Below are 121,896 nucleotides of genomic sequence, written 5' to 3'. Positions count from 1 at the left end.
TGGCAGACTGAGGAGAACTAGTGAAGAGTCAATTAAAGGCTTGAGTTTAGAGGGTCCCTGGGGACTGTGTGAGGTTTTTAAAGGGGCCAGGATGAAGGGGAAATAGAGACAGGGTAGCCACATAGGCAATCCTAGCCATGAGGGGGCACTTAGGATGCAGTGAACAGCCACGTACTACAGCAAGATCTAATAATCATGTATTACATTTATAGAGTAGTTTTCATCTATTGTATCAATTTAGAGGGAGCATATGGGCCCAAAGAGTCACAGATGTTAACTTGCTCCTATCCCTGGCCAATATTATACGGTGTTGTATAATGTTTGGCATTTGTTATACAGAGGCCTCAGCCTGTTTAGTACCATGGCAAACACACTCTTTTAAACCTTTTATTAAAGGTAAGGAAACACCATGAATACATTACAATTCAAATGCTTTGAGTAAGGTTTATTTTAACAATATCCTTTGATCCTGTTCCTTTAGCTGTAAGGAGTATTTAAGAAGAACTCCCCTCCTGCACACACACATACCCCTCTTCTCTGATAGTCTCTTAAATAATATTGCAGATGGCAATAACTACTTTTGGGGGGGAAGAGTAGAAATCAGTTGAGATGGGCTGGAGCTGTTGTTGCTGTTAAAGTCCAACTCCATTTCTGAGAAGACAAACAAGACATACACATGAAAAGGGGGAAGAAAAGAACAGCAAGGAGAGAAAATGCAGCTTCTGTCTCTGGTGTTGACTCTCACTTGCAACCTCGCTGCTGGAGAAACACAAACTCAGCAAATGGTCTTATAAGCCAGGGACATACCTGGCAAACCTGTATCAGTATTGGGGTGTTTAGGGCATTGCTTTTAGCTGTCTCCTTCTGGTCATAGGCTTACAGCAGTGTTGTAAAATATACAGTCTTGGCTGACTAAAACAGATGGTTATTAGACAGAAGGAAAAGGGGGTGGGGGAGAGGAAAAAAATAAAATAGGGAAAGCGTAGGATACAGTAACCCCAGGGAAACAAAGTCTCATATCTCAGGTGACATTTGGAATTTAGCCAGAGGTATCATCTGGATCCTGCTTTCTGGCTTGGTCTGGTCAGGACATCTCTCCGGATTAGGATGAAGAAAGCACAAGGGTGTCAGGCTAGATGCTGGAGTCCCAGGAGAGGGTTGGGGTGACAGCTATGATGGTGAAGCTCATGCCTTCTCTTTCTCTTGTCTTTCAGTCAAGCAGCGTACTCCTCTGTCTGTATTTTCCCCCCACTGTCTTTACTATTTTAAAGAACGCCAAAAGGGAGTGGTGTGTGAGATAGCCCATCCCCTCATTATTTTGTCTACCAATTAGGCCTAATTGCCAACACATCACTTTTGGTTCATTGATTTCTGGTCCCATGCTTGTTTATCAGGCATGATCTTAACACCGTCCTTGAGTTATATCACTAGGCCTGTTCATTTGGACTAATTCGGTCTTTCTGTCTCCCTATTGCACCTTTTCCCATCAACATTTATTGTTGTGATGGGTGTTCACCCTACACTTTTCCTGAAGGGGTTAATGCAGGCTAAGAAGAGGGCCAATTAACCAAACAAGCCATCCCCTGACTGAATGAGGGAGCCTAACTGAGGTGGTGGTACCCACTTTATAACTTTTAGCCCAGTAATTTGAGAACTCACCTGGGATGTGGGAGACCCAGTTTCAGTCCCCCCCCCCCCCGAGGCAGAGAAGAGATTTGAACTGGGGTCTGCTGAAGAGAGTGCGCTCATCATCCAGCTATGGGATAGTCTCCTTCAACCTCTCCTGTTGAAGCTGTTCCACTTTGAATAAATAATTAGTCACTGTAGCAGGGGGAGCAGCTCCTGGATCTCCCAGGTGAGTGGTCTGACCAACAGGATAAGAGATTTTCATTCTCTCCTCTGTGGCACAAAGACTCTTCTCCAAAGTGGAACAGCTTCAGCAGGAGAGACTGAGAGAGCCCTACTTCAGAATGGCCCATCATTCAGTGGGTCTCACATTCGCCTGAGAGGTGGGAGATGCCTTCCCAGTCTTTTGTTCCCCCTCTGCCTGAGGGGGGAGTTGAACCTGTGTCTCCAACATCCAGGTGAGTGCTCTAACCACTGGGCTAAAAGTTATAAGGCGGGCAATGGCATGAGCACCTCCTCCTCCTACTGTTTTGCATGGAGTGAGGTAGGCACCTAACAATGAGTTAAGCACCTAAGCTCCCTGACTCCAGGAGAGGGGTTTCTGCTTGTGAATTGCTAGCAGAGCTAGGTGCCTCCCTGCAGCCCATACTTAGGAACCTATCTACCATTGGCTAATTTAGGCAGCTCCCTGCCTAGCATGCTGGCTTTTGTGAATCGATTGCAAGGTGCCTAGCTCCCCCCATTCATTGTATAGGGAACCTGTGTGCCTAACTCAGACTCTGTGGATCGCAGTGCTGTTCCTGTGATTTTCTAAGTGACTAAAAGTTAGGCGTTACTGCATTCTGCTTTGCAACACCTAAGATGGTGGCAAGCGAGGATGGCAGCCTCAAGCAGGTCGTTTCTTGAGCCAGATTGGAAGAAGCTGGGAGTGAGGAGGGTACTCAGCCACCAAGGAAGATATTGGGTGAAGCTTAGCGGTGGTGTGATCAGTGCAGGGTTATCAGGGAAGCCTGTAGCAGGGAGTGGCCTGCTAAGAAGAGTAAGCAGGATCTGCACAGCCGGGGCCGGAGGCTGCAGCCAGAGCTCGGGATCGGTGCCCTGGGCCAGCATCTGCCTGAGCCCAGGGACAGCGTCTGGTGCCGCACAGCCAGGGGCCACTGCTGCATGGCCGAGGCTGGGTATTGGCACCTGGGGTCAACGGCCAGGGCGTTGGAGTGTGTGTCCAGCTATCAGTATCTGGGCCAGGGGCTGCTGCCAGGTTTGGTGGTTAGAGCTTGGGGCCGGCGTTATGCTGCCAGAGCCAGGGATTGGAGCCTGAACTGAAGCCGGGGCCACATGGCCAGGGTTGGGGGTCAGTACCTGACAGGGTCAGGAGCTGCATGGCCAGGGTTGGGGGTCAGTGCCTGACAGGGTCAGGAGCTGCATGGCCAGGGCTGGGGTCAGTGCCAGTGGCCAGAGCCCGGAGCTGGGGGCAGAAGCCCGGTGTTGGCACCTGAAGCCCCATGGCTGGAGCCCTGGTCTGCACAGCCAGGCTCCCTAAATCCTGAAGCCCACCTCCCAAGCACCCCAGGGCTGAAGCCAATGCTTCTTTGTCTCTCCCCCTCTCGCCCCATCACTTCCCAGGAGGCTGTTGTGGCTGCAGGAAAACCCCCTCATGGCCGCATGAGAGACCCTGCATTAGTCTTTCTCCCCAGGGCATGGAGCTGCTCTTCAGAAACCACTTCAGCTCAGGGGCTGAAAGTGCCCACGTGGCCATAGGGCACTTACACAGCACCTCTGTGTGAGGCAGGATGCCAGAGGGGCTTATCCCCAGCCATGCCCACCTGCTCCTGCTGCAGGCAGGGGGCTGACAGGGGGCAGGGCTCCATGGCAGGCAGGATAAATGCATATGTCATAGGTCACCTCACTTCCTGCTGGCTGCCACTTGACCATCAATCATAGCCACAGTAATTGCCCACACATCACCCTTGATGAAAGATAGTGTCTATAGGGACTGGCGAGATATATGGGATGACGTTGTGACCATACTGTCAGTTTGGATGAGAAATGATCCTTGCTCTAGAGTTGCCACCAACTAAGGAAAAGAGTTAAGGAACTTGTGCTCCATTTATGTTTTAAGCAAATTGGCTAATTTGCATATTGGAAAAGAATTTGCATACAGTCAAACTTCAGCTTTAAAAACATGTGGTTTCGGATTTAATATTGGTGGAGGCATCAGCCTGTTTCATCCTTGTGGGGGTGAATGGCGCTCTTCCCCCTGCCCCCCTGCCCACAGTCTGCCCCTTCCTCTTCATCCTGTCCACCCTTTTGTGCATCCCTGCCCTGCAAGGTGGCTGGAGAAATCCCACAGTCACTGAGCTAGTAGGCTGGGAGCAGCAGGGAAAAGAGAACAGAATGTTTTTTAAAAGGATGTTGCAAAATTGGAGAGGGTGCAGAAGGGAGCCACAAAAATTAGTCAAGGGCTGGAGAAATGTTAATCTACCCAAGAAAGGCATAACAAGTACCCCTGGCTGGAAGCCAGATCCAGACAAATTCAAATGAGAACTAGTGGTGGTTCAAATAAACTAGAAGCTAAACCAAACCATGTAACTGTAGCTCTTTGATGAGGATCCTATGCGTGACAAATTGGAAACTAACAATGATTAAATTGTGAGATCCCTGAATGAGGCTAGTGGGCTTGTTTAGTCGAGAATCTGTGGTCCTGTTTTAACTCAAATGTTTTGATTGTCAATTAACTCAAATTAACCAACTCGCTTGTAAATGCTAGTCTAGATACTGCACAGATGTTTATTCCACCATACATGTGTTTAAGATTTGGTCAAAGGCCCCATAAAAAGTGGGAAGCATAGAAAAAGGCAATAAGGTGGGAAGTGGAGAAAGAACCAAATGGGAGGGAGACGCTGGCATTCTTGGCAGATCAGAGACAGGGGATGCAACAACAAACAAGATGCAAACCAGGGTGGAGCCGTGCAAGATACTGATGAATAATATCTGGGGTCAAAACCTCTGTTGGTGTATATGGGCACAGCTCTACTGAAATACATAGTTTGCACCAAAAGTGGATGACCAAAAGAATGTGTGTGCTGGAATAAACCTATGTGGATCTGCTGAACACACAACCTTGCACTGGTTTCACTATAGGTGTGATGTTGCACCGATTTAGCTAAACCAGTGCAACTTTATGAATGGGAATTTTTCATCAATGTAAACCAGGTTTACAAATAAATAAATAAATACTGATGGAGAGGGAGAATGGGTCAGTGGCTAGGGTGATAACCGGAGACTTTGGAGACCAGGGTTCAGTTTACTGCTCTACAACAAACTTCCTGTATTACCTTGAGCATGTCATATAGCCTTTCTGTGCTTCAATTCTGCATCTATAATGTGGGGATAACAGCACTGTCCTACCTCACAGAGGGGTTGTGAAGATAAATACACTAAAATGATTGCAAGGTTCTCAGATACCACAGTAATAGCCACATAAGTACCTAAGACAAAGAGAGCGTGCACTTGTTATATTAGATCAGACCTTTTTAATTTTAGAAGATCATCTATAGGAAACCACATAGCAACCTATAAACACTCTATATTCATGATGATCAGCTCTTTCAGAATACATCACATTATTCATATTGACCCAGACTTTAAGTGCAGACAGAATCTTTATTTATAGGACAAGATACTCTACTTTTGAGATGTTATGTGATCAGAATTGATTATTTAAACAATATACATTGATCGCTATATTTGAGTTGATAGAAGACAAAGACATGGAAATGTTAGCTTCATATTGACTATTTTCATAATTAGTATAGGAAACAGAGTTTTAATACATTAAATACACTGGCATCTTTTTAAAAGCCTTTAGTGTACTGGAATGGTTTAGTTATTGCTTAGTCCTGCTTTAAGTGTACATAGTAATAAATAAACCATTCCTGCCAGGTGTTTGTCTGACCCCTTTGACACCCTGAATGGCTTAGTGTCCATACAGAAAGAAGAATGATGGTTGAGGAGTGGGAATGGTGGAAAATGGAGTGGGGGCGAGGGGTGCACACAGCCCCTGGCATGATGGGGGGAATAGAGAACTCTGGTATAGGGGTATGTCCCCAAAACCCCTCAATGCCGACTGGTAAAGGGGTTATAAACAGGTTTGGGCAAGTTTGAAAAACTCAGCCTTACCCTCTGCCTCAGTTTCTCTCTTTCAGGGCTTGTCTGCAGTAGGAAAAAAAGTGTACTTTTAACATACCAATAAATGTTGCAATCCTAGTGCAGAGATAGCTAAGTGTAGTTATAACACTTGTTAGTTGGTCGCGGTACAAACGCTAGTGGGACAGCTACACTTGCCTTTTTCCTGCTTGGCCGAGCTTGTGACGGCAGGGCTGGATTAATGCATAGGCAAGTAGGCACACGTGTAGGGCCCCAATTCATAAGGTGGGGCAATCCTAAACAGTGCGGTGAGCCCATGGGCCAGGTTACGATGCCACTCACTCAAATTTGGCCTTACTGCATCTCCATCACGACAGAAGGGTGGCCAGGTCAAACCTGAGTAGTGCTGTGACCCTGTGGTCACGTAGGGCCCAGTGATGGGGTCACCCAGAGCTGTGTGAAGGCCTTACACTCGACTTGACATTTCTCTGTGTGTATCACAATAATCAATTCTAAAATTTCAGGGACTATTCTAGGCATCAATGGTCAGAATCCTATTGGTTCTGGGGGAAAATATAAAACCAAAAGGGGAAAATGTGAGACACATGAAGCCCTGACAGCTCTTTAGCACAGCCACAGTCAAACACCTCTGCAATTATCTAGAGCTCAAACAGCTGGCGGATGGCTGAGTTAATGCTTTCTAGTATAACGATACCCATTTCTCTTAACTCTACCCATCCTCCCCATAGATTTTAACATGGTGACATCTGGAATGAATAAGCCCCCAGACAGAAAGAAGAAGAATGGTTGGGGTGAAGTGGGAATGGCTGGAAATGGGGGTGTGCTCACAGCCTTTGGCATGAGGGGGAGAATAGAGAACTCTGGTATGGGCGTGTAACCCTAAAACCCCTCAATGCCAACTGGCAACGGGGTTACAAGCAGATCCTGATCCTGGTATGTACACTCTGGTGCACCAAAGAGTGTCATGGAAGATCTTAAATGAAAGCAGGGTCAGGCTGGCTGTTAATATCGCTGTGAAATGCATGCCCAGAGACTATGTATCTGAAGTCAGATGAAGGATTGTAAGAACTTCAGAAAGGAACGAACAGCTAGAGAAACTCAGCAGAGGACGAGAACCATTGTCCTAAAATACACTCCCCCTTGCCTTTCTGTGTATTTGGGGAGCAAAGAACACACCTTGGCATCCTGCACCTAGGATGTAAACAGACAGCATGTTTACATTCTTGAAAACGGGATCACAGCCAGCTTGGTTGAAATGCTGCAAAGGACATTTGGGGCAAGATAAACTTACTAAGATTGGAGGTTAGCCTGGCAAGTTGAGTTTAGTCTTTAGAAAGCAGGTTATACTTGCTGGCAGAGGTGATGTTTGTGCAAGGGGCATGTGGTGTCACGCCCTGCCCAGATTGCTCAGTCACATGGTGTGGCCAGGCCCCCTCTCGACACAGCAGCTGAGCCAGGGAGCTGTGCTGTTGAGCAGCTGCTGCTTTCCCATGGGGGAGGACTGCCTTGGGAGGGTGGGGGGGTAGTCTTGACTTGAGCTGTTCCTGAGTTGTGCACCCCCTCCCCCCGCCACTGCCAGCAGGCACAGGTCGTCTATGCTTCCGACGGTATTAAGTGCTGACCATGAGCTGAATCAAACGAGCTGGTGTCATCGCTGGCCCCTTGGGGACAGCAGACCTGGTGTTACTGTGCGTGGTCAGTGGCTAAGGGGCTGGGCACCACAGGGGAACACGGCAAAGGACTGGGGTGCACCTACTGGTAACCTGCAAGGCAAAGTGGCGGCTGCATAGCCCTGTGGAGAGTGCTTGGGTAGCTAAGAGAAAGCAGAGGTCAGGGAGCTGGCAAATCTCTCTCTCACTGGAGGTGGGAGGGGGAGGGTAATAAGGTGACTCACATTACTAGGAACCCCACAAATCATCACAGGGGGCATGGGGTGAATGGGGAACACAGAACCCCTGGCGGGAGGCAGATTAGAAAACTCTGGTATGGAGGGAGGGGGAATGGGGAATATGGGTGGGAAAGGGGGGAATCAGGGCACACACAGAGCCCTTGCCATGGGGGTGGAAAATGGGGGACCCTGGAATTGGGGAAGGGGGGCACACAAAGCCCCTGGCATGAGGGGAAGGTGGGGATGGGGGGGTTGGGAATGGGGCACACAGTATCCATGGTATAGAGAAGAATGGGGGACATAGAGGAGAGTGGGGGTGCACACAGAACTTTTGCCATGGGGAAAGAATGGAGGACCCTGGGGAGCACACAGCCTCTAATGGGGAGAGATTGGGGGAAGCTGGTAAGGGTGAAGGGGCCACACAGAGCCCTGGTCATGGAGGAGAATGAGGTGAATTAGGACATGGGGTGCACACAGAGCCACTGTGGCAGGAGGAGAAAATAAGGGCCCCTGGTATAAGAGGAGGGGGAACTGAGATTCACAGAACCTCTAACATGGGGGAGGTTGTGGGGGTTGCAGGGCGTCCCTGACAAAGAACGGGATGGGAGGCTGAACAGAAGGAGCTTTTGTGGGGAATGGAGAGATGCCAGGAGCAGCTAGTGTGTGCAATGAGCTTCTCCTACACAAGGTACAACATGTGTGATCCCCTAGCGTAGACATAGTCTCAGAGGTCGGGGCAGTCCTGGGAGTGCAGAGGTTCCTTCTTTGTTACTGAATGTCACCACCACACCTCCCTCTGGAACAGACTCCTCACTTCTCCCATGTCCCTCCCACCGAGTTGGAAATCACCAACGTAGGGAGTAATAACAACTGAAGATGCAGAGTCAGCATCTGTGGAGATAGCAACATCCAGGGGATTTCGGTGCAGACGACATTTGACCTTGTGTTTTGCATCAGTCTATGCTGTTTCAGCTTCTTCTCTGGTGGACGTTGCCTCTTGGTTGCACAGCAGTGTTGATATTGCAAATGGCCAAGTTCTAGGCTAGGCATGGAGGCTCCTCTGAGATTGTACAACGTAACAGACAATACAAGACTCTAGTCCCAGTTACACCCGTGCAACCTTGCTAATGTCATTGGAGTCAATGGGGTTGCCCATTGGTATAACTGAGGCTAGGATGTGGTCCTAACAAATCATGGGCCAAACCACAACCAAAGGCCAGTGCACGGCCGTGTACCAGGCAGAGTCTGCAGAGGGAGGGCTGAAGATACACATGAGTAAGGGTTAGTCTACACCACAACAGCTTTTCTGATATAGCTACACTAGTGTAACTATACCAGCAAAACCCTGTAGTGGAGACACAGCATGTGCTGGCAAAATGAGTTATTGTGCCAGGACACTTAAACCACTCCCTGAACAACATCAAGTAGATCATCAAAAGGACTCTTCTCTTGATATAAGCTGCATCTACATGGGTGGGGAAGCTATTGCTGGCTTAGCTATGTCAGGCATGTGATTTTCTGACCATCATACTTATATCTGCCAAACTTTGTAGTTAGACCTGGCCTAAGGGAAGGAGCTCTAAGAACGTGACTCAGCACAGACCTTATGGGGCATTGGGGGCGTGGTAAACCCAACCGCTGGGGTGAGGTCCAGGTCTGAGCTGGTAACTCCAGGAGGAGGATGGAAAGTGAACCTCTGCAGGAGGCTTGTAAAGAAGAGGAAGAGCTCCATTTTGGCAAGAGTCTCGCCTGCACAGATCCTCCGACCTGTAATGAAATTCACAACAAAAAACAGGTGCTTGTTTAACTCTGAGAAGGAATAAAAACCACAGCACAACTTCTTAGTAAACTTCTTAGTTCAGAGTAGAACTATGGATTTACTTCAAGAATAAACAAGTGTGACTTAAAACAGGACTTCTTCCTATAAATACACCAACTAGTAAACAAAATGGAAAGTGATTATAGTCTAAACCTTTCGAGAGGAACAAATTTGCTCTTTAAAAAATACTATATTAGTGGCTGCACCAGTCATATTTTTGAAAATAATTCTCCTGGCAGCTATTCCAGGAGAAATTAAAAACCTCAACCAAGCAAACAAAGACCCCCAACCTCCCATTTTTTTAAAAAAAATGTTCAGGGTTTTCTTTTGCTTTTGTTTTTCATTTACCATTTTCAAGGTTTTTTTTTTTTCCTCCTTCACTTTCAGTCTTGAGTTTGGATTATTTTTTGTTCGCCATTGCCATTTTTTTAGAATTGAATTTTTTAAATCAAATAATTTTGACTTTGTGAAAAATTTCATTTAAGAAAACTCCAACTTTTGAAAATAAAAAAGAATCAGGGCCAAATGTTGTGAAAAACAGTCTGCTTCAAGACCCCACAGCATTTAGTTACTTTCAAAATTTTTGTGACTATTTGTGTAGCCTATAGGGCTAGTCTGCTCGCTTACCTATATATCTTTTCTTATAGGTTTCTTATTTTCTTAGGGTTTTGATTGTTTTATTATAATAGGTTTATAGGTTTATGTTAAAGTAGTTTGGCTGTAAAGCAAGGGACCTACCTACAGGCCACATCCTGTATGTTGAACTAAGATGCATCCGATGAAGTGAGCTGTAGCTCACGAAAGCTCATGCTCAAATAAATTTGTTAGTCTCTAAGGTGCCACAAGTCCTCCTTTTCTTTTTGCAAATACAGACTAACACGGTTGCTACTCTGAAACCATACATATGCCTGGGACTTTCACCTAGATCAGGAGTTCCCAAACTTGGTTTGTAGCTTGTTCAGGGTAATCCCCTGGTGGGCCACGAGACGCTTTGTTTACCTGAGGGTCCACAGGTACGGCCGCTCCCAGCTCCCAGTGGCCACGGTTCACCGTTCCCGGCCAATGGGAGCTGCGGGAAGAGGTAAACAAAGCGTCTCACTGTGGCTTGTTACCCTGAACAAGCCACAAACCAAGTTTGGGAACCCCTGACCTAGATAGATAGTGATGAGTTAAGGTACAATGTCCATATATGGCTGTGGCCTTTAACGTAGCTAAATAAAAGATGCTTGAAGCAGGTTGGCACAAGGGGCTTTCCTAGTTCATACTCTCTGTAAACTTTACAAGTACACCACAAGGAAAGAACTGAAATAATCGAGAGGACAAAAATAATAAATATGAGAATGAGCTAATGTTATTAATATGTATGTATATGTCATCAATACATACAACATACCAGCCCATGTAGTAAGTGCACTTTTTTCAGCTTCTGAGTTGATTTATGGTGTAACCTCAAAGGGGTATGTCTACGCTGCAATTAGACACCCATGGCTGGCCCAACCAGTTAACTCAGGCTCGCAGGGCTTGGGCTAAAGAGCAGTTTAATTGCAGTGTAGACTTTTAGCCTCAGGCTCCAGCCCAAGCTGTGGGACCCTCCCACCTTGCAGGTTCTAGAGCTGGGGTCCAGCCCGATCTAAATGTCTACACCACAATTAAACAGCACATTAGCCAAAGCCCAAGTTAGCTGGCACAGGCCAGCCACAGGTTTTTAATTGCAGTGTAGACATACCTAGATAAGCACTGTCCTTAACTGAAGCCTAACTTTAAGCAAGTGCTTAAGTCCCATTGAAGTCAACTGAAGATCACCTTAATCGGAGCCATAGAATGTATTGGAGTAGCCTAATAGTGAAGTGACAAAGGCATGGATGATTGTAGCAAGATCCTCATTAGAAAGGAATGATCGCAACCTCCCAGCCAGATATAGGCGGATAATAACCCATCTGGGTCACAGCTGCTATGCAGAATTACAGAAATGTAGGGCTCGAGATGTCATTGTGAAACTCTATACTTCAAAGCACCACCCTGGAACCCCCATATTCACCACTGTCTTATAATTAGGATATATTTTGTACACAGTATGCCTTGTAAGGTATAATTTTAAAAGTCTTGAGCTGTTGAACATTAATATCCTGTTGGACTGTATGTGCTGTCACTGTATGTGAAGTTATGAAGTTTTGCTATGTGTGTGTCACTGAAATATGTTGTGAGGTTGGGAACACTCACAACCAGCTTTTCAGGTACAACAATGGAGTAGTCAGACAGCAGTGAATGTCAACCCCCACCAAGGAAAGAATCCACTATCCCATGTATACAGTGGAGACTTCTGAGAGAGCACATATGCAATGGACACTGTTGACCAATGGGGGCTGACTGACCTCCCAAGTCACAGCATAGATCTTTCCAGCAAGCTGGAAGAAACTATAAAAGAGGGGAAGTGACATCATCACTTGGCTGCACTCCCCCCACAATGCAACACCTGGAAACACGTCTGGAGGACAAAGACCGAACTGCGGGAGGGTGATCTCAGGCTGGAAGGCAGTTCCAGCCTGTATACTGAGGATCTGTACCCTTCTTGTACCATCTGTCAGGGTGAGACACTGCTTGATTCAAATCCTGTTTAGTTTGTAGAACTCAGACAACAAATTTATTTTTGTTTCTTGTAACCAACTTTGATTTCTATGCCTGCTACTTATAATCACTTAAAATTTATCTTTCTGTACTTAATAAATCTGTTTTACATTTTATCTAAAGTTTTGGTTGAAGTGCTTGAGAAATCTCAGCTCAGTTTACAAAGGCTAGTGTGTGTCCTCTCCACATCAAGGGAGGGACAGACTGAATAATTAACTTACAGGGGTCAGGCTTCTGACCAGGGCAAGATGGCACAGTTCTGGGGAGCAAGACTGGGGAGAATTGGCTGGAGCCTCCCTATTATTGGTTCATGAGTGGCTGGGAGAAGCATTCATTTAACTCAGTTGGGTGTGTCCCTGCCAGTGGATGTCTGTGTAGTGCTGTGCCTGCCAGAGATTTGAGGCTTGACAATAGCATCACAAAGTGGGAGGGTTACCCCAGGTTGGTGGGACAGAGGGCTCAGTGGTTCAAGAGTCCAGGTGGCACCCAGGGACCCCATCACAGTAATCTAGTCTATCCCCTCCACACTCAGGCAGGACCAAGACAAACCATCCCTGACAGGTGTTTGTCTGGCCTGTTCTTAAAAACCTCTAAGGGGCAAATAGAGGATGAGATTTAAAGATTCACAAATGTATCTTATAGTCTGTTGAATCTTGGATATCTATCCCCACAGCAGTAAACGAAAATAGAAAGTACCTGCTGAAAAAGGCATGAAAGCCTCTTTCTTTACAAACTTTCCTTGGGAGTCAAGAAAATGCTCAGGATTGAATTTATCTGGTTTCTTCCACTGAGATTCATCCTGCAGTACAGAGGCCAGTAAGGGGATGATGTAAGTTCCCTGTAAATCAAGTCAATGGAGTTATTCTATAGGTCAATATGGTCTCTTGACTAAAGCTTGGTATAAGCATTTCATAGAATATCAGGGTTGGAAGGGACCTCAGGAGGTCATCTAGTCCAACCCCCTGCTCAAAGCAGGACCAATCCCCAATTTTTGCCCCAGATCCCTAAATGGCCCCCTCAAAGACTGAGCTCACAACCTTGGTTTTAGCAGGCCAATGCTCAAACCACTGAGCTATCCCTCCCCCCTCTTACTGTTTAAGCTATAGTAAGTGAATGATGCTATTGCAAATACTGCCATGGGACTTCCAATGAGATTCAACATTAAACAAAGAACCAGGACTTAAAAGGGTCAATCATTTGAACCAGGACTTTAACGATGTCGCAGATCACAAGAAAAGCAATACCACAAACTGTTCACCTTTGGAATAAAGTAGCCTTTAAGAGTAACATCCTCAGTAGTTTCATGAGGCAAGTCCATGGGCAGGATATTAGCGAACCTCTGAATTTCATGGACAACTGCATCCGTATACGGCATTTTAGTTCGATGTTCAATTCGTGGCTGGGCTGATCCTATAACTCTTGCAATCTCTTCTTGGACTTTGCCTGAGAAAATACAATAGAGATCAGAATTCATTTATTATAATAAATGCTGTGCATTGTGGCTTTGAGAGGTGCACAAGCTCATGTTAAAGTGATATTGTAAGCTCTCCAAAATCTGTGTCTCTTTCCAGAAATAATGGGGTGCTGACAATATTAGAGCTTATAAACATTTGCTCGTCAATATCAAAACTAAATAGAGAACTTCCAAAAACACACAGGTAACCTATCCTATTACTTGGCCTGCCAAATAATAATATACAGTCATTTCAACTACAGCTGGTCGTAGAAACTTTGATGGAACATATTTGCTTGAACATGCCCTTCTGTTAAAACTGAAATGCTTCATGAAATCGTGTCAAGTCTGCTGAAATTTTGTTCTGGAAGAAAACTGGGGAAAAGTAAGTTCTGGCAATGTCAAAAATGTCCCATTTTAAACATTTTTGCAATGAAATATTTTGATTCTTTCTCTCTGAAACAACTTTTTGTCTAGACATTTTAATTTTTATTGTATTACATTACGTATTTTATTTGATAATATAATACAAAATTAAAATGTCAACTTTTGACATGAAACATTTTGATTTTGTTGAAAAAAAATATTTCAATTGCCCCCAAACTTTTTTTTTTTTTTTTTTTTGAATTTTCCCCTGTGGGGAAATCTCAAAAGCCTTCATGAAATGGAACTTCCATCTTTGCACAGTTCTATTTTTAACCATCAGAGCACTTACAAACATTAACTAGTTAACTTCCCAACAATCCCGAGATGCATGAGTACTATTATCCTCATTTTTACAGAGACTGGCAAGGCCACAATCAGTTCAGCATTCAGGAGTTCCTGGCACCCAGGCTTGCATCAGACCACTAGATCATGCTCTTCTGTACTTAATCAAATAGGCTGTGGGCCACTGTGACCAGTGATTAATACAGGATTTTATTTCAAACAGTTTTCAATGTCTTTGCAACTGAGGCTTCCCTGTTGACTCTGTCAATTTCATGCACAAAGGATTTTTCCTGTGGTGCCCTGAAGCAGCCTTCAGGCAAGAAGCCACCAAATAGAAATGAGTTAGGGGAAGCAACTGCAAAAGCATAAAAGTAAAACCAGCAACAACAAAAAACCTTGCTTTATTATAGAACCAGACTCTGGGTCCTTCAGTACATAGGTGGCCAGAGTTTGACCTCGCCTCATTGTAATCAGGAATAACTCCACTGAGACCAGCTGAGCTGTAGTGATGTAAATGAGAGCTGGTGGTGTGTGGCCTATATATGCAAGGCATGCCCGACTTACTGTGTGCTGCCCAGCTGGCAGGATGAATCTGGCTTGTGGGACAATTCTGTCCAGCCTGCATGGAGGATTCTACTTTGTAGAACAAACCTCTGCACAGTGTGACCTCACGTGTGCCTTGTATCAGGTAACGCTGCATGGAGTACACCATTTTGACCAGAAAAGAGGCCTGTGGAAGCTCAAAAGCTTGTCACTCTCACCTACAGAAGTTGGTTCAATGAAAGATATTACCTCACCCACCTTGTCTCTCGAAGGCATACAAGCAAGCTGTTGCATGGCTTACTAAAACTAGCTCAACACATGACAGGTGAGATCAGTTCCTTTGTATCTTGTATTATTTTGTCTGTCTATTGAGACTGGAAGTTCCTTGGGGGCATGGACTCTGTCTTCTGTTTTGTACAGTGATGAACATACCGCTGGGATTTAACAAGTAATTAGAGCTGGATGGAATATGGGGAACCACCAAAGATATGTTCAAAAAAGCTGTGTCTATTTTTTGTGGGGGCAGAGAAGGCAAAATTTTATATTCCTTAAAATTTTCTCACCATCCCTAATTATAATAATTATCTATGGAAAGATCTTGGAGGGTCTTCAAGTTTGGAGGAAGACAGAAACTTAGGGTCATATTCTGCTGTTGTATTAAGTTAGATGGAATATGTGAGCCCAAAGAGCTAAGGATGTTAAGGTGACCCTGTCACGGTCCAATATTAAAGAGTGTTAAGCAAGGTTTGGAGTTTGGAATATAGAGACCTTGGCCTGCCTAGTACCATGGCAAGCACATTAGGAAATTCATGTCAATGGTTAAAAGTGTATTGATGGAAATGTACAAAAGGGAAAGAATCAAAACAAGGCAAAAACCACTGCAACTGAAATGGAGTGATTATGCAAAACAAACAATGAAAATCTGTCAACGTCTTTTTTTTTTTTTTTTAAATTTTTGAGAGGGTGAATACTGGTTAAAATTTCTTATTCTATCAAACAGTCCTTCTTGGTGGGGACAAATGGATTATTTCTGTTTAATTTTAAGTCAGGAATACATTCGCTTTCCTGCTTTTGACAAAACACATAGAAACAGAAGGGAGAGAAGAGATAAGATAGGTCAGATCGGGGAAATACAGCTTTTGTTGATGTTTTCAGAATACAGGGCAGCGGGTCAGTCACAGACAGATTGGGCCATGACAGTTGCTGCTCTGGACCCCAGCTTTCTTCCCTGGCCAAGAATATCATCCGGTTGGTCGGCTCAGGTCCCTCTGCTTCACTGGTCCTTAGGCCAACCAGAGCTGGATGGGTTGTCTCACCAGGTCATGTTGGTGCAGTACAATGCAATTGATTTCAGGATCAGGTGGAAAGCTGAGACACACACACACACACACATGACAGGAGGAAGATTGTGAGGGATGGAAAGAGACGCACGAGGGAAGGGAAGATCGAACAAGATCTCACATGTATCAGGTTGGGTCCTTACTGGGGCAGTGATGATGGCCAAGCATCCCTACTGGAGAAATAAAGTCTGAGTGTTATGGTAAAAATCCTTCTGCTGCAACCGCGGTGGTTGTAGAAGTTCCTTGTTTAATTTCCCAAGCATCTTTTTAAGGTCCACCCCAAAAGAGTGGTGGGTAGAACGGTCCATCCTCTCATTATTTTGTGCACCAGTTAGGCCTAATTTCCAAAGTAACAATTTTGATCCATTGATTTCTGGTTCCCTTTTCCTCTTGTTTACTAGTCATGCTCATAACAATATCCACTAGAGACCTCCTCCCCCTCCTCCTGTTTAAATTAATTCCATTTGTCTCCTTCTTAAATCTTTTCTTAAAAAATTTCATATAACTTGTCATTGTGACAATTCATGGCCCTTCACCCACTTTCCATGGGTTAGGCTCACAATTCAAGTAGGTCTGCATGGTCTCAATTATTACAACTGTGTTCACAGTTATGACCATTTAAATTCTGCTCTGAATTGTTCTGCTTATCAAGAGCAAAATTCTAGTGTAAGTCTGGAGCAATTCTAATGAGTAGAATGGAATTGCTCCAGGTTTACATAGGTGTAACTGAGATCAGAATCTGGCTCTAAGGAAATAAAAGCATAACCCACTGGTAAGTGGGTGTTCCATGTTCCACTCTGTGCCTGATCTACTGAGGATATGAGTCTGTTACAGCTCTCTGCTGTCAAGCAAGACTCTTTCACTCAAAAGCTGTAGCCATTTATGCTGTTAGCTCCCCAGGTTTCCTGTTCAACCCTCCCGTGCCAGCCAAGCTAGCAGCTGTCACAAAATCACTTACTCTGAATTTGGGGGTATTTCATCATTAGCAGAAGTCCCCAGCGCAGCGTGGTGGAAGTGGTCTCTATGCCAGCAGCAAACAAGTTGTTCACAAGGCTTATTAAGTTGTCATTATGGAAATATCCATTGGTATTACTTTTCTCCTGAAAAAACCCCCAAAAGATTAACACACAAAGAACTCCAGTGGGCAGTTATAACATGGAGAGCTAAAACATATTTATTGAATAATAAAGTATATAGTAAAAAATAAATGTAAAAAAACCAAGAGGGCTTTGATCAGATGCCCTCAAAAACATATAGGTATCTTCTCTACTAAGGATCAGTCCTGAAAAGTGCTGAGCACTCTGGATCCAATTCACCACAGCACCTAAGCATGTGCTTAACTTTAAGCACAAGGGTACAGCCACTGATGCCAGGAATCAGGAATATGCTTAAAGTTAAGCATGTTTTAAGTGTTTCACTGGATCACAGTTAGAGTGCTCAGCACCTTCCACAATCAAGCTCATAGAGAAGTGTATTTTTCCTATGCAGCCACAACCAGCCTGAGTGTCACAGGCTTAGGAAGCTAACATGCTGAATACAGTTCAATCCATGGTCTTCCAGACCTAACTGAGTCAGCTCAGGACAATTACTCCATATGTGATTGAGTCCAAACTCAGAGACACACATGTGCAGCTTGCCATCTTGCACAATCAACCATCTGTACTCATGCATCTAAACAAACAATGGAGATCAGGACAGGTGATTATTGTAACACTATGATGGTGAAATATTCTGCACTGAATTAGTCCTGGCCAGTAAAGGTTACATATGCAAAGCCTACTGGGCACTGATTCTGCTCTTCTTGATGTCAGTTGTATCTGTTCTAGAGGCTTCAGTGGCAATGCGAATGGACTCTTAATAACATTAATACCTATTTCATAAACAATCATTAGTAGATCTCAAAGTGCTTATAATGGAGGCAAATGTCATTATGCCCATTTTATAGATAGGGAGATGGAGGCACAGAGAAGCTAAATGACTTATCCAAAGCCACCCAGGAGATGAGCGGCAAAGCCAGCAATCATCCAAGTCCCACTCCATTGCTTGACCCATTAAGCCATAATCACGCCCTATTCTTTTTGCTCTTTTTATACTTGATCATTATTTGTAGTTCATTCTCTCATTCTTTTGTGATGCATGTGAATTGTATACACGTCTGGGCAGCTGGGAAATAATAAAAAAAAAAAAAAAGGAGTTCCTTTTGATCAAGCATACCAACCTTTCTGCAAATATTTGAGATACTGACATTTCCTGGCAAGACTATTCATAGAAAATGCATTTCAATGTGGCCTGCTTGCCCCTCTACCCAAGGAAACACCCCTCTCTGCATCCCTCCACTGGCTTCCCCTTCTGATTGCTTCCAATAGACAATCATAGAAATGTAGAGTTAGAAGGGACCTCAAGAGTCATCTAGTGCATTGCCTCATGGTGAGGCAAGATTAAGTATACCTAGACCATCCATGACAGGTGTTTGTCTAACTGTGTTCTTAAAAACCACCAATGACAGGGATTCCATACATAGGCGCCAACTCTGTGGGTGCTCCGGGGCTGGAGCACCCATGCGGAAAAGAAGGTGGATGCTGAGCAGCTCTCCCCCGGGCCAGCGGGCCCTGCTGATCAGTGCCTCCCCATCCTCTTGCTCTCCTCTAGACTGTCTCCATTCTGTTCACATCTGGTGCCCAAAACTGGACACAGTGCTCCTACTGATGCCTCACCAGTGCTGAGCAGAGCTGGACAATTATCACTTGCTTCTTACATTAACTCCTGTTAATACATCCCAGAATGACATCTGCCTTTTTTTCAACTGCATCACAGTGTTGACTTACAGTCAATGTGTGATCCACTATAACCCCCAAATCCTTTTCTGCAGAACTGTTGCCTACTCAGTGATTCTTCATTTTGTGTTTTTGCTTTTGATTTTTTCTTCCTAAATGCAGATTTTGTCCTTATTGAATTTCATCTTATTGATTTTGGACCAGTTTTCAAATTTATCAGGTCTTCACTTTCAAGGCCCTTCACCACCATTTCCCACCCTGCCTATCATCTCTCATTCACTATTAAGATGTCGAGTCCTGGCTTCAACTGACTAATGACACCAGCCTCCCTTGCCCAGCTGTTATAGTTTCAAACACACGCTCTAGTGTTTTCATAGAATCATAGAACTGGAAGGGACCTCGAGAGGTCATCTAGTCCAGTCCCCTGCACTCAAGGCAGGACTAAGTATTATTTTGACTATCCCTGACAGGTGTTTGTCTAACTGGCTCTTAAAAATCTCCAATGATGGAGATTCCACAACTTCCCTAGGCAATTTATTCCAGTGCTTAACCACCCTGACAGTTAGGAAATTTTTCCTAATGTTCAACCTGTAGCAGAGTGATGACTCACCGGCGTGGCGTCTCCTGCTGGTCGTCTTGGGAATTAGCTCAATGCCAGCTCTGGAGCGGCCTCTGCTGGCCGGTATCTCACCTGCTTGAGGCCCCATGTCCCTCCCGGACCCCAGTGCCCCTTTACCTGGGGGTTCTACCCCAGCAGTACCCCCACTCTGGGTCTCTCAGAAACCCCCAACCCTCTAAACCCACCTTGCCTCAGTGGCTACTGCCAGTCATCATCTAACCCCTACACTCACTGCAGTGTAATGGCCACTCATCATTGGCAAGGGGTTAGGACCAGCTGCCTCTGCCTATCCCCTGGCTACACCTCTGCAGCCCCAGTACCTCTGTAGGTCTTCACCAAGGCCTCAGTCTGGGGGTTTACCAGGCTCGATTGGCACTATATCTGCCCTTTTCCAGTCTTCTGGAATCTCTCCCATCTTCCATGACTTTTCAAAGATAATCACTAATGGCTCAAATATCCCCTCAGTCAGCTCTTTTTTCCAATGCTGCCCCAAACAATTGGAAGGAGCTCCCCACAAGCATCTCTGAAACTAACACATTGTCCTTCTTTAAATCCCTCCTTAAAACTCTCTTTTGCTGTGATGCCTACAGAAAGCTTGACAGCAGTTAAGCCACTGATCTACTGAGACCATGGCCTATCACGCTGACCAATATTGTCTCACTGTTTCCCTGTGCTTCCCCATGTCCACATTGCCTCACATTTCCGTATCCATCTGTTATCTCTTGTCTTATTCTTAGACTGTAAATTCTCTGGTACAGGGACTGTCTATTTACTAAAAAAGAAAAGGAGTACTTGTGGCACCTTAGAGACTAACCAATTTATTTGAGCATGAGCTTTCGTGAGCTACAGCTCACTTCATCAGATGTTTACCGTGGAAACTGCAGCAGACTTTATATACACACAGAAATCATGAAACAATACCTCCTCCCACCCCACTGTCCTGCTATTACCAGCAGGACAGTGGGGTGGGAGGAGGTATTGTTTCATGATTTCTGTGTGTATATAAAGTCTGCTGCAGTTTCCACGGTATGCATCCGATGAAGTGAGCTGTAGCTCACGAAAGCTCATGCTCAAATAAATTGGTTAGTCTCTAAGGTGCCACAAGTACTCCTTTTCTTTTTGCGAATACAGACTAACACGGCTGTTCCTCTGAAACCTGTCTATTTACTCTGTCTTTCGTACTCTGCCTAGCGCAATGGAGTCCTGGCCCATAACTAGGGCTCCTAAGTGCTATTGTAATAATAAAATAGTAATAGAAGAAATACTATGTGACTAATCTGGCCAATCACAAGTAACCAAAACAATTAGAAGTTTGAATCTTTCTGGATTCTCCAAGTAAACATTTGGAAAGACATTTGTCAAGCAAATTCAAACAATGAATACATTTGAGGAAATTGCAATTAATTGAGGGATATTCAACTAGCAATGAAAGAGATTTTGATCCCTGGTTGCTGCAAGAATTGCATAGGTAGACTTCCTGAACTACTGAAACCAGTGGGACTCCATGCTGGCCAAGTGTTCCACTCATGCAATTCTTATTGCAAAGTTGGGGCCAAAATTTGTTGTATACATTAGTCATAGCAAGCTCTTTGCTCAACTCTGCTAGTTTGTTAGGTGCATACTTTACCAATGCTAAATTTCCATGCAAATTTGTTTTTAAATATAAAATATGACAAGGAAACATACAAGTCTGCAGCAATCATAATTACCTCTTGCTGTCTTACAAGGAATGCATCAATAAAACTTCTCTGATCATTTTTGTCCAGTTCTTTGAGGCGTTCTATGAAAGTAAGCCGTATAAAAGAATGCAATTCACTTGTGTTGTGCAAAAGAATCTTGTAATTCCTGAGTAGAAATCCAAGGGCTGGGCACATGTTATATAGCTGAAAGAATTTAAGACGGCAGAGTGAGCAAAAATAAGTAATGAGAATACTTAACACTTACTATAGCACTTATCTGCCAAAGATCTAAAAGCAATTCATAAAAGCAAGTGACTGTCGTTATGCCCATTTTGCAGATAAGTAAATTGAGGCACAGGAAGATTATATGCTGTGCTTGGGGGTACAAGCAGCTAACAAGCCCCATATCCTCAGGGGCCCCGCCTGTCTTGAGGCACAGGATGGGGCAAGAATTCCGAGGCTGCTGTATATCCTGGGTCTTTCACCTTTGGCATTGTGCCACCCAGCAATCATGAATTTTCTATCACTTGAACATGTATCCCAGAAGGTAGATTAAGTAGTGGCATTTTGTATATATTGTAACAATCTGGACAGTGTGTATGTGTAACTACTGCCCTCCACTGGATGGAATCAGAACTGCTCAACTGTATCTCAGAGGCTCTATATTGCTAACCAGAGCTTGTCAAAAAAAACCTTGAAATGTCAAATTTGTACAGAAAAAAACACAAGTAAATGATTTTTTTTCAAAAGTCTCATTTCATTTTTCAACCAGCTCTACTGCTAATACAGATTCTCTTTTAAATTCAGTAGTGACAGAAGGGAGAGCTGAAACGGAATAAATGTTGTGAATCCTGTAGGAGAATCCATGAATACTGACTTGTATCCTAGTTATTTAGATGGACTGTATAACACACATTAGTGTAGGGGAATGTTTGTTATAAACTATAATGCGTGAATTCAATAGGGGCTATAGGAAGGACAAACAAGGAAGCCACACAATGGCATCTGAGATAAGAACAGTCTAGTACAGACTTAACGGACAATGGCCCAAACTGCTTGCTTCAAGAATATTGCCTCCTCCCTCAGGCCTTGTTCTGCTGGGATGGGAGCTGGGAGACACTAAACACTTAAAAGGCCTCTAAGAAGCGTGGGATTTCACCTTCCTTGGCAGCCGAGAGTCACCTTTTAGGATCAATTGGGTATGTCCTACCTCATCATTTCCACGCCACAGCAGGTGCCTCAGGCATTGGTGGCACCTTGGTCTCTCCTGTTCTCTGCCTGTGGTACACAACAGTTTAGTCTCCTCGGGACTGAAATGCTTTAGTCCAGTGGTTCTCAACCTATTTACCATTGTGGGTCACAAATGCAGCTCTCTATGTGTTATGTGGGCTGCATCCACACAATAGATATCCTACCTGTATGGTCCTGAGGGTGTCACATAGGCTGCAGCTGCATGCTGATTGGGCCACAAGTGGCCCGTGGGCTGAGAACCACTGCTTTAGTCTAACCCAAGTTATTGGGCTCAACACAGTGGTAACTGGGTGAAATTTAATGTTCTGTGATATGCTGGAGGTCAGACTAGATAGTTTTATGGTCCTTCTGGCCTTAAGCTCTCTGAATCTCTGATGAGGTAGGGGGTAGTCAGTCACCAGGGGCTGTCCAGGGGGTCACTACTCTAAGGCGGCAGGCTGATACTGACAGGTTCTGTGGAAGAGTCTGAAGGAATTGGGCCCAGGGCATGGACAGCCTTAGGGAAGAATTAGACATGCATACAGGAGACTTTTCAACATTACTTTATAGTGCAGAATGTTGGGGAATGACAAAGTATGACACATGTCCCAGTTGTCTTCATTCCATCTAACCTGCCTCAGAAAAATCCTCCGTATCTTTCGGCCCCGAACAATCTCAAACCAGGATCTATTCACACAGTGCAGCCAAGAAGATATGAGCAAGAGGCGTTGGAGATGGATTGGCCATGTGCTTTGGATGGAAACTGACTCCATCACCAGAGTAGCAATAAGATGGACACCTGAAGGCAAGCGAAAACGAGGCAGCCCGAAAACAACATGACGAAGAGCTGTGGAAGCCGAGCTGAAAAAAAAGCCGAGCTGGGGCACAGCTGGGGAACCACTGAAAGACTTGCCAGAAAGAGACAGGAATGGAGGAGCTTCGTCACTGTCCTAAACATTTGTTTTTAAGATTGTTTTTTCTCTGAATTGCTTTTTGTTCTAAATAAATAATACTTTCTCCTAAGGAGGCTTTTTGGTTTCTAATTACTACTGTCATTGCCCCGGAGGGAACAGAACAGCAGGGTACAGACATAGGCCAGGAGGGACACCAGATCATCTAGTCTGATCTTCTACACATGGGAGGCCCCAGCCAGTTACCCCTTATTGAGCCCAATAACCTGGATGAGACTAAATTATTGTGTGCCACAAGCAGAGATGTTTTGACAATTTTTAGAAAGGGTGAATGGGGTGACTTGGATAATTGACATTGATCTCAGGTAAGATAGTGGACCAGCTGATGTGGGACTTGATTAATAAAGAATTAAAGGAGGGTAATGTAATTAATGGAAATCAGCATGCACTTATGGAAAACAGATTCTGTGAAATGAACTTGATTTTTTTTAATGAGATTACAAATTTGGTTGATAAAGATAATAGTAATAAACTTAGACTTCTATAAGGCCTTTGATTTGGTACAGCACAACATTGTAATAAAAAATCTAGAAAGATATAGAATTATCATGGCACACATTAGACAGATTAAAACTGCCTAATGGAGTGGTCCCCAAATGTATTTGTAAATTGGGAATTGTCATCAAGCAGGTGTGCTTCCAGTGGCGTTCTGCAGGGATCGGTTCTTGGTCCTACACTATTTAACATTGTTATCAGTGGCCTGAAAGAAAACATAAAATCACCACAGATAAAATTTGCAGATGACACAAAAACTGGGGGAATGGTAAATAATGAAGAGGTCAGAGTGATTTGTATTGCTTGGTAAACTGGGCGCAAGCAAGTGCTTTGCGTTTTAGCAGAGTTGTCCCTAGGGGATTTGGGGAGCCCTGCGGGTTGGCGCAATTGGCCAGTGCCACATGGGCAGTGTGTGGACCACTGGCTGGGGGAGCCTACCCCCAGCCCCGCCCCTTTCACCTGAAGAAGAGCTTTTGCTTCTGTTCCAGGCCCCAAGCCGCCCTAGGTACAGCCCTGCATTTTAGTATGGCTAAATGTAAATGTATACCTCTAGGAACAAAGAATGTAGGTCATACTTACATGATAAGGGACTCTCTCCTGGGAAGCAGTGACTCTAACAAAGATTTGGGGGTGGGGGTGGAGAATCAGCTGAACATTAGCTCCCATTGTGATGCTGTGGCCAAAAGAGCTAATATAATCCTGGGAATCCTGGGCATAAACAGGGGAATATCAAGTAGGAGTAGAGAGATTATTTACCTTTATAATTGGCATTGGTATGACCACTACTGGAATACTGGGTCCAGTTCTGGTTTCACAATTCAAGAAGGATGTTGAAAAATTGGAGAGATTTCAGGGAAGATCCACAAGAACAATTAAAGGATTAGAAAACCCTGCCTTATGGTGATAGACTCAAGGAGCTCAATTTATTTAGCTTAATAAAGAGAAAGTTAAGGGGTGACTTGATCACACAGTCTATAAGTAGCTACATGGGGAATAAATATTTGATAATTGGGACTTCAGTCTAGCAGAGAAGGTATAATATGATGCAAAGGCGGGAAACTGAAACTAGACAAATCCAGACTGGAAATAATGTGTACATTTTTAACAGTGAGAGTAATTAACCACAAACAATTTACTGAGGGTTGTGGTGGATTCTCCATCACTGACAATTTTTAAATCAAGCTTGGATGATTTTTCTAAAAGATCAGCTCTAGAAATTATTTGGGGGGAGTTCGACAGCCTGGGCGATACAGGAGGTCGGATTAGATGATTGCAATGGACCCTTTCACTTTGGAATCTGTGATCAATGAATCAAGATGCACCAATACCCAAGGCCTCTGTATAGGTCAGACCTGCTGCTGGAGTGATCGTGGTTGTTAAGCAGGGGAGTGCAACCTAGGACCTAGTCTGAGAGTGGGTGAATTCCAGGATTCCATCTTGAGAGGCAGGTGATGGTCTAGGGCATGAGACCTAGAGGGGCTGTGCTCAGAGACACTAGAGGGGATTAGAGGTGCTGGTACTCTGGGAACTGAAACACTCAGTTTTTCTGGAGCAGAAGGATATTACCTGTATTTCCACTACCACCATGCTGGGAAATATATGAACTACTAAGGAATTCATTTCAGAGCTAGTTTGGTTCATGTCCTCCAGACTTGATACACAACTGCCACAGTACTTCAGATGAATTATTCTCAGACAGGTTTAATGGGTTTGTTATTAAGGAACTACGTGTGGATCCAGGAGAGGTAGGTTCAATTCCCAGCTCTGTCACTGACTTCCTACATAACCTAGGGCAAGTCACTTAATCTCTCTGTGCCTCATTTCACCATCAGTCAAATGAGGAAAATAATATTTCACATGGATGTTGTGAGGATAAATCCATAAATATCAGGCAGACACCCACTTAATATGATGGTAAGCGTAGGGGCGTAGAGCTAGATAGACATATGTATCGTCCTCTAATTTGTTGGACTATTCTGATTGGTAGAAATGATTTGATGTCATATACTGTATACAGCACACAGTTACGGTGTGAGTACTGCATGAACTTGAATAGTGACTTTAAAATCACCAGAATTACCGTAACTGACGGACTTCCAGCCAGCCTGATGTTTTCACTCATCAAACTTAGCAGTCTTAAGAAGGTGGGGTTTTTGTAGTCAAACCGTTCTCCAAGTAATATTGACACAATGATATTGGCCACTGCAGCATTTATAATTGTAGTGATCTCAAAGGGCTTTCCTAAAAACAGTGTTCAAATGCAAGAAGAGATTGTGCAAAGAGCATGGTTAATAGTGAGTTATTACAATGTACTTCTATTACAGTAGTACCTAGAGGCCGGCAAATCAAGATCATGGCACCATTGTGATAGACATTGTAAATACACATAGCGAGAAACAGTCCCTGCTTCAAAGTGCTCACAACCTAAATAGACAGGAAAAAGGGTGGAGACAAGAATTATTATTAATTCCCATTTTACAGATAGAGAACTGAGGCAAGCAAAGATTAAGTGGTTTTCTTGAAGACTGGCAGACTCAGGCATTGACCCCAGCTCTACCTGAGTTCCAGCCTAGGGCCTTAACCACTATCATAGGCCAAAAGTCCTTTTTCGCGACACTCACCAAGCTGCTGGGTTTGGGCCCATCTGCTGGCTCTGTGATCTTTTAAGCTCTGAGAGTCTTCTGGCACTGTCTCTTTCTTCAGCCTCTAGGCTCGCTCCCTGGGCATAGATTGTCCAGTACCCATTCTCTGGAAGTGTGATTCTGTTAAGGTTACCATTCATCCAGGTTTTCCCAGACATTTCCTCTTTTTCGATCCTCTGCCCTTCGTAGGGCTGCCAACTTTTGAATGGCACTGAAAACCGAACATCTACACCTTGCCCCCTGTCACGCCCCTTCTTCCAGACCCTGCCCCCACTTGCTGCATCCCCCCCCTCCCTCCATCGCTCGCTCTCCCCCACCCTCACTCACTTTCACCGGGATGGGGCAGGGAGTTGGGGTTGGGGTGTGGGAGGGTGGTGAGGGCTCCGGTTGAGGGTAGAGGCTCCAGGTGGAATCAGAAATGAGGGGTTCAGGGTGTGGGAGAGCGCTCCAGGCTGGGCCAGAGGGTTGGAGTGCGGAAGGGGGGAGGGTGAGGACTCCATCTGGTGCTGCAGGCTCTGGGGTGGGGCCGGGGATGAGGGGGTTGGGGTGCAGGAGGGGGTTTGGGGTCCTGGCGGCACTTACTGCAGCTCACAGAAAGCTGCAGCCCCTAGGCGCATAGGCAGCTAGAGAGGCTCCACCCACTCCCCTCATGCCTGCAGGCGCCGTCCCTGCAGCTCCCATTGGTTGCAGTTCCCAGCCAATGGGAGCTGTGGGGCAGGCACTCAGGGTGGGAGCAGCACGCGGAGCCTCCCTGGCCACCCATGCACCTACAGGTTGCAAGGACCTGGTGGCCGCTTCCGGGAGCCGCGCAGAGCTAGGGCAGGCGGTGAGCCTGCCGTAGCCCTGGGTCCCTCCCTGTGCTGCTGACTGGAGCCACCAGGGTCTCTTTTCAACCAGGCGTTCCGGTCGAAAACTGGATGCCTGGCAACCCTCTGAGTGGGTGGATTTTTCAAATCAGAGGAAATGTCTGGGATTTTTGCGGAGCAGACATTGCAGCTCAGAAACAGCAGGTCTCTAGGCCCCAACTGGTCCCTCCCCTGCAGGCACAGCTGATTGGTCCATTCCCCGCAGCTGCAGGTTCCCGCCAACCCCAGCTCTGGCTCCCAACTCTGGGGTAAGGGAGAATCCCGTAGGGAGGTGCTGACTGATGGCTGGCACTGTGTCCTGGGTCTGAGCCAGCCGCCTTGCCACCATGACAGGGAGCGACTTTCCCTCCTACCTCAGGCATGAGACTGCAGGTCTCCCTTCAGCAACCCCCAGATAGCCCCTCCAGTATTCCCCAATACCTCCTCCCAGTGCACACATACCCCTCCAGCACCCCCAAACTGTACCCTCCCTCAACCTCCCCTCCCTGTATGCCTCAGTTTCCTCACCACTCTTGAGCATTCTTTGGGATCTGTTCAATGTCTTTTAGGGTCCCAGAAAGGGTTGCCAGATGCCTGGTTTTCAACCAGAAAGTCTGGTGGAAAAGGGGACCTGGCAGTGTCTGGTCAGATGCACTGACCAGACACCAAAAGTCTGGTTACCGCCGGGGCTTGGGGGTGGGATGCAGGTGCTGGGTCATCAACCTGTGCCAGCCCCTGGTCAGCCAGTTCCACCTCCTATCTGCAGACAGGCAGGCTCTGAGCCAGGCTACAACTCCTGTCCCAGCCCCAGAGCAGAGTGAGCCCAGCTGGGGGTTGGGGGTGGGAGGTAGAGACAACCCAGTGATGAGGAAGGGGGAGGGAGGAGAGGAAAGGAGTGAGCGGGGGCTTGGCCTTGGAGAAGAGGTGGAGCAGAAGCAGGGGGAAGAGGGGAAGGGGAGTGAGGATGGGACCTTGGGGGTCTGGTTTTCAGCAGTTAGAAAGCTGGCAACCCTAACAGGTCCCCTCTCATAGACCTCACTCCTCCAGGTCAGTTTTCTCTTCCAGTTCTGGTTGGTGTGACAAAGCTGCTCAGAAGAGACCTGCTCCTTTTGTAACTTCTAATCCCTTCTGTCATGTGAATCTCCTGGTCAGCCTCAAAACCTCCCTCAGGTAACCAAGGACTTCTCTCCGGTGGTTACCATTCAACAGAGTCCACACTTGAAAAACTGGTTTTACTTAGGTTGCAACCATCCCATTGTTCTGCTAGGGCAAGGCTCATTCAACTGATGATCGTCAAAGACTTCCATTTAGAGGCAGACATCCAGACACCAGCCTCCCTCTCCTTAGCACAAGAAGTATGATTCAAGAATACAGCAGAGGACAGCCATAAGGGCATAAATATGCAGAGAGCTGATAAAATCAAACACCATTCACAAACTGTATATAGATAAGTGCCACATGTCATTACAAACATCCAACTCTAATAATCTAACAGCTGTCTTCTGCAATTCACAGTAAAAAGCCAAGTAAGAATAATACTGGGTCATAATACTGGATGATACTGAATAAAAAGAAAACTAACTGTATATTAGTGCTCAGATCCTCAAAGGTATAATGATTTCAGATGGAATTAGACACCTAAATATCTTTGAGGATCTAGGACTATGTCCCCTATTCTAGGGCATGTTACAACAAAGGGCATTTAGGGCTCTATGTTAAACTAGGGAAACAAATGTGTTTGTTTTATAGATATTCTGTTCTTGCAGGTCCCTTTCATTTCAATTCCTGGTGCCTCTGAACTAATCAAAGATTGTCACTAATGGAGGAACCGCACACGGAGAGACACATTTTGTCCATGGAACATCTGCCCCAGTAGTTTAATAGAGCTGCTCACATGGCTCACAGTGCATGAGGCCTTCCATTTCCAGGTCCCACCGACTGGGGACGAACAAGGGGGGGGGAGGAGGGGGGCTATGGTTTCACGCCTTCTAGATCGAAAGGCTGGCTTGAGCAGGCCATGCGTGCCCAGCAGAAAGAGAGCAATGGAGTGGTGTAAAAATCTCACGGCTTCACAAAATGCTTTGCAGTGCAACCAGTTGCTGAAAAAAAGATGTCAAAATCAACACAACCTGGATGGTGACATTTCCTAAAAAGGTGGATGTTGGATGAGATGATGACAAATTTTGTCTTGGTGCCTCTTCAGAGGCACATGCAACAAATGTTAGAAGTGTCTGTGAAGTGAAACACACACCCACCTTTACGAGATTCAATATCCTTTGTCAGAAATCCGTTCTCTTCAACAATCCGGTCCTCTATGGCCCTCTTGCCCATTCCAAAGTCTCGTAAGGTCATGAGAGTAAATCTTCGCATCACTTTCCAGTTATTGCCATGAGAAAAAATAATACCTGAAGTGGAGGGAGAGCTTCAAGTCAGCAGAATAATTAAAATAAATGCTTCTTAGAGATATAACCTTACACCCAGAACATTCGTTTTGATGCGCTAGAGCTGGTCAAAAATGGGGGAGGGAATTTTTCATGAAATTGTTCTTAAGTTTTTGGGGGATTTCTGGGGTCAAAATTCAGACAAAAATTTTCATTGAAAATCTGAATGTTGAAAATGTTTGCCCAGTTGCACATCTGATAGAACAGATTTTTTTCGTGAAAATGTAATCAACATTTTTTTATGTTTTTTCCATCCCAGTATCATGGACATTTTGAAATGAGAAACACTTCCACCAGCCTTAAGACACACCATAATAAATGAACAAATTATTTATAAACTACAGTAATCAGAATGGTTTTTGCATGATATTGATTTTATATGGTTTTGCAGTGTGGTAAATTAGATCAAAGAATTTATCTGAGTTCTTTAAATTGTAATTTATAAGACATATTTGTTGAGCTTTATAATCACTCAGTCTAACAAAAACATCCAGAAAAATCATTATCTCAAGCATGGGCCAAATTCAGAGGTCATACCCAAGGTACATTCCCTTCCTCTCAATCATACTCCTTTGTATTCAGTGAAGCCCTGATTCAGGAAGACATCTCTATTTAGTAAAGTATTAAGTGCATGCTCAACTTTAAGCATAGTTTAAGTCCCATTGATGTCAATAGGAGTTAAATACATGCTTAAAGTAAAGAACTTGCTTATGTACTTTCCTGAATAGGCAAGATTATCTGCCCTAGACTTATTTACAACCATCCCACCAATGGTTAAGAGAGGCTAATTACTCCAGTTCTGGTATTAGCTCTGCATTGGCACAGAATTCCATTGCATGGAGCTCTTTGGAGGATTGGGGCCTATGATGGTGGCTGAGGACCCAGAAGGGGAGGCAGGGGAAGGTGTAAGTGAAACTAGAGAGGTGACTATTCCCATATTGTCAACCCCAAGCATTAAAAGTCACCAGTCAGGTCCCAAAAAATAATAAGATTTTAAAAAGTAACGAATTTAAAAAAAACAACAAATTGTATATTCTGTACTTGCCTTCTGGATTTTCAGCCTTTCCGATTCATATTTCAAGCTTTTACCTCAACCAGAGCTAGTGCAACAGGGGCTTTCGCAGCTGATACAAAGGGGATTAAATCAAGCACCTCCAGTGCTAAAAGCACTAGCAGCTACTGTTTGAGCTAAACAGCCAAGCTATTGTAATTTGGGGTTGTAACGACTCACATCCTCTGTGGAGCAGCACAGTGTGGAACCTGAAACACACTCACCAGCATTAGAAACTAATTTGTATGTTAACTACGAGTAGATGTTTCACATGATTCCAGGAGCTGGGGCTTTATAAAAACACCCAATATCATGAGACTCACAACAATATCATGAAAGTCGGCAATGCTGCCATGTCAGTGCCCATCTCCTTATGCTTTTACAGCATGTGACCTCAATTTAGTCTCCCTTAGACATGGGTACAGGGGGTATGAGTAGTTCTAAGGAACTCATGGCTCATTAAGGCTGTTTCTGCTCTCACTCACACCACTTTTAGCCTCAAGTCCACGGACTTCTCTGAAGTTACTCCTGATTTATGCTGATTGACATACATACTGATCCAAATTGGCATGCCAGCCCCTAAGCCATTTGCTCCCTCCACAGAGAAACCATTCCACTTGCTTGAGTAAGTTAGGCTTATGAGTAACAAGAAAACTGTCACCATATCCTTTTGAAGTATCTGCAAATACTGGGATTTTAGGTCTCTCTGCAAATGCATCTGCCTGGTTCACAAGAGCCTCCTTCACCATCTCGTATCCCGACAGCACCACCATTTTCTGGCATCCCATCTGAATGCTGAAGACTGGGCCATATTTTTTGGACAGCTTAAATGGGGAAGAAAATACAATGACTTAAAGAAAGAAGTGAAATTCACAGCTGGTTCAACACTATTTTGCCATCATGACTGTATGTTATGCCAATGTCAAATTCTTTCCTAAGTGCAGAGAAAAAGAACCAGTGGTTAGTAATATGGCTATCATTAGATGTTTTAATTATTAATTATGATAGGCCCAGATCCTCAAAGGTATTTAAGTGTCTAACTCCCACTGGGTCATAATGCCCTAAGTTGACCAGATGTCCTGATATTAGGGGCTTTGTCTTATATACACAAATAGATTCCCCCTCCAAAAACGTGTCCTGATTTTTCACACTTGCTACCTGGTCACCCTATAGTTCCCAAAGTATTCAATCAGTACTAGAACCTTATTGTGCTAGGTGCTGCATAAATACAGTCATGGTGACAAAGCTCTTACAGTCTAAATCAATCTGTTCAGCTGACGAGCATGAAAATATAGGGACAGTTTCTTGTCTGTACCCAACGTCCACAGGGTGCAGCTCAGCAGGGAATAGAGAATGAAAAGGAGCTGGTTGCACCGCCCTGATCTGAGGTCCGGTTCTACTGCAGCCCAGAGACAGAGTTTACAGCAGTCATGGGGCTGCTTTAAAGTATGCTGGCTGAATTGGTTCCCCAGGATTGTTGGAGCACAGCAGCACACCAGTCAGACCCGCTCCCACTTCTTTGCCAGATGCTATGTGGGGTGGTGACCCAGAAGCCAGAGATATTAGCTCTATGCAGGTCTGAGGACTCCTCTATGGTGAAGGAGCTGCCCAACACGTTAATCAGGTTAGCCTCATTTTGAGCTTAAAATCCTAACTCTGCTTCTCATGTTACCATTTTCCTTTTGTTTCATTTCTTTTCAGATCAAATCTCCTCCTCTGCTGGCTCAAAGAGGCAAGGAGAGTTTGGTTTCAGAGTCTTTAGTTAGCATTGAAAATATTTTCATTGTTTATATGTACACACACCCCCATAAGTCTATTTGCAAGAAGTATTTCACAGATTTGTTTTGTCCAAACTTGAAGCTGATTTATTTACATTGCAGATATATTTTCAGATGCCTGGACTTCCAAGTCCTTGGGCCAGGCCTGGTCATTTCATTGTCTGCATGCATCTCATGAAGCAATTGAATTAAAAAAAAATGCAATTATTCAACAACCACAGAAGATATGAATCTAGCTAATTATAAGCAGTACCATAGAGCCAGCTACACTTGTATAAAACCAGTGTAACTCCATTGATGGTGATGCAGTAGGGTTGCCAACTTTCTAATCGCACAAAACGGAACACCCTTTCCCCGCCCTTTCCCCGAGGCCCCGTCCCCCACTTGCTCCATCCCGCCTCCCTCTGTCACTCGCTCTCCCCCACCTTCAGTCACTTTCACTGGGCTGGGGCAGGGGGTTGGGGTGTGGGAGAGGGGTGAGGGCTCTGGCTGGGGGTGAGGGCTCTGGGGAGGGGCTGGGGATGAGGGGTTTGGGGTGCAGGAGAGGGCTCCAGGCTGGGGCAGGGGGTTTCAAAGCAGGGAGGTGAGGACTCTGGCTGGGGGTGCGGGCTCTGGGGCAGGGCCAGGGATGAGGGGTTTGGGGTGCGGGAGAGGGCTCTGGGTTGGGGTGCGGGGAGGTGAGGGCTCTGACTGGGGGTGCAGGCTCTGGGATGGGGCTGGGGATGAGGAGTTTGAGGTGCAGGAAGGGGCTCTGGGCTGGGGCAGGGGATTGGGGAGCCAGCACTTGGTGTGAGGGCAGCGCATGGAGCCTCCCTCATCACCCATGCACCTAGGGGCTGTAGGAACCTGGCGGCTGCTTCCCGAAGCTGCGTGGAGCCAGGGCAGGCAGGGAGCCTGTCTTAGTCCCAGGGCCCTGCTGCGTTGCCAACCAGACTTTTAACATCGAAAACCGGATGCCTGGCAGTTACTCCAATGTTAGGCTGTTGCAGCTGAGAGTAGAATTTGGTAAAAATATTTTCTCAAGTCAGGGTTCTCTTTAATTTTAAACGTTTCAATTCAGTGTGAGTATAAGGTTTCAGACTTTTTATCTATGTATCTAGTAGAGGCTTGAATACTAAATGCTAAACATAGAGGGCCAACTTCATCCATTGAAGTCAGTGGTGTTGCACCAGGGATCTATTTGGTCCAGTTTGCTTGTAAAATTTGTTGAGGCAAAAAGGGTAATTTAGACAAATATTCAAAGAAATGGTCATACAACACAACTCTGTCTCCTCTGAGTCTGATCTTTAGGGAAGGCATTCATGTTTGTGGATACAAATTTGCACCTGCTGTTAGAGTACTGAAACATCTAACTTGTCCACATAAACTGCATAGTAAAATGTCTAACTTCTATTTGTGCTCAGAATTCATAGTGAGTAGACTTATATGTTGATGCAAACTTGTGCCCCCAAAGTGGAATCTATTCAGATCCAGCTGAAAATCAGACCTTTGTGTCAGTTTCTAGCATGCATTAGAATTACTAAGAAGCTCTGTCAAATTTATGCTAGATGTGGCAAGTATAAGCATGTGAACATTTATATACAATGCTGGGCTCATGGACATGAGGAGGGCAACAAAAATTATTAGGGGGCTGGAGCACATGACTTATGAGGAGAGGCTGAGGGAACTGGGATTGTTTAGTCTACGGAAGAGAAGAATGAGGGGGGATTTGATAGCTGCTTTCAACTACCTGAAAGGGGTTTCCAAAAAGGATGGATCTAGACTGTTCTCCGTGGTACCAGATGATAGAGCAAGGAGTAATGGTTTCAAGTTGCAGTTGTGGGGGTTTAGGTTGGATATTAGGAAAAAACTTTTTCACTAGGAGGGTAGTGAAGCACTGGAATGGGTTACCTACGGAGGTGGTGGAATCTCCTTCCTTAGAAGTTTTTAAGGTCAGGCTTGACAAAGCCCTGGCTGGGATGCTTTAGTTGGGGATTGGTCCTGCTTTGAGCAGGGGGTTGGACTAGATGACCTCCTGAGGTCCCTTCCAACCCTGATATTCTGTGATTCTATGACATGACTGATGTTAGGGATCCATAACATTCCAAAGTAAATGGACATCATAGGTAAGATCCTGGTCATATTGAAACCAATAGAAGTTTTGCTACTGCCTTCAATTAGGCCAGGTTTTCACTGCAGGTTTCTATCTGTAAGCTCTGTCTCTCTTGCTCAACCCACACTGGATAATTTTTCCACAGGGTCAGGCAAAATGATCCTATATTTAACATTGCATCACACATCAGGATAGTGACAGGTAGAAGGGATGGAGGATACCCTCTGACCTTTGGGATAATGTGGTTTGGTGAACAATGTGACAATACAAACACCAAAAAGATTTACCTCCAGCATAGTCCGGTAGGGCCTCTTCAGGTTCATTATATGCAGATTTCCAATGATGGGTAAAGGCTTTGGTCCTGGGGGAAAATCCTCTCTGAAGCTGCTATTCCAGAATTTTTCAGTTTTCATAATAAACAGAACAGTCAAGACAAAAAGTAAAAATATGGAAATGGGATCTGTCCACTCCATTGCCTTTCAATAAGTAATTTGCTGCACAGGGTGAAATGCAAGGGTGTAATAAAAATATGATCAGTGTTTGTCAGCAGAAATTAGCAGCATGAAGCACTAATGCCTGTCAGATTAGCTACTGCATAGACCTTACCTATACTATAGTATTTAAACTATCAGGTGACTGCAAAATAATTTATTCTCCTCCCCAGTCATTTGCTAATCCCCATTCAGTGAATAAGTGACGATTGCAACACACAGTGAAAGCGGCAATGCCTGGCTTGTCAAACCAAGCTTATGTAACAGGTTGACAGAGAAGTCTATGGATCTCATGCTGTCTGAAAGCCCAGCAGTCCAGTTTAGCAAGAAAGTCAGTCCAGTTAGTGATTTAAGTAAAGAGTGAAATTCCAAACTCTGCAAAGGTTATTGAGCATTAAGCAGCTTTCTTGTATACAGACTGACCCCTGAAGCCAGGGGGCTGGTCAAATGCAAGTGCCAAAGCTGGATGAACAGAGCTCTGAAGGTGGGATTTTTCCAAAGTGTTCAGCACTGGTTTAACTCTACTTCCTTTGAAATCAATGAGATATTTACCGCTGGCTTCAACAGAAACAGAATTAGGCCAACACTGAACTTTTCTGAAAATTCCGCTCTACTTCATTCAGTCAAATTCAGCTGCTACTCTGGTTGAGACCTCATGGGCTCTTCACATAGTGGGCCTGCTCTAATATAACCTGGGATTTTGAAAAGACCCTACAGGAGTCAGGAACCCAACTCTTACTGACTTACAATGGAAATTAAGTGCCCAATCCCCTTAGACTCCTTTGAAAATGACTGCTACAAGGGCCAAATTCTGGTTGCCATATTCATATGGGTAGCAGTAGCACCTCACAGGATCATGCCCCTTGCATTTGCAGACTCAAGATGTATGGGGAGATTTTGGTGGACCAGCAAAATGCCTGGACCACTACTGATAATTAGAATATCTGTGATCATGCTTATTGCCCAAAGCAGCTAAATCAGTAGGTCTCAGATATGCTAAACCTGTTGCAGAGGCCTGCTAAGCAAGAAGCTAGGAGGAGAAGAGGGTCGAGGGGGACACCCTGTGTCCTTCCTGATAAGATCTCTGTTGAAATTGCTGAGGTATGTATTTTAGAAAAACAGGAAGCTTATCTATATCTGCCCTTCGGAATGTGTTTGTCAGGGTCCTCAAAACATGTGGGCAGAGCCGGCCCTAGACCAAATGGTGCCCCAGGAGATGAGCATCTTTGGTGCCCTCCCATTTGTTAAACTTTTGAATACCTTTTTTTTAATTGCATTTGTAGCCCATTTCACGACTTTGATGCATGATTTGCATGTATGATTTATCCGTCATATAAGATGATAAATTTGCATGCTAGGATCTGTATGTACATCTGTATTTATTCATGCCATATATAAGCAAATAAAGAAATATTTCTTCTAAGCTTATAGAAACATTTAATTTTAAGCATAACTGAAGTGTACTAACATCAAGAAATTGAACTGTGCACTAACACTGGGTGGAGGACCAGTATTAAACAGTGTTACAGTAGGTGACAGACTTAGAATGTTAACCATAGTCCTTTAGTCCAAAAGGTCGCTTTTCTCGCCTTTCAAGCAATACAATAGCAAGCGATGTCAGTCTCTCTCATAGGTGCTGACTTTCTAATGTGCTGGGGGAGGGGAAGGGGTGTGCCCCCGTTCCACCCCCTCCTCCGAGCGTGCTCCACTCTTGCTCCTCCCCGGTGCTTCCTGCCCGCTGCGGAACAGCTGATCTGTGGTAGGCGGGAGGAGCTGACAGCGTACTTTTTTTCCCACGATACTCCAGCCCCGGAGCACCCATGGAGTCGGCACCTATGGTCTCTCTTGAAGTTCAAGTCTTAAAACACAAGTACAATTTCACAATTACACAATAAAACAAGGTTTTCAGTATCACAGCTGGGCTCTCATTTCAGTTTGTTCTTATATCTCACTGATTAGCGACTGGTGACTGGCGACGCACCAACCCTTATATACCTGTGAGGGCATGACTGACAACATTCTAGGAGGTTTGAGGAAAATGTAGTTCTCAGAAAGTCTGGAAGGTTCCATGAAATTCTACAAAGGTCCAGAACATTCTAGGAGGTTGTGGATTCATTTTTCACTATACAGAATACCTGAAATATTTGACTTCAAACGTTCTATTTTCCCTTTTGTTGCTAACAACAAAAACAGCACCCTGAGCCTGGCACTCCAGGTGGTCACCTGGGTCGCCTGCCCATACATTTGGCCCTATATGTGGGCTCTTCAAAAACGCATCTGTCTAACTGATGGTTTAAGAGAAACCTCTTGCTGAACCTTTGAAATTGTTTGCTTAACAAGTTATTTTATTGACATGTTATTATTACACTAACCCAAATAAATAAATGGGGGAATTGGGAGGGTGGTCTCTTCAGGGACTTTTCAGGGACGCAGTTTAGGGTCCCCAATGGCAGCTGAAAGATGGGCCAACTGGACAGCTGTTGTACCCCTCGAAGACTGCTCCAGACTTCGGTAATTATTGATTTTTGGGTTGTTTTACTAATCTGTTGCAGACATGTGTAAGTGCTTGAGACTGAAATAAAGTGCAGCTTTAAGTGAAAGCATTCTTGTATTGTACTGTTTGTGCCAGCTACCTGTCAGTCGGACGGACATGTCTCCAGTGATTTATTTCCTGTCAAGAGGTTTTAAGAACCGTGGTAACAAAGACAGATGAGCATATGAGGCCTGTCCAACTAGTACTTTCTCTGTTGAACCATGATGTAGGACAATGGATTGCACCACCCCGAGTCAAGAGCAATGTGAGGGCTATTGAAGATTTTCTCTTTGCTTCTTTTTAAAGTAGCATAGAGAGGAAGCACCTATCTGAATAAATTTCACATCTACCTTGAGAGAGAGAGAGAATGAAAATATCCCAAAGAAAGTGATACTGGATAATGCACTGGGAATGAATTTCAGGTGGGCATATGCTTTGAGGGCCAGCGGGAATCTTTCCACTGACTTCAATGGGCTTTTGGATCAGGTCTTTAGCATTTTTTTTTCTTTCTTAGTCTGAAGATAAGTGTTTGAGAATCCTCTGTTCCCTAGAGGATACTGCATGCACAGTATGGTAACACTTAGTCTGCAATTTCCAGAGATGATGAGCACAGCAAAGCCAATTTAACTCAATGGGCATATCACAGAACTGAAATGTTCTGTATTCGTGATGGAAGTTAACACTATTGTAATTAACCTGTTGTCTTATTAGTATACACTGTGTTAAACCGCAGTTCAACATCCAGCCAGAAGAGAGCTCCAGAACACGGGAACAGGAAGCACAACCAGACCCAAAACAAAGTGAGTACCAAGAGATCCGATCTAAGATATATTTGCAGGAGTCATGCTAACACATAAAGGCACAAGCAGGCTCCATCTTACTTAGGCAGCGGCCCCTCAAGGAACTGTCCCTAGTCTTAAAACTGCTCCATAACACAAAGAGTGGTAGGCAGCTTGGAATTGAAAAACTCACCCAAAATGTTTAGAGCTGCTATTTCTGGCCAAGTTGGCAAAAAAGTGGTACAAGTCTTGTGTTCTTTGTGGCACTAGAAAAATGGCAAATACTACACCCAAAGCACCTATGGTTTTGCCACAGACTGGAAGATCCATTGCCATATACTGAAAGAGGCAATTGTTATAATATATTGTTGGAGCAGATTACTTTTCAAAATAGGCAGAAGTCTACTGAACCAGGAAGCTCAATTTGTTACCAGTATTTTTATTGAAAAATCTGTCTGCAGATTTGGGGCCCATGTTCCATAAACACTGATTAACGTCAACATTTGAATCAAGGTTATTTTGTGTGTTGTGCAGGTTGCCAGAAATACACAAGACTTGAACAACTCCATTCCACCTGCAATCAGCTAGGGTAGTGGAGTGCTTAAACCAGACACTCATCCATGCTGGCATCTTTTGTAGGGACAAATCAGATAAATTGCGATAGGTTGCTTCCCTGTTTTATGATGCCTTAGCAGGGCAGTGTCCAGTCATTGACTGGTTACACACTTCATAAGGTGTTGTTGGGCATGAGCTTACCAGTTGAGCTCTGAAATGGGACAGATATTCAGAAGAAATATTTGAATGCAATGGACTATGTAACAATATTAGTTGGTTATCTTAGTACAGTTGGTGAAGCTGTTAAAAGGTGCCAAGAAAAAGCCTCTCAGATGCAAAAAAGAGTATTATGAGACAAGGGCTAGTCCACATGGAGCAGGGGATGGGATTTCTAAAGTGTACTAATGTGTTGCACATTGATTAGTCCATGTACAGCCTGCTCTTGCACACTAAAGTTTCCCTCGTGCACTTAACGTAGTGCTGTTTGAAACTGTACAATTTTAAAGTGCACTACGGAACATTACAAAGAGATTATTCATTACAGTATACATTAGTCCTTACAGTATATACAAAGAGAAAGCCCTGACTCTCCCTGATTTTGAGACATAGAATAATAGAATATCAGGGTTGGAAGGGACCCCAGAAGGTCATCTAGTCCAACCCCCTGCTCAAAGCAGGACCAATTCCCAGTTAAATCATCCCAGCCAGGGCTTTGTCAAGCCTGACCTTAAAAACCTCTAAGGAAGGAGATTCTACCACCTCCCTAGGTAACGCATTCCAGTGTTTCACCACCCTCTTAGTGAAAAGTTTTTCCTAATATCCAATCTAAACCTCCCCCACTGCAACTTGAGACCATTACTCCTCGTTCTGTCATCTGCTACCATTGAGAACAGTCTAGAGCCATCCTCTTTGGAACCCCCTTTCAGGTAGTTGAAAGCAGCTATCAAATCCCCCCTCATTCTTCTCTTCTGCAGGCTAAACAATCCCAGCTCCCTCAGCCTCTCCTCATAACTCATGTGTTCCAGTCCCCTAATCATTTTTGTTGCCCTTCGCTGGACTCTCTCCAATTTATCCACATCCTTCTTGAAGTGTGGGGCCCAAAACTGGACACAGTACTCCAGATGAGGCCTCACCAATGTCGAATAGAGGGGAATGATCACGTCCCTCGATCTGCTCGCTATGCCCCTACTTATACATCCCAAAATGCCATTGGCCTTCTTGGCAACAAGGGCACACTGCTGACTCATATCCAGTTTCTCGTCCACTGTCACCCCTAGGTCCTTTTCCGCAGAACTGCTACCTAGCCATTCGGTCCCTAGTCTGTAGCTGTGCATTGGGTTCTTCCGTCCTAAGTGCAGGACCCTGCACTTATCCTTATTGAACCTCATCAGATTTCTTTTGGCCCAATCCTCCAATTTGTCTAGGTCTTTCTGTATCCTATCCCTCCCCTCCAGCGTATCTACAACTCCTCCCAGTTGTACATACATAATTCTCATGTATGTAGAATTAAAAAATTGCTAAAAATAAACCCTGAAAAACAAAATGACTAAATCCTAACAAACAGAAGCCTTAAACATATAGTACCAGTGGATTGTTCAGATGAGAGACAGAGAGAGAGAAAGGAATATTTAACTCAATATTTAGGAGATGGGAACAATGAAACTGATCATTTCATCAATAAAAGTTATCAGTAATGGAGCTGCATTAAAATTTTCTTTGACATTGTTGGGAAGTGTTCACCAATTATTTTTCAGACAATTTTATACTCCTAGAAATTCAGTGAAGTTGAATCAAAATAGGCAAAGATCTGAATGTCAAACTTCAGATTTCAGTCACTTATATCCGGAAATGGGCCCATTTATATTAACCATGTTTTTTCCTTTTATTCCACCCCTGGAAAATGGGCCCATTTGTTTTGACTATTTCACAAGCCTCTCAAAAATAACTGCCCTCTGCTGAAGAAGTTTCATGTATGTGATTTAAGTCCAGAACTTTTAAGGCATTCATTCAAAAAGGAGCCTGTACCTTCCTGATTTTACCGTTTTAATGAGAGATGGACCCCCAAACAACAAAATCCTATTCAAACCTTTGAAATTTTTTTTAAACAAGAATCCATCCCAATTGTGCTGATTCCAGTTTGGTTCTAAAACAGAAAGGGGCTTATTTTCTGGTTCTGGATTGGCTGCAAATTATACCGCTCATGAACAGCTGATCTTGGGAGACTTCTGATATTTCTGGTGAAAATCTGACAAGAGCAACCTGTCTCATTAGGTTTCTACAATTCTGGGCAGAAACCTCACAAAAATGGCTTGCAATATTTGGTTTTATTGAATCTAAACCCAAACCTAAACTAGATATAGTTATGGTCATCTGGGAGTCGGATGAGTTGCTTTACTGTAGCTCTGACCCTGAGTGAGTGCTCCACAAAGAGAGATGGAAAACAGAGAGAATAGGTCTCAGCAAGGAGGCTTAGGGTGTTTTCTGTAACCAGCCTGGGGAGTGGTTTATAAACTGGGGAAGCCAGAAGAATGTTTTCATAGGAAGAGGCTCTGGGAAACAAGCTGGCAGTGTGGGCAGTTAAGGGCAAGCAGCCCAAGTAGATAGGGCCCCAGGGCTGGTTACCTATAGCAGAGGGTGGGTGTGGGTACCACCTATGCTGCCACTTTGAGAGATGGTGTAGCCGCCCCTGTCAATCCCTGGAAAAAAGGGATTGGCTGGAGCCCAGGAGGGCTGAAAGCTGAGTCCGATGGAGTGGCTACAGGCTGTTGTTAAAAAGACCAAACTCTCCGAGGAAGGACTGTGTCCCAGGTGGAAGATTTGTGTTTTCCTTCCACTTATTTTCTCTTCTTGAAAGGGCTGACCTTTGTGACAGAAAAGCACCGAAGAGCATCCTGGTGACCTCTCAGCCTAAGGTGGAGGTGCTGAGCAATATGGAGGTAAGCTAAGGGAGAGGAGGTGTCCACAGCCCTATCCTGAAAGGAGAACTTCTATTGCTCTAGAAAAACAATCTTTGTAAGAAGGTGTTTTAATTCAGATATTTAAATAATGATAATGACTGTGGATTTCTTGTCAAGCTCATGTTAGGATTGCAAAATCATTTCCCCCTTTTTTTCAGTTTTGTTAATGAGAAAACAAATTTGTTAAAAGTTTGTTACGTTGGCCCCAAAAGGTGGATCATTGGCATTTCCTTTTACGGTTCATTGATTCTTGGAAAGTAACTTAATATTAAATTTGATAGTTAGCATTTAAAAGTAGAGTTCGATGTACTTTAACCACAGATTACCTTTCACTGACATGTTCTCTGACTCACATTCTCACTCCTCCTGTCCATTTTCACCTCTTCTCTCTTCTTTTTTGCCTACATCTATGTCCTTCTGTGTAATGTTGAAAAGAATTTTTTTCAAATAAAAGCTATTAAGATGCACTTAAGGTTCAGTATGTACCTGTAATTTAAAGTATAACACTGCAGGCATATTGTAACTATCCCTAGCACTATAAACACAGGGAATTCGAAGTTAAAATTAAAAACTTAAACCTGTTTAGGTAAGGAAATGTACAATTAAGCATGCAAACAGCTTGAATTCTGGGCTGGACTGATATAATGTAATAACCCAATTATGACCAATGCATATTTGTGTTTACGGTTTCACTTTAAACGGATTTCTAAAGACAATTAGATTTTTTCAAATCTGGATAATGTCCCTCCAGACTCACCGCTCTGCCTGTACTTGCATAGCTAGACAAAGCCTGTGCTGACTTTATGTGGGAGCAAAAGAAGTCAGATATATGGGGAGCTGGAGCATGTTGGGGAGAATGAGGGAGTTACGTATATTAGTTTTCATAAATCTCATATTCCCTTCAGGTTGTTTTTTGATATTAACCTGCCTGCCTGCCAGGATTTAAATCAAAGGAGGCTGTTCAGAGGGAAGCTCACTGGAAATGAAACAGAGCCAAGGATAAAGATTCCTTGAGGAGACAGTGGCTGGGCCATTCATGGGGAAGGAATTACCTGTCTGGTGCCATCCAGGCTAGCATGGTTTACTCTTCCCAAGGCTAACGCCTGGGATCAAAGTGGATAAAATCTCAAAGACCCTAGAAAAAATGGGGTGGGGGTTGGTGAGCTAGGAGAAGCTGTCAAACTCACCTAGAGGGGAAGAGATAGGAACTGCCTGCAGGGGCAGTCTGTTTCTTCCTGCTGGAGGTGGAGTTAGCAGGGCTGAGGGGAGTTTACCAAGGTGTAAATGATACCCACACCCATGGGGGCCTTTTATTGTTATACCCTTTGCTCTGTGCTTTGGAACAATTGAGGTATGAATCAATAATCCTTTGTTTTGAAGATGCTGTTTCTGTGTCACTGAAAATTTATGCAGTCGCAGGCTCCCAAAGATTTAGGGTGGAAGCAGCTAATTGAAGACTGGCTCAGCTGTGTTTTGGGTGGTGCCAAATTGGTGTGGCCATACTGACTGCATGGTGCGAGAACATGGCTTGACATAACTGAACTGCGAAAGAAGATTCTGGGAGCAGAATCCTTCTCTTAGCATCAGGCAGATGGCAGAGGTGAAGCTGTCTGGCTCCATGCTGCATGTATGATCAATACTGATTTTTGGGTCAGCAAATATGTCCACTTGAAAGCAAACAACACACGTAGAACATCCTGAGTGAAGCATGGGCTGACCGGGGCATCTCAACCCTGTTGTAGGACATCATGCAGGGAGCTGAGGTGAATGATTGTTAAGAGAGTGAATGTGGGGTAATTTTTGGTTGGCACCACTCAGCAGTCTCCTCCTACTAACTCCTACCTAAATACTAATTAGGTAAAAATTAGTAACCACATGCTCACTGGGCATGCTTTTAAGACATGTGACTGCTTTGAGGAAAAAGAGTATAAAAATCAAGCAAATTAAATTACTGTGGGGATTTCTTAATTAATGCTTAAAGAAGCAACGCTGCTGGACAGAGTAGCCAAAATTCTGCTCCGTGGGCTCGAGTAGGACTGTGAACCAAAGGGGTCTCAAGGCAACCAGGGCCTTGCTTTGGGGGAATCTGAGACAGACCAGAGGGCTGTGAAGAACTGACAAGGAGAGAAGAAGCCGTCTATAAAATTGGTAACCACCTTCTTTGTTTGCCAAGCAAGACCTGCATGAGGCTAGCGCAGGGCCTGTTTGTGTATGTTTGTGAAAGAGAGACTGGTTAAGAGGTATGTATAGCTCTTAATGTATAGCTCTTTATGTCTAACATAGGAATCATAGAATCATAGAATATCAGGGTTGGAAGGGACCCCAGAAGGTCATCTAGTCCAACCCCCTGCTCGAAGCAGGACCAATTCCCAGTTAAATCATCCCAGCCAGGGCTTTGTCAAGCCTGACCTTAAAAACCTCTAAGGAAGGAGATTCTACCACCTCCCTAGGTAACGCATTCCAGTGTTTCACCACCCTCTTAGTGAAAATGTTTTTCCTAATATCCAATCTAAACCTCCCCCACTGCAACTTGAGACCATTACTCCTCGTTCTGTCATCTGCTACCATTGAGAACAGTCTAGAGCCATCCTCTTTGGAACCCCCTTTCAGGTAGTTGAAAGCAGCTATCAAATCCCCCCTCATTCTTCTCTTCTGCAGGCTAAACAATCCCAGCTCTCCTCATAAGTCATGTGTTCCAGACCCCTAATCATTTTTGTTGCCCTTCGCTGGACTCTCTCCAATTTATCCACATCCTTCTTGTAGTGTGGGGCCCAAAACTGGACACAGTACTCCAGATGAGGCCTCACCAATGTCGAATAGAGGGGAATGATCACGTCCCTCGATCTGCTCGCTATGCCCCTACTTATACATCCCAAAATGCCATTGGCCTTCTTGGCAACAAGGGCACACTGCTGACTCATATACAGCTTCTCGTCCACTGTCACCCCTAGGTCCTTTTCTGCAGAACTGCTGCCTAGCCATTCGGTCCCTAGTCTGTAGCTGTGCATTGGGTTCTTCCGTCCTAAGTGCAGGACCCTGCACTTATCCTTATTGAACCTCATCAGATTTCTTTTGGCCCAATCCTCCAATTTGTCTAGGTCCTTCTGTATCCTATCCCTCCCCTCCAGCGTATCTACCACTCCTCCCATCTTAGTATCATCCGCAAATTTGCTGAAAGTGCAATCCACACCATCCTCCAGATCATTTATGAAGATATTGAACAAAACCGGCCCCAGGACCGACCCTTGGGGCACTCCACTTGATACCGGCTGCCAACCAGACATGGAGCCATTGATCACTACCCGTTGAGCCCGACAATCTAGCCAGCTTTCTACCCACCTTATAGTGCATTCATCCAGCCCATACTTCCTTAACTTGCTGACAAGAATACTGTGGGAGACCGTGTCAAAAGCTTTGCTAAAGTCAAGAAACAATACATCCACTGCTTTCCCTTCATCCACAGAACCAGTAATCTCATCATAAAAGGCGATTAGATTAGTCAGGCATGACCTTCCCTTGGTGAATCCATGCTGGCTGTTCCTGATCACTTTCCTCTCATGCAAGTGCTTCAGGATTGATTCTTTGAGGACCTGCTCCATGATTTTTCCAGGGACTGAGGTGAGGCTGACTGGCCTGTAGTTCCCAGGATCCTCCTTCTTCCCTTTTTTAAAGATTGGCACTACATTAGCCTTTTTCCAGTCATCCGGGACTTCCCCGGTTCGCCACGAGTTTTCAAAGATAATGGCCAATGGCTCTGCAATCACAGCCGCCAATTCCTTCAGCACTCTCGGATGCAACTCGTCCGGCCCCATGAACTTGTGCACATCCAGCTTTTCTAAATGGTCCCTAACCACCTCTATCTCCACAGAGGGCTGGCCATCTCTTCCCCATTTTGTGATGCCCAGCGCAGCAGTCTGGGAGCTGACCTTGTCAGTGAAAACAGAGGCAAAAAAAGCATTGAGTACATCAGCTTTCTCCACATCCTCTGTCACTAGGTTGCCTCCCTCATTCAGCAAGGGGCCCACACTTTCCTTGGCTTTCTTCTTGTTGCCAACATACCTGAAGAAACCCTTCTTGTTACTCTTAACATCTCTGGCTAGCTGCAGCTCCAGGTGCGATTTGACCCTCCTGATATCATTCCTACATGCCAGAGCAATATTTTTATACTCTTCCCTGGTCATATGTCCAACCTTCCACTTCTTGTAAGCTTCTTTTTTATGTTTAAGATCCGCTAGGATTTCACCATTAAGCCAAGCTGGTCGCCTGCCATATTTACTATTCTTTCGACTCATTGGGATGGTTTGTCCCTGTAACCTCAACAGGGATTCCTTGAAATACAGCCAGCTCTCCTGGACTCCTTTCCCCTTCAAGTTAGTCCCCCAGGGGATCCTGGCCATCCGTCCCCTGAGGGAGTCGAAGTCTGCTTTCCTGAAGTCCAGGGTCCGTATCCTGCTGCTTACCTTTCTTCCCTGCGTCAGGATCCTGAACTCAACCAACTCATGGTCACTGCCTCCCAGATTCCCATCCACTTTTGCTTCCCCCACTAATTCTACCCGGTTTGTGAGCAGCAGGTCAAGAAAAGCACCCCCCCAGTTGGCTCCTCTAGCACTTGCGCCAGGAAATTGTCCCCTACGCTTTCCAAAAACTTCCTGGATTGTCTATGCACCGCTGTATTGCTCTCCCAGCAGATATCAGGAAAATTAAAGTCACCCATGAGAATCAGGACATGCGATCTAGTAGCTTCCATGAGCTGCCGGAAGAAAGCCTCATCCACCTCATCCCCCTGGTCCGGTGGTCTATAGCAGACTCTCACCACTACATCACTCTTGTTGCACACACTTCTAAACTTAATCCAGAGACACTCAGGTTTTTCTGCAGTTTCGTACCGGAGCTCTGAGCAGTCATACTGCTCCCTTACATACAGTGCTACTCCCCCACCTTTTCTGCCCTGCCTGTCCTTCCTGAACAGTTTATAACCATCCATGACAGTACTCCAGTCATGTGAGTTATCCCACCAAGTCTCTGTTATTCCGATCACGTCATAGTTCCTTGACATCACCAGGACCTCCAGTTCTCCCTGCTTGTTTCCAAGGCTTTGTGCATTTGTATATAAGCACTTGAGATAACCTGTTGATCGCCCCTCATTCCCAGTATGAGGCAGGAGCCCTCCCCTCACAGACATTCCTGCCTGTGCTTCCTCCCGGTATCCCGCTTTCCCACTTACCTCAGGGCTTTGGTCTCCTTCCCCCGGTGAACCTAGTTTAAAGCCCTCCTCACTAGGTTAGCCAGTCTGCTGGCAAAGATGCTCTTCCCTCTCTTCGTGAGATGGAGCCCGTCTCTGCCCAGCACTCCTCCTTCATGGAACACCATCCCATGGTCAAAGAATCCAAAGCCTTCTCTCCGACACCACCTGCGAAGCCATTCGTTGACTTCCACGATTCGACGCTCCCTACCTAGGCCTTTTCCTTCCACGGGGAGGATGGACGAGAACACCACTTGCGCCTCCAACTCCTTTATCCTTCTTCCTAGAGCCACATAGTCCGCAGTGATCCGCTCAAGGTCATTCTTGGCAGTATCATTGGTGCCCACGTGGAGAAGCAGGAAGGGGTAGCGATCCGAGGGCTTGATGAGTCTCGGCAGTCTCTCTGTCACATCGCGAATCTTAGCCCCTGGCAAGCAACAGACTTCTCGGTTTTCCTGGTCAGGGCGGCAGATAGATGACTCAGTCCCCTGGAGGAGAGAGTCCCCGACCACCACCACCCGCCTTCTCCTCTTGGGAGTGGTGGTCGTGGAACCCCCAACCTCAGGACATAGCATCTCATGCCTTCCAACCAGCGGAGTCTCCTTCTGCTTTCTTGCCCCAGACATATCATCTGGTCCACTCTCCGCAACGATACCTGTGGAGAGAACATGAAAGCGGTTAGTTACCTGTGTCTGTGTTACTGGAACCCGGACATTCCGCTTACCTCTTCTGGAGGTCACATGTTGCCAAGCTTCTTCACTGGCCTCTTGGCTCCTCTGTGCAACCTGCTCTATATCCTTAGAGCTTTGTGCCCCTAGAAGCCTATCCTGAGTTTTGTCCAGAAAATCCTCAGTTTCTCGTATGCAGCGCAGGGTTGTTATCTGTTGCTCCAGACCTTCAATCTTCTCTTCCAATATGGAGACCAGCTCGCACTTTGTACAGACAAAGTCGCTTCTGTCCTGTGGAAGAAAGACAAACATGGCACATCCAGTGCAGGTCACAACAGCTGAACCCCCTCCTTCCATATCACCTTCCTACTACGAGCTTCCTCAGAGCAGTTTGCAAGACGTAAGCCTCACTGGAGTTATATGCTTTTACCGCTTGTGTAATTCCTCCTCAATAAACTGCGGTGCATTGAAGAGAATTACTGTGGACCTATTTACCTTAGCCCCTGAGAAGAGGGAGTTGGAGGCTGGCAAACCCAGAGAAGGGGGAAGCCCAGGGAAAGAGCAGCCAGGGGAAGGACTGTACAGGGACTGTGGCAGCTTCTTGTAAGGTCCCTGGGCTGGAATCCCACGTAGAGGGCGGGCCTGGGTTCCCCCACCAGCCACTGGGGAGTGGCAAGGGCATTGGAGGCACCAGCCAGACAGACGGTCTGGAAAGACTGTGAATTTCCTGGAAGGGTCAAGTCACAGAGAGGAAGCTGAAGACCCAGGAGTGAACAGGGCAGCCGAACGAGACAAGACAGGAGAAGACAACGCTGGAGGGAGAGCGCAAGCTGGCAGAGCTAATCCCCAGGACAGCCAGCAGGAAACGCTGCTTGCAGTGAGTGGACTCCATGCCACTCTTCCTCATGTAGATACTTATAGATCATGATCAAGGCATTTCTTACTTTCTCTTGGATGAACTGCATAGATGGACCTTCTTAAGCCTCTTACTATAAGCTATGTTTTCCATACCTCAAATCTTTCTTGTAGCAATTTTCTGAGCCCCTTCCAACTTTTCAACATCCTTTTTAAAATTCAGACCACCAGAACTGGACACAGTATTCCAGTAACAGTCTCACTAATGCTGCACCGAGAGGAATTAATACCTCTCAGCTCCTTTACTCATTGCATCCCACATCAGCCTTTTCATGGCTGAGGTCAGGCTAATCTGCCTCGAGCTAGGTGGGTCATCCCCTTTATCCTTTTTAAATATTGGCGGAACACTATTTTTTTCCAGTCCTCCGGAACTTCCCCAGTGTACCTAATTGTTAGAAATCAACTTTAATAGTTCAAAAAGCTCTTCAGCCAATTCTTTTAATTACGTTTTTGAATGCAAGTTAGCTGACTTAAAAATGTTTAACTTATTAAAGTTAAGCTATCAAGTTGTTGTTCTAACATCCACCCTAGTTGCTGATGGAAAAGCAAGTATTTAATTATTGCTGTAAGATGGGAATACAGCATCCTGCTTCTTTCTTAATACAGAACAAATATTTATGAATACTTCTACCTTTTCTACGTCATGATTGAAATTTTTATCATCCTTATCTAGTATCAGACCTATACCATTGCTAGATTTCATGTGTTCCTGATATATTTAAAGAATTTAGGTTGGATATTAGGACAAACTTTTTCACTAGGAGGGTGGTGAAACACTGGAATGCGTTACCTAGGGAGGTGGTGGAATCTCCTTCCTTAGATATTTTTAAGGTCAGGCTTGACAAAGTCCTGGCTGGGATGATTTAGTTGGGGATTGGTCCTGCTTTGAGCAGGGGGTTGGACTAGATGACCTCCTGAGGTCCCTTCCAACCCTGATAGTCTATGATTCTATGAATTCCTTCTTATGGTCCTTAACTATACCGACCACAGATTTTTGATACCTTTAGTGTCCTCCATCAGTTGTATGCATTTCTTGGCTGCTATTTTGTACTCATTTCCATCAGCTCCCCCATTTTTCTATTTGCTATATTTATTTTTATGGTTGCTTTCATCTCCCCTCTTAGCCAGGATATATAATCCCCCCTCCTCAAAAAAAAAAAAAAGCGCCTTTTCTGTGATTGTGGAATTGTGTTTCTGGGCATCTAATAAAGCAGTGGTTCTCAACCAAGGGTCCATAGGGGTACACAGAGGTCTTTGAGGGGGAAATCAGCTCATCTAGCTATTTGCCTAGTTTTATAACAGACTACATAAAAAGCACCAGGGCAGTCAGTATAAATAAAAATTTCATACAATGACTTGTTTATACTGCTCCATATACTATACACTGAAATGTAAGTACAATATTTATATTCCAATCAATTAATTTTATTATTATATGGTAAAAATGAGAACGCAAGCAATTTGTCAGTAACAGTGGGCTGTGACACTGTTGTATTTTTATGTCTGATTTTGTAAGCAAGTAGATTTTAAGTGAGGTGAAACTTGGGGGTACTCAACACAAATCAGAAAGGGGTACAGTAGTTTGGAAATGTTGAGAGCCACTGTAATAAAGCATTCTTAAGCACTTCCCAATTATTATGCTTTCTTGTCTTTTAATTTTTTTTTCTCCCACTTAGTTTCATGATTGTCTTTAGCTTTGGGAAATTAGCTTTTTTAAAGCAGCAACTGTATATTGGGATTATCTTCTGTTTGCACATACCAAATGAAATTAGTTCATGATCCCTTGCACCTAGGCAACCTTTATACATAACAAAGTGGCTGAATGACTTGTTTAACTACAAAACTCTGTTCAGTATTAATTATGGAGCTGGGACTAATGCGGTCATAATCTCATTATCAAAAGAGGTCAGACATTGTTAGTGCCAACAAAAGAAAAAGAAATAGGGCTTACTTCACCATGTGTTTCAGTCCAATTTTATGATGGTGCAACTCCTCTAAAATAGTTGATTTATGAGAGTGTGAAACTGAGTACTGCTGTAGTGAATCAGGCCCATAATACCTGCAAAACTAAACAAAGATAAAAGCTCCCCCTAAGCATGGATCTAATCTGTTAATACCTGTTGTAAAAGTACTTCCTTGCTAATGTTTACCTATAACTTTTTCATCTCAGTGGATCTAATAAACAAGAGCAACAAATGGGGTGACACTAGCATCTCCAACTACACACCTGAACGCTGCTGATAAACCTGGACACTTACCATTCAGGTTTTAGTGAAGGATAAGGCACACGTTATTCACATTAGTCAACGATCTCCCTGACGTGTAATTTAAAACAAAGAAACCTCTATTAGGGAAGCGAAGTTGGATTATTCTGAAATTCATCAATTTTTAACGCAAGGAGAGAATTATGATAATCTAATCTGACCCCCTGTATAACAAAGGCCACAGATTTCAGCAGGTGATGCCTTCATCTAGCCCAGGGATTCTCAAACTTTACTGCAGTGTGACCCCTTCTGACAATAAAAATGGCTACACGACCTCAGGAGCGGGAACCGAACCCTGAGCCCGTCCGAGCCCTACAGCCCCAGGGGGGAGGCCAAAGCCCAAGGGCTTCAGCCCCTGGCAGGCCTGCAACCTGAGCCCCTCCGCCCAAGATTGAAGCCCTCGGGCTTTGGCTCTGGGCGGTGGGGCTTGGGCTTCGGCCCCCAGGCTCCAGCAAGAGAAATGCCAGCCCTGGCAACCTCATCAAACGGTGTCGCAACCCACTTCAGGGTCCTGACCCACAGTCTGAGAACCGCTGAAGCCAAACAACTGTGGCTGACCTGGAGCATTTCTTTTAGAATGATATCCAGTCTTGACCGAAGGACTCCAAGCGATGGAGAACTTACCATGTGGTTACTGTGGCAAGATGGCTGATTTTAGTCCTGTGGGTCCTGCGCTTTTCTTGGCAGGTAGCTAAGATGCCACCCCTTGCCCCTGCTCTTGCGTGCCAAGGGCCCCGCTAATAGCCCAGGAAGGTGGTGGAGGAGGGAAGCAGGGGAGGGGTCTGGGTTTGCTCCTTGCTCTGAGTCCCAGCTCCTCTCAACCCCTGTGGGTTTCTTACCTTCGTCCCCCTTTGGTGGGGTTACCCTCAGTCCTTAGATGCTGGGCGGAAGGGAGTCTCCCTGTCCTGCTGGGCAGGATCTCCCTTACTTCAATTCTCAGGTCTTCCAAATCTCTCAACACACCTCCAAGCTCCCATCCTTTCTCCTTCCTCCTCCTCCTCCTCTGTCTGCCTGATGCAGGGGGTTTTATTAGGTTCCTAACAGGGCCTTAATTGACTGCAGGTGCTCCAATTAGCCTGCAGCCACCTTCCCTAGTCTACAGGGAACCACACCTTAATTAGTCTTGACCTTATATATTTCCCCTCTAGCACTCTCCCACGGCTCCCTGGCCCTCCTGTATCACATATTCATTCCCCCCTTCACCCCCACCCCCCGCTCAACACCACAGGGTTGGGCTACTTGGGACGAGAGACAGTGTTGTCGTGACAGGCTATCCGCGTTGCCATGTTGGCTTCCAGCTCTGTGTTGTATCCGGAAGTGGAAAGATTATGGGGATAGAAACCATCTAGTCACTCGTGCATTCCTCTCCTTGTTTGTGTGCATCCATTGGAGTGGGGCATGGTCTGTCACAAAGGTGAACCGCTGCCCAAGCAGGTAGAATCCCATGAATACCGTAGAATCTCCATGGCCCATTTAACCGCTAGGCATTCTTTTTCTACTATGGCGTATCGTTGCTCCCTGGGCAGGAGCTTTCGGCTAAGGTAAAGGATTGTGTGCTCCTCATCCCCCACCATCTGTGAAAGGATGGCCCCAAGTCCTACCTCCGAGGGTTCTGTTTGTAGGATGAATTCCTTTTTAAAATCTGGGGCTCTGAGCACTGGATGACTGCAAAGGGCTGTCCTTAGGCCTGTGAAAGCTTCTTCTGCCGCTTCGGTCCACTTAGCTATCTCCAGGCCCTGAGCTCTTATCAGGTCCGTCAGAGATGCTGCCCTTGTGGTGAAGTGAGGGATGAACCAGCGATAGTACCCCACTATCTCTAAAAATGCTCTGACTTGCTTCTTGCGGATCGGGGGGGCCATTCCTGTATTGCCTTCACTTTGTTCTATTGGGGCTTCACCAGGCCCCTTCCGACTACATACCCGAGGTATCTGGCCTTGGCTAACCCTATTGCACATTGGGATGGGTTAGCAGTGAGGCCAGCCTGTCTAAGAGCATCTAGTACTGTTTCCACTTTCCCCAGGTGCATCTCCCAGTCAGGGCTATGGATTACCACATCATCTAAATAGGTGGCAGCATACTTGGCATTGGGTCGAAGTAATCTGTTCATCAATTGTTGGAAAGTTGCGGGGGCCCCATGGAGCCCAAAAGGGAGGACGGTATATTGGAAAAGTCCATCGGGTGTAGAGAAAGTGGTTTTTTCCTTGGTGTCCTCGGCCAGGGGGATCTGCCAGTAGCCTTTTGTCAAGTCCAAGGTGGTTAAGTATTGGGCCTTGCCTAACTGATCCACCCGCTCATCAATACGTGGTATTGGGTAGGCATCGAACTGGGATACCTCATTGAACTTCCGGAAGTCATTACAAAACCTCAGGCTGCAATCAGGCTTGGGGACCAAGATAATAGGGCTGGACCACCGGCTGTGTGATTCCTCAATCACCCCAAGTTCCAGCATCTTCTTTACTTCTGCCCTAATTTCTTCTCTTTTTGCCTCTGGTACGCGATAGGGTTTTATTGTCACCCTTGCTCTGGGATAGGTGACGATGTGGCGCTGGATCAGAGTCGTACGGCCTGGTTGTGTGGAAAACACGTCTTGGTTCCTCTGGATCATTTCAACAACCTCTGTTCATTGTTCTGGGGCTAATTTGGAGGATATCTTTACCTGCCCTTGTGGGCCATCTGCCTGGGATGGAACCAGCAGGATGGTCAGGCACGTCTCCCGATCATGCCAGGGTTTCAGTAAGTTGATGTGGTATATCTGCTCTGGCCTTCGGTGGTCTGGCTGCTTCACCTTATAATTCACCTCCCCAATAGCTTCCACGATCTCATAGGGTCCATGCCAACTGGCCAGGAGCTTATTTTCTACTTATTGGTACCAGCACCAGCATCCATTCTCCTGGTTGAAATTTTCGTGTTTTTGCCAGACAACTGTAGTAGGTTCGTTGGGACTCTTGTGCTTTTTCCAAATGCTCTCATACTATGGAGGTCACTTGGGCTATTCTTTCTCTCATCTGGTCTACATGTGTAATGATATTCTTCCCCGGGTTGGGTTGTTCCTCCCATTCCTTCTTCACGATGTCTAATATGCCATGTGGGTGGCGTCCATACAGTAACTTGAAGGGGGAGAATCCAGTAGATGCTTGGGGAACTTCTCGTATTGTGAACATCAGGTATGGGAGGAGGGTATCCCCGTCTTTTCCGTCTTGGGCCACCACCTTTCGGATCATGCTCTTGAGAATTTGGTTAAATCACTCAACCAGACCATCTGTTTGGGGATGGTAGACTGAGGTTCGCAAGGCTTGGATGTGGAGCAGGGTACATAAGTCCCTTGGTCTGTCAGGATCTCCTTAGGGATGCCTACCCTAGCAAAAACCTGCACCAGTTCTTTTGCAATTGCCTTGGATGTGGGGTTTCTTAAAGGAATGGCTTCGGAGTACAGTGTAGCTTCGGTGGCCCTGGGCCGTTCTTTCTAGAGGGCCCACTAGATCCATTGCTATCCTTTCAAAAGGTACTTCAATTACAGGCAAGGGTACCAACGGGGCCCTTAACTGAGGTTGGGAGCTATGCAGCTGGCACTCTGGGCAGGAGGTGCAATAGCGCTGGACTTCTACCCGTACCTTTGGCCAGTAGAACCTCCTTAGGACTCTATCCAGGGTCTTGTCTACACCTAAATGTCCCCCAAACAGATGGCTGTGAGCTAACTCTAATACGGCCCTTCTGTTCTACTACTTCCCCCCATATTGGCACTACCCGGTACAACAGATCCTGCTTGATCATATAGTCGGGCCCTGGGCCTTTGGTTTCCCCTTCGACTGACACGCCATTTACCTCTACTATCTCCCCCCTCACGTTCGCATACAGGGGGTCATCGGGTTGGTCCTGCCCAAAACAGTTGTGTGCGGGACTGATCTGGCCTGATTCTATTGGAATGGGCTCCCCTCCTTCTCTTGGGGTGCTTCTGCTCGTGCTCTGGGTCTCCCCGGGACCTCCTCCTTGGTTTGCTGCCAAAATCCTGGTTCCTAGTCTTTTGTCTGCCCTCCTTTCCTGTTTGGATTTCTGAGATTTTCCAGGGGATGAAAATAATTCTGGGGAAAACCCAGCAAAAATTGTGGTAGGGTCATTCATGGGCACCTCAGACTTTGCTCGGGGTTTACTTCCCTCCCCTAACTCGATGCAGGGAAGTAAGCTCTCGAACCCAGGAAAGTCCCTGCTGTTACCCGGGGTTCTTTCAACCCAAAGCTCTTGGTAACTTTTACTCTGTGCGAGGTGGTGTCAGGAAATATATCAGGGGAGACACGACCGTCCGACCGATAGATGGCTGGCACAAACAGGACAACACAAGAGTGCTTTCACTTAAAGCTAAACTTTACTTAGTCTCAAGCCCTTATACAGACGTCTGCAACAGGTTAGTAAAACACCCCCAGCCCTTGATCATTACCAAAGCTGAGTGTGGCTCTCGAGTGACACAGCGGCAGCCCGTCTGCTAGTGGGGAACACAAGATGCATCTAGAGGGAGAGTCCAGTCCTGAAGAGTCCCACTACCTCAAACTTTTCCCCCTTATTTATACATTAGTAACAGAATGACATGTCCCTTAAAGAAAACTTGTTAAGCAAGAAGTTCCAACGGGCAAGCAAGAGGCTCCTTCTGATTATCAATTAACCAGGTGTGGGTTTTTCCAGAGTTTGCAGCCTTGAGGCCCCAATAGACATTCCTGGGGCACATCCTGCTCTTCTAAGATGCATGTATCAGCAACTTCAACACAATTCTTATCAGGAAGGACCAGGGTCAAGCTGCCCTTTCTGTGGCACCCAACCCCCCCCACCCCCTGCCTTGGTTAAGCTAAGCCTGCTGACTTGGCTAATTTACAGCCTGCTGACTTGGCTGCTTTTAGCAATAAGCCATAGTGGCTTCAGGTACTTTACTAGTTTGCCGAAGTCTCCCCATACAGTTTCCCCTCCTTAAAGGTCACCTTTCACACAAGGGGGCCTTTACATGATCGCTGTCACACCTTTTCTGGATGCACCTGAATTGAGAGCCAACGAAAGCTCAAGGCTCTCAGCCGAGACCGAGCAAATTATCTTCTTGTTGCATCCCATACTTAGCACACCAGCATAGCAAGTGACAAGCGATTGCCTTAGCCTCCTTTCCTAGTTGAGGGAGGGGCGACAAGTTCGATATGTTCCTTATCCAGGGGTACGAGTACCGGTGGCAGTAACCACTGACTCATCTGTCAGGGGACTTGCAATTGCCGGATTTTGCACTATATCCAGCATGTCATTAGGCTGGTAACAAAACCCACTACTATTTGGCACCCCAAGATTACCATGATGGGATGTAGGGCCAAATTCAGGACACCTGTACCAGTGGGGGACCATCCCAATAATACTTCCCACCAGTGGTGCCACAGGTCCTGGCCAATTCTTGCAAATACCCGTTTAATTTCATTGGCATTATGATGCACAGTAACCATGACTCTGCGCCCTTCCTGTTTTGCAGTATGTAACTGGTTCTGTAAATCAGGGTGTACAAGCAATATTTGTAAAGCAGTTAAATCCATTCCAAGGGGCACAGGTTTTACAATAGAATACAAAGTATAAGACACTTTTAACTGACTATATTTAAATTCTGGTACCTGAAATTTGAAATCACATCCCCTAATTGCTATAATATGACAGAAACATTTATAGCATAACTTCATTTGTCTGCCAATACCTCTATGTTAGTAGCATCCCGCACTCCAACTTCTAATCCAGTTCCACCCAAAGCAGTTCAGTACAATTCTTGAGAGCCTTTTCTTTAGGCTACCCACCCCTCCTGGCTGCCAGGCAAAATCCAATAGCCTTCAGTCGTTCACATTGAGATAGTATTAGGGCAGCTATAAAGAAAGGCCTTTCTTTCCTTATATCCAATGTCATACAACACCCAGGTGCATTCAGCTGGGCTTGCATGCTGGAAGTTAACTAAGAAGTAATAATTGGCAAGTCTTAGTCTTTTAGTAACCAATGTTTTTACAAACCCTTTTTTCCCGTTGGTAATTTCACTTTGTGCTTTAAAACTTTTTATGTCCATCCTTTTATTCCCACCAACAGATACACCTTGTGTCTCATGCATAGTTTGCTTTTAAATGTGCCTTTACCACCTAAGGATGTTTCCCTGTTAACAGACTGGCGTTTCTATAAATACAGTTAAAATGCTTGGTAATCCTTTTCTGCCTAATGTAGTATTTCCTTTTTTGTAACACAATACACAACAATGCTAGCAACAAGACAAACAACACAAGACAAAACATAAAACACAAAACACAGTCTTTGTTGCGACAGTAGATCCATGGTATTCTGGGTTGCTCTTTAGCTGGTACCAGCTTTTCCTGATTCTCTGAAAGACAAAAGGAACATGTTTCTACCCCTTTTGGGGTGGCAGATTATTGCTTAAAATATCCATTCCTTTCACAAATATCCTTGCTGATTGAATTATAGACTTTAAGATCAGAAGGGACCATGATGATCATCTAGTCTGACCTCCCGCACAACGCAGACCACAGAATCATACCTACGCACTCCTGTAACAAACCCCTAACCTATGTTTGAGATATTGATGTTCCCAAATCGTGGTTTAAAGACTTCAAGGTGCAGAGAATCTTCCAGCAAGTGACCCATGCCCCATGCTGCAGAGGAAGGCAAAAAACCCCCAGGGCCTCTGCCAATCTGCCCTGGAAGAAAATTCCTTTCCGACCCCACCTAACATCCCATCACAGGCCATTGGGCCTATTTACCGCTAATAGTCAAAGATGAATTAATTGCCAAAATTAGGCTATCCCATCATACCATCCCCACCATAAACTTATCAAGCTTAGTCTTGAAGCCAGATATGTCTTTTGCCTCTACTGTTCCCCTTGGAAGGCTGTTCCAGAACTTCGCTCCTCTGATGGTTAGAAACCTTTGTCTAATTTCAAGTCTAAACTTCTTGATGGCCAGTTTATATCCATTTGTTCTTGTGTCCACATTGGTACAGAGCTTAAATAATTCCTCTCCCTCCCTGGTATTTATCCCTCTGATATATTTATAGACAGCAATCATATCTTTCCTCAGCCTTCTTTTGGTTAGGCTAAACAAGCCAAGCTCTTTGAGTCTCCTTTCATAAGACAGGTACCTGTTCCAGTTTGAATTCATCCTTCTTAATCATGGGAGACCAGAACTGCACACTGTATTCCAGATGAAGTCTCACCAGTGCCTTGTATAATGGTACTAACACCTCCTTATCTCTACTGGAAATACCTTGCCTGACGCATCCCAAGACCATATAGCAGGCAAAACAGAGAAATTACCCCCATACTTTCCTGTGTTTTTGTTCTATAGGCAGGCTAGGTTTCAATGGCTCCTACCTTTTAAGGGTTTAGGGGAAATTATTCCACTGTTCAGTTATTAAGTTCATGAGGTGGTGTACCTCAGTTTTTCTTCTTATACAGCAGACCAAGTTTGTAATATTCTTTCTGCTGTGCTAAGTTTTAAGTGTATTCATAGGTAATAGTTGAGAAGCATCATTACCATATGACCTTAAAGGTTTTTTCAGATGTAAGCAGTGTCAGGATGAGCTCCACCCTGACATCTGGTGGTGAGGTGTGGCAAGTTGTGGAAAAGAACTTCAGGGGCCGATCTCATTTGCATAGGCACACCCACCCCGCCTAGAATGAGGCCATAGCTGCCCAAATGGTCACTTTGGCTGCTGTGGGATCCCCAGTGTCTCTGTTATTGGGGCAGGAAGAATACATTGTTATTACCCTGATTATGGGAACTGTGCTTGGAACTGTACTTGGCCTTTTGTTATGATGGAGGGACTCACCATCAACTAAGTAGCACTCGCTAGGCAAGGGTCATGGGTTCCAAAACTCTCTGAATTGAAAGAGGCTGGGGATAAGTATTAATACTTAGTGGCATGGGCCCCTTGGTAAGGGCCTTACATGCTAATTGCACTTCCTCCTCTCTCCACTGTGGAATATCAGAGCTAATTTTGATTTCATTAGAAGTCTAGTTACAGGCTGCTGAGCTCACTTTGGGCTAATGGTGCACCAGCACTGAGGCTCCCCTACTACAAGCTGAATTCACCTAAGAGCTGAAATCATTGAGCGTTGTGTTAAGTAATGGGGGATCCTGAAGATATATTGTGGAGCAGTTTGCGGGATGGCTAGAGTGCCTTGTGGACAGGCTGGTGGAGCAGTTCGTAGGACAGTGGGAGCCGCTGGTGGGACGTGGAGCAGTTTGTGGACCGGCTGGTGAAGCAGTTCGTGGGGCGGCTAGCGGAGCGGAGCGAAGGCCTATGGAGCTGTGGGGCAGTCAGCTTCAGATCATGTAAGGTGCCTCTTACCTCCGTCCCATCTCCACCCAGGTTGGGAGGTAAAGCTCCGCAGATAAACTTTCGAACTCTGGGGCTGCCCTGACCAGGGACAGAGACTTTTGGGTCATTGGACTTTTGGGACTTTGGGTGATTTGGGGTTGCTGGACTCAAGAACCAAAGGGAAAGGGGCATGCCCCAATTTGCTTGGGGAGCGTTTTTTGCTCATGGGTTGTGTTATGAATCCTGTTGGTGATGTTTCCCCAACATAATGCCACATTGTTTCTCTCTCTTATTAAAAGGCTTTTTGCTACACTCAGACTATGTGCTTGCGAGAGGGGAAGTATTGCCTCTTCGAGGCGCCCAGCGGGGGTGGTATATATTTGTCCCAGGTCACTGGGTGGGTGCTTGAGCCGGTTTGCATTGTGTTATTGGAATGGATCCCCTAGATATTGAACCTGGCCCTTGTTGCTGCCAACTCTGACGGGCAGAAGGGTTACACAAAAATCATACACACTATCCATTGTTACAGGGATACTTCTTAACATTAAATTTATCCCAATGTTTAATATTAACATCAAATCTATTAAAAACTTCAGATTTCAGCACTGCATACACACACAAAAAGAATATTTTTCCTACTTAGGGTTACCCTGTCCCTCTCTTATTTTTAAGTTTGACTTCTTTTTCCACCTTCCTCTATCAGTAAGGTAATTTGCATTTTCAAAGACACTTTCTGGCTTGCTTTTGGATCCAAAGCCATCAGCAGGTCAGAGACCCTCTCTTAAAAGGGGACACAATCAACTTCCACCAGAGTTTTGATTTCTTTTCACTTTCAACTTCTGCTTCCAAAACTCACAGTGTTCTGAAAAAGAAAACACAAACTACTGTGGCTCCCTTTAGAGCCCTAATAGGATTTTAGTTAAGTAGCATGTTTTGTTTGCATTTCTTTTACCCCTTTTACAATATACACTGCACATGTCCTGGGAAAAATGCACATTCCTTTCATAGTTTAACTTCTATAACATTATATTAGCCATATCAATTTTTACATAAGGTGTAACAGTTTCTTTTGTGCTCACACAGTTTTCATGTACCTTTTTCAAAGTGACAGTCTGATTACTCAGAGCCACCTTAAGGCTCAGTGTTTCTAATGTTGCTTCCTTATTTTTGTGCACCTCACCCCTGCTGTTGCTCCAGAGGGGTAGTGTCTTTTTTTTTTTTTTAAACTTCTTATACTACAGCTCTTATCTGTTATTTTGTTACCAAAAAAAAGGATCCAGAATTTCTCCCCATTCTCCTGGGTTTGACTGTCCTGTTGCAGCGAGGACTTGGGTCTTTTAAAAAAAATATTGAACTGTTTGCTATTTGTTATTTGCTATTGAAATAGGCAAGGGTCATGGGGCACATTGAGGTACCTTAAGGGTTAAATGCTAAATACCACAGCCAAACAACAGGAGTCACCTTTGTCTGGCAAAAGAGGGTTTCTCAGTTTTGCAACTTTGAATGAAAGATTCAGATGGCTTTTTAGTGGTGTTATTTAAAACCAAACCAAACCACAATTTATCTGAAACTCTTTACACTGCTTTAATTTTTACACAGCTGTACATAGATTACATTGATATATATTTGGGGTCAGGTAAGTTCCAATAGAAACCCCTTTATGTCCTTTTGGCAAATTTGACTAAATTGTTCAGTCAAATGATTCAAAGCAGACTGTCTTTTTGCCTGTCTTATTTACAAACATTCCTTTGGAAAAAGGCCCATTTTTCCTTCAGAATGGCTGCAAAGAAACCAAGAATTCTTTTTCTGTTAACATTTGTACAAGGTTCAACTGCTTAATTCCCTCCAGCCTCTGCAGAGTTAATTTCTCACTCTCTTTATCTGTTGCCTGCCTGCTTGTCTGGGCCTGATCCTGCTTTCCTCCCTGAACCGCCCCTTCCCATGGGCACAGGCTTTGTCCCACTAACAATTTAGCAAAGAGGGTGGGTTCCTCAATTAGCCTCCACCCTTCCTGGTCCCTTTTCTTTGTTCCCTTTCTCTCTTCTTGCTCTGGAGTGGTCATTCTGCCAGATAGGTAGCGACCCTTTCTGACAGAAGGCACAGGTACTTTGCTATTGTTTACTGTGTTAGACTCTATCAGTTCAGTCCGAAAGCCTTTAGGCTGCCTGCAGTGTCTCCACTGAATTCTCTGTTACTCACACATTCAAGGGCACCCACCTTTTCCCCCAGTTCCTAGGGCTCCAGGCAAAAAGCACCTAACTTTACCCCTCTGTGGGTCTGGGCTCTACTCCTCCATGGGCTCTGGGCAAGTACCCATTTCCTGTGGACTCCCTTTCCCTGGGGACTCAGGGCTTAATCTTTTGTGGATTTACGGGGTCTTTTACCAGTGAAAGAGCCTTACATAGTGATATACTACATAACCTCTATTTCTTAACAATCACCAAAACAGAATGCACACTCTACACATTCAGTGCTCACCACTCCCAATACAACAGATGGACTTTTCCTGATGGCTAGTCAGAATCAGGTCCACCTGAGGGACTCCAGTTTCTCCACGGTGTCACTGGCAGAGTGTTAAAGACTGGCAGCTCTGATCTTTGGGGCTGTGTCCTGGAGTTGGTTCCCTGTCTCTGGACATAATTTCTCCACTTGAGCAGGCAATCAGCCTGAGTTCTGAGTCCCAGTAATGGAATGTATCCGTAAATTAACTCGCGAACTGCGACATGGGAACTTGTAGGGAGCGACCCCACGGCGCCGTCTTTTACCTCCTATTGCAATGGACAAACTACAAACTGTTTGTACCGTCCGTCTCCTTCCTCTCCACCAATCCTCGCTGGGGCCTCCAAATTCTGTTACCCGGGGTTCTTTCAACCCCAAGCTCCTAGTAACTTTTACTCTGTGTGAGGTGGTGTCAGGAAATAAATCAGGGGAGACACAGCCGACCGATAGATGGCTGGAACAAATAAGACAACACAAGAGTGCTTTCACTTAAAACTAAACTTTACTTATTCTCAAGCACTTATCAGGAAGGACGCAGGGTCAAGCTGCCCTCTCTGTGGCACCCAAAACCCCCCCTCCCCTCCTGCCTTGGTTAAGCTAAGCCTGCTGACATGGCTAATTTACAGCCTGCTGACTTGGCTGCTTTTAGCAATAAGCCATAGTGGCTTGAGGCACTTTACTGGTTTGCCAAAGTCTCTCCATACACTGCCAATTAAGACCAGATAGGGGGGCTTGGGGACCACCCCTGCAGTCATCTTGGTTGTATTTCCCTGGATCTCAATCCGTATTAGAATTGTGGGGTAGAAATTTACTGTGCCATGGACACGTCACTCCAGTGCTCTTGGCCCGGCTCAGTTGGTCTTGCCCCACTAACTTCCAGAGTCCACCAAAGCTATGGTCTGGATGCCGTTCATTTTTACCGGCCTGGTGTACTTGCCGTGTTCCACCTCCTGGGGTTTTGAACAGTTCACAGGCTGCCAGTTGTCTCTTGACGAGGGTGACCAGTTCATCACAGGTGGAGGAGTCATTCTGGCCTATCCAGGCTCGGAGGCCCGAGGGTAGTCCCCTCAGATTGTGGTCCAGCACCAGTAGCTCCATCGTTTTCTCTGAGCTGAGAGCCTCCAGGCATAGCCACTTCCAGGCTAGGTGAATTAGGTCAAATAGTTGTGATCGTGGTGTCTTGTCTTTGCAGTACTGCCATTCATGGAAACTCCCGGCTCACAGGGCCATCATTACCCCTGTCCTGGCCAGGATCTCCGCCTTCAGTCGGGGGTAATCTGCCGCCTCCTCTGCAGTCATATCATAGTCGGCCTTCTGGGCCTCCCCACACAAAAATGGGGTGAGTATGCCTGACCACTGGTCTCGGGGCCAGGCCTCCCGCAGGGCTGTCCTCTCGAAGGCCAGGAGGTATGCCTCCACGTCATCCTCTCTGGTCATTTTCTGCAGACAGTAGCTGGCCCGTATGGTCTACGTCCCATCATACCCATGCCTCCTCTCTGTAAGGGCCTTCAACTGGTTCACTAGTTCCTGCAGCATGGGTGCCCGATCTTGGGTGGCCTGGATCATCAGCAGGCGATTGGTCTCTTGCTGCAGCCGCATTACCTCCTGCTGGGCAGCTGCCTGGACCCAGGTAGCCTCCTGCTGGGTGGCAGTGACTTGCACCAGTGCTTTGACCACGTCCTCCATCTTGAGGCAGGCTGGTTGTGACCCCCCTGGACTATGTTCATGGCACAGAAATCCCACTGCTGACACCATGTGTAGCAAGATGGCTGATTTTAGTCTGGTGGGTCCTGCGCTTTTCTTGGCGGGGAGCTAAGATGCCACCCTTTGCCCCTACTCTTGGGTGCCGAGGGCCCCGCTATTAGTCCGAGAAGGTGGTAGAGGAGAGAAGTGAGGGAGGGATCTGAGTTTGCTCCTTGCTCTGAGTCCCAGCCCCTCTCAACTCCTGTGGGTTTCTTACCCTTGTCCCCCTTAGGTGGAGTTACCCTTGGTCCTTAGATGCTGGGGGGGAAGGGAGTCCCCCTGTCCTGCTGGGCAGGGTCTCCCTTACTTCAATTCTCAGGTCTTCCAAATCTCTCAACTCACCTCCAAGGTCCAGTCCTCTCACCTTCCTCCTCCTCTGTCTGCCTGATGCAGGGGGTTTTATTAGGTTCCTAACAGGGCCTTAATTGACTGCAGGTGCTCCAATTAACCTGCAGCCACCTTCCCTAGTCTATAGGGAACCATGCCTTAATTAGCCTTGACCTTATATATTTCCCCTCTAGCACTCTCCCACGGCTCCCGGGCCCTCCTGTATCACATTACTTACCATCACAGTGAAATGTGAGTTCCTTATTTCTACCTTGAACATCACCTCCCAGTCAGATCTTGTTATGCCTTTGTTTGCTACACATTGAGCTCGTTAAGATCAGATAACTTCTCCCTATGCTGGCATGTTCAGACTGATCAAACTACTCCTTAACCTTCTCTTTAATAAGTTGTATGGATTGATTTTGATTTTCAGTATAAGACATGTTGTCCAGACCTTCAATCATTCCTGAAGCTTTTTTCTTTTTAAAGTGCGGACAGCGGAATTGGACCCATCGCCCAATCAGTGGTCTTACCAATGCCTTGCATACACTCAGGTACTTCCTCCCGGCTCTTAGAATACCATGGGTCTGAATCCAAGTCAACAAAACCAGAGATGGAGATTAAAATATTTTGTTTATTAATTTTAGTTCCTTTAAATTCACGGAGCTGTGCTTTCTTGCAATTACTGTAGGTTTGATTCTGCAAGACTTACTCACGAGTAGCACTTGCAAGTAGTTCAACTGAAATCAGTACTCACAATGGCTGAAATTCACCCCTGGTTTGATGGTGAATTTAAGGCTATGTCTACACTACATACCTTTTAGAGACACCGCTGTAGCCACTCTTTGTCGGCAGGAGACAGCTCTCCCACCAGCAAAAAAATTCCACCCCCAATGAGTGGCGGTAGCTTTGTTGGCAGGAGAGCTCTCCTGACGACAAAGTACTGTTCATACCAGCACTTTTCCTCGGTAAAACTTTTGTCGTTCGGGTGTGTTTTTTTCACAGTCCTGAATGACAAAAGTTTTACCGATGAAAGTCCAGTGTAGGCAAAGCCCTGAGTCCTACTTAAGTCCTCAAAATAGGGTCTAAATGAATCTTAAGTGGCAGCCTTGCGCCGTCTCTCTGCACAGAGATTACTGTAATCCGTTGCGTATATGGTTTGCAGAACTGGAACTTTATCAATAAAGCTTTGGCTTTACTGTCATGCCTTTTTTTTGGTAATGGCAACTCTTTGTTTCTAAAGTATGCGCAGAATATTGAGAAGATCTCTACATGTTCATCGGAGTATTTCATCCAATCAACAAAGGAATAAAATGTGGCACCGGGAACATCTGCAAAAGGGAACATTTCTCTGTTTCTGAAAATAGCATAAAATGTGTTACAACAAATGGGCATTTCATTCAGAGATCAAAGCTTATTTGTAAAACGGTACACACAGAATCTGCCATATTGGTCTGCCTAGCCCAGTCTCCGATTTTATGTTGTTCAATGCTGGATACTTCAGAAGAACATGTAAAACCTCCAATGGGATATTTACTTCATGCAATTCTACATTGTAGAGGGAATTTTCTCCCCAAGCCTCAGAGGCAAGCCCTAAAACAAGGTGACAAATGGCCATTTTAATTTCATGCTTTAACCTTTTCAAAATCTTTCTGGTACTGCTATTTGTCAGACCTGTAGCCTGAAGGAATGAGTCCCAGAGGTTAATCTGAGACAATTCCTCTTATTTTTAAATTAGTTTCTTTTCTGGTTCATCACGCACCCTCTTGTCACTGGTCTGTGACACATGGTGAACAGGGGCTGATCTTCTCTGTACGATTATTTTATGCACCTCTTTTCATAGGGAATTTTGTGGATGCTTTTGATTTTAATTTTTGGTGATATTCTTGGCACTTTTCCTTCTCTGTCTGTCGAGATGTGGTGTCCCCAGAGGAGGAGGCATAACACAGTGACATTCTAATATTCTGCCTCTGATTCTGCTGTGATTTGAACAGATGTCCTTACTGACATCTCCTTAATGGTACAGATCTTTTTATTGAGACTGCACTTAGCTCAGAACCAGTCAATGTACTTGAATAGGCTTCAGTTTTTCCTTCCAATGTATGGTATCTTCCTCATGTATATACTGGTTACTAATTTTGGTAGGTCCTTCTGGACTGGCTCATCAAATCCTGCCCTGACTGGATTAACCTAACTAATTTGGTGCCAATACAAATATTGTCAGCTTACTATTCAATTCTTTCTCCAGGTCATTAATGAATGATATATTGAAAAAAAACCCTACATCACGCTGTTTGGCTTTCCCAGTCAACTTAGTTAAGAAGATAGACATCTCTTTATTCATAGATTCATGGATACTAAGGTCAGAAGGGACCATTATGATCATCCAGTCTGACCTCCTGCACAATGCAGGCCACAGAATCTCACCCACCCACTCCTGCGAAAAACCTCTCACCTATGTCTGAGCTACTGAAGTCCTCAAATCGTGGTTTAAAGACTTCAAGGAGCAGAGAATCCTCCAGCAAGTGACCCATGGCCCATGCTTCAGAGGAAGGCAAAAAACCTCCAGGGCCTCTTCAATCTGCCCTGGAGGAAAATTCCTTCCCGACCCCAAATATGGCGATCAACTGAACCCTGAGCATATGGGCAAGATTCACCAGCCAGATACCCAGGAAAGAATTTTCTGTAGTAACTCAGATCCCACCCCCTCTAACATCCCATCACAGGCCATTGGGCCTATTTACCATGAATATTTAAAGATCAATTAATTATCTTGTGGATCCCACACAGTCTCTCAAAGATTGAGTTACTCCTCAATACAGTCAGTCTCTTGATAAATTGGGCAGGCTTTCTCCCACTCCTTTCTGGTGAAAGGGGATGTGCTCATGGTCTGAGGCTCCTCCTGGTGCTGCTCCAGGACATTGAGCTGCAACATGTGAGCTTACCTCTGTTTCTGTGGTGCTCTTTCCTCAGCTTCTAGTTGTTCAATGTGTCTTCCGTGAGCTTTCTCCTCAATTTCAGTGGTGGCTTCGTGTCTTTGGTAGGCTTTCTTCTCAACCTCCTCGGTTTCTTTCTTCTTGATCTGGAGTTCCACCATCAGTATCTGGTGCTCATGTTCTTTCTGGGCTTCCAGGAGCTTTAGCTGAACCAGTTCCATTGCGGCAATCTCTGCGGCAGCTGAGGTAGGGGGTGTTCAAACTTTGCTGCTTGGCCAAAGTCTATGTGCAAAGCTCTCAGTTCCTCATCTAAGGCTCTCTTTTTATGGGATATTGCCCTATTTTTACATAATTTTTTCAAGGTCTTTTGTGTCAAGGCCCTCATACAACACGATTCACTCATCGTGACTAATCTTTAACCCTTAAAACTCTCCACCAAATTAAACTTTTAAGAGGTCAACTCAGTTTATCTGTGACAAGCGAATCCTGCCAAGACTATGCCAATTGTCACGCTGTCTGGAGTTCTCCTGAGTGGCTACCTCAGGGCAGACTGTCAGGAAACAGGGAAGACACCCCAAATTGGTGGTGTGTTCTATAAATTAGATTTCACCACGCCAGGGACAAATGTGATACTCCTGGATCACTATACCAGTCTTATCATGAAGTCACAGACAGTCCTCTTAGACTCTCCAGTCTGTCTTGTGACCCAGACAAACTAGATTTTGTGATAAAAAGATTACTTACACCAAAACTCACCACATTTAGATTGCTTCCAGTCCCAAGAAAAGAAAAGAGCTGGTAGGAAGCAAGCAGCTCCCAACCAAGATACAGACATTTGCAATAACTGCCAAAGATCATGCAAATCTTGGATTGGACTATTCAGTCACATGACGCATTGCAAACCATCTACAGCATAGGACGCAATTCCCACCGTCTCTTGCAGATGAAAGGATGCCAACAAAAAGTCCCAAGAGACCAGTCACTTGCCCCAGATCAATTGGTACTCTAGATCTTACACCAAAGACAATGCCTGTAGCCAATCCTGTAATAAACGATCTAAAGTTTTATTAACTAGGAAAAAGAAATAAGAGCATTATTTACAGGTTAAAGCCAGTAAACACATACAAGCAAATGAGTTACCATCTAGATCCTAAGAGTGACAGAGTTGCAGTGATCTGTCAATTCAAAGTGTCTTTCAGGGTGGATCCAGGAGTATCCACAGTATGCATCCGATGAAGTGAGCTGTAGCTCACGAAAGCTTATGCTCAAATAAATTGGTTAGTCTCTAAGGTGCCACAAGTACTCCTTTTCTTTTTGCAAATACAGACTAACACGGCTGTTACTCTGAAACCTGAGATAAGCCCTGGGGATCTCCAGCTTCAGTTTGGTTTCTCTGGCCTGTGAGATTTCAAACGGCAAAACAGAGGAAAAATCTTCATGTCCAGTACTTTTATTTCCCTCTTCCAGCATTCAAAGGGATGGGACCAGTCCTTCTGCATGTACTTCTCCATGGGTGGATGGGGCATTTAACAAAGCTATTACCTTATAATGTCCCATTTAAATTTTGATAGCTCTCCTGGATGGGCTGGGGGAGGAGGAGAAATTCCCTTGCATGGGCTGACAAATTCAGAGCAAACATTTTCAAAGATACAAAGCAAAACTTGTATATTTTCTTATAGCATGGAATATAGACATTACAAGTGAGATTAAGGCATGCAGCAACTTAAAAGCATTTCATAGAGTCTAAACACTAAAAATATTCTTATATGACTACTACCTATTTTGAACAAAACTAACATACAGGTGAAATGATCTGGTCTCCAGCTATGAGTTTGTCCGTTCTTAGCTAATGCCTGAAGTCTTGGAAAGAGCTGGCACCTGCTCTGCCAGCATCACAACCTGATTATTGTACTGCTGCCTGGGATATCTCACTGTTACCCATTTTTCATACTTAGAATTAGCTATAAATACCCAATACTTAGATTCCTGTCACTTATCCAGTTTTTAATCCATGACAGGATTCATCTCTTGACCCAGAGTGAGGTAAGGAAGGTTTCATAGAATCATAGGACTGGTAGGGACCTCAAGAGGTCATCTAGTCCAGTCCCCTGCACCCATGGCAGGACTAAGTATTATCTAGACCATCCCCAACGGGTGTTTGTCTAACCTGCTCTTAAAAATCTCCAATGATGGAGATTCCACAACCTCCCCAGGCAATTTATTCCAGGGCTTAACCACCCTGACAGATAGGAAGCTTTTCCTAATGTCCAACCTAAACCTCCTTGCTGCAATTTAAGGACATTGTAGTGAAAAACCTTTTGGAAATCTAAATAACCTACAGGAACTGATTCCCCTTCAGCCTCTAATTGATTATACCTAGTAGGTTAAAGGGTATGTTTTAAAGTCTTTTGTGACTCAGCATGTTCAATGTGTAAAAGGAAACATTCCTAAATCTTGCAGTCAAATATGGTACCAGGGTGAAGGGCACATTAGAAACACATAGATAGGAAATCTGTATGTTAAAACAACCTCAGTGATGATGGATGGTTAAAATACAAGGAATACTGCACATCAGTTAGCATCTTTCAGTTTAGATAAACAAATGTATGTCAAGGATCCTCAAATGTGTTTGCATTGTGTGTATCACATTTGTCAGTGATGACATATTCTAAATAAAGTTTGTTTGGGTTTTAAAAGGAATACAGCTATCTACACCTGCCTTTACATATTGAAAACAATGAGTGGTATGGATGATATTTAGATGTTGTCTCTTTGAATGAGAAACTGGAAACAGCACTGCTAGGACAGGAATTAATGATGGAGAATTCATCCTACATATTGATGTTGACTGTTCTGTGATCCCCATAGTCACCGAACTGGCCAGCAGGTCGTGTCTCTTCTGCTGGAACCTAGCATGAAAACCAGACAAGAGGTTAATGCCACATCATGACATTTGGCGATTCTTTCTTCTTATATCAATTGTCAAACATGCACAGTCTACTAAGGACTGCTGTGCTACCCAGAGTGATCACAGTTTGCGACGTTGCATCAGGCATCATGTACTGAAGTTCCCAGATCTGGCTCATGCATTTCATTATTAACAAGATGACCTAGCCTGCCATGTATGCCTGTACTAAAATCAGCAATTCTGAGTTATTTAATGTCTTTTTAAACTGGAACTGACTCAAAGCCATGCCTAAGGAAGTATTTTATAACATGTGCTATAACCATCTATATAGCGTAAAGACTCCATCTGTGATTTTCAAAAAAGCCTAATGGAGATTGGTGCCTAATTCCCATTGAACTTCAACAGGATTGGGTGTCAAACTCCTTTAAGATCCTATAAAAACACCAGGCTCTATTAGCATCATAGGCTAATTAGTGTCATGGTCTTACACAAGTAGATCCATTGACTCTAATGGGACTCTGGGGTGGTGAGGTGAGCAGGCCCGTATTTATTGTTAAAATACCGCTGAGTTTCTTTGTGAATCTTTCATCAACACTTCAAAACTTTTCCACTCCCTCTAACTGTTGGTGTTGTTAAATATTTATATTATGGACACACGTTTCTGGAACTTCTGCAATCTAAGTTGCATGACTTCCCCAAGATCAGACAGAATCAGTTGCAGAGCTTTCAACAGGACTGTCTGGACACTCACTCCAGATGCTATCCTTTTTGATCACAGCTGCCCCTTAGGCAGTAAGCTTCCCTGGGCCATTGGATCAACCAAGTTGCATTTCTAACACTGGAGTGGTTTATATTTCCCAGCGCATTACTACATTCTCCTCCTCTCACCAAGTAAAGAGCCATGATTCACATACAGTACAAACAGTTTAGGCCTGGTCTTAAAAGACAGACTGACCTAGCTACATCACTCAGGGGTGTAAAAAATTCACCCCCTGCATGTTGTAGTTAAGCCAGTGTAGCCCACGATATAGACATGGGTAGACTGATGGAAAAATTCTTCTGTCAACCTAGCCACTGCCATTCGGGGAGGTGGAGATGGGAAAACCCTGCCCGCTGATCTAAGAAATATCTACTTTGAGGTGCTACAGTGGCAGAGTTGCAGCAGGGGAGCTGTGCTGCTCTAGCGCCCATCGTGTAGACGTGCCTTTACTTCCCACAGAACTTACCTCACTTCCTTCCTCTGACATTGCACTTTATGGGCTCACACTAGCACACAACGTTCAGGTATTTCTCTCTTCTTCCAGCACATTTTTCATCTGCGTTTGCTGGTGCTCCCCTATCCCCACAATATAACTTACTGGAGACTTTAGCTCTGACAAACGCTCATGACCAGAGCACGACAGGCTGAGGACAATGCCAGCTTCTAAGGGGCCAGAAGCTTCCTGATGCCTAACCCCTTCTCTCTGAAAGCCAACTGTAGTCTTTGGTGTACTCTTGACTTTGAAGAGCATGGTGGCTTTTGTTGTTTGTGAGATTACAGTGCCAAGAGGCCTTAACTGAGATCAAGGCCCCATCGTGCAAGGCGCTGTACAAACCCATAGTAAGAGTCTGTCCTTGCCCTGAAGCACCTACCATCGAAATAGACCAGACAGAAAAAGTAAGTGACTTTCACATTATCCTCATTTTACAGAGGGGGAACTGGGGTCTATAGGCAGTTAATGACTTCCCCGGCATTACAAAGGTAGAGCCAGGAAGTGAACTGAGATCCGATGAGTCCTAGCAGAGTGCCTTTACTATGAGGCCTTCCTTGCACCTACACTGCAAAGCATGAGATTTTCATTCTGGCTCCCCTCTCCCCCGCAGCCCTGTCACCAAGGTTTCTCTTTATCATGTGAAAAAAAAAAAGAGTTTGTTTTTTAAAACCATGAGCAATAACCATCTCCTGATGTGCAATGACAGTGGATTTCAAGAGCTGTTTTCTCTGCAGCCTGCTTATAGAGGGCCCATCTCTCTATTCCTCCTCCATGCACTTTCCCAGCTGCAGCACCAAAAGTCTTGCGATTTTGGAGGCAGGCCTGAGAAATCCTAAACCTGAGATTAGGCAGGATTTTTGAAGCCTGGCTCCCATGTGTAAGTGACTCCCCAGTTTAACAAAGATTCAATGAGTCCTCCCTCTCCTACTAGGAAAACAGAATTGCCTTGTATTGTAATCTTCTAATAAAAGGCAACGAAAGCTGCATTTCCTGACGGTCTGATTACTCTGCGGTTATATCCTACCTCCCAGTAAACTGAGTCGTTGTAGCAGTTCTCATCAGGTGGTTGTCCCAAGAAAGGCAAATTTAGAACTAAACCTGAAGGAGAGAAAATACGGTGAACCACAATAGGCAAACCTGCCATAACAGATGCATAAGAGCTAGCCTTGGAGGGGGAATCATGGCCTTTGTCCTATGGCCCTATGTACCTCTCTGCTTTTGTGCTTCCTGAGAGGTACTGACTTCCCTTCAGAAGCACCCAGCACCAAGGATCAGCCCATACAATATCAAGCCACTCAATAGTCTAGGCAGTGCAGGTTAACACTTTCCATTATAAAACCCTATTTTCAGTTGCTTATAGCTTTTCCAAACATCAACTGTTGGGATTGAACTTTTCCACACTGAGGGTCTTCCTCCGGCTGAATCTTTTTTGGAAAGTATCAAGCTAAAAGGGCTCAGCCATTTCCGAGAATAAGGTTAGGGAAAAATAAATTTTTTCCCTCCCCTGCACGTTAAAAAATTCTTACAGCTGTTTCATTGAGAAGTTCTCACCCTCCATGTTTCAGGGCTTGACATTTGGCTTGCGGTTGCCCTGGTGTTAGGGATGTGCCTTTGGCTGTGCTTGTGAAAAATCGGCTTTTGGTTTTTTTAAAATTTGGTCAAATTCTAAGCCTTTGGGGAAAAAAATCAGTTTGCACATGTTCAGCAGAGGCTGGCAGTTAACTTCTCTGAAGAGTTCATATTTACTGAGCACGGTCCATCCCCATACAGTTCCTACCTGAGACTCAGGAATTCTAGGTTCAATTCCAGCTTCTGGGGAGAAGTGTTCACTAGTAACTACAGATCCTTCCGCCCCAGCCCTCCACCAGCCTGTCCTTGTCCATCTCTGCTTCTATTCCCCCTTATCACCCACCCCAGCTCCTGTCCTGACCCTCCCACTACTTCTCATACTTCCCACCCCATTGCAGGTGGAATGGGAAGTGTACTTCATTGATTAAGTCTATAAGTATAATTAATTAATTCTGCCATTTCCTAACTTCTGAGTGCTTCACTTTGTAACCTTAACCTTTTTTTTTTACAGCACAGGGTTTTGTTTTTGTTTTTAAAATAATATATACATAATAATATATACTGCCTGATTCTTGGATTCCCATGCAGGATTTCTTAAAAGTGTTGATGGTTTGGAGGGGATATGTTAAGTGTCTCCTATTGAGCACCCACAAATATACTGGAAAACAAACCAGAAGCTTTTATTACCATTCTACAATCAGATCCTTATGCCAACACAGATTCTCTGTGAGTGTCCAGCTACATGGTCAGACATTCCAAGGCTAAAACTATTTACCTAACCTATCTGATTTACACCCACTGACATATGGATAGATAGCTATTAAATTATTCACTGTTCCAAACTTTTATTTTACGGAAGTTTCCTTAATTATGGATAAAAAAATAACCCAACTGCTAAGTGACATATATCAAGGTCAACAGCTTCAATAAAACAAGAAGATTCCCAATGTAATCCTTGTTTCAAAATTCTTTATTCAAGGTTTAACAGTGGGCGAGGCTGTGCAGGAAGTCAGACTAGATAATCATAGTGGTCCGTTCTGGCCTTTAAATCTATCAATCTGTTTTTTGGTTGATATTGTTTGCACCACAAAGTGCTACCCAAGGATGTCTCTATAGTTTGCATCTTACTGACCTGCATTTGGGTGCTGTTTGCATCTTACTAACCTGCAAATGCTCCTCCTACCAGAGCTATCCCAATGGTACAACCCAGGGCAGCAGCCTGCATGGGAGCAGAAGGAGAAGTCTCCCTGAAAATGAGAAAAAGGCAAATGACAAAAGATTAAACTACCACCGAGTTTCCAGAGCTGGTATTCTGCTAGCTTATATGCATGTTTAATATCATCCCCCACTGGATGGGTGGAATTTTTAGGGAAGGTCATCTGCAGGAGATCTGTGCTTTCGTCACAAAAACTGAACCCATGTAAAATTTACTTCACTTCGGGTTTTGTTTCAAACTCAGAGCACGGCACAGACTAGTTGAGAGGTTTACTGAAGTTCCTCCATGCAAAAAGAGCAACCCTGTATTTTCATGTAAAGTTTCCATGAGAGAAAAAGGGAGCACAGTGTACAGTGCTGTCAAGTATTGTGATTTTATTGCAGTAGTAGGTTTTTTCAATTCAGGCCGCAGATCCTAGATTCAGGTGAATTCGTGAGAACCTCTTCTGTCATTAGAAAACAAAACTAAGGGCTTGTCTACACTTACGGGGGATCGACATGTGGTGATCGATGCACTGACAGTCGATTTAGCGGGTCTAATGAAGACCCACTAAATCGACAGCAGATTGCACTCCCGCCGACTCCTGTACTTCACCTGAATGAGAAGCACAAGGGGAATTGACAGGAGAGCATCTCCCATTGACATAGTGTAGTGTGGACCCCGCGGTTAGTAGATCTAAGTATGTCGACTTCAGCTACGTTGTTCATGAAGTTGTGTAACTTTGATTGATCTCCCCCCATAGTGTAAACAAGGCCTAAGGTTCTAGCTCTTGTGGGTGCAAAGAAAAGAATGAAAATGTGACCTAAGTGCACCCTAAAGGTTCAGAAACCAGAAGACAAATAAAAAGAAGGCCTTTTCCACAGTTTTTTAAAAATCTCACTATTTTAAAGCCAATCTCATGATTTGTGAGCATTCAGGATAAAACACAAAATAGCTGCCAGTGACTGCAGAGAGGAAAGCTTCTAGAGGTTTAAAGGTGTAGTATACAGAAAATCATATCAGTTACATAGCTCAACACACCACGCATTCAAGCAAGCCTAGGGCCCTTTTATGGTTCTGACATGTACCAGGGGGTTGACAGATTTACTTTGAATTGTTAGGTATGTTTGGCTTTGCAGGTGTGATTCCATTGAAAATGCCTAAGATATGACTGCAGAGGAAGAAGTGGCTTGTAGGACCCATTGGATTTTGCACAGCTCTGTGGTGTGCTAGTGAGGCTGTTCTTTTAGGTCACTGGCAGTGGCCTTCAGTTCTAGTGTCAAAGACCATGAATCTTATACCAGGTGTGTCATGTATGTGATTAGCTGTGATATCTTTATGTAGAGAAGCTGCTAATTTGAGAAAGAACTCAAATGTGAAATTGTGGAACTATTAACTATGGTTTGTAACCTGTCCTTTAAATCAGCTTCTGTACCCAATGACTGGGAGATAGCTAATGTAACGCCAATATTTAAAAGGGCTCTAGAGGTGATCCCAGCAATTACAGACCAGTAAGTCTAACGTCAGTACCGGGCAAATTAGTTGAAACAATAGTAAAGAATAAAATTTTCAGACACATAGAAGAACATAAATTGTTGGGCAAAAGTCAACATGGTTTCTGTAAAGGGAAATCATGTCTCACTAATAGATTAGAGTTCTCTGAAGGGGTCAACAAACATGTGGACAAGGGGATCCAGTGGACATAGTGTACTTAGATTTCAAGAAAGCCTTTGACAAGGTCCCTCACCAAAGGCTATTACATAAATTAAGTTGTCATGGGATAAGAGGGAAGATTCTTTCATGGATTGAGAACTGGTTAAAAGACAGGGAACAAAGGGTAGGAATAAATAGTAAATTTTCAGAATGGAGAGGGGTAACTAGTGGTGTTCCCCAAGGGTCAGTCCTAGGACCAATCCTATTCAACCTATTCATAAATGATCTGGAGAAAGGGGTAAACAGTGAGGTGGCAAAGTTGGCAGATGATACTAAACTGTTCAAAATAGTTAAGACCAAAGCAGACTGTGAAGAACTTCAAAAAGATCTTACAAAACTAAGTGACTGGGCAAGAAAATGGCAAATGAAATTTAATGTGGATAAATGTAAAGTAATGCACATTGGAAAAAATAATGCCAACGATACATACAATGTGATGGGGGCTAATTTAGCTACAACTAATCAGGAAAGAGATCTTGCAGTCATCATGGATAGTTCTCTGAAGACGTCCACACAGTGTGCAGCGGCAGTCAAAAAAGCAAATGGGATGTTAGGAATCATTAAAAAAGGGATAGAGAGTAAGACGGAGAATATCTTATTGCCCTTATGTAAATCCATGGTATGCCCACATCTTCAATACTGCATACAGATGTGGTCTCCTCATCTCAAAAAAGATATACTGGCATTAGAAAAGGTTCAGAGAAGGGCAACTAAAATGATTAGGGGTTTGGAATGGGTGCCCTATGAGGAGAGATTAAAGAGGCTAGGACTTTTCAGCTTGGAAAAGAGGAGACTAAGGGGGGATATGATAGAGGTCTATAAAATCAGGAGTGGTGTGGAGAAAGTGAATAAGGAAAAGTTATTTACTTGTTCCCATAATAGAAGAACTAGGGGCCACCAAATGAAATTAATGGGCAGCAGGTTTAAAACAAATAAAAGGAAGTTCTTCTTCACACAGTGCACAGTCAACCTGTGGAACTCCTTGCCTGAGGAGGCTGTGAAGGCTAGGACTATAACGGAGTTTAAAAGAGAACTGGATAAATTCATGGAGGTTAAGTCCATTAATAGTTATTAGCCAGGATGGGTAAGGAATGGTGTCCCTAGCCTCTGTTTGTCAGAGGGTGGAGATGGATGGCAGGAGAGAGATCACTTGATCATTACCTGTTAGGTTCACTTCCTCTGGGGCACTTGGCATTGGCCACTGTCGGGAGACAGGATACTAGGCTGGATGGACCTTTGGTCTGACCCAGTATGGCCATTCTTATGTTCTTAATTTTGGACAAATTTGGGTATGGAAAAAATGTATTTACATTTGGGCACCCCCATAAGAATCACGTTTTAACCGCAAAATAGAGGCAGTATTTAAAAAAGTATGAAATCAAACCAGAGGGGCATCTTCTGAAAAGAAATAGTGTTTAGGGTGACCAGGTGTCCTGATTTTATAGGGACAGTCCTGACATTTGGGGCTTTTTCTTATATAGGCACCTATTACCCCCACCCCGTTCCGATTTATCACACTTGCTATCTGGTCACCCTATCAGTGTTCATGCTCCTTTCGTGTTCTCCTGTGCAAATTCTCTAACAAATGGGTTTTCTGGCAGGAATGTTCCTTGAAACAGAATTTTTTAAGTGATTGTTCAAAATAGTGACCAAAAATGTGCTTCATATTTTCAATCCAAAGGATTTGCACTAGAAACCTGATTCAAAGAGGCAAATAGATAACCCAGGATCACTGTCAATGAATGGACATGCACCTAAGAGGCAGAGGGAAGGCTGTGAATGCACATTTCCTGACTTTTTAGTACTTAACTTATGACCTTAAGTTTACAACAGGACAGTGCCTGATTCTCCTCTCATTTACACCAGGGTAAATCAGCAGTAACTGCATGGAAGTCTATGGAGTTAACTGGATGTAAAAAAGGTGTAAGTGAAGGGAATACCAGGCCCACAGGTTTTATATTTAATATAAATGGTATGAAATTTATTATATACAATTCTTATGAAGGGCTACATGAGAGGATTCAGTTTAGTCAGTCTGATCTCCACAGTAAAGTGGTGAAGGGGAATAAAGGCATTCTTGGGAATTGCCTTGGTTCATAGTTGAGTAATTCTAGATCCAATACTGCAACAAGGGATGCCATATAAAACATGTAAAGAAAACAAAGTAGAACGCAACTTCACTGAAGACGCCTCACTTCCACCTTTCCTTTCTTTCTTTCTTTCTTTCTTTCACTCACCCCAATTTGACGTGTGCCATAGCTGCAATGATGCTTGCAAGACCTCCCAGTAATCCAGGTAAACCATGTAAATTATGGACTCCACACGTGTCATGAATTTTCAGTTTAGAAAAAAAGAATGGCTAAAAGGAGAGAGAAATATACTTTCATGTCAGGGTATAGTCTACAGGTTTCACTGACCAGTTTTGCTAGGCAAATTAACTGGGGGAGAACACACAGTACTAAAATATGTTTCCAGGACTGTCCCTAGAGGGGTTCGAGGACCAGGACGGAAGTGATGATACTTCCGGGCCAGAAGTGAAATCACTTCTGGGACCAACCTTGCTGGGGGCAGATAGGGGAGGCGGCACCGCTGGGCTCCATGGGGTTGGGACCACACCATCTGCGCTCTCCCTCAGGTGGAAGGGGCGGGGATACGGTAGCCTCCCCCAACCAGCCGTTCGCCCACTGCCCATGCAGCACCAGCCTATTGCATTGGCCTGCATGGCCCCCCAAAGTGCAGGGCCCCAAGCGGTCTCCCCAGTTCGCCATCCCCTAGGGATGGCTCTGTATGTTTCATATGTCTAGTAAATCAGGAGTACCTCCAGTGAAATCAATGAAATTACAGTGCCGTGAAGCCAGCGTAAGAGAGATCAGAATCAGGTCCTGCATATTCTACGTTATTTTATACTTACAGTCAAGAACTTGAACCCGATGACAGAGATGAGACCAGCAATACTACCAATTAACATAGCACCAAGTGGGTAGATGCTCATGTCGGCACAGGAACCCACTGCTACTCCTCCTGCTAGGGTGGCATTTTGAATGTGAACCTGTGCAGGACATAAAACCCTGAAGAGTAAGATGACAGCTGGGAATGGAGGCCAGGTTTGTATGTGAATGACTAACAGCACAAGCCTCCTCTGTCTTCACACACGATATTTACATTGTAAAGTATTTATCAGTGAAACTTAAAAGTGCATCTCCAATACAGTGATGTCAGACTGAGGCAGTCAAGGAATGAATTAAGACCAGCAGAGGCCTGGTTTTGATTCTACAGCACAATCACTGCCCTGTAGGGTCCCCCTCTGTATACATATGTAGATTCATGGATGCACACTAAATCCATCTACTGGCATTAAGGGTAGGCTACATGGATAGTTAATTTGGCTGCTTAGTTTTCAAAGGCATTTCCTGTGCAGATTCCCAACCCAGCCAGCAGGCAGGACAGCTTTGAGGCAGGTCGTACTCTGATACCCTTTAAAGACATCCTCCCACTACAGGGAGCAGCAACAGTAGTTGGGAGACTAGCCAGGATCTGACTGTCCCGTTCCCATCTGTTAGGACATTGTAGGGGAGAAGAACATCCATTCCTCCAAGGTCAGCCCCACCAAAGCTACAAGGACAGCAGCAGGGACCACAACTCCTCATTCCAGTGTGGATCGAACCTGGCCACTCCCTCACCCCAGTGGTCAGCTTCAGGGAGGTGGGAGGAGGAGCCTTGCCCCCTTGAGCACCCTTTCCTCCCTCAGTAGCACTGGCCTAGGGCACTAGAGTGCCTAACATCAGCCAACTGAGGGGTTTTTTTGCTCTGGAAAGAGGCCAATTCAAACTATCACTTGAGGGAACACTTGAATAGGGTGGTGCAGAGCGGGCCTACGCCACAAATGGCCTCCCTGCCTCCGGGGCTGCTGTTGCTGGTGGTGGTATGTACCCCTAGAGGGCATGAGGAGGGACTGTCTTTGTTACTGACCCCAGTGTGGTCCTTGCTTTTCCCTCCCAGATGGCCCACCCCTGTAGCCAACCCCAGTTGGACCAACAGTTGGGTTTTAACCCTGGGTCTTCAGTACTACAGCTTGAGTCAATGGACTAACTCCTCTAGCAGGGAGCTGTAGCAGACACATAAATATCTATGGATCACAGCCACTAGAGTGGGAGGGGAAACATGCACAGAGCAGTGTGGGTTACACACAGTGATGAGCTCCCAAAATCTTAGCAACCGGTTCCCTCCTCACCCCACAAGGGGGTCATTGCCCACCCCCGCCCCCCGGGACTCCTGCCTCATCCAACCCACTCCCCTGGCTGCCCCAGAACCGGGCAGGAGGGTCTCGTGGGCCACCATAGTGGGTGCCCACCTCACCCCTAAGAGCCAGAGGGACCTGCAGGGGGGCAAGGTGGGGAGTCCCGGCAGTGCTTACCTGGGGCAGCTCCCAGGAAGCATCCGGCAGGTCCCTCTGGCTCCTAGGGGCAGGGGAGCTTAGCTACGGGGGAAGCAGGAGGAGCAGCCGCTCCCCCCACTGATCACATCAAAAGGCACTGACTCCGTGGGTGCTCTGGGGCTGGAGCACCCACTGGGAAAATTTGGTGGAATCAGCTGTTCGGCAGGAAGCCTGGGAGGGCTGAGAAGCAGGCGGTGGCTTCCCGCTCAGGCCGAGGGTGGCGGAGGTGAGCTGGGACGGGGAGCAGTTCCCCTGCGTGACCCCCCCCCGGATTACCTGCTGCAGCATGGGTGGCCCTCCTCACGCCCCCCCCACGTCTCCCGCCCCAGCTCACCTCCGCCTCCCTGGGCCTGAGCGGGAAGCCGCAGCCTGCTTCTCAGCCTGCCCCGGCTTCCTGCATGGGCGGGAGGCAGAGAAGCAGAGCGGGGCGGCGCGTTCAGGGGAGGAGGTGGAGCGGAGTTGAGCTGGGGCTGCGGGTGGGGTGGGGAGCTGCTAGTGGGTGCTCTGCACCCACCAAATTTTCACCTTGGGTGCTCCAGGGCTGCAGTCGGCACCTAAGGCACCACTTTTGGTCCGTTAAATTTAGAAGCCGGTTTAGAACCGGTTGTCCCTCGCAGAACAACCGGTTCTAAAAGGGCTTCTAAATTTAACAACCAGTTCTAGCAAACCGGTGTGAACTGGCTCCAGCTCACCACTGGTTACACACACACACCTACACACACTCTACAAAACAACCCTAAATTTTTTTGAACCATAAACCAGGGTTCTAATTTAGTCTGAGTTTGGAGCAAAGGCTCCAGCTAGCTCTTATATTTTCTGAACCAGCCCATTCATTGACAGTCCTCTGTCATTGTCACTCTGCGCTAGATTTAATGACAGACATGGGATTTTGACGTAACTCTTACCATATCCAACTTGCCTCTGTGTTCGACCAGGCTTGAGAGGGCAAAGGCTGTGAGTGTGCATGCAGCCATGGAAAAGTAAGTGTTAATGATCGTTCTCTGCTGGAGATCAGCGTGCGCCATGGCAGAGTTAAAACTGGGCCAAAACAGCCAGAGGAAAAGGGTACCTGCATGAATGCAAAAAAACATTAAATCTCAGGAGGGTTTTCAATGTTAGATACTACATTTAGCAGAACGAGCTCGCCAAGAGCAGGAGAATGGGGAAGAGCAATAAGAAAGGATTAGATGATTGGAAAAATGATGGACTATTACCCAGAAGCTTTTGACACTAGAGATGAAAGAGAAGACAAAAGAAACCCCCAGCCCATGTGAGCTCCATTACCTTCCTGTGAAGTGGACAGGAATTCAGGATGCTCAGGTGCTAGTTCTTCCAAAGACTCACTGTGATTCTGCAATGCTCAGTCACCCTGAACAGGATGTTACTCCCAAAGTAACTTCTAGGGAAACCCGCAGAGCAAGACTCCTCAACATGAATAAAGGTGGCAGAATCTGGCCTGTAACCTCTTTCTGTCTCAGTTTCTCTAGCTGTAAAATGAGCATAATACTAGTACTTACCTACTTAGCAGGATGTTAACTCATTAATTAGAGCTGGTTGATAGTTTTCCATTGAAACCTTTTTTTGGGGGGGAGGGGGGAGACACAGAAAATTGACTTTTTCCCCCTAAAGTAAATTTTTTGCAAAAAATGAACCATCACTGAAATTTTCTGTTTTTTTTTTTTCAATGAAAAACCAAAACATTTTAGGTTGCATTGAAAACACATTTGCAGCAGAAGAAAAGCAGCATGCTGCAAGGAGGAAACAACAAATCTCTAATATAGCAACATTAGTATTTACAATGGATCAGATGCAGGAAGGAACAGCTGACCCATGCTCTCCATTCTTTTGACAGTACTCCTCTCTGACTCACCAATCATGGCAAACATGTCCGAGTGGTAGACTGACTCTTCATTTTTATGTCCCTCTTTCAGACCAGGACGATACAAGATTCGCGCTGCAGATAATCCAAAGTAGGCTCCAAAAGCATGGATAGTCATCGATGCTCCAGTATCAGTGGCCTGCAACAGGGAAAAAATTTGAATCCTAAAACTGGCACCATCCGTACTGGGAACAGGGAGGGAGTAGGATTCTAATAAAGGAGGAATTTGGATGGGTCTGGTTGTGCACCTTCCATGGTGGAGACCAGAGTTAGAAGTTCAGGCTACTACAGAATGACACAAGTAAAGATTAAAATTGGATCAGTAACTCTTACCCACCACTTAAACAAGGCACCTTTCTAGTGACCATCTTTAACAATGCTTCACGGTTCAGTTGTTTAACAGAGACTGATCCAAACATAAACTCTGGCTCCCAGTATCCCTAAAGCTTGGGAGGGGTAACACAATCCCAGACCCAAATTTCAAGTGGCTCCTCATTTACTAGTGAGTGAATCAAAACTCCAGATCAGAACACCCTCAGATTTTTCCAGGTTAGAAATCTGGGTTTGGATTGGAGTTCTGTGGCTCAAATGCATCCCTAGTTTATTCTAAATTACCTTATATATTGTAAACAGTGAGAATTATCTGCCAACTGTTAGCCAGGCAGTACAATGTTCTAGAGGAGATGCCGGGCAGATATATACAGACATGGGAGATACAAGAGGAAAAACAGTTTAGCGTCAGGGATGGATGACTCAAAGATTTCTTGTCTTGGGAGCAAAGTAAGGTCTGAACTAAAGACAATGAAAAGAAGTCAGGACATCTCCGGAGATCCAGATGAGCAAGTTTCATACTGGGCATGAGACTCTCTCTCAAAAAGTCGATGGTGCCATTATTTTCAAAACAGTTCTCTGGGCTCTCTGATGCAGAAAACCAGAATCATGCCTTTAGACCTAGAAGACAGCTGCTCTTCATTGTTCTTTCAAAGCCATTTGTCAATCATATACAAGATACTACTATCACCTTTTACCCAAAGGAGGGACGTCAGGAGAGGACTTTGAAGCATTCAGCAGTCACAAGTTATGCTGTAGCCAGGAGTCAGCAAAGAGAAAGATAGAGGAATTGGCAAGTGAGTTGAGGAACACAAAGTTGTGTCACACACACTGAAGCAGTATCTGAGTTTGAAGCTAAGCAATGAGATATCCGGAGAGGAGATGACAGGTGGAGACGTGAAGAAGAAGAAGGAGGGAGATTTGATTCACCCTATGACAGAGGAAATGAAAGGGAAATAGAATTCTCCACACACACAGATTTGCTATAACTAATGGAGATATTAGGAGCTTTTCCTTCTCAGTAAATGTATGTTTCCTACCCCTAGTACTTTCACAACAAGATGTTCGTTGCATGAAAAGATTGTGATCTCCAGAATGGTCATGATCAGCATCTGGACTGGACTTGTTTTCCCCAGGACAGCTCCAAACGAAATCAAGACGGTTGCTGTACTGAAGTCTGCATTTATCATACTGTATTTAAGAACATAAATAGAAACAAAAAACAGTTTAATATGACGAGAAATTAAATGGATCCCAAACTCGTATCAACACAATCCATAGAACACTCGAAGAGTGAGATATCAGATCTGCTAATTGTACATAAAAAACTCTTAGGCTGTTTCAAAGTATGGGGCCCTGTGCTGTGGGACAAATAGTGGGTCCCAAGGAAGGTTACATACATGCACAGACTGCATTCTTGCCAAGCAGGATGAAATCAAAGAAAAAGTCAGATGAAACAAGGCAATTGAGAACACACAAGAAAATTGTTATTATCTGATTTTATTAGTATTGCTGATGTTTCAAAAGGCAACTGTAAGATGAGTAACTCCCTTGTTCTGGGTAAGATTCTCCTCTTGGTTACATGGTGTAGCTCAGCTCTGAAATTCTACTCCCCCATATGTGCCTTCCTCCCATTATCATCAGAGATAGCTTTGCCTGGGTAGTGTTGGAAGGAGGTTAGTGATAACTGGTTACTGGAATGGAATAAAGGTATGTTGACTAGAGCTGGGTGAACAACTGATTTTGGGTTTGGCCAGGACAAAACTCAGAAAGCATATTTGGCTCCAAAAATATTTGGAATTTGTCAGCAAATCGGAAAAGGCAAATTTCAGAAAAGTGTCTTCCTTGTAACCATTGGTCTGATGGTTGGGGCACTTGTCTGGGATGTGGAAGACAGAGGTTTGAATCCCAGCTCTGGATCAGGGACTTGAACACAAATCTCCTCCCTTCCTCAGTGAGTATCCTAACACCAGGCTTTGGGCTATTCCGGGGTGGGTAACATTCAGTGTCTCTTCTTAAGACTGCTCCACACACACACACACACACACACACACACACACACACACACACACACACACACACACACACACACACACCCCCCATTGTAGTCAGGGAATGTTTGGTGATAAATTAACTGGGAACACCATTGGGCCTGAGAGAGAGTTACACTTACCTTTTGATGCCAATATTAATTTTTTGTGCCTCCATGTGCCAAAATCCTTGCATCAGGGTACCCCATTGAAGACCAAGCGCAGCAATGAGCATGTTGATTCCGACACTGCTGAATCCATATTTCTTCAGGAAGGTCATCAAGAAACCAAACCCAACAAATATCATCACGTGGACATCCTGAAAGACTGAAAGGACCATGGGCCCATAAAGAGGGAGGAGGTATTTGGGGGAAAGGATAGGCAAGTCTTTTACTACCTAGCTGTTTGGCAGACAACTACACCACAATCAGTGCTGACAGCCAAGATATAAATAGCAAGAATGTTTGGGTGGCTTCTGTCTGAAAGATGGGGAGATCTTTGTACTACAGTTAATGAAAATGTTATTTTAAAAATGTTATTAAAAATTGCAACCTAAATTCATTATATTAATGTGGACATTTACCAATTAACAAACAAATTCCCCTCCCCCCCCAAAAAAACCCCCCTTCACTTTTCTACAGTGCCTTACATACCTCTCAAGGAGAGCTCTGTGCCCAAAAGATCTGGATCCATTTATGAATATGAACAACTTATGTTTCAATCTGAGTTGGACTTCCTAGTCAGAAAATTGCTAGGGAATAACTTATTCATTCAGTCTCCCCAACACTCGTCACATACAGGTGTCCAGCAAAAACAGGGACAGTGGACATTGTAAACGGAATACTTGGCTTGAAGATCCATTCTCCACGAGTATTATTTGCATACTTTCTATTAGAACTATCATCAAGACTGTATTACCACCTTGTGCCACAAGAGAGTGCAAAGTACATTCACTGAAATCTAAAGTCAAAGCCATTATATGGTGAAAAGCCTGCTTAGTGCCTGCAGATAAATGCGTCAACTTTACATTGGCGAACAATGAAAATCAAACAATATTTATAAAAAACTTAGATGAGGTCCCTAATCAAAGTGTTCTATTTATTTTATATATACTGGCATATTATGGTCCTGATCCTGCATGGAATGCACACAGGCAGACCACCAGCACCTCCATGGAGCCCCATTGAAGTCAATGGGGCACAAGTGTTGACCTGCACTCTTCTCACCACAGGATGGGGGTCTATATGCAGATTATATGCAGAGCCTTATCTTCAGACTGGACATTCTCAGATTTTTTTATCATATAGGATCCTCTCCTGACATCAATATGGGATCTCCCGCTCCCGCACCCCAGAACTGTTCCCCAAACCTCTCTGACAATCATGGTTGTGGTTACTATTTATTTTTAAGGGTTACACAATAATCTTAGATTTTCCACTTTGGGTTGTGATGTTGATTTACAGATGAATTTTTGACTGTGATTTAAAAAAACCTCTGAAACCTGTTCAAAAAACAAACAAACAAAAAAATGCTCATCTTGATTTGCTCACAAAAACATTTTCCTTCCTTATAAGAAGGCAAGTTGAAATGACCCTAGAGGGTATGACTGTGTATAGTATAAAGCATGTATAAAATTCACTATCACTGAATCATACTGTTATCTCAATGGAATATATTTATCCATTCTGTGTTTCACAGAACATCTGGAAATAAAGAACAGGTTCTCTGGGCATTCTCTCTGCTTGATAGGGTGGCTGAAGTGATGGTCTTGGATAGTATGAAAGAAGATCAAATACAGTTTCACACATAAAATGTCTCACCAAACTGAAATGGCAGAATTAACAAATACACATGGAACACAATGGAAAACACACAAACCCTAGAGAATGCTTTTCCTCTGAGGACTAGTGAGAAGTTGTTATTCTCTAAGCTGGCTGGCAGATTTAACTACGTGACTCCTATATATTTCAGTGGAAGTTGTGAGGTTAAATCCCCTAGAACTCAGCTTTGAAAATCTTAACCACAGGATCCAAATGCTTTACTTCATATGGAATAAGCACTTTTCTGTGGCCTCGGTGTGAATGAGCTGGTCATCAAGCCTATTTCTCCGGCTCATAATCCTTTTGAAGTCCCTCTCCCTTCAGCAGCACACTCTCAACCGCCTACAGGCAAAACATTAAGCTCATAAATTCATAGATTTTAAGGCCAGAATGGACCTTTATTATGATTACTGGTCTGACCTCCGCCCAACACAGGCCATAGAATTTCACCGAGTGCTTTCGCCAAACTATTCCAGTTGATTTCCATCTCCAGAACGTCCCATTACAAAGACAGAGCAGGCATCCTCCCTACTCTTTGCATATAGTTGGCTCTGCTTCTGCAGCTACAATTTCAGGCCCATTCTCCAGTGGAAACTTAGAATAGCTGAATAACAAGCCTAGAGGAACATTCCCCACTTGTTTATAGGAAATCTAGCAGCGGCCTCCAGATAGCCAGTATTAGTGTAAGCAGAGTCAGGATGAGCTCCACCCTGACATCTGGTGGTGAGGTGTGGCAAGTTGTGGAAAAGAACTTCAGGGGCTGATCTCATTTGCATAGGCACACCCACCCCACCTAGCATGAGCCCATAGCTGCCCAAATGGTCACTTTGGCTGCTGTGGGATCCCCAGTGTCTCTGTTATTGGGGCAGGAAGAATACATTGTTATTACCCTGATTATGGGAACTGTGCTTGGAACTGTACTGGGCCTTTTGTTATGATGGAGGGACTCGCCATCAACTAAGCAGCACTCGCTAGGCAAGGAATGTGGGTTCCAAAACTCTGTGAATTGAGAGAGGCTGGGGACAGGTATTTATACTTGGTGGCATGGGCCCCCTGGTGAGAGCCTTACATGCTAATTGCACTTCCTCCTCTCTCCACTGTGGAATATCAGAGCTAATGTTGATTCTATTAGGAGTCTAGTTACAGGCCGCTGAATTCACTTTGGGCTAATGGTGCACCAGCACTGAGGCTCCCCTACTACAAGCTGAAATCACAAAAGAGCTAAAAACTGACTAAGAGCTGAAATCACTGAGCGTTGTGTTACGTAGTGGGGGAGCCTGACGATATATGGTGGAGCAGTTTGTGGGACAGCTGGAGCGGCTTGTGGACCGGCTGGTGGAGTAGTTCATGGGACGGTGGGAGCTGCTTGTGGGACGCAGAGCAGTTTGTGGACTGGCTGGTGGAGCAAAGCGGAGCCCTATGGAGCTGTGGGGCAGTCAGCTTCAGATCATATAGGGTGCCCCTTACCGCTTCCCCTTCCCCCCCATTTCCACCCAGGTGGAGAGGTAAAACTCTGCAGATAAACTTTCAAACTCTGGGGCTGCCCTGACCAGGGACAGAGACTTTTGGACCATTGGACTTTTGGCACTTTGGGTGATTTGGGGTTGCTGGACTCAAGAACCCAAGGGAAAGGACACGCCCCAATTTGCTTGGGGTGGGTTTTTGCTCATGGGTTGTGTTATGAATCCTGTTGGTGGTGTTTCCCCAACATAATGCCACATTGTTTCTCTCTGTTATTAAAAGGCGTTTTTGCTACACTCAGACTCCGTGCTTGCGAGAGGAGAAGTCGTGCCTCTTGGAGGCGCCCAGTGGGGGTGGTATATATTTGTCCCAGGTCACTGGGTGGGGGCTTGAGCCGGTTTTGCAGTGTTATTGGAATGGAACCCCTAGATACTGAACCCGGCCCTTGTTGCTGCCAACTCTGATGGGCAGAAGGGTGACATTAGTAGTAAATTAAACACCTCACACAGCACCAGAGACATGCCTGATCTGATCTTAATCCCTAAGTTAAAATGACATTACTAGGATCTTTCAGAGCAAACTACCACGAGCAATAATTCTCCCCAGATTCAGGGGGTACAACAGCCCAGAAGGCCTCAGTCACAGATGGTCACTGACCTTTTCTTTTGAATGAAAGAGACAAAAGTAAGTTTATAGGTTCTGGATTCATGTCAGAATGATATGCCCAGATAATCAAATGAAGTGACAGTTCCTGTTTCCCCCTCATTTGGAGAAAAAGGGTAAAAATCAATAGGAAAAAAAGTTTATAGCTGCTCTACAGATATTACTAATTATTATTATTATATTTTATTATTGTCGATTCTCCACCCCTGCAACCAACAGCTTGTGGGATCAGGGCCTGAAATTGTAAGCATAAAACAATGCACAAAGTTTATTAAGTGTTATGACCCTTGCAAAGCCATTCCATGAAATCTGTACAGAGGATAAATCTGTAAAAGCTCGACAAAAACATCCATCGTGGCTTTTATAGAGAAACAGCTTATTTGCTCTGCTTCCCCAGAAATGAATGTGAAGCTTCTCTATAAGTATTCGAACATTTTGCGATGCAGGTCTCCATTTCTTTTGGTCAAACTCACCGAGGGCGTAACAAGATAGAGTAGACTTAACCCTTGGTGGAACTCCCTTGACTTCAGTAGAGTTACATCCCACATGAATTTGACACACTGAAGTGGAAAGTTGCATCACAACATGACTGAATGCTTATTTTTTCTACTCGCAGTCAACCTAGCCATGTACATCCCTTGAGAAACAGCAAGGGCAGTAATCATGTCCCTCACAGAAACAGCCCTGAACAACATTTTTTCCCCTCCTGGCGGAGGTTATGGTTTGTTCTATCAGACTGTTACTTGCTACTGTTTGTAGTTAGTTGCTTAATTCAGCACAGAAACAAAACAAAGAAGTCTGTTTAATCTAAACAATCAATTATATTGCCTATAGCATCCCAGTACACCATGTCTTGAGAAAAGGATACTGGGGGGGGGGAGGAGGGGACGGACCAGATAACAGTTTTCAAATATGTTAAGGGCTGTTATAAAGAGGATGGTGAACAATTGTTTTCCATGTCTACTGAAGGTAGGAGAAGAAGTAATGGGCTTAACCTGCAGAAAAGGAGATTTAGATTAGATATTAGGAAAAACCTTCCAACAATAAATTCTGGAATAGACTTCCAAGGGAGGTTGTGAAACTCCTATCATTGGAGGTTTTTAAGAACAGGTTGGACAAACCCCTGTCAGGGATGATCTAAGTTTACTTGGTCCTGCCTCAGCACAAGGGGCTGGACTTGATGACCTTGCAAGGTCCTTTCAGCCCTACATTTCTGTCTATGCTAGAAAAAGCACTGCGTTTTCTTGAGTGTTAATGAAAATGATGCTAAGCATGATCTAGGGCAGCGTTTCCCAAACTGTGTTCCGCGGAACACTGGTGTTCCGCACGATGTGAATAGGTGCTCTGTGAAAGAATTGTAATGAAAAAAAAGGGTCTTTAAATTGTTTTTTAATTTTAAATTTGGCATATTTGAAGCGTAGTTTACAACTCTTTTGAATTACTGTAATTTAACAGGTTTCAGAGGAACAGCCGTGTTAGTCTGTATTCGCAAAAAGAAAAGGAGTACTTGTGGCACCTTAGAGACTAACCAATTTATTTGAGCATGAGCTTTCGTGAGCTACTGTAGCTCACGAAAGCTCATGCTCAAATAAATTGGTTAGTCTCTAAGGTGCCACAAGTACTCCTTTTCTTTTTGTAATTTAACATAAAATTCTTTTTCCGGCATTATTCCTAATATTAAGCGAATTTGTGATAGAAAAATGCAGAAACACCAATCCCATTTAATCCAAATTTGTATTTCTGTTTATAAAAATAGATTTTCCAAGTAAAAATCTAATTTGTTTGGTGTTTGTGTATATGTAAAAACAGGTTTTTTTAAAGTAGAACACTGTTTTTAATTTTGACTCTTGCCCTTGATTTTTGTACTACTTTATACACGCTTTCCAGTTAGAAATTGTTAGTTCAAGTTATTTTAAATGTGTATTTTTGCTTTGTTTTATAAAATAAAATATATTTGAGCATAAATAATGCAATTTTTTATTTGAAAGCCAAACGACTACAAAATAATATCATAAGTGTTCCGTGGCCAAAAAAGTTTGGGAAACGCTGATCTAGGGAAACATTTTCATAAGAGCCCAAGTACCATTTTCAAAACTGTCTTAGGCTCCCTGGTGCCTAAAGTCACATTGCCTTTTGTTGAGGCTCCTAAGTCTCTTTTGAAAATGGGATGTAGCTGTTTTTGAAAAAATTCCCCCGAGCCCTTAGTGTGGACAGGCACAATTGTGTTTAAAAACATGTTAACTGGTTGGTGCTTATCCTAGGCCCTCCTAAAGGTTGACCATGACTAGCTGACATGTTTTAAGCATGTCTGGCCTTTTTTACACTAAGTTTAAAGCCGTATTTAAAATTTTGTCAATTCATAGATTTTAAGGCCAAAAGGAGCCAATATCATTGTCTAATCTGACCTCCTGCGTAGCATAGGCCAGAGAATCTCACCCAGAATCTGTCTCCAGCCCACAGCATCTTTCTGAGATACCTTGGAGAAAGACATCCTGTCTTGATTTGAAGATTCCAAGTGACGGTGATCCTACCACATCCTCGGGTAATTATTTCAGTGGTTAATTGCCCCCACTGTTAAAATGTATTCATTAAAACGTGTTAATGTTAAATAAGCACATTGACTACTAATTACATTAATCATTCAAAATTGTTAATTAAAATGTGTTTGAAACACTACCCATTTTCCTAGTGCAGACACGGCCATTGCAATGATTCGCAAGGTCTGTGAGATTCCGGGGCAGTCCCCACCTCAACACTGCCCTCCCTTGGTTCCTCCCCTTGGAGAGGTGTAAGAAACCCAGGGTCTGCATAATTTAAAACCAGATCGGGCTGGACCACTGTTTCATCAAGCCTCTGATAGGGGCCAACACCTCCCAAAAGTCAGTGGTGCTAAGCTGACCCACACCAGTCCATACTTCTGGACCATTTCTTTCATGTAGAACTTCATCTGGGGTATGTACAGGGCTCTGTACTGTTTTGGAGGGATACTAAAGGGCTTGGGAAATACAGAGCTTGTGAGCAGTATCTTGAGAAAGGCATGAGACAGGCAGGTGCTGTTCAAAGCCACCACACGCAACTCTGCCAGTGCAACCCAATGCTGATTTAGCAGTTCCACTGTTGAGTTGCTCTGCATGATTGTTGATCTCCGTGCAGGAAATGTGTCAGTCCCATAGGGATTCTCTGGGGTGTAAAATAAATAATAGTGACTTCAACTGAGACCAATGAGAGAACAGTGTTGCATAAATACTGGCATCAACACAGCCAAACAAATTTACACCTGCTGAGGATCTTCCCTAGAGCCTTTAAAGTAGAGTTAGGACCCTATACCAGTGGTTCTCAAACTAGGGGCGCTGCTTGTTCAGGGAAAGCCCCTGGCAGGCCGGGCCGGTTTGTTTACCTGCTGCATCCGCAGGTTCGGCCAATCACGGCTCCCACTGGCCGTGGTTCACCGCTCCAGACCAATGTTCTGGCCGCCCTTCCCGCAGCCCCCATTGGTCGGGCAGTGGAGCTGCGATTAACCGAACCTGTGGACGCGGCAGGTAAACAAACCGGCCCGGCCCTGAACAAGTGGCGCCCCTAGTTTGAGAACCACTGCCCTATACTCTGCTCAACAGCATATAGAGGCCATGAAGGTGCTGCAAATAACTGGGGGAAAATTCCCCTATGCGGGGAAGCTGTATGTAGTTCTGTGCTTCCCCAATTCCAGCCCCCAGCCAAAGGGGTTCTGCTAGGAGCTGTAGGAAGAGTTTCTATAGCACTTAGCACTATGGGGACTTACACTTCTTATCCTTGCTTTCAACACCCTACGTCATGGGGCCTCTGCCAATGTCATGGGCCTGCTCTGCTTTCATGTCCTTCCTCTGCTTCTACATCCTCTCCGTGTCATCTAGGATGCCAGACTTGATAGCCCCTTTGTCCCCTCCTCCTTCTCTGCAAGCTCTGACGCTTGGAACACCATCCCAAAATCAATTAGACAAGTCTGCATCATCACCTCATTCCAATCACTTCTGAAATTCCACTTCTGCGGCATCACTTGCAGAAACGAGCATGTCTGTACTTCAATGTATAAAACCAAAAGCAACAGGAAAAAGGAATGTTTGAGCCGAGCCAACCCAACCATACATGCTCCCTCAGTTTAGGTAATAAAGATGCATAATAACTTATTCTACCTCACATCCTCAGGCAGATCCAACGGGATTCCAGACAGGTGCAGCAGTTCACACTAGCAGATCTGATTAATATCTATATTAAACTAATCTAGAAGCCCTGAAGCATATCAAGGCCCCTTTGTGTTAGGTGCTGTACATATGTAGTGAGATTCTGCCCCTGCCCTGAAGAGTTTACAGTCTAAGTTTAAGGCCAGGTTCAACAAATACATTTAGCCAAAAAATATTGGTGGGGGAGGGAGAAGGGGCTAACTAATACTAACACAGCTCGTGTGTGAGCTCTGAGGCAGAAAATTATCTGCTTTGTGTTTTCTAGGTGCTACAAAAGTTGATGACACTAATGATTAATGAGGACAATAATGATACTCCCTACGGTTCTAGCTGAAGGTAGGTTATTACATTTTTCCAACTTGACACACTCCCTCTGAGTTTGCAGAGGTGCTCTTCTACTGCATTTTTCTCCTTCATAAGTAACAAGCTTCCTACAACCCAGGGCTTACAGGCTTTTCACACAATGCTCACTTGAAGTTCTGACCAATATAGTGTGCAAATCAGAAGCTACATTCCCTGGCCATTAGGCATATTGGAGAGGAAGCATGGAGTCAGGAGATCGGGGTTTTCACCCCAGCTCTGCAATTGCCTCGCTGTGTGACTTTGCATGAGTCACTTGCCCTCTCTCTGCTTCCACTTTTCTTTGTAAGGTGCTTTAGAGAGCCACAGAAGAAAGGAGCTAGGATAATGCTGAGTAGTCTTATAACTTGTAAGGAAAATCCATACAAGAGTTTTTACATAATATATTAAATCTGTGTGTACTATTACAATCCAATTATATAGTACAGTATATGAGCACACGTGTTACATGGTAGTATGTCTGATTCACCATGGCCTTGTACCTGTCATTTATACCTGTGCAAGGTAAGAGCTGAACAATATCAAATCAGAATGGTAACATTTAACCCGTGCTTTGCACGGGTATAAATGGCTACACAAAGAGCTGGGCAGTGGAGAATCAGGCCTAGGTTTGATCCTTGGCCCAAAGATCACTCTGGCAGTACAAAGGGACCATAAAGCTGCCTAGAATGGGTAGCTGGGGATTCCTGGCTCTACACTATCTCCTTCAGGCCTCCTTCTGTATGGCGCACGCCAGGGGCCTGCCAAGGAGAGGAAGTACGGCTGGCGCACTACTGAACTCTGGCAACCCCTGGTGGACATAACAGCATTTTTTGGATGAATTACCAGCCTATATAAAGTAGAGCAGCCTCAGAGCTGCCATAATTGACGGTAGGGTCCAAGCAAGGCTCTGGCAGCCCAGAGAATTGGGAGAGGACCCAGGTGGTATAACACCACCTTTTTCCACCCCTGGGTCCGGTACGGTTCAGGATTAGGTGCTTAGCTGCAGGTACTGAGATTTCAGGGGCCCCTTGAAGTCTATGGAAAGACTCTCAGACTTCAGTGCTCTTTGGATCAGGTCCCTGGTGCTTAGATATCAGTGATGGGTTCATTAAAAAACACTTGATATACATTTAGATAGGAGATGGGAGACTGAACTAGATGGGCCATTGCTCTGCTCTAGGATGGAAACTCCCGTATTTCTGTTTCAAGGAGAATACTCAGGGCAAAATTCTTCTCTCAATGTCTCTCCTGCATTGACTTCATTAGGGTTGCCCCAATGCAGCTGACTTTGACCCTCCAGGCTGGTCAATTCACATCTGAATAATGTACTGTTTTCCCGGCTCCCGCACAGGGAGAATGTACTATGTGAGCGTCATATTAGCGGCACATGACTAAGAAAGAGGAATCCATGAAAAGAGCCCATAGTTCTGCCCTGCCTGTAACAGTCACTGAAAGAGCACTTGAAACAATGCACCAAGAATGATGCCTTCTAACATTTACCACACTAAGGCCCTTTTAGTCGAAAATAAACAAAATGTTGAGATGGCAGTTTCAGAAAATAATATCTCAATTGATCTCAGCAAATCACACTATCCCCATTTATAAAGTGTCCTTGTGATTACTTCATTCCCAGGGATGGATCAGCTCTTCGTGAGAGGAGAAACAGAAGGCAACCAGCAATATTATTGTCCAGGCAAAAGAACCTCCCAAAACAGCTTCAAACTTTTACAGCGTAACAAACAAAAATGCATAAGGATCATATGTTATAACGTTCCCAAATACCACGATTCAGCAAGTGGGACCCTTTGAACTAGGGCTAGAATTCTGGTTAGTGGTAACTGCATACCCTGCCCAATCCCTGGTGCCGTTAGTTATAGAATAAACAGAACAGAAGGGTTGATAAGCAGCAATACAATTAATTTTAACATATGAGCCTGAATTCCTGCACAATGCTAGTGATCCCTCAAAGGTCTATTGCAACCTAAGCTTCTGCAAATCTTACCCTGCTATATAAACAATAATACTTACATGGATATAGAAATATATCCTTTGTGGTGGGCTGGGTGTTTTCATATCTTACAAATATCCCAAATAAAATGATAATTAACACCTCCAGAAAAATTGCCAGGATAGAGAATTTGAACCTCATGTTGGTAGCAAAGGCTGAAGGCATAGTGAGAGTGTGCAAGGCTGCAGGGGCTTGATAAAGAGAGAAGTTTGCTGTTTGCCTTCAATGGGGCTGGATGATACTGCCAAGAAGAGAGACTGGCCCAAGTGTCACACCCAGCAGGGGAGGGGAGTAATAGGGTTCAGTTAGTCGATTCCTATTCCACAGGCTGCTTCTGGGTATGAAATGTTATTTAATGCTAAAACAAGCCGGGTAACTTACATGTTTCATATAATTTATAGTGCAAAGTTTCTCCGCTAGTTCTTTTCTAGTAATAGATAATGTTGTCACTATGGTACTTTAAAAAAAAAAAAAAAGGGAAAACAGCAGTTTGGAAATCTGGTGCACATAGCTATCAACTCCAAAATGCAGTAGTACTTAGTCATTTCACCAAGATATAAATTGCTCTCATTAAAAAAGGTGGGAAAAAAAACCCTTTATCTGGTATGAAGTATGAGAAACCACTTAACCCTTAGCACTAGGACTAGCTTGGCACAGAGAATTGGTTTTACTAAGTCTAAGAAGCACCCCTTGGTTCTGTTTTACAATCTCTAAAACATACAAGAATTAAGTAGAAAATCTTTTGAATGAATAATTGTTTAAAGGGGAAGAGGTTAAATACCATATTTTTTTAAAAATCACCAATGTCTTTATTAGTTACAAATAAGGCTTAGATTACTAACCCCAAAAGATTTACATTTTACTATTTAGGTTAATTATGCTCTAGTTCAAGCAGGAATTATTTCGGGGATGTTCTGTGGTCTATGTTATTCAGGAGGTCAGACTAGATGATCACAATGATCCCTTCTGGCTTTGCAATGTAGGAATCTATAGTTATTTGTTCTTTGGGTTTCTCTTTGCTCAGACAGAGAAAACAGATCAGTCAGTAAAGCTGTCGGAACAGCAAAAATATAGATAAAAGAACAAAGTTTGAGGTTCAGAAAGATTTGAGGGGGTAATATACCAGTTCAAGAGTATTCAGACAGCCACTGGAGTATTTGTGAAACTGTTTGCCAGTCCTGAAAGTTTTATGGATTTTAGTGCAAACTTTTATTTGGATGAAAATTCAACCCAGGAAGTTCCCTACTTGTGAGTTGCTAGTCACTCTGCTCCTGTTTTCAGTCCACCAATAAGGGTGCAGCAATAACAACACGTGACAGTTGTTGACTAACCTATAGGCTGAAAATGACAAACCACACATTTAAAGAAAGTCTGGATCAACTCACCAATGTTGCTAACATCAGCCCTGACTATACAATTAGATCTGTATGGATGCACCACTGCTCCTGCATGAAGCCCTATTGCAGGATTTGAAACAAGTGGTTTGAATATCTCTGTTACTTCAGTTTATATTTTGATACCAGTCCATTATATTTCCAGGATCTCCTGTTTTATAACAATTCTGCAATGTCTGGCTTGCAATCACATCAAAGGAATGGGGTTTTCCTGTTGCCATATGTAATGTTTTAAACACACACGCACAAAAATTTTTGTTGGTCTTTGATTTGGAAAAAAAAACCTTCTTGTTGTTTTTCTTTTATTCAAAATGTGCATTTTGGACCAAATTAACACACCTGAGCGCCCCTTTAAACTATCTGTTTGGGGGAAAGTGGAGTTAGGCTTAATACTTTATTTGAACCACAGAAATTGTAACACTTCTGATGTAACACTGATGAAAGATCAGTACTATCACATGGCACTTGAATGAGCCGTCAGCATTTGGCTGACCAAGAGCAGAATATGTTTTAACCAAATAATGCCCACTTAAAAAAACTAGATGATTCCTCTTACTCTGCACAGTGTAGCAGCTGTTCAAGTTGAGCTCCTCAGACGTAAAGGCCTTGATCCAGCAAAACACTTAACTCCATGTTGAGCTTTAACCTTTAACTCTTAACCCCGTGTTGGATATGGGCCTAAAACTGAGCATGCTTTTAAGCCCTTCACAGAATAAAGACCAAAGCAGCAGAATCAGCAAGAAAATAGAAAAGCTCTTATTGCTCTGCAGAGTGCTTTTTCACTAATATAATACACCTCTACCTCGATAGAATGCAACCTGATATAACACGAATTTGGATATAATGCGGTAAAGCAGCGCTCTGGGGGGCGGGGCTGCACACTCTGGTGGATCCACCCATCAGGCTCCGAAACGCGGCTCTGAGTGGCATGTTAAGGGTGTCGGGCCGGGGCTGAGGGGTTGGATGGTTCTGAGGTACTAGGGGCGGTGCGATCAGGGGATGGGGGCATTGGATAGGCAGTGGGAGTCCCGGGGGGCCTGTCATGGGGTGGGGGTGTGGATAGGGGTCAGGGCAGTCAGGGGACGGGGGCATTGGATAGGGCGTGGGAGTTCTGAGGGGTCAGTCAGGGGGTGGGAAGTGACTATTAATAACGGAAATGCTCAAGGCCAAAGCAAGTTTGATATAACGCGGTTTCACCTATAACGCGGTAAGATTTTTTGGCTCTCAAGGACCGCGTTATATCGGGGTAGAGGTGTATATAATATTACATAGAAAGGTATTTCCATTAATATCCATTGCTTCTCTGCAAACTCTTTAAAGCTTTGAGGAAATCAAGCTTAAAAGCTGACCACTTTTAAAGTGCTGCTGATCAAGTCTGCAGAAATGATCGTAGTAAATAGTGAATGCGGCATGTCACATCAAAGCAATAAAATCTTCAGGCTCTTCAGTTTTCAGATATCGGGAGGTCTGTCAGATTGTGCTTGTGGGAGGGGAAAAGTTGCTGTCTGGACACAACATCTCTGAGTGATGGAATTTTCTCAGAGGAATATCACCATCTGATTACAAGTCCATGGCTGTAACTATGCTGTAGGGTAGGCCTAATTTAGAGTGATCTTAGCCACCAACTGGGGACATGGAAAATTGATCTGTGGCCCTGGAACTGAAAACAAGTGGCGTAAAGAAAAGGGCATGAGGCTATAACTGAGTTAAACTTTAGTGTGGCATAGCTAGGTTGAACAAATTCATTCTTTTGTGGTCTGAATGACCGTCTGTTTCATTTTAATGGTGCAAAGAAGAGAAGTTGAACATTGTTGATTACCCACTGGTCATCATGGTGGGGAGAGGGGGAAAGTCAGGAACTACAGTGTTGCTGAAGGAAGCCGGGACCCCACTTTCCTAGTGAGAGAGAGGATTAAGAGTCATTCAGAGGCATGTTTAATTGCTCCAGTAAGGAAAGAATCAAAGAAAACCAGCATTATGAAATTGAGAGCAAAGTTCACTTTTTATTAAGCATATATTGTATGTGAATCTCTCACTTATTCTGAAATGAAGGCCATTTCCCCTTCTAATTCATACACTAAATACATCCAGTTACTATCTAAGTGTTTCCTCTAGCTAACGTCTTATTTTCAATATTTACAATCTTTGTGATTGCTAAATTCTTTCAAAGGGAAAAAAGCTATTGGTTATGATTTATTTATTAAAAGTCCCATTTATTGAATTTATTTGAAAAATATCGATCAGATTTGGTTAATTTAACCAGGGTTGAAATTTAAGGATTTTCCAATATTCTGCTGGTACATATTATTGTGAACCTACATATTAAATCACACACACACACACACACACAAATATGTGAAAAGAACATTATTTAGGTTGCAAAGTCAAGCACTTGCAAGTTAGTAAATGCCAGATTTACGATTGCTTATGCAAACCTTAATTCTGGCCCCTTCTGTGTCCAACCTGTGCATTGAATGAGAAACGTGCTTTAAAACAGGCGTTGTAACATTGAAACAAGAATTGTATCATAATGCATATGCACAAGGGCAAGCATAAATCTGGCATATCTTGACTTCCAACTGTTGGGCTTTGCAACCTTAATAAAGTTTTTGTAATGAAGGGGATTTTGCATATCATTTCTTAGATTTCTTTTAAAAAACAAACAAATATATATTTACGCTTACGCATAAAACCCCTCCCATTCATAAAGTCATCCCTAGGGTTAAAACCCTGAACTTTCAGCATGCACAGCTACTACTTGAGCTACAGCACTAACCAGGCTAGCTACCAGCAGGAGAAGGTTGTTTTCTTTGAGTGCAGCCTGTGTTGCTGGGGGCTGTCCGGGGGCAGCCCAGCCTGGTGCTCTCTCTTTTGTCCCACTCCTGGTGCTGGAAGAGCTCCTGGCCCACGTATTGCTCTCAGAGTGGGGATTAGCCACTGGCATCACTTGCTCTGCCTGTGGAGTGGTTGTGGAGAAACATGGCCTGTTTCTCTTTATCGCACCACCTGCCCCTCTGAAAGGAGGAGGGCAGATAGGCCATGGGGATTTACAGGTAGCGGGAGCTTAGCCCAGCCAGTTTCCCGCTCCTGCTCTGGCAGCAGCATCTGCTGCTGAGTTGGGGATGGCCTTGAACTGGTCAGTGATAGTGGAAATTTCCTGTGGCAGGAGCACAAGTGAGAGAAGGGAAATGGCAATTTGTAACGCTTTATGCAGCGGTCACTTGGCCAGCTCCCCCTATAGTCAGGGGAACATTTCTTTTGTGATCTCTTTCTATACACACCAGTGTGTGATGTCTGGAGGGAGAGTGACATATCACTCATGTCACCTCTGTATTTAACTGATACACGATGGTTGAATAAGTGAGGTTCTACTGCACATTAAGGGCGTGATTCTGGAAGGACAGCACTTCAGCACGTGCTTGAAATCAATGAGGTTCAAGCATGTGCTTAACTTTAAGCACATGCTGAAGTCCTCTCCTGAATTCTGGCCTAACTCAGTATTGGATCTGCTTGAAGAGCTCTCCATATACACTGTGAGGGCAGCAGAGATAGGAACACGGATACATGAGCATGAAGTGAACTGCATGTTTCTGGGGGCGGGGGGGAGGGAAGTCACTTCTAATGTGATGTGAAATAAGGGCCTGATCCAGTGCCCACTAAATGGAAAGACTCCCACTGACTCTAGTGGGCTCTGGAGGCACCCTTTGTGAACAGTACAATATGCCAAACATTTTAAAGCCATGAACACAATCACTTTATCCTCCAATTGTTCTTCTGCAGCAGAGTGGAAGCTAGCTGCTTGGGAGAAAGTCAGCCTCTGTAGAAGATTTAATAAATGAGAGGCTGGATTGTTTGGAATGGAGACAGCAGATAGGATGGATGCCAGGAGTTCATTATGGAGCTTTCATGCAACATAGATTTATAAATTTTAAGGCCAAAAGGGAACAGTATGATCATCTAGTCTGATTTCCTGAATAACCCAGTCTAGGGGATTTCACCTGGTGATTTTTGTATCAAGCCCATAATGTCTGTTTGACAGAAGACATCTTTAAATGGAGACTGGATCTGGCAGTCAAGTGATAGAGAAGCCACCACATCCTTAGGTAAATTGTTCCAGAGGTTAATTAGCCTTGGTTAAAAAAGCAGCTCCTTATTTCCAGTCTGAATATGTCTTGTTTTGATTTACAACCATTGGATCTCATTTTGCCCTTTTCAGCTAGATTTAAGAGCCCTCTGCTCCAGAAATCTCTGTCAGAAATATCTTCTCCATGCAGGCTCTTGAAGACTGTGGTGATCAAATCGCATCTTAATCATCTCTTAGATAAACTAAATAGACTGAGCGCCTTAAGCCTCTCACTATAAGGCTTGTTTTCCAGACTTTGTTTTCCAGCCTGGTGCTCCTTTCTGAACACTTGCCCATTTTTCAACGTTCTTTTTGACACCAACAGGCACAGTATTCTAGTAATGGTCTCACCAGTGCTTTACAGACATTGCTCTTCATGGGAAGAGATGAGTTATGGAACTAAGGACAGAGCGGTGGAGGTTCTCCGATAGGGAAGTTAGTTTGAGATTTAATGATCAAGTTCCGTGGAGCTTGGACAATGACCAAACCAACCACAAGGATACCAAGAAGGTGTGAGAAAAAATATCCAAACATATTAAAGAAAGTCTACAACCAGTCTGTGGCTAAACAGAAGGAGAGAATAGATGTACAGGAAGCAGCAAGGAAGGAGGAGGAAACGTTTAAGCGATGGCAGAAAGTGAGAACAGCAGAAAGTTATGAGGAATACAAGCTGGTAAAGAAAACTGTGAAAAGAGTAAGGGTGGAAGCTAAAGGTCAGGTATCTTATATGCAGGACTATTCATGAGGAAAGGAGGAAAAGGAATATATAGATTAGCCAAAATTAGGGAAAGAAGCACAGAGGACTAGGGAACTATGAAGTGTGTCAAAGATGAAAACAGAGGAGTGCTGGTGAAAGACAGTGAAATCATTAGGAGGTGACTGTTGTTTTATGTCAATGGAGAGAATGTGAAAAAAAACCATTGAGGGAAGTATGTACAACATCACACAAATTATCACCACAGCAGGTGGAGGCTCTGACAGCACTAAAGGTGATGGAACATGGGAAGGCAGTTTACCAGTCAATGCCTTTAAAGCGTTAGGTGATGAAGGAGTGGTGAAGATGTCAAACCTTTTCAGCTTATGTCTCCAGACTGTAAAAATGCCTGATGAGTAGACAAAGGCAGCACATTGGTCCTGACCTTCAAGTGTAAAGAAGATGTGAACGAATGTAGTAATTACTGACCTATCGAGCTAATGGATCACACAATGAAGTGGCTGGAGAGAATCATCAAGAAAAAAACGTAGAGAGGAGCTGGAGCATCAAGCAAGCAACAGCCAATTCAGGTTTGTGCCATTGGTGCTCCACTAGACACCCAGGGACTAGGACCAAGTTCCCAGCGGTCAAACGAATGACATCCATTGACTTCATGAACATTGCATCAGACCCAAAATGAGGACTGTCCCTGTTTCAAAGAGTGTACGATTTAAAAGATAGTCACAAGGACAGAGGATGCACTAGGATGCCTAGAAGAGGGAACAATATAAAACACGATCATTGCTGGCTCACTTCTCTGCTAATCCTAGAAAAAGTGAGGGCCTGATTCTCTTTTCACTTTCACTGGTGCTAATCAGGAGTAACTCCACTGCAGTCTTCCACACACGTCTTCCATTGAGAAAACCATCCTGTTGTTGTGAGTTGGCACAATTTAAAAAGACAGGCAGACAGTAGCCTTGGCATCTCGCATAAACGGAGGGTTGGGAGAACAAAGCAGAAACAATGTGTCTGGAGAACCTATGCAAATTGTCAAGCATGAGGTCTCCATCTGGGAATCTTGTGAAGGAATACATGCACCATTTTATCATTTTGTTGGCCAGTAATGTATGCCCCGCTCATCCACTCTTAGTCATGTTCTGTAATGCCGTGCTCCAGAAATAATCTAACACTGCTGTTCTTTTGGGAGTCTTGAAACAAAATGATGGCAATTTTACATAGGCTTTCTGACTGGGACCTGTCGTACCTGGGGAGTAGGTGGGGAAGAGGTACTGAGAGATGGGGCTATAAAGAGGAAAAGTTAAGTTCAAAGTGAATCATCCAAGTGCTTAACCCTGTGAGCCAGTTCAACTGTGGGGGCTGTCAAGCTGAGACTTTAGCTGTATCTTTCCTTTCCATAAAATGTAAAGCAGGAGAGAATGTTTTTTTTCACATGGCATGCTGTGTAACTGCCTTTGAAAATATCCGTTATGTAAACACTGGCACTAAAGCTGGAATATTTAAAAGTATGTGATGGCTGGCTCCTCCAGACCCCCAAACAGGCCAGAATAAGAGAAATAGGAAATAGTGGGAATTGTGTACAATTTTAATGCCCTCTGCAAAATAATACCTATCTGTATGAAACGCTCAGGGCTCTATAAGCCATCTATATGATATAATAAATAGTCGCATATACAGACAGGAGTCATGTTAGGGTTACCCCTTCTTAACAAGACTGTTCCTATTTAAGAAACACTAGCCATGAAGTGAGGGAAATTAAGGCAGGTCTAAAAGTTAAGATGTTGACTGAAAAGTTAATCTTTGCATGAACAACATTACTGAATACTAAAACAAGATGGAAACTACATTTACAGAAGGAAAACACAGGCCCTGGTCTAAGAGTGGAAGAATATCAGTGGTGCTGGAACCATTTGTATAGTGAGGGTGCTGAGAGACATTGAACCAAACTGTAAAGCCTGTATATGATGGAAACCACTTCAAGCCAGGAGGTGCTGCACCACCCCCCGCACCCTGAGTTCCAGCACCTCTGAAGAATCCCCGAGACGGGGAATGGCAAGAGGCCTAACACCTGAGCAGGTGCTCTGAAAGAGAGCAGAGAAGGGATTGAGGTGCAAATAGCCCTGCAATTGTGACACATATGTTCTTTGGATCACCCTGACCCTATCCTCTGAGAGCTCGTTCGTTATTTGAGGAAACCTCCACACTTATCACATTCAGTAGTAGTGTAAAGTAGTAGCTTGAGTAGTAAAAAAACAAAAAAAACCAAAGTGCCAAAAGTCACTTCTGGTAATTGAGCGATAGTACCAGAAGTACCAGAACACCATACTGGCTCCTGTAAAAAGTGCCAGAACAGCTTTTTGGAGCGTTTCGGCATGACTCAAGCCCTGATCCCTTTTCCCTCTTGTGTGACATAAGAAATTAGACATTTTATCAGAGAAATAACTATTTCCAATTTTTGTTAACCCTACCATCATCCAGTGAGTCCGCAAACACCTGCTCAGTCTAAGATACAAGGCTCAAGAGATCATAGGCAATTCTTTCACTCATTCACTTCAGCAGCTTCCCTGAACTCAATTGGCCTGGAAAGGAAAGGTGTATTGAATCTGGATTCCTGTTTCCTCAGACTGATGAGTACCAAACTATCCTCCATTATATTTCCTTTTATATTTTTAACAGGGAAGATATCACCAAAGTCAGATTCCTCCACACAAATGGAGAGAAATGCTATTGTTTGATGGATAAACACAAACCATGGCCTCCCTGAAAACACACTGCTATTTCATAGAATATCAGGATTGGAAGGGACCTCATCTAATCCAACTCCTCTGCTCAAAGCAAGATCAATCCCCAATTTTTGCCCCAGATCCCTTCATGGCCCCCTCAAGGATTGAGCTCACAACCCTGGGTTTAGCAGGCCAATGCTCAAACCGCTGAGCTATTCTTCCACCCCACCTTCCTTTAATCTAAGTAATATAGAGCCACTATCATGAAAGTATCTGAGTGCTTCCTCTTTAAAAAACAGAAATAATCTCTCTCTCCATTCTGAGCCTGTAGAAGTAATTTCTTGATTAGAGAAAAAGCACTTCCCCCAGCAATCTGAAGGAGATTAATAGATTTCAGTCTCAAAGAGACCATTAGATAATCTAGTCTGACTTCCTACGTAACACAGGCCATGTAATTTCATCCAGTTATTCTGCATTGAGCCCAGTAACATGGGTTTGGCTAAATCATCTTTCCCTGAAAGGTATCCAGTCTTGATTTGAAAACATTGTGAACTGGAGAATCCACCACTTCCCTTGGGAGCTTGTTCCAATACTGTCACCCTTACTGTGAAAAATGTGTGCCTTATTTCTAATTTGAATTTGTCTGGCTTTAACTTCCAGCCACTGGTGCTTGTTATGTCTGCGTTTGTTAGACTACAGTGCCCTTTAGCATCTTTAGATGCTATTCAAGAGAGTTCTTCCACCTGCTTCTCTCTTCGTACCAGCATCATCTCCCACTTGCCAGGGCTCATTTTTAGTCAGCTGCTCTTCACCCAGGTGCTAACCTCAGTTAGGCATTCAGGGAGGGGGTACAGAGCTGGGTGTCAGCCAGCTCTCAAGAGGCTTCCTGTAGATGCTGAATAAGAACAGGGACAGGACCGAGCTTTGTGGGACTCCACAGGTGAGTGCTCTGGAAGAACAGCTGACCTTAATTAGTCTCTGGGCTGGGTTTGAGAAGAAGGACTTCAATCACTTCAGGTTATTTCCAGCCTCTGGAAGCTGGGACCTGTAGCTGTCAGCGGTGCCTTGTCATAGGACACATCATGCATTTGAGACCTACATTTAGCATTGCAGCATATCAACATGAGACAATATGACCTAGTGGATAGAGCACTGGGGGTCTGGGGAGATCTGGATCCTATTCCTGGCTCTGGTACTGGTCTGCTGGGTGACCTTGGGCACATTGAGGCACAAGCTGGTGACAAGAAGAAAAGGAGGACTTGTGGCACCTTAGAGACTAACCAATTTATTAGAGCATAAGCTTTCGTGAGCTACAGCTCACTTCCTCAGGGCGCTGTAGCTCACGAAAGCTTATGCTCTAATAAATTGGTTAGTCTCTAAGGTGCCACAAGTCCTCCTTTTCTTTTTGCGAATACAGACTAACACGGCTGTTACTCTGAAAGCTGGTGACAGTTTCCCAATAATCAAACTGACCTCCTTTGTAAAGTTCTTTGGAATCTACTGCTGAACATTTTTATGTAACAGCTGGGTAGTATTATCTTGCTTCCACCAAAGTCATTGACAGTTGCCACTGACTTCAATGACAGCAGGAACCTTCTGTTTTATTCCTGAGAAATATTGATAGCGGATATGACATCCAGACACTGCAGCTCCAGAAAATGTTTATTCACATTAAAGAAAAGCAGCTCCTGGCGTTTCAAGCCTCCTCCTCCGTTACTGTTTGTTGGATACCTGATCCTAGAGCTTTGTCAAATGTTAAAAGAGGTTGCGGCCCTGTATTTTGCTCTTGCTGGGTTAGAACTGTGCAGACAGAACAAAAGCATAGGCAAAGGAGTATCACAAAGCCGCTGGGAAAGATATAGCAAGCTGTTCACCAGAGATAACACCTCCGATTCTCATTTACATAAGGGCCACTTTGCAACATTCTAGTCATAGAAAGGGGCCTAAAAGTGGGTGAAAATACAACTGACTCTCACATTAAGGCCCCTTCACATTGCCAGAGCAGTGTAAAGTGGGTTAAGTGTAAACGAGAATCAGGTCTAAAGTCTAGCATATACTTTGCCATAGGTGCTCATGCAAAATTACAGGCTTATGTTTCCTTTGTTACAACGTCTGTACCAGTTAGTTCCCCACCAAGCCTCCGTGCTGAGTCTTATCTGAACTCTTCAGTTGGGTGTGACAGGGAAACTCCTTATGTCATCAGTGGAAAGCGTCTGAGTCAAGTCCTGTTCTGAAACAGGCAGTGAAAATCACGGCCAAGAAGCAGCAGCCGGGTCTGTAAGAAGCTGTGGATGGAGGAGTGCTTTTAAGTATTATGAAATACGACAGACAATGAATCATACAAATTAAGGGTGGAATAAACCTATCAGGTCTTCCAGCCCACCTCCCTCCTGATGCAAGACTGTCCCTTTTACTACATAATTAAGTTTGGGGATGGAGAGCTGTTGGTCTTGGAGGATTAGAGGCAAAGGAAAATACTTGCGAGAAGCAATGCGACTTAGTGGACTCGGCCCAGGAACGTCTGACTTCTAGCTTCAGTTCTGCCACTGATTAGCAGCATGGCACTGGGCAAGTTACTTAATTTCTCTAGGCTTCAAGCTACCTTTCTGTAAAATAGGAAGCTAGTTTGCATGTGTCGCTTGGCCGTCACTTAGATCCCTCCCTTGGCCACAGAGGCAGCCTTATCCTGGTTTATTCCTCCCCTCTTTTCACAGGTGCTTTCTGGAGACCCCACAGCCAAGCCTCTCTTAATCAGTACTACTCTGCAGCACTCCTTTCCTGCACAGGTGCATGTTTGCTCCATTAGCTCTAGCAAATGGCTAGGAGGCTGGAGTCATGGTTATAGCAGTATTACTTCTTTTCGCTTCTCAGTGATAGAGCATGTTCTTATCACAGCCACTTCATTTCACCTCCCACGTGAAAGTCTTTAGCATCTCTCTAAACTCCTTTCCTGGGTGTTTCACAGTGTGCTAAGAATGCTGAAGGTCTAGTTGAGCTAAGTAATCCTAATTCTGAAGCTATCATGGCAATGCATGCATGAGGAGTCAAGCCGGGTGTTTAGGGGGATATTTCCATCACAAATACGTGCTGCTTTCAGCTTGTCTGGCTTCATATGGCTCCCTGTGGCTGATATTACCTTTGGAGAATAATCCATCCCTAGAAACTACTTCCTAAAATGCTTTCTTCATGCTGTGACCATTACGCGTGGGTCCAAGGAGTGGATCCCAGAAGACCCCCTCCTAAGAGAGTGTTATTATAACGGTTTACATTGCTATCATCCACTTGGAATCAAAATGTTTAATGGAACAACAGCTAGATAGTAAAACTGAAAGCATGGCAGCTAAATGCTGCCATGTTAAAATACTGATAAATCCTACGAGAGTTCACTGGAAGCAGAATATTAGAGAGAGACTGATGTTTGCATTCATGGATTATAGAGCCAGGAGAGACCACTGTGATAAGCTAAACTGACCTCCTGTATCACAGGTCATAGGACCTCCCTGAATTATGTTCTCGTTCAAACCAGAATTATCTTTTAGAAAGAACGTCCAATCTTGATCTAAACATTTTCAGTGATGGACAATCCACCACAATGCTTGGTAAATTGTTCCAGTGATTAATTACTCTGTTAAAAACATGTGCCTAATTTCTACTCTGAATTTGTCTAATTTCAACATCCAGCCAATGGACTTCAATATACTTTTATCTGCTAGACTGAAGAGCCCTCTATTATTAAATTTCTGTTCCCCATGTACCTACTTATAGAGTGTGCTCAAGTCACTCCTTAACCTTCTGTTTGTTAAAATGAACAGATCAAGCTCCTTGAGTCTAGCATTATAAAACATGTTTTCCAATCCTTTAATCATTCTTGTGGGTCTTCTCTGAACCCTTTCCAATGTATCAACATCCTTCATGAATTGACTTTACTACTACTCAAGATTCCCCTGTTTATTCATCCCAGGATTACATTAGCAGTTTTGGTCACAATATGGCACTTAGTGCTCATGATCAACTGATAATCCACCAGGACCCGCCCAGAACCTCAAGTTCTTTTCAAAGTCACTGCTTCCCAGGATAGCGCCCCCTATCTTGTAAGTAGAGCCTACAGTCCTTATTGCTAGCAGTATTTACATTTAACCATATTAAAATGCATATTGGTTGTGTGGTCCAGCCTATCAAAAAATTCAGATCACTCCGTATCTGTGACCTGTCCTCTTCATTATTTACCACTCTGTCATTTTTTGTGTCTTCTGCAACATTTATCAGGAAAGATTTTGTTTTTTCCATGTCACTGATAAAATGGTAAATAGTGTAGGGCTAAGAACAAACCCTGTGCACCCCACTTGAAACACAACTACTTGATGATTCCCCAATTATAATTACCTTGTGAGACCTGTCTGCCAGTTTTTAATCCACTAAATGTGTGCCATGTTGAGTTTTTTATAGTTTTATTTTTTAAATCATGTGTGGTGCCAAATCAAATGCCTTAAAGACATCTAAGTTTATTGCATCAGCGCTATCCCCTTAATCTTCCAAATTCGTAGTCTCAGGTCATTGGGTAGTATGGGTTGTAGGCCACATCCATGAGGTTCAGGTGATTGGAATAAAGTACAATTATTTATTTTATACAGACTTCACTGTTAACCCAGAATGGCTATCAAGACTGAGAAAGTTTGACTTGTGTCCAAAGTGTACATGGTTAATATAGTGGATTCAGCTACTGTATTTTACTGACTCAATGTTGGGCATGCAGAGCATTGTTTGTTTGTAGCTGGGTGCAGACAAAACGGAAGTCAGACCTAGCTGCAAAATATATTTAGAACACTTTTCTTAGTTACCAGGAAGTACATATTAAATCATGGAATATCCAGTAGTGGCCTAGTTCTTTTGAACTGACTACATGAATTTATTACTTCCTTGCACCACAGTAATCCAATATAATAGCTAAAATACAGGACCCCTTCCTGCTCAAACTGAGACTGAAGGTACTTGGACAAAGGGGTCAATTGCCCCGACATGCAACCAGTGATTAATCACAAGCTGTTAGTGTTTTTGAGGATGCTTGATACACAAGAACACATACATAGAAATTTTAAAGTTCATGTTGGTGATTTGTCTCAGGATCAGTTTTTAACATTCTGAAATTTCTTTGAATGATGCCAGAATTGGCTTATTATATTTAAATATTTATTAATAATACCTCTACTGCACAGAATATTTTTGTTAGAATCCTTGAAGGTTATAGAAAACAGAGTGTGATCCCCACGGTTTGACCCACCTCAGCAAAAGACTGGCATGGAACCTTTTAGTTTATATCAGATCTCCAGGAAACGATACAGAAATGGGGAGAGGATTGTCAACCTAACCATAACCTGAAAACTTTTCTATTCATCTTTAACCTCACTGCTTTCAAAACATGCTTAAAACCAGCAACACGGCCATTTATAATCTTCCTACACTGACATTTGTAGAACAGATAAAAGAAACATCTTGGAATGTTCAGATAAGCAAGCAGCAGAATGCATATACTGTATTTCCTTGAGTATGGGTATGTGCGTACAGTCATATGCTATTTTCAACATTACTGTATTTCAATGAACAATTTGTTTTGTGAACAGGTTGCACCAGTCTGTGAAAGATACAAAGTTTCCATCCCACATCCCTTCAGATATGGTCTATCCCACCCACATCCACTACAGACATCTTCCAGATGCCTCCAGAATAAATGTTCACTAACATTAAATAGCTTATAAAAAGCTCTACCAAAGCCTCTCATATGGGATCTTTAGCTAGATATATTTAGCCAGATCTCCAGTGAGTATAAGTATGTCCTCCAGTATGTCTCCATCAAAGTATCCAAAGTGCCATAGATTTAAGCATATGGCCCATAATGTAAAACTAATGTTATTTGCCATGTCAAAATTCAGAGCTGATAGTGTTTTGTTTTACTATTTTATTTAAAAAAAGGCATTTCCTGGGATTTACTGATTATAAAAAGGTTAAATCAGCTCTCATGTAATTAGCCAAAACTGACTGATGCAGCTAGTCTATGTGAGACTAGTGTCTTTTTCTTCCCATATAAATGTATTGAAAAGTGACGATACTCAGCAGAATGCCATAAAAAGAAAAAATGAATTATGATAATGAACTCCATCCCCCTCCACATGAGGTTATGGTGCAGTCACCTAACATGGCATATATTTGTGGATGCCAAAGCCAGAGAGAACCTTTGAGATCTGCTCTGACCTCGTGTATAACACAGACCATGGAAACTCCCCGCAAAATAATTCTTAGAGAAAAATCTTTAAATCAAGATTGGATGTTTTTCTAAAAGTTGCCAGTGATGGAAAATCCACCAGAACCATTGGTAAATTGTCCCAAAAGGTTAATTACTCACTGTGAAAAATTTACACCTTATTTCCAGTCTGAATTCATCTAGTTTCAACTGCTAGCCTTTAGATCCTGTTATACCTTCTCTGCTAGACTGAAGTCCCCATTATCAAATATTTGTTCCCCATGTAGCTACTTATAAACTGTGATCAAGTCACCCCTTAACCTTCGCTTTGTTACACTAAATAGATTGAGCTCCTTGCGGCCGTCATTATAAAGCATGTTTTTTAATTCTTTAAAAAGGATTCTTGTGACTCTTCTCTGAAATCTCTCCAATTTTTCAACATCCTTTTTGAATTGTGGATAGCAGAACTGGACCCAGTTTTCCAGCAGTGATTGCAACAGTGCCACATATAGAGGTAAAATAACCTCTCTACTCCTACCTGAGACTTCCCCTGTTTATGCATCCAAGAATTGCACCATTTTGGCCACAGCATCACACAGGGAGCTCATGTTCAGCTGATTATCCATCCCCCAAATCTTTTTCAGAGTCGCTGCTTTTCAAGGTAGAGTCCCCCATTATGTAGGTAAGGCCTACATTCTTTGTTCCTAGATGTAGACCTTTACCTTTAGCTGTATTAAAATGCAGATTACTTGGTAAACTGGGCACAAGCAAACAATCCAGATCGCTCTGTTTCAGTCACCTGTCCTCTTCATTATTTACCACTCTCCCAGTTTGTGTGTCATCTGCAAACTTTATCATTGATGATTTTATGTTTTCTTCCAGCTCATTGATGTGTTAAATGTTAAAGAGCACATAGAGCCAAGAACTGATCCCAGGAACATACCTGCTTGATGATTCTCCATTTATAAGTTACATTTTGAGGCCTACCAGTTAGCCAGCTTTTTTCAATTCATCACACAATGTGCAAAATAGAAGCTGAACAATAAACATTAACATACTAAAATGATAAGAGGTGATGGTGAGGCACGGTGGGGAGAGAGGTAAAAGGAGAGAGATTAGGAGCCATGTTACTATTCAGGATTCCTTGCATTTCCTCCAGTCAGCACATTTAAAAATGGGATAGAAGACTCTGGGCACCAGAGTATAAAATTGCTGTGAGAATAAGAAATGCCAGTTGAAAATGAATGTACCAAATACTGCACTTCTCACTCAGACAAACGTCCCATTGCCATCCGTAAAGTCAGAGGGAGTTTTGCTTGAGAAGCAGTGACTTCACTTTAACCCCCAAAGGAATAATGCAGAGGAAACTCACAATGATTCCTCCCCCGAGACCTGCGCCCCATGAGTTTTTCTGGGGAAGGAGGCAGCTCTGTCTGGCCACAACATTTTTTTCATGGAAAATAATTTGAATTTAGGCAGTTACCTATTTTTATGCTGATTTCTTGCCTGTTAATCCAGCCTAGCAAACAAAAACACAAGGGCAAATTAATGGCTCTCTGTATTCCCAGAGACATCAGCAAGAGTCAGGAGAGGAGGATGGTTATTCAGGGTGCAAACCTCATGACCCCAAATCCTAATCAAAACCTGTTTTATCTCTAGTTAGCAGCGGTATGCATTGTTTCCTTCGCCCCAGATGTATCTGTTTCTCTCCTGAGATGATGACTCTGATCACTGGCTTTGCTCTGCATTGCAAATTGCCTTGTGTGTGGTTTTATTGAAACAAACAAAATAGATGACTAAAGCTTATTTGAATGACCTCCGTCTCCAGTTCAGGCTGTGACCTCTTGCTTGTTTGGAACTGCTCCTATCTCAGAAAAGCTTCTTGATAACCAGCCAGCTGTCTCTCAGAAAATGAAGTTGCAACCCTGATATTAGTTTACAGCTCGGCATTAGGAAAGTTCACACAAAGGGGAAGCATATCATGGTACATGGTATAGGAACTAAGGCAGATTTAATGACATAGGGCTAAATCCTGCCATTCTTCCTCATGTAAAACACCCAATGATTTCACTTTGCTGGCTGGTGTAACCCCCAGCTCACTGTGGGTTACACATCCCCACTGTGCCTGATACACACAGGACAAAGAATCTGCTACAGCTACCAGATAGACATAGTCCTTAAGGCCCAGACTCTTATCTCTGGAGGTCTCAGGGTCCAATCCCAAGTGATGACCCAACGACTAATTGTATTGTCAATATGGGGAAATAGGACCCAGACTGTGCGCGTCCTCCCCATTCCATGTGATCTTGGGGGACAACTGCAAAGTGGGAGCCCGGCAGAGAGTAGCAGCAGAAGCAGTCAAAGCAAGGATTGAAGCACTTGCAGGAGAGGGTAAAACGGAGCTTAGGTGGGTCACCCTCCCCACAGAATCTCCATCCTTAAAGGTTTTTAAGGCCTGGCCTGACAACACCCTGTCTAGGATGTTTTAGTTGGGGGTTGGTCCTGCTTTGACCAGGGGGTTGGACTAGATGATCTCCTGAGGTCTCTTCCAACCCTCATCTTCTATGATTCTAAGAACCCAGAGCTGTGCAGGTGAGATCTCATACTCTGGTTGCAGTAGGGCCCAGGTGGTGTCTTGCCTTCCCCTGTCCCCACTCCCATGTGGCCTTGGGGAAAAACAGCAGGGAGGAGACAGCCAAAGGCCAGCTGGCAGGAGCAGAAGCTGGCAAAGGAGGGACCCTCTGGACATTCACAGAACTTTGTCCAGTTTTGCTCTAACTCCTTCCCTCCATCAAAATCTTTTCACCTGAGATTCACTCTTCTCCCCTGGCCTATGTCCCCTCTCTCACTTCACTTTTCTTTCCTAAGTGATCCCCCTTCCTCCAAAAAAACCTAAACCCACACCAAAACAGAACATAATGTCGAACTAACATGATGTGTGCCCCCATGACATTTTTCAGGCTGCTTGTGTGTTCCACCTCTCCCCCCTACCACCCTAGCCCCGTATCTGTTTTGTCAGTTTAAATCGTAAACTCTTTAGGGCATCGACTGTGTGTTACTCTGTCTGTGCAGTGCCTTGCACAGTGGGGTCCCATTCTTGGCTGGCCCTTAGACACTATTGTAATAAACATGAACAATCATCATCAGACGGATATGGGAGAATGATGCCAGAGACAAGGAACTGGCCTCTATCCTACAGCAATTCTCTTCATTATATAAACTACAAGTTTAAGCCTCAACTGTACTTTAGAGCAACATTTCTCAAATTGTGGGGTGGGACCCCAAAGTAGGTCAGGACCCCATTTTAATGGGGTTACCAGGGCTGGTGTTAGACTTGCTGGGGCTGAAGACAAAGTCCGAGCCCCAGTGCCCAGGGCTGAAGCCCTCAAGCTTTGGCACCCCCCAGGGAGGCAGGGCTTGGCCCCCTGGTCCCCCTTCCCAGGGTCATGTAGTAATTTTTGTTAGAAGGGGATCACGGTGCAATGAAGTTTGAGAAATTCTGATTCAGAGATACTGCCCTGCCCCAAGAGTGGTGGCGAGTAAGAGCCCTGGGAAGAGCTGTGCCTCAAGGCACGTGTTGGAGCTCTCTGTTCCTCAAGAGGAGCTTGCTTGCTGCACTCGCCTTAGGGTACCGCACATGCTTCTTTCCACGGCAGATTGCACACCCAGCCCTCTTGGAGAGGCTTGCACCCCAGAGAGTCAGGAGGGGGCAGAGATTACAATTTGGGCCAGCCGTTTGGTGTGGGAAAAGGTGAGCTCCTTGTACTCCCTCCGATCTCATGTAGTGTCCCCATCTAGCTCTTCATGCTGACGTTGGTCTGACGGTAAAGCTCTCATTAGCTGTGCTGCAAAACTCAGATGGGCGCAGGAGCAGGCCGGCAAATCTTGTAATTGTAAAACTCTACCAACTCAGCCAACACTGGTACATGTATTTTCCTGCACATCATCAGTAGACATATCCTGTGTGTTAGTGGAAGCCTACTGGGAGGTCACCTTTCCATTGAGGCAGAGAGGGTAGGTGACTTTCTCCAGACCACATGAGTTAGTGTTAGGGTTAAAAGTTAGGAGCTCCTGACTCCCAGTCATGTGCTAGACCATGCCTCTTTCGGACAACGAGGGAGAATTTACTTTGTATTAATAGTTTCAGAACAGCATAGGTTCTGATCGGAAGTTGCTCATAACTGCTTACCCGAGGGCTACGTCTGCACTACACACCACTGGCAGCGGTGCATAGGGTATGCGTAGCCACACACTGCAGTGAAAAGTGCACTGCATCCACACTGTAGTGTGTAGCAACATGGTATAGGAACTGACTTGCAGGGGAGACACCTGGGAAAGGCTGAGCCTTTCCCTACTGCCTCCCCCCTGCTAGAGCCTTTTCCCTCTGCTGGAGGGTGACAGGATGCTCCACTCACCGCTAGGATGGCGCTCCTTCCTCGCCATGCTAGAGATTAGCTTCACAAGGTTGATGCCCCTTCCCGCAGTTGCACACCATCTCTCCACTTTTCTCTCTGGGTCTGCAATTCCTGTCTCGCTCCATGAACTGCTGCTGCATCTTCATGACTCGGCCCTCTAGCTAGCTCACTAGACTCATTTTCCCCTTCCAGGGTACCAGTCTTCTTTCAGCCATCCCAGGCAGTCCTCCCATTCACTGCCACATACTGCCACTCCCTCAGTGGCTGGCAGGGGAGCCTAGGCACACCCTCTACTCCAGGTTCCAGCTCACAAGCCCTCTAGTCAGCAGTCAAGGTCCATTCCCTTACTGCTTTTCCCTGAGTCTTTTCCTTACCACCGGGCACTCCCTGGTTTGCCAACTTCACCACTCCCTCCTTTCAGGGAGAAGCTACATGTCTCTATAGCCTCCCAACACTTCTCCCAGGGAGCAACTAGGATCCATTTCCCTACAGCCCCCTCTCCCCTCAGTTTCCTGTCTTTATAAATCCCAGCCCAGCTCATTCCCCCTCAGCTGGGCTCCCTCACTCAGTCAGGGGATTACTTAGCCACCTGATTCCCCTCAGCTGTGGCTTGTTGGGTTAATTAGCCCCCTTCTCAATCCACATGAACCCTTTCTGGGCAAGCGTGGGGTAAATAGTCCACCACACAGAGCCTTTCCCAGTGACTGGAGTCTTTGCCTGTGGTGGGGAAAGGCACAAGCATCAGGAAGGCAGTGGGACACTACACTGCTAGAAATAGCTGTGTAGCTGGGGAGTCAGCTTGGGTGAGTAGAAAACCATGTGGGGTATGTACACAAGTACATACCCACACCCTTCAGGCCTGTCTTTACTCTGCTTGCTTCAGCTGTGTCTCATTGCTATTATTGCCCGTGCTAGGGGGACCACATGTGTATATACCCTACATGCCACTGAAAGAAGGGTGCAATTCAGAAACACCCTGTATAGTGACTATTGTACCATACAACACTTTGGGATGAGACAGATACCTATTTGTCTTATATACAACCTTTATTTTTTATTCTAAAGATATTATAAATAACTAACTGAAAGATTGCTGGTCCAAATAATGAGACGGAGACCAAATTGGCTGTGAATCTATGTGTACTATGGATGATCAAAGAACAGTCAGAAGAAATAATCAAAAGAGATCGAACAGCTGTGGTTTTTCTTCAGTAATTTCTGTTTTTATAAGAGCAAAATATACATACAGGAAAGGCAAAACCTTCACTAGGTAAAAGGAATTGAGTACAAAGTACAGTGGGCACCATCAACAAGTATAATAATGCCATCCTGTATATAGACTTTATTCTGGTATTTCTTCGATTAGGGGTGCATACAGGTCTTAGATTGGGCTATCATGCTGTGATAAACCTTTTCCTTAGTGTTCCTGATGGTAGTACTATACCAACAACATCACATAGTATTCAAAGAAAAGAGTTAGCCAGGAGGCTCCTAACTCCTAATTCTAGGTGGCTGCTATCATTATAGATAGATATTAAGAAAAACATTCTAACTAACTCGGAGGGTAGTTAAGCTCTGGCACAGGGTTCCAAGGGAGGCTGTAGAATCCCCAACACCAGAGGTTTTTAAAAGCAGTTTGCACAAACACCTGTCAGGGATGGTCTAGGTGTACTTGGTCCTGCCTGGACTTGATGACTCTCAAGGCCCTTTCCTGCCGTACATTCTTGTGATTCTGTAGTATCTGAATATCTCATGGGCATTAATGAATCTAGCCCCACAAGACCCCCGTGAGGGTGGGAAGCATCATTATTTCTATTTCACAGCAGGGGAACTGAAGCACAAACAGATACTAACTTCACTAGTCTGTGGATCAGGCCCTGGGTGACATGCTCAAGGTCACATGAGCCAATTGGGACCAGAACCTTAATTTCCTGTATCCCAGTTCAGGGCCTTAACCAAAAGGCCATCCTTCCCCTGCAGAGGTAAATGGGCTTGAAAGGGCAATTCTACATTTTGACAGGTCTCCAGCTGCAAGAAATACTGTCATGCCAATATCAGACTCCAGCTACTCCTAAGTTCTTGAAGTCATGGCTCCATTCAGATTTAAAACAGCATCATGGGAAAATTTCATTGTGAATAGAAGGCAGAAATGTTTCTATTCCTGGTTATACACAACAGAAAACATACAGGAGAGGTATAATGGCATAGGGTGTTATTTAGGATTTGGCAGATTACAGCTGTATTTCTTTTAAAAGAATAATTGCCTAGGGAGCCAAGAGCCCAGCCCTTCATACAGGAGTCTTTAATGACGCAAGCAGCCCTACAGCTTTAAAGCAAAGAGCCTAGGTAAGGAGCAAGGACTTGTGTAACTTAAAAAAAATTCCAAACAAATGATGTTGCTGAAGAGTGAAATTTAGAGCACAAAATTAGAAGACAAGACACACAGCTTTTTAGACTAAACATGACCCTCAATAGCTTCACATATGGGCACAGTCTTATTGGGGGAGATCCAATCATTCCACTGACTTCAGTAGTGTCCCTTGAAAGTCCAAAAAGGCTGTATCTTGGATGGTCTGACTGCTAGGTACAGAGATCAGCCGAGATTATAGGACACTACTTACTGTTGCTCATTACTGTGAGCAATCCACTTAGCTTGGGACGCTGGGGGATAGAAAAGGTCAGGAGTTCAAAGTTCCTCTGAGTATGCTAAGCAGTAAATAAAACTTGGCACAGTGCAGTAACAATAGATCTTTTATGATAATAATCACAGAGTAAAACGTTGGAAAAATCTGGCAGATTACCAACTCTGGGACACAATCCTGCACACAGTGAGGAAAACAGCTATGAAGATCTACACCATCACCACCTCCAGCTAACCCCTGCACTAATGAGTCCTCCTCCTACTGGAGACCTATATGGCCAAATCCTGATATCTGTAACACCCACGCAATTCTCTTAAATCCATGGGGTTGCACCATTGTGACAGAAGAATTTGACCGTGTTTTGAAACCTTCATCCCTTCAGATATCTCTCCTCCTCTAACTAGGATAGTCATGTTGCTTTGATCTTTGGAAACAGAAACTTAGCTCTCTGCAGCAAATGGGGACCCCCATGACCCCTTAAATGATACTATAAAGCATATCCATAATTTAAGAGTCATTAAACTGCCTTGTGTAATAAATTACTAAGAATAATGTTCAGGCCATTTAAGTAGGCACAATAAAGTCAGCCTTTCTATTTATATTTTCCCCTTTAAATCAAGCACAGATTTGAATGAGCATTACCTTTGTTATAGTGGAAAGAACCAGTATAGCCCTTACACTAACATGGGAGGCAACATTTTGAGGTGGTAAGACCTCTTTTGTAATGAAATACAGTGAAACTTGTCCAAGGGCAAACAGTTACCTTAGCAGCTGTTCACAAAAAGTCCCCAAGCTTAGGATCCAGTCTTGCAGCTACCAAAGTCAATGGCAGCGTTCCCATTAAGTAGGCTGGGAATAGGACTGACTCCGCACTGAGTACTCTTTCTTTACTAGAAGAGCATCAACCAATAATTGCTGGATCCTTGAGTGGCAGTTTGAGACAGGTTCTGCTGTATTACTTTACTTTTTACTATGTATTTGTATAGTGCCTAGTTTAAAGAGGCCTCAGTCTCTGATGGGGACTCCTCGTTATGCTGGTAGGACCTAATCCAGTTTCTACTTAAATCAATGGGAATAGGTTAGGGCAATGGTTCCCAAACTGGGGTTCATGTACCCTTGGGGGTTCACAAAATGTATTGGGGGTTCTCAGAAAAAGATACTGTAATGGTGGACAGAGCCATCCCTAGGGACCCCAACCCCCAAGGCAGCTGGCAGCTGGCAGCCTGAGCCCCATGACCATGACTTCCTGGCAGAACAAGTTTAAACTTTGTTGTAGCCGTGCATTGTTTGCCTGGACTGCTCAAGACCCGAATGCTTGTGGGAGGAACTCTTTATTTGAGTTGGCTTCTTAAATACCTTCTTGCTGTTTCATGTCTGGTACTCCTTGATGGAACATGTAGGAGGCTTAATCTAAGTGATATGAGCTACAGAAGTGAAATCTTGGAAGAGTGTTGCCGTTTTCATAATGTACTACAATTAATAATGTAATGATTGATAAATAGTGTGTAATAAGCGTGTCATAAAAAACAAATTATTTCTAAGATCACTGCTTCTATAATTTATGCTCAGGTAAGGGAGAAAATCCCTGGAAATATTCATTTTTAGGAAGGGGTTTGCGAGATTTGATATTTTCATGAAAGGGGTTTGTGGGCTGTTGAAGTTTGGGAACCACTGGGTGAGGGCATCGTTATCCTTTCCCAGTGTAATAGCCTCTGGATACCTTTAATGAATCTAGTGTACTTCATGTATATTGAACTGTGTACTTTTTTCATTAGGGATAAATATCATACTTAGAATTGAGTTATATGATGTCCCATGTTTCTGCAAAGTGATGACCTGATGTTCAAAATTAGTTCAGTCAGGGAGAGTTGAAGCCCTTGTGAGTTTTGCCTGTAGAGGCACTGCAGAAACGAAACCACGGGGGAGTAAAGGAGTATCTCTAAATGTTGTGATCTCCAAAGCTAGGAAGTTGCAACACAAAATCAATCATCTTACAGGGCGAGGCAGGAAAAACAAAACCAAGAGAATAGAAAGCTTATGTGTTGTTTTAACCAAAAGGCAGAAGGAAACCTAACAATCTTTGTTATTCAAACACTGATTAGCTGTTTTTAATTTATACAATAAAACACACAGTAATGAGCATATGATTTTTTTTTTGCAACTTCGGTATCCAGTTTGTCCTGTAGAAAAGAGCACAAAATCAAGGCAAGTACATTTATATATGCCAAAATTTCCAGACCCTGTGGTTATAACACATGATCTACTTTACGATTGAAACTTACAAGAATGATTCAAAAGGTCTAAGAACCGCATTTGATTATATAAACTTTTCACCTTTTACCAATTGCTTAATTTAAAAAAAAATAATTTTCTAATGCAGTACAGCTCACAATAAGCAAACTGTTGTTAAGTGAAACTGCAGGTTAACCAGAGTTCTTATGTCTTCCAGGGTGGTATGGAATAGGAATACTAGCCAGTTTTGCAGGTAAGTTGGGTAAAGGCAGCACACTCATAATTCCAGCTAGTGCATGTTTTTAGACCTGATCATAAAGCCAAAAGGTATTTTGTCCACTGTGCCTTTGGGTTGGAGGCCAGAGCACAGTTCACCAGCTTCCCCTATTTATGTCATAGCTTTAGAAGTCAGCACAGGCTTTAGAATAACTGTGATTGTACAGTAGACATTTTAAAGAAAGATTCAACCCATGGTTCAGTTTTTAGGACTATGGATAGGATATAAAATTTCCTTGACTGTATCAATTGATAATGTTTTTCAGGATAGTGCGACAAGAGTACCTGACATTGTAAAACCTGTACCAAGCAATAGCAAATCCTGCTCCAAACAAACAGCTTGCATTTTAAAGACAAATGCAGATACAATAAAGAATAAACAGAGTAACAATAATAATAAACCTCTTATATAGCCATTTTATCTGCAGACTTCAAGATCTTTTACAATGGAGATCAGTATAATTATTTGTACTGGGGTACTGAGGTACAGAGACTTATTCAGGGTCATGCAGTAGGCCAGTGGCAAGAACAGAATCCAAGTGCAGGTATCTGTAGCTAGCTAGATACATCACAACCTCCATCTTTAGAGTAACCATTGTGTAACTTTAAGCAGTCGTTTTCAAACCATCACTTGAGTCCAGTAACAAAGTCCTCCAAACTTTTAGGCAGTCTCCTTTTTCTCATAGCTCTAACACCATAAGAGGCAGGAATGAGAGTAAGCTGTGGAGCAATTCCCACTACTATAGATTGGCCATCATCTATTGGAGTCATGGATGTTCTCCTGTTCAACATGGAAATCAGCATTCTCTTGTTCAGCTGCTTGTTGATGAGTTGTGGACAATCTTGAAGTGTTCCATTTCTTTCCATCTATTAACACAGCAGAATCTCCTCAGATTTCCCTTATCTGTAAAGGACATGAATATCTTTAATGTCCCTTTTTGACTCTGTACGGTAGCCTCACATGAACAAAACCTCTAATTTGAAACTTGTGAGGTTTAGAACTTTTCTTGAGATCCATCTGTATTGCTCTTGTTTGTTCTTAACACATTCATTAATACTTTCATCTGAAGGTTGATGGGATGGGAAAAAGGGAAACTTGACCATTCATAAGTTGGGTATAGGCTTTGCACCATCTTAACAGTTTAAAGGGGATACTCCTGTTGAGTGTGGGGTGGTCCTGTAAGCAAACAGTGGTTCATGTAAAGCTTCTTTCCATGGTGTCACTTGAAAACATCTTTCAGCAGTCTGTTCATTCTTTCAACTAGACCATTAGCTCTTGGATGGTATAAATAAACCATTTTGTGTTTGATACCATTGCTACTGATATATTGCTACATTTCAGCAGAGGACAATTGCATTCCACTGTCAGTTACCAGTTCCTTGGGGAATCCTTCTCCAGTGAAGATTGATAACATGAATCTATTTCAGTGGTAATCTTTCCAGTGAATGTAACTTCTGGCCATTTTGCCATTACTATTGCAAATCTTTGCATAATAGAATGATCTTCACAAGGTCCCATTGTGTCAAAAGGCAGTTTCTTCCATGGACAGTTGGGATAGTCAACTGGTATGAGAGGGAGGCTGAAGGTTTTCTATGACTTATCACTATTAGCCCAAGCCATTCAATTTGTGATTACTTCCTCAACTTGCTCATTCATCCGTGGCCGCCAGAAGTCTTGTCACAATCACCTTTTCATTAAAGACATCCCTAGTTGTCCTTCATGTGCCAGGTGAATCAATCTTTCTCTTAGAAGTGTAGGCACAAAATGATCAGTTCTCAAAACCCATTCATTTACAACTCATGTGATAGGTGTCTGTACAGATGCAAGTGTTCTGGTGTCATTGTCTTGTAATGCCAGCTGTTGACTGTGTGACTCTTTAGGTCCTGAAATACCTTGACTTCTCTCACAGCTATTGCCAATTCTGTGATCGCTCCTTGAGTCATAGAAATGATTTGTGCAATGGCAATATCTTCATCTCTCTAGTGTACTCTCATCATAAGGTGTGTGAAAAACAGACAATTTGCAGTGGTGTTCTTGGCACCTGGAAGACACACTGACTAGAAATCAAAGTTTATATAGATCTGGCAACCCTTGATGTTGCTCAGCCGGAACCCTGCATGGTGGATAGAGCCAAAAGAGGTTTGTGGTCAGCTCTTTAGATAAATCTCCTACCACATAGGTAGGTTTTGAAGTGTCTACTGCCCAGAAATGCACCAGAGCGTCTTTCTCAGTTATGAAATAAGATTCTTCCAGATCATTCATGGCTCTGGAGGCAAGTGACATACTGACTGCGTGTCCA

At 44.2% G+C, this 121,896-nt stretch overlaps 3 protein-coding genes across 3 annotated transcripts; all 3 read right to left on the bottom strand.

Annotated features, from left to right (window-relative positions):
• Positions 1–5,269: 5,269 nt before the first annotated feature.
• Positions 5,270–35,732, bottom strand: LOC140908501 (cytochrome P450 2K4-like). The gene is made up of 9 exons (XM_073335738.1): positions 35,074–35,732; positions 31,578–31,740; positions 29,680–29,829; positions 26,018–26,178; positions 21,272–21,445; positions 17,128–17,269; positions 13,384–13,568; positions 12,822–12,963; positions 5,270–9,448 (listed from the first exon to the last, which is right to left on the bottom strand). The coding sequence occupies exons 1-9, from the start codon at positions 35,257–35,259 to the stop codon at positions 9,261–9,263; spliced, it is 1,491 nt and encodes a 496-aa protein (XP_073191839.1). The 5' UTR covers positions 35,260–35,732; the 3' UTR covers positions 5,270–9,260.
• Positions 35,733–46,282: 10,550 nt separating this feature from the next.
• On the bottom strand, positions 46,283–67,976 carry LOC140908503 (uncharacterized). Its single transcript, XM_073335740.1, has 2 exons — positions 49,023–67,976; positions 46,283–48,302 (listed from the first exon to the last, which is right to left on the bottom strand). Exons 1-2 carry the CDS (start codon positions 49,071–49,073, stop codon positions 47,358–47,360), a joined length of 996 nt encoding a protein of 331 aa, XP_073191841.1. The 5' UTR covers positions 49,074–67,976; the 3' UTR covers positions 46,283–47,357.
• An 88-nt stretch (positions 67,977–68,064) lies between these two features.
• Positions 68,065–95,050, bottom strand: RHAG (Rh associated glycoprotein). Its single transcript, XM_073335739.1, has 10 exons — positions 94,865–95,050; positions 84,477–84,660; positions 83,344–83,494; positions 81,965–82,112; positions 81,000–81,163; positions 78,571–78,708; positions 77,897–78,018; positions 73,916–73,998; positions 72,207–72,280; positions 68,065–69,930 (listed from the first exon to the last, which is right to left on the bottom strand). Exons 1-10 carry the CDS (start codon positions 95,007–95,009, stop codon positions 69,853–69,855), a joined length of 1,287 nt encoding a protein of 428 aa, XP_073191840.1. The 5' UTR covers positions 95,010–95,050; the 3' UTR covers positions 68,065–69,852.
• Positions 95,051–121,896: the final 26,846 nt, after the last annotated feature.

Source organism: Lepidochelys kempii, chromosome 3 (genome assembly GCF_965140265.1).
Source record: "Lepidochelys kempii isolate rLepKem1 chromosome 3, rLepKem1.hap2, whole genome shotgun sequence".
Lineage (NCBI taxonomy): Eukaryota > Metazoa > Chordata > Testudines > Cheloniidae > Lepidochelys > Lepidochelys kempii.
The sequence above is the reverse complement of the archived record's forward strand: the minus strand, read 5'-3'. Positions and strand labels throughout refer to the sequence as shown.

Excerpts from the sequence above, each read along its gene's own strand:
- RHAG (XM_073335739.1), bottom strand. The coding sequence starts at position 95,009 with ATGCCTTCAGCCTTTGCTACCAACATGAGGTTCAAATTCTCTATCCTG. Across the intron at positions 82,113-83,343 it reads TTGTTGTGAAAGTACTAGGG|GCCACTGATACTGGAGCATC; the intron begins GTAGGAAACATA and ends TCCCTGTTGCAG. Across the intron at positions 73,999-77,896 it reads ATGGCACACGTCAAATTGGG|GGAGACTTCTCCTTCTGCTC; the intron begins GTGAGTGAAAGA and ends TCTCATTTTCAG.
- LOC140908501 (XM_073335738.1), bottom strand. The coding sequence starts at position 35,259 with ATGGAGTGGACAGATCCCATTTCCATATTTTTACTTTTTGTCTTGACT. Across the intron at positions 31,741-35,073 it reads CCTACCGGACTATGCTGGAG|CTGTCCAAAAAATATGGCCC; the intron begins GTAAATCTTTTT and ends TCCCCATTTAAG. Across the intron at positions 12,964-13,383 it reads AAGGCTACTTTATTCCAAAG|GGAACTTACATCATCCCCTT; the intron begins GTGAACAGTTTG and ends CTTGATTTACAG.
- LOC140908503 (XM_073335740.1), bottom strand. The coding sequence starts at position 49,073 with ATGTTGAAAAGTTGGAAGGGGCTCAGAAAATTGCTACAAGAAAGATTT. Across the intron at positions 48,303-49,022 it reads TGCTACAAGAAAGATTTGAG|GACAGAAGCGACTTTGTCTG; the intron begins GTATGGAAAACA and ends TTTCTTCCACAG.